Source organism: Crinia signifera, chromosome 9 (genome assembly GCF_055691185.1).
Source record: "Crinia signifera chromosome 9, ASM5569118v1, whole genome shotgun sequence".
Lineage (NCBI taxonomy): Eukaryota > Metazoa > Chordata > Amphibia > Anura > Myobatrachidae > Crinia > Crinia signifera.
Window position 1 is genome coordinate 106,889,097 of NC_139225.1, and position 144,179 is coordinate 107,033,275.

General features: G+C 42.5%; 1 protein-coding gene and 1 long non-coding RNA gene across 2 annotated transcripts; both read left to right on the top strand.

Annotated features, from left to right (window-relative positions):
* The first annotated feature begins 3,074 nt into the window (after positions 1 to 3,074).
* Positions 3,075 to 112,306, top strand: LOC146036671 (uncharacterized). Its single transcript, XR_014460919.1, has 4 exons — positions 3,075 to 3,210; positions 53,579 to 53,700; positions 110,989 to 111,112; positions 111,764 to 112,306. It is a non-coding gene; the product is annotated as an uncharacterized LOC146036671 (long non-coding RNA).
* On the top strand, positions 37,527 to 39,235 carry SOX3 (SRY-box transcription factor 3). Its single transcript, XM_083159460.1, has one exon. It carries the CDS (start codon positions 37,542 to 37,544, stop codon positions 38,580 to 38,582), a length of 1,041 nt encoding a protein of 346 aa, XP_083015586.1. The 5' UTR covers positions 37,527 to 37,541; the 3' UTR covers positions 38,583 to 39,235.
* Positions 112,307 to 144,179: the final 31,873 nt, after the last annotated feature.

The following is a 144,179-nucleotide window of genomic DNA, read 5'->3' on the forward strand; positions in this document are numbered from 1 at the left end:
AGTGGTGGAGCAGCATTGCTGTAATACTGTAGGTGGCTGGAAGCGGAGGCTGGCAGTGTGTAACAGCAGCTGTGCTGTGTGTCCTAGGAATCAGCTACATAAATAATGGCAATAATAACGGCAGTGAGCATGTTAACCCCTGGCAGAGAGCAGGCTAACCCCTGGCAAAGAGCATGTCAATCAAATGCAACATGGAGGAAAAAGAATGAACAAAACAATAAAAATATATTAATGTGGCACTTGTAAAGAAATAAAATAATCAAGATCGTTCAAATAATAAATAAATTGACTTGTCAACACCAAAAAAATGAAGGAAAACTTTTATTTTATAAGTGCAAATTTCAGTTCACCTAAAAAAGATGTCGAGAGCAAAACAGCGATCTTCACCAAAAAAAAAAATGTGAACACAGTTCTCCATCTTATTAGTGAATACACTTTTGTGAACAATGCTAAATTTCCCATAGAAAACCAAAAGCAATAGTAGCTACTAAAAAACACCAAACAGGCCGACGTCCGCTGTTCACTTTTGGCGAACAGGGAGTGTTGAACGTCATTTTTGGCGAAATAATTCTCCATTTCGCCAAAAATCTGCCCTGTTCTCCAAAAAAATTAAGAGAATGAAGAGCATTGAATACTGCCCATAGTTCGCATTCACCACCACCATTAGAACAATGCTGAAGTACCATTTGTAGTAGTAAGATCTCTTGGTAGGTGGGGTAATGCAAATTTGCTTACCTCTATGGCTCATCCACAGTTAGGGAACTGCCAATGCCTTTCAAAGTCACTAATGGCTAACCATTCCTCCTTACTTGTAATTCCATCCACCCCAGAAACTCCATCAATGCAAACTCCACCAGCTCTTCCTTCCAGAAAAACAAGAAAAAAAAAAGACGGTACTCTTTACCTAGAAGGGCGCCCATCGCGGGCATCGCATGTACATCGCATGCCATTATAATGGCATGCGATGCGACCGATGCGATGCCTGCGATTTTACATAGAAATTCATGTTAAAATGTAAATCGCATCAGTCGCATCGCATGCGACCAAAAAATTGCATGCGATGTGACTGACGCGATTACCGCGATTTCCCATAGGGAACAATGTTAAATGTCCCAATTGACCCGATTTGACATAGGGAACAATGTTAAATGGCCCACATTTAGTGTGAAATGGCCCCCCCAATTGTTAACGCCACCCCACGATCAACGTCAACCCGAAGCGTGGCAAGCGCAGCGTGCCCGCGAGGGGCAGCGCAACGCGTCCTACGACCTTTTCATACCCCCACTATCCACGTCGGCATGGAGTTGAGACTAGAAAGTGTGGCGAGCGCAGCGAGCCACCGAGCCCGAAGCGTGGCGTGCGCAGCGTGCCCCGCGAGGGGAAGTGGATACCTTCACAGGTATCCGCGTCCCCTCGCGGGCTTCACAGCTGTCCGCGTCCGCTCGCCACGCTTCGGGCTCGGTGGCTCGCTGCGCTCGTTGACATTTTATAGATGGCTCCTAGATAAATTATAGCTACAGTATGAGCTGAGCCGTTGTTATGGTCAATTTCTCCACTTTGGGGGGTAGTCTGATAGATTTGCTCGAATGTGTATTCTCATCCTTGCGAGTCAACCTAACCCGCCCTGCGATTGGTGGTAAGCCAGCCCACCATTTACAAGGCGCGTTCCTACGAACTGGCTGCGAATGGATGTTTTACATAAACATCCATTTGCAGCATGCAGGGGAACACCCACATCATTTGATGGTCAGAGACCATTGAATTGTGTGGCACATGGATGCATATGGAAGGGTGCTCTGAGGCACCCTTACATATGCGTGCACGTTCAGAAGGAAGTGTGTGGGCAGCTGACATCCAGTGATGTCAGCTGGCTGCCCCGGCACCCACATCATGGCCTCATTAGTATGAGAACACCCAGCGTTCTCATGGGAACGCCCATAAAACACTGGGCATTCACATATGCTAATGTTCCACCCCATGCCCCTCTCTGCCCCCCGTCTGCTGTTCTGGGTTTGTGAACCCAGTGATCCAACTATTCGTAATGGGTGCACGCACCCTGCATATGCACATGCGCAGTAACAGAACATCGGAACAAATACCCTTTGCAAACAGACCTGAATAAGGTCCTTTATCTCAATGGCAGGCTTGCTGCATCTCCTCTCAGGATAGCCACAGTTGCTAAACTACTGGTATCACTGGTGACCGTTATAGCAGCCTTTGCTATTTGCAAATATAATAAAGGAAATTGTACTACTTCTGGTTCCTGATATTGCCAAAACCATTGCATTTATATATTTGCTATATTTATATTTTTATATTTGCTACATTGAGGGTAATCTTTTTCCTATTTTCTGGAATATAATACATTTTCTTATTGTTTATTATGATTAAATGGCATCAAGGTTTTGCCTACAGACATTGCTAATATAGATGCCTGCTAGCGCTATTATTGCGGCAGATGACAATGCTGGAATAACGTGTGTCATCAGCTATCTGTGACTTATCCGGCACTAGATGTGCATTGTGACATTTTCAAGATGCCAGATTTCCAGAGTTGATTGTTACTTTCATCCAACATTTGTTCTACTTGAGATTTTAAATCATACTAAGAAAAATGTGACAACATGACATAAGGCTACTGTGATTATAACACTGCAAAGACAATACGCTGACCATAAGGTGTGCTCACTGGTAAATGTAATATAGCATGATCATTGTACTGTAGTCCATTTTTATATCTATTTCATACATAATATAAATCATTTATATTCATTATGTTGCTGTAAATATTGCTCGCAGTGCAAATATTTTCTATGCATTAGAAATGAGAGATTTGGTTAAATCTCCTAATATTATGCCCTGTTCAAATATTTCATCAATGTTTTCTTTTTGAAATCCAGACTCCAGTTCAGCTTCTATCCTCGCCGAGTTTTCCTCCTGGCCTTATTGTCTATTCTGTTGAGCTATTTAAAAAATGTTGAATATCAACAATGGCTTTCACCAGTGTATTGTCAACTTTTGTATGAAGCAATCTTAGCTCAATGAGAAGGTCCCAGAGCTTATGGTTGTATCTACTGTGCTGCACAGAATCCTGCTTGAATGTGTGTGACTGATAATGGGGCAAATTTCTATCTCTCTCATTAGATTACAGCTACAGCACTGACTGGCCAAACCTCTCAGGACATATATTAATCACAACGATTCATATAGGTAAGTGCACCTTTAAGAGAGTAAACCTGTGGCAGTTTATCGTCCTAATGATGACTTGTATTTTAACATGGCATACTGCTGTTATTGTTACCTTTTATTGTTTATTGTTACCTTTTTACGTATATTTTATTTACCATAAAATATTAATGCATAATCATACTTTTTATTTTATATAATGTTTTTTTGTGAATTGATGATGATCTTATTTAATATACACATAGTATAAAACATCAAGCTAACTACGTGAATATGAGAACATATATTACTGCACTAATGGAGATGATGTAAAGGGAAAATTACATGTATTGGTTTTATTTCTTAATGAAAACAATTCAAATGGAAAATGTGAAATATTTTTTTCCTAGTGCAAAAAAAAATTCGTTTTTTGGGTGGTTGCATTTCTGCATATGCAAAATACTGTAAAGTACAGTCCTATTATTAAATATCAAATAGAACACTTTTAAAATAGACATTATAGCCATAAGAACCTTACTCTAAATAAATAAATAAATAATTATTGCATATATATTGGTCTCAATAGTTGTATTCACAATAATGCAAAATGTACATAATTAATACTACTACTTTTTTTTTTTTTTTTGTCCCAAGAGAGATATTTAACACTAGTTAAAATATGCATATAACGTCAAAATGTCATTATTAGTAAGGACTATAAGGTTAGTTAAAATTTAAATCTAAGGATATATTAATATATAAAATTCATAATATATAAAATAATATATAAAACACCAACTCATCTTACAAATATGATTTGGTATATGAAATAAAGCGAATTGGAAAGTTACATTTTGAAAACTTATATAAACCGGAAACAAGAATGAAACTTAGTCATTCAATAAGATCTTATTTTATTATAGTTTACAAAATTATGAACATACATTTTCAATTGTATATTTTCTTTTAATACTACCAAAGGACTTTGTATGCTAAATGGTGCATCATTTCACAATATAAAAATGTAACCAAGGTTACACTAGGACTTATATCAATTTTCTTGCCAGCACTATGATCCAGAAACTTTTTTTTTCTTACTAAAGAGGGGGGATGTTTAATTAAATCATTTTTAACGTGAACCTAATTATTTTTGACAGAACTTAATTAATGTTTCATCACTACCTTGTGTAATTAAGGTTCTTTCAGTGAGACCTTTGGTGAAGCGAAAATATATGACCTTTATCTTCTATATCATACCTTCCATGACACAGAGATTTGTCATTGTCAACAAAAGGTATCATTTGATTAACTAGGACAGCCTACTAAATTAATTGAAGAATTAGACTTGTTTGTTATTTTTTCTTTTTTACCTAATAAGTTCATTGGTTTAATTAGTCTACACAGCAATACATACCCACGCCGCTGTTATGCTTTTAATTTGCTAAAAAGGATTCTTTGTGTATAAATTTTGGTGACAGAAATAGATAACCACTTTTTTCTATTAATCAATTTGAAGGGCTCCGCCATTTTTATTTCTAACATCAGGGACGGGATGTATTAAAATACATTGCCGCCCTTCGCGTTCCCCCACCCCCGCCGCGATGCCGCTGCATATGTACTAACATATACGGCTGGCATCGCGGTGCGGTGACGGAGGCCCCCCGCGATACCTGGAATGTGGTGTGCGGGGGGGTCTCCGTCACCTCCCAGTCGGCTCCTGCATCCCTCACGCCGGGGACAGCAAACAAGCTGTCCCCGGCGCCTCCTTCTCCCCCCTGCAGCCGGAAGGACGTCCGGCTGCGTCACTAGGGGGAGGAGAGGTTTACCTTCCAGGGTCCAGGAGGACCCTTCAGGAAGGTAAGCCAGAGGGGGGGTCGGCGAGGCGGCGGGTTTGCGTCGGCAAAAAGAAGCCCATAGGCTTCTATAGGGTATCGCCACCCAAAGGTGGCTATACCCTTCACTGCGGTATCATTTTTGATACATAGGAAAATGCTGTAAAACCGGGGTTTTACCGCATTTTCCATTTGATACATCTCGCCCTAAATCTGAAAAAGTTGGAAAAGCTCCTCAGTAAAAGCAGCTAAAAAACTATTAGAGACAATATTACTATATAGCAGACAACAAGACATAACAAGCAAATACACAAAGCCAGGTTGGTAAAGGTGGCACTTGTCCACTTGACCCCAAATGAGTAAGCAATTTAAAAGTTTGACCTGTATTCAGAAAACTTTCGGCCATAATGTATCCAATAGCTTCTCATACAATTGTAAAGAGCAGATGACAATTACTTTGGTTTTGCAATTTCTATAAAACTGTTTTAGAAGAAAATATCAGATCTGCTGCCTAATATTTGTTACTCAAATTTTTCATATTTTTTCTTTATACCACAAGCGCGCCATATTGCTCTAAGTTCACCATGATTACACACATATCAAATTTAAATCGGAGACCTTCTAGTCTTAATATTTGTCGAAGCACATTTTAAAAAGTTATTAAATCATAATTTAGCCATCTTCTTAACTAGTAATTTATTTTTGGCATTTATTTTGGGTACATTGATGCCAGTTGATCCTTTCTACTGTTCTTTTATAATTCTACTGTAAATATAATTTCTGAACAATTGATTATACACACAAAGTAAGAATGAATGGATGGTTGAAAAATGTATACAAGTAGCAGGGGCACATGTACTAAGCCTCGGACTGTAATAATGTGGGTTATGGTATAAATCATCTACAGTGTCTAGTTCTACAATCATATGGTCGACAACTAATGGTCGACAGTCACAAGGTCGACAGGGTCAAAAGGTCGACCTTAAAAGGTCGACAGTCAAAATGTCGACATGATCAAAAGGTTGACATGGAAAAGGTCGACATGTTTTTTTTTTTTTTTTTTTTTTGGGAGTCTATGTTGACATAGGTCGACATGGACACTGTCTAAGTGTACCGCATCCCCTTGCATGGCTTGCTGCACTCACCATGCTTCGAGCTCAGTGCCTCACTGCGCTCAGCACACTATTTTATTCTCCCTTTACGCCCTAGTGGATGGTAGGGCATGAAATACCGCCTGTCGGCACATGCCTTCTGAAAACTCTGTAAAAAAATGCATGTCGACCTTTTCCATGTCGCCCTTTTGACCATGTTGACCTATTGCCTGTCAACCTTTAAACCCTGTCAACCTTTTGACTGTCGACCATTAGACCCTGTTGACCTATTGACTGTCGACCTTGACCCTGTCGATCTTTTGACTGTCGACCATTAGTGGTCGAACATATGACTGTCTATGATGAGTCAGTCTATGATCAGTCTGGATACCATAATGTGGAGTCATAATGTACTGTACGAGCCAATCAGCTCCAAACTGCCATGTTATGGGCTGTGCTTGAAAACCATTACCATAATGAACTGATTGGTTGGTAGGTATCACAATCCATTTTAGCATTCTTTAAGGCTTAGTACATCTGCTCCTCAATGTTTTACTACTTGTAAATCCAAATGCAGTCACAAGGAATCGAATCTGCAGCCAAATTGGCTATTAAACTATTGTTTTTGAACAACAAATATCGTGAAGAAATAAAGTAAAGCAAACTAAAAATTGTTTACCAATTAAACATCAGTTTAAATGTATTGATAGGACTTGTACCTGTACAACACTCCAGTTGTGTACAACTACTGACCCTAGCAATCGTTGCCAACCTTTTCAGACAGCATGTACTGGTATATGTAGTTCTACAATGGTTCTAGAACCATAGGTTGCCTATGCTTTTTCTAGGTACCAGAACTTGACCAGATCATACATAAGCGATTGCATCAAAACAATAATCCTTTGTGTAATAAAAGGCTTATTGTAATTGCAAAACAGTTATTTTGTATTGTATATTATTTTTTGCTATTAATTGAATTTGAAGGAAGGTTTTTCAAATCCGAAAATTAAACCTAATTTGAAGCGAATTACATGGTCATGACTCAAGTGCTCCTTACAGGACAAGGTTAAAGAGATTACATTGGGTTCATGTCAGCAACATCTGCTGGAAAATGCTTTGAATGCTGATTTAATGTGAAATGTTGTGCCTAGTCTGTTGGAAAGACTGCTGTTTTTGGCAAGTGCTAGAGAAATGTTATTAATTGAAATCACTGTGAGGAATGCATCTAGCAAATTGTTATCGGATACATTTTACTCGGTAATCAATGTTGAAATTGATAGTCTTAAAGTAAATAGCACAATAGAAACTCTGCTCAATTAACAGTAAAGACCTTTAATGCAAACATCAACCATTTACAAATTATATTGACCCCTAAAGAGATATGTAGAAACACTTGAAGGAATGCAGCATGAATGCCAATTGGAGTGTGGTCTTACAAGGAAGGAGCATGGCCACACAATAGTATCCCCAATTCAAATTACGCTACAGATTAACATTACACTGCACACTGTGCCCCTGATTTATATTACATCAAACACAGAAGTAGTGTCCCTTACACATAATGCCCACTGTAGTATTTCCCCTTACACATAATATAAACAGTAGTAGTACCTTTTATACACATAATGCCCACAGTAGTAGTGCCCCTTATAGACGTAATGTCCACAGTCATCATTCTTGCTTATACATTTAATGTCAACCGGAGGGGAGAAAAGAGGTAGTGTGCACCTTAAATCACTTTTCCTTACTCACGGTACCTCTTTCTGCTATTACTCTATAAGTCTCCTGGTAAACACCCAGAATCCTGCGGCACCATTTAAGACTTCTAGCAATCATCCTCTGTGTGGTTCATTAGCTGCACCTGAGGACACTCAGGTATATAGCTGCCAGAACATGGCACTTTAACCATTGTTATAATGGGAACGTGAAAGCATTTTATAAGCAACCATAAGAATACTGACAAACAGTTATGCGGCCGTCCGCTTTCAGGCAATTTCCCTACTTTAGAATAATTATCAATTAGACTATTTTAATACAATTTCACCTTGATGCTGATTATATACTGTATATATATATATATATATATATATATATATATATATATATATATATTATTGTTCTACAAGTTATGTCTGAGATTTTTTTTTTTTTAAATCTGTGCAGTTTATTTATATTTTCTTATATCTCCCTGATGGTCTAGGGTAAAAATCAGTGGGCTCAGTGGGTGTTCACTGTCCATATTCCCTTCTCTCTGAGCCTTTTTGGGGGTTGGGGGGAGCCCAGCTTCTACATTTATGCGGCAGTGATGATGTATGGGCCCTGCTGTTGCTTGCAGCTCCATGTGCATGGCTAATGTGTGTGACTGCATTTCCCCTATCGCGGCTTCTCCAGGGAATTGTTGGCCTGACCTGGGACACTACTGAGGCTGTGCAGTAAAGCCATAATTCACACTAATGGTGATAGTTTAACAGGTGTAGTTGCAGTAGCAGCAAAAAGCATCAGAATAGCAAAGCAGGGAGGGCGCCTCTCAAACCCAGCACCTCCCTCCTTTGCTGAGCACATAGCGCAGCGAGCCAGCGAGGGGCGGCGGTAGGCATCCCCCACTATTTTCATACCCCCACTATCCACTTCGGCGTGGAGTTGATTTTATATAGTGTGGTGAGCGCAGCGAGCCACCGAGCCCGAAGCATGGCGAGCGGATGCGGATGACTTCACATATATTCCGCGTCCCCTCGCGGGGCTCGCTGCACTCGCCACGCTTCGGGCTTGGTGGCTCGCCACACTATATAAAATCAACTCCACGCCGACGTGGATAGTGGGGGTATGAAAAGGTTGGAGGAAGCATACCGCCGCCCCTCGCGGGCTCGCTGCGGGCTTACTGCGCTCGCCACGCTTCAGGTTGGCGTTGATAGTGGGGTGGCGTTAACAATGGGGGGGCATTTAACATAGTCATTACCCATCAGGGTGGGTGTACAATCAAAAATCGGGTCTGGGGGGGGCATTTAACATGGGAATAAGCCCAAATTGGGCATGATCGTGTTGCATCGCATCGCATGCCATTATAATGGCATGAGATGCGACGCATTATTAAAATTGTATACTCAGCCCGGGGAAAGGCTCAAATCAAATAATACACAAGTACCAATAATTCTTCTGTTTAGACCATTTGAAAGACTGGGACTTGGGAGCACCAGTGAAAGCATGTTACTTAGCAAGGATTTTTCTCTTCTCACTGGCAGATGAACACTGCTTGTGAAGGCATAAAGGGATCTTTCTCTGTATCCCCTTGGATCTTGAGAGTGCTGTGCTTTTTATGGTCTGTTAAATTCATTAAGGCCACCATCCATATTGAGGTGTATGGGTGGGTTGGGTATGAAATTCGAATGCTCGGGATGCAGACAGCGTCATTCCAACAAAGGCCATTAAAGGATTCAGGTACCCTAGGCTAAGACACATGTTATGCTGCTAAACACACGTGTATGGCCGCTCAGGGACTCATCATTCATACTGTCCATGTGCATGTAATGAAGGTTATACAACTGGCATGTTGGATCTAATGCTTGAGGGTGAAGGAGACTTTGGCTTTAGGCTAACACAATGTGTATAAAGTAATGGTTCCATCAGTAAGTTACATTGACACAGCCATCTGTCAGTCATCTTAAGAACTTTACCCCCACAGTACACCGGGACGGGTTATAGCTAACAAGCATGGAATATGTGGGCAGTACGGATGGTGTAATGGTTATCATTACTGCCTCACGGTGCTGAGGTCATGGGTTCGATTTCCACCAGGGCTCTAACTGTGCGGAGTTTGTATATTCTCCCCATACTTGCGTGGGTTTCCTCCGGGTACTCCAGTTTCCTCCCACATGCCAAAAATATACTGGTAGGATAACTGGCTCCCAACAAAATTAACCCTAGAATCTCTGTGTGCGTGTATATGTGTGGTAGGGAATATAGATTGTAAGCTTCACTGGGGCAGGGACTGATGTGAATGTTCAACTATTCTCTGTAAAGCGCTGCTGAATCTGTGTGTGCTATATAAGAAACTGTTAATAAATAAATATATTAGGCCTTACATTTATTCCTCGGCTGTCACCTGCAAGCCCCCCTAACTGTCCCCTCCCGCAGTCTATTCTATCCCCCCCCCACACACACGCACACACACACACACGCACAGCCTAAATCTAACAAACCCACAGCCTAACCTTTCCTCTACTGCATAATCCTAACTCCCCATACATATACCGGTGGGTTCTGTCAGTATTCTGACTCTTGGGATCCAACTTTCGTTATTCTAACTGTCAGGATCCAAAAAGTCAGGAATCTTACCATATTGGTATGACTGTTAAAAGCCCCAAAGAGGGTTTGCCAAAGAAATCAGGGACTAGTTATTCACTTATTGCAGATTGAGCAAAGCGGAGATAAACTCTTTTATCTCCGCTTTATTAATAGACAAATAATTAATAGATATTTTCTTTTTTTACAATGCAAAGATTAGTCGGAGACGTGTAAAATGAAGACACTGCAGGATAATTGGACATTTATGATGCATTTTTATGAACTTAATGAGAAATATTTAGCAATTGCTGATTAACAGTCTACAGCAGACATTCCCAGCCTTGGTCCTCAAAGAACGCTAAGGGGTAAATACATTTACTAAGATGAGAGTTCTTTGGAAAGTGGAATGTTTCCCATAGCAACCACTCAATTTCTACTTCTCCTTTATTTAAAACCTTCTAGAAGATAATTGAATCTGAATGGTTGCTATGGGCAGCATCCCATATTCAACAGAACTCCCATCTTAGTAAATGTACCCCTAATAGTGCAGGTTTTATTGATATTCAGACGTCAGCATAGATTTTTAAAACTAATGTACTAGGTACTAAGTACCGTATATACTCGAGTATAAGCCGAGTTTTTCAGCCCTTTTTATTAGCTGGAAAAGCCCCACTCGGCTTATACTCTAATCAGTGGCTTCAATGATGTAGCCGCGGCTTAGGGAAGATGGACCACATCCCTTTCTTACCGGAGCCTGTAGGCGCTGTCCGTATGCCTGGCTCTAAGGGCTATGTTGGGTTTTGCTTATTTTTGTAAAACCTCAAAAAGAAAAGCCATAGGGTCTGATTCACATCCGATTGCAGCTGCACAAGCAGAGTGAAACCCACCCTGTGCAAGTCTGCAAGCAAATTGGGAAAACCTTGCTAATCACTATTCACAGCAAATCCACCATCAAACAATATTCCTAGTCTGTGCAAATGGAAGAAAGTCTGACCCATGCAACTCTCTGTGACAGAGACAGGCTGATCGAGGCTAGCCGCCAGAGCGAATGGCACATATCCACCATGAAAATGCCTGAGCATGCATGCGTTTTCTCTGACACTCACAGAACATGGCCAGTTACCACCCCCAAAGGCTGACTTTCTGTCCATTTGCGAGGGGATTGTGATTAGATATTTTCCCTATTTCTTCCCCTATTTTGGCTCGTGCATGCACATTTGGTTCACTACGTGTGCGCAGTCATTCAATAATCGAACAGATTGAGATTTTGCGCAACAGCAATCAGGTCTGAATAACCCCCATAGGTCATAGCTTAGTAGTCACCTTGAGTTCTTAACAATGACATACTGTATATATATTTATTTATATACTTCTGTGATTAATGCATTGTCCCGTAATGGTTAGCATTACTGCCTCACAGCACTGAGGTCATGGGTTCAATACCCACCATGGCTCTAACTGTGCAGAGTTTGTATATTCTCCCCATACTTGCATGGGTTTCCACCGGGTACTCCGGTTTCCTCCCACAATCCAAAAATATACTGGTAGGTTAATTGGCTCCCAAAAAATTAACCCTAGAATGTCTGTGTGTGCATGTGCATGTGGTATGGAATATAGATTGTAAGCTCCACTGGGGCAGGGACTGATGTGAATGGTCAAATATTCTCTGTAAAAGCACTGCGCAATCTGTGTGCGCTATATAAGAAACTGCTGATATAAATAAATAAATAATTGTCCCATGTCCCAGGATATTACAGCAAATTCTAACAACCAGCATGGAAAGTTATTGGTGTTGAGTATTTGAATCCCCAGTGACCAAATTAACTAATCAGATTATGGGCGGGATGCTCTAACATCCGCTCCCCCCATCCACCGCACGTCGCCGGCTACCGCAGACATAATTATCGCATATGCTCTAACATATGCGATAATTATTGAAAATGACAGCTCTTGCTTTAAGAACTGTCCTTTGCGGTAAGCCAGCGATGCATAGCGGGCCCCAGTGGGTCCCAGTGGCTCTCCCCTCCCTCCCTTGCCTGGCTATTTTGCTGCTGCTGTGGGCAGACGGGCTCTCCTCCTCCTGCCTCCACCCAGAAGAGAAGCAAATGTTTCGATGACATTCACTTGCGGCCAACAGATGACATGGCAGTGTAAGCCCGCTTGAAGCAAATGCTTCGAAAGCTAGATGTAGTTTCACTTGCTGCCAACAGATTGCTCCTAAGAGGAAGAGCCATAGACAAATGATAGTGAAAGCTAGGTGATACATTAGCTACCTATACTACGTTCCGGTGTCCATGTTGACTGTAATGACATTCAGGTAAAAAAGTGAAAAATCCCATGTCGACCTTATCACTGTCGACCTTCCCCATGTCTACCTAATGTTTATGTCAGCCTAATGACCCTGTCGACCCTATCGACCTAACCTCATGTCACCCTTTCCTCAAGTCAACCTAATGACCCTGTCAACCTAACCCTACAGTATGTTGACCTTTACGAACGTTGGCCTTCAGTGGTCAACCCAATGACTGTCAACATAATGCTTGTCTGTCCAATGATCCATACCCATGATGTGATGACTGGGCAAAAGCCCCGGCACTACTGACAAATCATGGAATCCAAGGAAGGAGGGCAGTCTAGACACACATTTTAGGGCACACATATTAAAAAAAAGAGAGTTTTTCTTAGTACTTGTTGTTAATTATTACCTATGATTACTGCACAATGTTACACTGCACTATATATGTTTTCCATTTATGGTGGTGGGGTAGTATGTGCCATCTCTCCTTTCCTTTTTTTAAATTGTAATTGGAAATACTTTTTGCCCATTTTTTTGAAATTTTTACTTTTTTAGCATAGTCTAAAAAATCTGAGATATTGCTGTTTGGATGTGATGAGAGCTAACATCAGAACATAGCCTCAGTACCTGGGTGAGAGCCAGGGCTGCCATCAGGAATTTTGGTGCCCGGGACTCATTTCCAGTCTGGGCCCCCCTCCTCTCTTGACTTACCGTAACCCAGCTCCTGATCCCCATCTCCTCTTCCGCTGAGCTGCAGCCCGGAGGTCCAGAAGCACAGGCTTCCTCAACTTAGGAGGCCTGCGTCCAATTAAAATGCAGCACTGGCTGGTGAGCCAATCAGAGCTCGTGTAAGGGCAGACGCTCTGATTGGCTGTTGGTACGTGAGCTCTGATTGGCTAAAAAGCCGGTGCAGCATTTTAATTGTCGTCCTGGGTTGAATAAGCCTGCTTTTTTGAGTGGAGGCAGGCGGCAGGCATGGGGGGGGGGTTTGCAGTGGTCAAAATGAGCTGCTCAGGCCCAGGGCCGGTGTCAGGCTTTTCAACACCCTAGGCAAAACTTCAACCTACTGCCCTGTCCCCCCCACCCACTCACCCATACTGCCACCAATATCCACTTTCCAACCCTTTAAGGCATACTTGCCTAACATTCTGGAATTGTAGGGTGCCCCCAAAAATCAGGTGGTCCACCCAGCCCACCCCTGGGAAGGTTCCCTGCTTTCCCTGGAATCCCCCCTTTGCCACCCACAACAGAGTACAAGGAGGAGGGAAGTATTCCTCAGGGGAAAATATGGAGGTGAGGTCTTAGAAGTTCCACAGCAGCCACCTGCATTAAGTACAACAATGATCCTCATAGACATCCTTGATATTTTGATAGGCAGACTTGGTGGGCCCCCACAGATCCTGGCACCCTAGGCAGCTGCCTAAAGCTGCCAAATGGTAGAGCCGGCTCTGCTTGGGCCCTTCCATGAGGCCGGGGCCCGGGACAGCTGTACCCACAGCACCCCCTTATTGAAGGTCCTGGTGAGAGCCCACAGCATCGTAGGGGTTAAATGACCAAAGAGCTGCACATGTTTCCTTGGAATCAAGTCAAATAACACAAATGCATTTTAATTAGTGATTTTACTGAAATTATTTAATTGCTTTACAAAAAGTCTTGCCCATGTCATGTCCTACAGGTGCAAAGCAGGTTTCCAGAAATCAGTATTAAGTGTCCCAAAAATATTTATGACCTATGTGACATACAGTACAGTTGCACTATAATCAGACAGGTGGGCACTTTGGTCCTGCATATTACAGAAGCCATGTGCTTGGGTTCCTAGAATTCCAATTATCCCATTTAGGGGGTGGTGCATACCCTTAATTTGCTTCCTACAGCTCACTAAAGAATTATTTTTTATCTGCTGAAATGTATGTTTTTGACATCTAATTGGCAGTGATGAAGCAGCTAAATAAATCCTGTTATTACCATTTCTTTCTCTGGACCGTGCAGAAACAGGAAGTGGGATACGGTGTTAGAGGATAGATTTTTAACTTGGCAATGAAGGCCATAGAAGGAATGTAAGGGATTAGGGTGTTAAATGTACTGGAAAGAAGTATATCAGTAGTGACAAGTCTCACAGTGCTTAATTAAACATTTAGGATGAGAGAAGGTTTAGACAAAAATGGTTTTGGTTTTGAACTATTAAAGCAAACAAACTATCTGTCAAGACATGTCTTTTTATGGTAGAGTGATTACATACTCGTAATTTAATTCATTGCTCACTGATGACAACTCATCTGAAAGGGGTGATTAGCGCAAACAGTGCTTGCCTCATTTTTATGGTGATCTGGTGAGGTGTCATGGCTCAGCTGATGAGATAGCCGGCAATTCACTTCTAGTCAGAGGTTTCAATGAACCAGGACAGCACATGCCAAGTGTGTAGAAGCTGATGAGTGATATCAAATATTTAGGCCAAGAAAGAGCATACGGCCTAATTCAAACCTGATCGCAGGACAAACTTGTTCCCAAAATAGGTAAAACCATGCTGCACTGCAGGTGGGGTAGATGTAACATGTGCAGTGAATTAGCTTTGGGTGAGTTATTTTGTTTCTGTGCAGGGTAAAGCCCACATACACTAGCCTAATTTGGCCACGTTTCACCTCATTCCAATGGACCGGGCTGAAAAATCAGTTGAAAAGTGGGCAAATCGGATCTTTTTGACATCCAATCCGATGGGCAATTCCATACGCATCAGGGGTCAGACCTGTTACACGTCCGACCTTAAACTTGGCCCCATTCCAGGCATGCGATCCTGCCACTTGGGAAGGTTCCAGGCAGCTCAAGAGGGATGGACTGGCCATGCAGTGCTGCAACTTCTCACAGTAGTGTATTGTCACCTTTACACTGCAATTTAGATTTCAGTTTGAACACACCCCAACCAAATCTAACTCTCTCTGCATGTTATAATTGCACTGCAGTGCAACATGTTTTTGGCAATTTTGAAAACGTTTGCTCTGCGATCAGGTCTGAATTAGGTCCATAGTTATGTTTGCATTTAGCTATACACAATCCAGCCCTAACTGTGCATTCACACAGCGAGGTGTTGGCTATGGCTGATTTGGTCTATACTATTTCACTTGATGTGCATGGAGACGATTTTGACTGAATGTACTAAAAATTGGACTATGTGTGATTTGGCCAAATACACTGTATGCGACATAGTCAAAATTGCCCTGCCTGCACAGTCTATTTTTTACTTGCGACAATGGCAGATATTCAATGCTGTGAGCGAGCAGGACTTCCTGCTCGCTGTCACCACTCACTCTGTCAGTATTCAACGCACCCCCCTCATACGCCAATTCCCCCTCGCTCCATTTTTTGAGCAAGGGGGAATTGGCGTATGCGGCTCCAGAAGCAGCGAGACTCGCGGCTAAATACAGTGAGTCTTCTGCATTAGCCGCGGGTCTCGCTGTTGTGGGGAATTCTCGCCGGCGAGGTTTTCCCCAGAATGATGAATAGAGCGAGCGGCTGGCGCGGGGGTTAAACAGCGAGGATCACTGGTTTTCAAACATATTTATTTTAAATATATAATTGTTTTTATTTTAATGGAGCTGGATGCAAGTAAAGTTGCCCATAAACAGAGCATTATTCCTATGCAATGCACAGTACAAATACGATGTGATGCGATCTAGTACAGAACACCGCTCCGTGTATGGGCACCTTAAGGGCTTTTAGTTTCAATATGCATGTGTCAACAGGCAGAGTTGCATAACTGCAGGAGAAAGTTTAAGACTAGTCTCACCTCTGCCATCCAGCTGCTCCATCAGTATTTTATTTCTATATCGTGGCACGGCGCTTCCTCGCTCAGGGATTGGATGCGATACATCACACACTGTCCTCCAACTCCAATCCAGTGCACACTGGACCACGCATGGGTTTGGATTGGATGTCAGAGGCATTCAATTTGGGCCTGATCTCAACCCGATTCTTTGGAATCAGGTAAAATTGGGCCCAAATCGGACAATTGTATGGGGGCCTTTACTTGAACGGACAAGGGGCGGGATGCACTAATATTCGCAGCCCCTCTCCGCAGCACATCGCCAGCTATCGCATAGATAATTATCACATATGCTTTAACATATGCAATAATTATTGCAAAAGACAGCTCTTTCGTTAAGAGCTGCCCTTTGCGTTGTGCCTGCGAAGAGCAGCTGGTCCCTGGCAGCTCCCCAGCGGCTTCCCCTCCCTCCCTTACCCAGATGGATGCTGCTGCAGGGCGGTCTCTCCTCCTCCTCTCTGCACCCAGAAGAGGATGTATAGAGCTGGGAGGAGAGGAGGTCACTGGTCGGGGCAGCGAAAACCCGGCATGCGGGTTTTCTTGCATATCAGAATGCATGCACTTAGTGCATCCCGCCAAAGGACAGTGTTTTTATATTTTAGATTTTGGCAGTCAATAGGATAGCCACTATTGGTCGAAATGATCAATAAATCAACATGGTTGACATGATAATGGTCACCACAGCATATGGTCGAGCATAAGTTTTTGCCATTTTTTTTTTTCATTTTCATACTTTAGCATCCACATGGACTTACGCAATAGGGCGAGTGAAACGGTACTCTTACTGAGTGTTGGGTGATACACTGAAACCCCAAAAAGCTACATATGCACGTTGATGCACGTTGACCTTTTCCTGTCACGACCATATTCATGTTGACCTTTTCCTTGTGTCAACTTTTTCCATATTGACCTTGTGCATGTCAACCTTTTGTGGGCCACCTACACACCGACCTTATGTACCAAACCCTCAAAGATGATATTGCAGTGAAACGGTAAGCTCCACTTACATAACTCACATAGATGGATGCAGACCGCATCCCGACGGTCAGGATGCCACTGATCAGTATACCACTACCAACATCCCAATTGCCTTCAGATGACCGGCGCAAGAATGTCATATACTTTAGTATGCCGACACCAGTGTCCTGACAGTCGCATCCTGATCAGTATAGGTATACGGTTGTTAGGTCAACATGCGTTGGGTCAACCACTGAGGGTTGACATGGCTTAGATTGACATCTGAAATAGGTCAACATGTCCAATTTCTATGAGGATGGAAGTTCGACATAAGCATTAGGTCGACAATAGCTAGGTCACTAGTCAAGAGGTCTTTTTTCTTTTGAGCTCACATGTGCTGGCAGGCGGTATTTCATGCCCTACTATCCACTAGGACATGTAGGGCGAATAAAATAGTGTTCCGGGCATGGTGAGCAGATGCGGTGCACCGATACGGTGTCCATGTGAACCATGTCTACATACGGTTAATATAATAGTGTGCCCGAAGCATGCCAAGTGCATCAGTACACTGATACGGTGAACCTTTGACTGTTGACCTAGCCATTGTCGACCTAATGGCTGTGTCAATGTTCCATCTATCTCAACCTTGGGCATGCCTTCCTATTTCAGGTGTCGACCTAAGACATGTCGACCTTCAGTGGTTGACCCAATGCATGTCTATCATGGGTTGGTCGTCCCAATAACCCATTCCCCTTTCATAACCCATGCAATTCCTCTTTCCTGCCTGGGGTGTCACTGTCTGCTGTGGTGTTCTATGTCTGGTCTACATATCAATAAAGACCAGACTGTACTAGAAGCACCAAAGCAGACAGCGACACCCCAGGCAGGAAAGAGGAACTGCAAAGATTTTGAAAGGTACCGTGTGCTAGAATGAACACTAGTTAGGATTAGGCACAATCACAACAAATAGGGATTAAGTTTAGACTGTGTGAGATATCTAACTCTCTCTCTAGCTGAGATGTACTACATGTAGTCGGTTTATAATATGGGTAAATACTTACTAATGTGATTAAAATCACAAAGGACAGCTCCCCCCAATAAGAGCTGACCTTTGTGATAAGCCTTGTAGGTTTTGGAGCAGGGAGTCCTTCTGCGCATGTGCAGTGTGACACTCTTCCTGTGACTATAGTACAGTAAGTTCCCCATGCACGTTCACAGTCTCAGAAGAAGCCTTGCGGGGCTCATGAAGAGTTGGATGCAATTCTATGTGTGTGGTGAACCATAGGAATCTTAAAATGTTTCCAGCTTTGCAACAGTAGCATACTGTATGCACCAGGTTTTGTGCCAGGAAACAACAGTAACATATGCTACAGTACATGATTATGCCAGGAGAAAACAGTAACATATGTACTTGATTTATCCCATGACAGTATAATGTTAGTAGTAAATTTGTACAGAATTTGTACACAATATAATGTCTTGAAGTGTAATATACATAAGATATACTTCTATGGGTAGCATAGCTTGACAGAACATATAGTACAGTAGAACAGTATTATCTGGCTTTGCTGTTCCAAAATCCTGAATAGCTACTGGAAGGGCTGATTGCTGTCTACAAACTTGACCATGGTGCACTGGGTGACTGTGGTTGTTTGATTCTTTTCCATTATTTACTTCATCCGGGGCTGGACTGGCCATCTGCCACTTCTGGCAAATGCCAGAGGGGCCGATGGCCAGGTGGGCCGATTTCTTTTTGAAAGGTGGAGGCTCCACCAGGGCCGATTACGCAGCCCAGTCAGTTGCTTCCTTCCTCTGTATTCTCTGATCCTGCTGTGGAATGGCTAACCTAGACCTGTGATGCCTGCAGACACCAGGCTGAAGACAGTCCATTGCTGGTAACTTCTGGTTTGGCAAGAACTTTTCGTTGCAGTAATCTCTAACCATGTATTAAAAACCATACATGTGGGAGGATTTCAGCCCTATTTCTAAGCGATCTGTGTAGAAATTAAGCAAGGAACTTTCAGTGCGTATGCCTTCAAGTCACACCGGTGCATGGTCCGGCACCTCGCCATTGCATGACTAGATCTTGCCTGCATGCAGTCAAAATGTAGTCAGATAGCCAGTGTTGTAACCAGATCAGTCAACATACATTGCTCAGTACACATCAATGGTACATAGCAGGTATCAGCAATGTGTGCTGAGCAATCTCTGCTAAACTAAAGCGCTCAACACGGGGATGAAGTCCCCATGTCTGTATGGGCCTTAAGTAATCCAGTGCAAATATTATACCACCTACTTTGACAGTTATTCTCTGCACATATATAATTAATGACATTTCAAACTTTTTTTCCCAGGCTAGATATTATAAGATGTTTTCGAAAAACGTTTTTATTCTGAAGGTAACAGGATTTAACAGCAGAGTGCTGGATATTCCTGCATTTAAATTTGGCAAACCAATCCATTATGATCTATAAAATTACCAAATTAAACTATCAGGTTTTACAATTTTTTTCTTAATTTCAGACAAAAAAAACCCCTCTCTATATTATAATGCATAATGTTACGTCCACAAGGTAGAAGACCATTAATTAAACCAATTTATCTAAAAAAAAAAAAAAAATTGTATTGTATAAGAAAATAACAATCCGAAAAAAAATTTTGTTCTTTATTTCGATACTTGAATATAATAAAGCACAATATTTTCAAGGTATTATAAAATAAAAATGACTACATATACAATATCTCCTAACATAAATTTGGTTAAAGATCAAGGAGTAAGCACAACGTTTTCATAATGTTAAACCAGGGTTTTATGTAATATCTTGCCTAATTCAGGCAATTTTGGTAAATTAGCCCGTGTTTGAAAGAGCCAGTAATTTTCATAAACCAGGACACTTGAAATGCTTGGAAAGCTTGACCGTTTTTATTTCTTACTCCTGCGAGACTGAGCAACAGCATTTTTTATCACAGCCACTGGTGTCTGTGAATTTTGGAGATTACTCTTCAACAGGTGCTTGTTGATATAAATACACAATAATTATGTCCATGTGAAGAACCTATGAGAAAAAGGGATCCGTAAAAATCAACTTAGACCTTTTGAGGACCCCCAGAGTAACACTGCGCTGACCCTCCTGTTCAGACAGAGATCCAGTGAATAAAATTGTATCCTGACTGATATTGACAACTACACTATTGAATTCTAATGAATTTCTTTTGCATTTTACTCTTTCTTCTTCTCTTCTTTTTTACATTCTTCCAAACTGCACCATACTGTAAATACAAAAGGAAATCCATATTGTATAGTGCACTATTCACATTGCTTTATCAACAGCAGAATTCAGATTGTTGGCATCTCAACAAGAAGATGGAGGTCTCTGAATCGTAGACAAGACATAATTTGTTTATAAAGCAGCCACTGGCCAGTTTACAGTGGAGCATGGACATCTGTTCCATAACCAGTACTCTCCTCTAGGAGCACATGCACATTCCTTTATTTCCTATGTCCTTCACCACAAGTTCAGGAATGCTATTTCTTAATAGTGAAGCATCGACTGGATATGAATGGCCAAAGAGAACCATTTTGTCCTAGACTTTTCAAGGGGACACGGAAAAGTTAGGCTCTGCTTGTTTCTTTAAATCTGCAAACTTTGAACTTACAATATGGCAATTTGTTACTTGTGGACTGATAAGAGTGCTCAGAGTAGCCCATATGGTGCCAAACGTGATGTTTTTGTTTTTTTTTCAGTTATATGCCTTTATTATTTTTCCTGTTAATTTTAGGGTTTCACAGTTGCCAGAATAAAGATACAAGGGTTCTGCTAATACCCCAAAAGTTAATAGGAGAGTGGCTGAATGGGCAGTCTCTTGACAGACACAATCCACTTTCCATCTGATACAAGTTCTTTCTCCTCACTATCTCCTCATTATCTGCTTGTCTCTAGGGCCTTTCTCCCATCTTCATCCAACGCTGACCAGTGTGGGGTGTGTGTGGCCCGTTACTAGCTAGCCCCTCCTCTGGTAAAAGCTCTTCACTCTTCTCACCTTTTACTTCACAGGTGCCCCAGCCCCCCCCCCCCCCCACATCCCCCTTAGCCTTCTTTCTCCTCTTGGGGTCCCTCAAACCCCCTTTCTCTGTCACATTCAGCCCTCTGACAGCTACATGTGACAGCCTTCCCTCTGACCCCTACCTTTCACAGCCTGCCCTGTGCCTGCTACCGGTCACAGCAAGTGTTTGGACTCCTACCTGTTACAGCCAGCCCTCTGACCCCTACCCGTCACAGCATAACCGCTACACAGTGCTACAGTAACTTACGGGTCATTCCAATGGATAGGCTGCATGATGGCAGCAATCTATAGGCGTGCCACTGGAATCTGGAATATCTGGTGCCACTGTCATTTTCCTGGCGTTTTGCTCATGCACAGTAGAGTAATCACCAGGAAAATGTCTGCACTGTCATTTTTTCATAGATTTGGGAAGTGTCACAAGAGAAAGGTCGACATGCATCAAGGTCGACATGTCTGACGGTCGACATGTGGATAGGTCGAAAGGGTCATTAGGTTGACATAATCATTAGGCATTTTCGACATGGACACTAAAAAGGGCACTGCGTTCCCACGCTACACTCGCCATACTTCGGGCACACTATTTTTTTCTACTACCACATCCTAGTGGATGGTAGATCATGAAACCTAGCCCATGACCTTCAGTGATCGACCCAATGCATGAGACCATATACCATTTGTGCATGCCTTTTAGAGTCTGAGACTATACAGCACTGCCAGCTACAGAGGAGTATGCCTGGGTGGAGGAACTGCACAAGGGCCTCCTCTCCTGAGATGCCCCTGGGTGGGGGACTGCATTTGGGATACCAATAGTGTTACATTTTTGCCTCTAGTCATTTAGGAGAAGAGTCTATGGCCCTCATTGTGATCTGCTCGGTAAGCTGCGAAGCTCGCAGCTTACCAAGCAGTTTTGCTGCTGCCCTGCGGAATCACTACTCGCATATGCCCACTGCTGGAGGTTGCCGACCATCAAATGATTTCTCTAGGGCTCGCAAATCTAAGTCATGCCATCATTTACATGGGAACGCCCAGCTTTTGCATGGAAACGCTCATGAAATGCTTGGCATTCCAATGTTGGCACTGTCTGCCTCCCCCCCTCCCAGAAGCCCTGTACATGCACAGATCTTCCCCATTGGTCCCCCGTTCAAACCCACATGGGTCGCTCGTTAATTAAAATGAGGGCCTATGTCTTTTAGATGACACCTTCTTTAAGTCACCCTTATGCCCCAAATTCTCCTTAGTATGGCCTGGATTTCAATCTAGACTGAATGATCCAGTTGTCCATTTAATAAAGATCACATCAGATATATGTTTTGTCAGCATTGCCAGCCAGACATAGGGAGAGGTTCTATGTCATGCTTTTCTCTAAATAAGCTCTTTGGCAGGGATATTCTTGCCATGTGAGTATTATAAAATCCTATATGAGTCTTTAGATGGCATTAGCCATTATAGTCTACTAATTACCAGCCCATCTCCCAATGACTGAATAAAATAATAATGATATCAGGGCCAGCTGCTGTGCACGCCCAAACAATGTAACACTTAGCTTGCTCTGACGGGCACCATCTAGTCACCACAAATTACCCCATAGCGATGAGGAGCAGCAGTCTTCCCCACTAACTAGAGCTGTGCTGTCCAAAATGAGACAATAAAACAATTTGAAACAGCGCTGTGCTAAATATATACTGTCAACAACAGCAAACACTTTCAATATGCATATAATAAACACTTTAACCCCTTACCGACGCAGCATGTTTTTGCCTTCCTGACAGAGGCTTTTTTTCAAATCTGACAGGTATCACTTAAGTGGGGATAACTTTTTTTTGCTTTTACTTATCCCAGTGATTTTGAGATTGTTTTCTCGTGACACATTGTACTTTAAGTTAGTGCTAAATTTTGGTCGATACAGTTTTTTTTTTTTTGTGAAAAATACCAAAATGTCATAAAAAAATTGAACATTTTGCAATTTGCAAAATGTTACATTTTCTGCTTGTGAGACAAATAATCATACCACTCAAAATAGTTAATAACTAACAAAGACCATATCTATACTTTATTATTACATCATTATTTCAACCTGCTTTTAATTTTTTTGGACACTAGGGGGCAGCAGAGTCAAAATTATGCACATCACACAGTAAACGCTGCTTTTGGCTGTTCACGTTTGAACAGCCAATCGCAGCGATCGCCCATGGCGGGGGGCATTGCTGCCCCCCCTGGGCAATGAGGGAAGATGTCTGCTGTCAGGAACAGCAGACATCGTCCCTCTGTCACCGCGTCTAGAGACGCGGTGACACTTTGAAGTCATGACGTACATTTACGTCATGTGTCGGGAAGTACATCCCGACCATGACGTAAATGTACGTCAAATGTCGGGAAGGGGTTAAAAAGCTTTAATTTTCCTTTATTTTTAAAGTATCTTTTCTTTAACCAGTTTTAGTGGGTTAGTAGAAAGCATTAATTCAAGCTCAGTCCCACCTTGTGCACATGGTATAATATAATTTATACTTTGATAAATCTCTGTAGTCGGTGGGAGTCCCGGTTTCCAGTCCCTGGTGGCGCACTCTGGCCACTGGTACAGTTCATATTGTATGCGGCCTTGTCTGAGGGTCACCAACCAGTTCTGGGTCTGCGTGCTGCCGATCCCATCCCCGTTCACCTCTACGCATTTCTCCGCCTAAAACAATCTTACCGGCTTCCTCAGGAGGTAGCCAATGAGACATGTCTTATTATATAGGTGCATGGCCTGGTGGAAATCCCCGTTTTATCACTCCATGGGCATGTCCAGCATCACTGGAGATGCGGGTTGCCCCATAGAGAATGCTGGTGCAGTGCTGGCTCTCCTCTGTGACAGGAGCCAAAAGCTGCAGGAGAAATTCACACTGCAGAACCTATGGCCTGTCACTGCAGCAGAGTGGCATTTTGGTGTCAGTCCCTCCGATGGTTACACCCAGGTGTGGTTCGCACGCCCCCACACCTGCCTTGTGACGCCACTGGCATTATTTTCCATCTTTACATTAAAATGTTTGGAGCAATCTGTGTGAGTGTCACTTATAACACAGATAATTGTGTTTTCTTTAGCCACTGTGGTCTACCTCATTTACACACTGCGCCCCACTAGTTATTTTCCTTTATTTCCTTTATTGGGAAACCAATTCGAGCTTCTGTTTATTTTGAAGCATAAACCAAAACATTTTTGTGATAAGACTTTTATCCTTCTTTAATCGCTACCATTTGCCTAACGTAATACTGTGTCACATATAGCTGCTAAACAATTACAGGTATCTTTCCCCACATCATACTAATCCAGATGCATCAGGAGCCTATGTTCCAGAAAAGTAATCCTTCAGTGGGAGAAGCTTGATCAGATCCAGGAACATCAGGAAAAGCCATACACATAAGGCAAGAGCCTACATACTGTATACACTTGACAAAAATGCATCCAAGCCTGTCATTGGAGCATAATGCAACTTTTAGCACACTGTATTGCTTAAAATTCCACTGGAGAATGATTATTTTGTGTATATTTTATGTGTAAAGTTCCAAAAGTGCAAAAAACACTCTATGTAGTCAGAGTAGGGGATTGTACATGTTGGATTTAATCTTTACAGGTGAGAGAACCCATATGATTTACTAACGCGTTTGTTTTATAGATGGCTATGTACCATTACAAAAAGGTAACTACAGTATCATAATAATATTAGTTTATTTCCTCAGAACCATTATAAGTATGCTGTATAATTCACCTGTTTTAAAAAAAAGCTAGCCAACGTCAATGAAAGCATTTTCCTTGCACATTGTTTTTTCCACCTGCTCTACTTCCATATAACTATGACTGGTATACAAACAGGCTGTATCCAGAAGTATGAACGAATTGACAGCGCTTGGCTTGTCGGTCTTTGGAAGACGATAAAACACACCTTAGAATAGATTGCTAATTTCAAATGAAACTTAATATAATACAAGGAAACCTATCGGGTAACAAATAATTGAGTAACTCAGCCTGTTCACAGTGTGGAACCTATTATTACACTTTGATGGCTCCTGTCGGTGTCATGCAAAGGTGTCATATGGCGTTTTAATGACCTAACGACCATCTTGCCATTCAGTATTTGAGAAATATGAACATAGCCCATGCCCACAGGTGTCAACCCAGTCAAACTTAAACACGTCTCTCCGTGATAGTTTGGTTACATTTTAATATTAGAGATCTTATAAAGTTACATTACATGTTGACAGCTGTTACTTTGAATTAATAAAGCCGTTTCAATAACTATAATACAACAACTTTCTTCTGTGTCTGGATGGAGAACATCAAAGGTCATATCATATGTAACAATCTTGGCCCTCCCAATAGCATCTGCTTTTTAAGGCTGTCAAATCCTGAGGCTCATAGAGCATTTGTGCTTCTTTTATTATGTCCTGTGGTTTTTTTGTTCTATGTATGTCTTACAGTTTCATCTAGAATACTAGTAGATCTTCTAGAGAAGTCATGATGTGGATATGAGGGAGAGAAGCAGGTAACACTTCATTACAGCAAAGGTTAGAAAACCAAACATATGTTGGTATTGAGTAGGGTTTATAGAATAATCATATTATAATCAAACCATATAAACATGCTAAACTTGGTATAGGGTGGTGTTTTCTATGTGGTTGGTTTCATTAAGATAGCAAAACCTTCTGAATGATACCTAGATATGGTTAAGAGTTGGTTGTACAGTTTATGATGTGATAGTTCAATAAAGATATAGGAGATCTATTCCTAGGTAATTTATAGAAAGAAATGAAAAAACATCCAGAATAATGTTGAGATTTTAGTGATCAGAAATAAAGAATTGGCATGGGAAATATATGGGGATGTAGCGATGTACTGTATTATCAATCAAATGGATATAACATTGATCACATATTAAGTCTTTATAGATCCTGTTTTCTATACGTAGACATCAAATTTATTACTATGTTCGTGGCAACTGTCAAACAACCTTAAATGCAATTGCCTATACACTGTGTTGTCATTATTTTACTTACCTATAATTATTTAGTAATGTCACAATTAGTATAAAGGGCCATATGTACTTAGCCTTATTAGCCTTTTAAGCCTTATTAAAAAGTTGACAGTGATAAAGTAGCAGCCAATCAGCACCTAACGGGCAGTTAGGAGCTGGTTGGTTGGTAGTTTATCACTCTCCACATGATCACTTTTCAAGGCTTAGTACATCTGTCCCCTAAAGGGCACAGTGCACATTACCTCCCAGCTGGATAGAGTATTATATACTTTGTGTATCCATACAAGATTCGATTTTGCTTATATAAACAAAATCAAATAGAAAAATAGACCAAATCGAACCATGGTCCTTATTCAGAACTGATCGCAGTACAAATTTGTTCTCAAAATGAGAAAAACCATGTGCACTGCAGGTGGGGAAGATGTAACATGCATAGAGAGAGTTAGATTTGTGTGACTTATTTTGTTTCTGTGCAGGGTACATACTGGCTGCATTATTTTTACACTGCAAATTACAGATGTTATGGTGCCCACACACGCACCGATTTCAGTGCTATGCGTTTTTGGCTGTACAATGGTTCTTTACAATTTTTCTGCCAGAATTAAGCATGACCCGATGTGATGGTTATTTTGCTGTCTGTGATGCGATGCTGTGCGATTTAAGCACATTTTTTCACTGGCTTTTTCTGACCTTTATTTTGTTCGAGTTCACATGTTTTAAACCTGCAATAAAGTTGTTGATACCAATTTGTATGTAATTATTTCCCAAAAAAAAAAAAAAACATCGTATAGCATCGGCTCGTATGCCTGTATAATGCTGAGCCCGATGCTATGCGATAATGTCCAAAAAAGTACCTGCTGCACATACTTTTTTGGACATCTAAAATCGGCCCCCGGGAACGCGCATAGCACAGCATCACGTCGCACACGCCGCACGAATACACCCCGATAATTGTACGCACGATGCGTTTTGTACTTTAAAAGTACAAAACGCGTTCTAAAATCGATGCGTGTGTGGGCTGCATAACTCTTTCTGCACATGTTACACCTGGCCCACCTGCAGTGCACATGGTTTTGTCCATTTTGAGAACAAATGTGTACTGCGATCAGATCTTAATAAGGGCCAGTGTGTATGGAGCATAACAATTTTAATTGTGGCAATACATCAGTTTTGGCACACAGAAAAATATTATACAATGTCACAAAATATGAATGTTTTATTCACCTAATCCACAATATTTAATTTTTAAAATAATTGTCATCCAAGTTTATTTAATAGACCAAGTTTATTTAATAGGCATATAATTAATCCCTGTATGTATGTATGTATGTATGTATGTATGTATGTATGTATGTATGTATGAAGTCTATGATACTATACATATAAACATACATACACAAAATAACATATGTATAGCCATGCACGCAGTGTGTTTTTTTTTTATAAAACTATATAAAAAATTAGAAGGTTTTTGCATTTCGTAATACGCAGCACAGCCTAGTTCACATCAGTCACGTGTCCTCCAAGCGCTCTCCAAGTGAACAGCTGTAATCAAAAAGCAGGGCACTCTATAGCTTATAGACGTAGGTGCAAAGTAAGCCCGGCTGTCTAATTTTCTCCCTATTGCAGGGAAGGCTTGTATTGTCTGTTCTGTGGAGCTAATTTCTTTCTGATCAAAAGACCCACATCATTGAAGGTAGTAATGACTATTCATTTCCCTGAAACCTCTTTTCTGCGGCTTACATGCTTTATTTAGAAACGGTTATGCCTTTCTAAAGAAAAAAGCTCATTTGTGCTTTTATAATGTCAATTAACATAGAATATAATTTCATTATTTCCCTTATAAAGCCCTTTAGAAACCTAAATTAGTAAGCCTCAGATATTATGATTAACTCTATAAGAGCTTGTAATGTGAAATTAGATTTCTGATGGTGTTGTCAATGTGTTGCTTTTTATTATTTAATACTAATGAAGGTGTTATTCTAAACTAATTAGAGGCTTGGATGCAACAATTGTGAAGCGAGTGAAATACATAATAAATAGGATAGAAAAACAGCTCATTCGGGTGAGCAAACAAAAGACATTTTAATCATAAATGCCATGCAATCTGCACAGTTCTGCAATCTGTGTTCTAGTAAGATCACAGAAAAACACTATTTGAAATTTTAAAAAGTGTGTACCATGTAATATAAAACATGTACTTGTTGCGGAAATCGTACCGTTCAACTGATTGCTTCTTTACTACAGAATTCAAACACAAACTGACCATTGATAAAACTGGAAAAATGGGCAAAATTTAAACAACGGTTTGTAACTGTTTCCTGATTCTTTGTTTAAATTCCAGCCTGTGCCAACATAGTAACTAATGTATAGATGTGCACTTAGCAATCCAATGAAAATGGATATGTTTTCATGTAATAAACAAAACCATTTCCTACATTAACATATTATGTAACGAAGTGTATTGTAATTTTGAGATATTTAATATTCTATTTTACCTTTATTCACTATCTCAGGTGTGTCTAAGATAAAGACAGTAAGATGTATCATACAAAATGTATAGTAGTTTCATTTAAAAATTGCAGTCTTTGTACCACATACATAGAATGGACATAAATATATGTAATAACCCTATATCAGAACGATAAATAATGGGGTCAATATTTAAAGGTTCTAAAAGTGAAAAGTGCAGATGTTACCCATAGCAACCACTCAGATTATAGGGGAGGGTAATGAAAATGGGAGTTCTATTTCACATGGGATGTTGCTATGGCCAACCAATCAAAATCGACTTTTTATTTATTTAGCACCCTCTAGAACAGTGATAGCTAACCTTGACACGTCAGCTGTTGTTGAACTACACATCCCAGCATGCCCTGCTACAGTTTTACTATTTGTCCATGCTAAATCTGATGCAGGGTATGATGGGATGAGTAGTTCAACAACAGCTGGAGTGTCAAGGTTAGCCATCACTGCTCTAGAAGATAATAGACAGGATCTGATTGGTTGCCCATAGCAACATCCCATGTGAAATAAAACTTTTCTCTATTGCATTCTATATAATGTTACACAGAATCTATTTGGTTGCTACAGGTAACATCCCCACTTTTCACTTTTAGAAATTGTAAATTTTTCCCAATGTGTCACTTATGGTTGTGAAATTACAAATCCCAACAGAATACGCACTGGTGGAACCAGGGAACCACATGTTGCTATTTCTTCAATTATCCTCTATCCATTAATAAATGCATAAAGCTGCAGGTATTTATTCATATTTTGCATCATATTTCCCATGTTATTTAATAATATATATAATATTATAACAATTAAGGGTACTTGTTTCCTAGCATGGCGCCCGTCGGGTCCCATAACATACCATAACTTAAGGTATGCGATGGGACCCGACAGACCCGATTTTCGGGTTTTAACGACCTTCCCATATAATGTAAAAATTGGTTGCATTGCATGCCATTACAATGGCATGCGATTCAATGCAACGCGACCGACCCGATTTTACATTGTACCCAATATTAAATGCCCTCCCATACCCAATTTTTAATTGTATGCCACATGATGGTTAATTATTATGTCAAATGCCCCCCCTTTGTTAACGCAATGCCACGATAAACGTCAACTCGAAGCGTGGCGAGCGCAGTGTTACGCATCCTCTAACCTTTTCATACCCCCACTATCCATGTTGGCGTGGAGTTGATTCTATATAGTGTGGCGAGCGGACGCGAAATACATGTGAAGTATTACGCGTCTGCTCGCCACACTCTATAGAATCAACTCCACGCCGGCGTGGATAGTGGGGGTATGAAAAGGTTAGAGGACGCGTACCGCCGCCGCTCACCACGCTTCGGGTTGGTGTTGATCGTGCCGTGGCGTTAACAATGGGGGGGGCATTTGACATAGTAATTACCCATCAGGGTGGGTATACAATTAAAAACCGGGTGTGGGGGGCATTTAACATTGTTATCAGCTATCAGGGTGGCTGTACAATAAAAAATCGGGTCGATGTGGTCGCATCGCATGCAATTTGGTCGCATGCAATGCAATTGACCCGATTTTTCCGACCCGATTACATATAATAGAAATCGGTGTCGCCGTGCTAGGAAACAAGTACCCAATTAAGATTTCATTCCCGCCGAACTACTGTCAAATGCAACTGAATTTTCAAGCCGACAAAGTATTCCTAAATCTAGCAACCAACTTCAAAAATCCAGATTGGCTGTGCGAACGTGCAATTTTGGCACCAAAAAAATTATGACGTCAACAAGCTCAATGAGCAAATTATATTGAAACTGTCCGGCAAAACAGTCAAATGCAAATCGATCGACACAGTAACGGACGAAGAACAAAACATCAATTATCCAAATTAATTTTTGAATTCATTGGAACCACCCAGAATGCCACCTTACATATTAACATTGAAGGTTGGAACACCGATGATGCTTATTCGCAACTTAAACGCACCAAAGTTGTGCCAGATTGACCATCGGCACTATACCTATAGATATCTGCTAAAACTTCGTCACATGACCCCCCATCCATCCACCAGAAGTCATCTGGCTATAGATAATTAGATAACCAGTGTTTCAGGTTATAGCAATGAAAGCCACAGACATAACGGTCCCAGCCCTATGTAATGCCTCCCGGTGAATACACTTCAGTTTCCCAAGAAGGTTCCTTGCTAATTATGGAAGGATATGTCACTCATAATAACCTTGAGAACTTTCTCTCCATCTCTAATTGCTAATGTCTCATCTGCCATTGCCTGGAACGTCCTCCCAGTCCTTCCCAGCACCGTGCCTTGGTGCGTTGCTCAGTACTGGTGGTCTTCTTTACAACACTGATAATTAGCAGCTTGTTTAAGAAAAAAACTCCTTATTAACAAGCAGCCCTGTCCTAGCAATACCTCCCCTACTGTTGCCCCTATTAGTGCGAGGGGATTACCAGGGGATCAGTTTGTCGGAACCTAATAAACAAATTCCTGGAGAACACCTGAATGGCCAGCGCTAAGGAACTTCCTAATTAAGAACTGTGCCCACTGGGGCTGTTTCTGCAGAATGGGAACAATCTTTGCTTTGTAAAACTCGATTGAGAAAAGCACTAAGGGGTCTGGTGAGCAGGAGAGTGTGGTCAGCTGCTGGGAGCTCTCACCCTAATATTGCTTATACAGGGGATGTATCACACAGCATATCTGCCATATAGACACAGATACAATGTGACATATGCACATATACACAATTATACGTGCGATTGTAATTTACAAAGCGTACAGCAGAAGATTCGGGTTCTGTGATAAATAACGGAACGAAATAATTCTGGCTGATTGCAGGAATGAGGAGTATTTGTTAGATGAATGGATCTGGGAAGATTGTGTCTTGCTATTCGACTAAAAGGCATATTAATTAAATATTGCAATATATAGGATCAATCACAATTCCGGAAAAAAAAATCGCACGCGTTTTTAAATACTTGTATTGTCATTTGCCTGCGGGAAACGTGTGTTGGGAATATTACAATGCATATATCTGTTCATCTAATTCCCTTCTGTGCCTAATAAGTAATAAGTAACACCTCGAAACGTTGTCAGTGTTCCTTGTATGTCTAATGGGGTAAGAGAATAATCTTATCTTATTTGTTCACAAGGTGCTGAGATGAAAAACTGTACCGTGTACACAACCTGTATAACCCTCTTTAAGCATCATTGACAATGCATGCTGGTAATTATAGACTAGGACTAGAGGTAGCCTAAATTTAGATGGACATGCTGGGTCTTCTAGTTCCTCAACTTTTGGAGAGCCACAGGTTGTTTTCTACTAATTATAATATAATAATACAACCAATATAGACTGAAAGGCAACCCAGTAAATGCTTTTTTTTTACTTTCATATATCATTCATCAGGATTTATGTTTTTTGTTTTATTCTTTAAATATAAATATTTAATTCCCTGAGCATCATATGCACAGTACGTGATTCTCTGAGTGCACTTCAGTTTGTATTCAATAGAGGGCGATATTGCAACACATTCAATATTCGTGCTGTGCTAGCCAGTTGTGGGTTCACTTCTAACAGCATCTTTTTTTTTTTCTTTTTTGTGTGTTTGTTTTTGTGTTGTTGTTTGATTTTTTTTTTTTTTTTCAAAATAAATGTTTGTAAAGTGAAACATTTAACTAATAGGACAATGGTGCAATCACATAGTTCCCGCGTATGGTAATTTAATGTCTACAATTTAATAAACTTGCATTTATACACCAGTGTTAAATAAAATAGTTACTGCTTCCAATTCGTTTTATTATGTTGCTGCCGCGGATAGCTAATTATTATCTGATTGATGAATTAGGACCCTGCGTGTTGTTGTTTGTTATTTAATAACACAAGTTATCATCAGAACTTACACCCTTATAATTTGTGAACATTATACTATTTGTGTTTTCTGTTTATTCTTTACGGATTTTTTTTCCGCTATACAGATTTGTACTAATCGCGTCATTGCCGCGATTATTACTAGTTAGGCCCCTTACAGATTTAGCTCATATCAGCCTGAAGAAACCCTTGAGAAATTACTTCTCGGTTTTCATAGATAACGGATTCAATAATTTAATTTCTGTTAAAAAAAAAAATCACCCACTCCAATGAAAACGTCTGTATCTATTAATGTGTTTAATTTGCAGATAAATGGATAAAGGGAATATTTTCAAATTGGACATTTCTAATTAATTACAATAATTATACCAAAGCTCAGGTTTTTCTTTAAACGAATCTCATCAGTGGGAATCAATTTAATATAAATGATCAGTGTTGACAAGGTAATATATATATATATATATATATATATATATATATATATATATATATATATATATATTACCGTATTATTTATATAGCATGGGAACTTCCCAAATGTAGCAAATTATATAAACTGGATAAATCCTATTTATCAAGTGTTCCTGTATTATTATTTTTAATAATTGCAGAATAAACTGGACTATTGATTCAATTGCGATTTGCATGGCCCGATGCCATCAAATAACATTAGATTTTTCTAGGATAGGTCTTGTGGAATAAAGTGCAGAGCTTTAAATAATTTATAGTAGGCAGATTTGCAGATTAAAGAACGCACATCTTTATTTTATTCCCCCCTTAAGTGTTGCTAGGGGGCACTTGTCAGTGATTGACGTCGGCTGTATTATTGTGGTAATCATGGAAAGCAATGTGCATGAGATCTGTCCATTTCCCTGATAAGACAGACACAGCTATATGGCTGACTGGAGAACCCTCGGGATCCGGATGTTTAAAAAAAAAAAAAAACCTTTAATAAAGAACAGTTTAGAGGGTGTTACCCCTGCATAGTGATGTGACAATGCCCTCTGTATACTTTAAATCCAGTTGAAAAAAATAAAATAAATAACAAAAATAAACTGAAGTTTAAGGCACGCTTCTTTTCTTCTACACAACAGTTGTGTGCGAGCTGTGTCATTGTAATGCTGGAATACACCTACAAAAGCACCCTGTGTATAGTGGAGATTATATGGTTATACTCATTCTCTGTTTAGAATATAACATTACTTGTCTCTATCTTTCTGTTGTTCGATTTTAACAGAGGAGTGTTGTAGTTACGCATCTGACAAGGTAGAACCACCGCAGAAGCGATCTTTACTATTGCAACCGCATCAGCAACCACCGCATTTGCGGTTATGAAATTGTTCTTCCTCCCTTTGTCAGTGCGTCTATTTTCTGCCAATTACAAGATGTATTATTACATGATTAGCTAATTTTATTATTGGGGAAGTGTTAATTGGTGTTTTGTGAAGTGTAAACCCCTCAGGGGGATTTGTATTCGTCTCTGTGCACCTGTAATATCCAGCATTTTTGTGCGTGTGAAATGACTGAGACTGTCCTGTAATGTGCGGTTACAGGATTAGGATACCCAATATATGGATTAAATATGCATTTCCCATAGAAGCCGCTTGTAGGCATTTCATCACACGTGGAGGGAAACACTGTATTATCACTTAGGATCCCCAGTATATTCTTCTAGGATGTAACATTCACTTAAAAACCAAATACATTTCGATACCTTTTTTTTTTAAATTAAAGTTACTTGTGCTGTTTATGTAGTGTGGGGTTAATTTCTTTATCTACATTAAAGATTGTGTGGCTGATCGAATAAAAAAAAAAGTAAAATAAATAAAATCTATTATTCTGATTATATTTTAGTTTTATATCTGTGCTTATATCTATACATCCTGGTGTGCTATAGCAGGAGGAGACCCCGATAAGCACACTCACATTAAAGATGTAAAACACTTACTAAACATTCATCTTTGAAAACCAGTCCTGTGGATTAGTGCTGATGGCTTTATGGGATTAACCCTGCAACCCTAGAACTGGGGGAGCCCAGCTGCCCCAAGTCCGATATTCAGGTGGTACCCTGCCACTGGCCACTGCAGCCTGTAGGATGATACATTGGGGTTTCCTTTCTGATAATACATAATAATAATTAAGAGTGGGAGAAAAAGCAACCTGTTCCTCTTCAGCTATTATGTAGCTATATTCCTGAATGTCTTTGTAAGGCATGCTTGGACTTGTAGTTCCACCATAGCTGGAGACAGCACATGCTGTCTAAACGAACGCTGGGTGATTTACAACTCCAATTAAATGTATAACTAATATACGGAAGGCAAGAGGGCTGCATATAGGGCTCAGTAACCTCAGTCCAGCTGGCACACAGGACAGGGGCAGCAGCATCTGATGTGTTACTATCTGTAATGTTAATTAGAGACAACAGATTTCTTGTTTAGTTCATACATGGCAGTGATGACAATACATTACTATGTTTCTGGTTGACAGCACGGGTAACTTCCTATCTACTAAACAAGAAACTGGGACCCAAATGGGACATTAAGCAGGACATGTAGTAAAAAATTATATATATATATATATATATATATATATATATATATATATATATATATATATATATATATATATATATATATTTATTAACAAATACAATCGGTGTACCAGGCCGGATTGTGCAACAAAAGCAAGTTTTTTGTTTTTTTTTATGATTTTTATTTTTTTAAGCAAATACCAATAAAATAAAATAAGAGGTTTGTTTAATTCTCACTTTTTGTAAACCACATACTTGTCCACCACACAGAACTTCTGTGATGTATTGGTAAATATGCGGCCACTTTGGGCCCCTCTGCGGGCTGCCTGGCGGGCGGTTGGGGGAGGATGGTGGGGGGGATTGAATGGGCCCGTGTGATTGACACTTTTGGCCTCCCCCAAACTTTCTTTTCACTGGCAAAGGCTTAAATGTTACCATGGCAAAACGGATTCTCCCGCCGGCCCTTCCCCCCACCTGCAGCCAGCTGGGAATGAAAAACCCCAAACTGGCCAAGAACTGGGAGGAGGGCTCAGCGTCCCACAAATTATAGGGAAATTCAAACTTTACAAATGAATGGGGTTGGGTGGGGGGAGACACACAGCTGAGGTTCCCATCAAATGCATAATTGCACAACCGGTAAACAGGTCTCAGCTTGCTCACCACTTTGGAAATATAGACTATAATATATATATATATATATATATATATATATATATATATATATATATATATATATATATATATCAATATATCAGGCGGTCTCCTGGCAGTGATCATCAATGCATACAGAAAGTGTGACACTAAACTTTCCATGCTATGTATAGTTCTATATGGGATATATAATAATGTCCTGGCCAGGGACCAGGTGCACCTGTGTTCAGGAGGGAGGGAAGTGCTGGGACAAGTGCTTCTATCACTGGGATTCTCTGCTGCAGATTTCCAGGCAGAAGATGTGGGTACTTCCAGCCCCTCTCACCATTGTGTCACCCCACAACTCAATAAACAAAAGTCCATTAACCCTGACACCTGTCCTCCTTACAAAAATAAAACTTATCATTTACTAAAAGGTTTCTTTCAACATATACAAAGTGGGGCCGGTGTTTCATGAAGCCATATACTGTGCAAGACACCTGAAACTGCTTTAAATACACAAATTGACACTTTATTGGTTTTTTGTTGTTGTTGTTTTTTAAGGTTATGTCCTACTGAGAGGTGTGAAAAAAATCAGATTAATCGGAATCATCAGATTTTATTGTATTGTATTGCATTGTAATTGGCAAAATGTGTTTATACTGACAGTAATGAAGGACAACTATTTAACTTCTATATTAAAACAAGTCAGATGCAGCGTTCAGAGCCACAGAAGTCCGATTCTAGCACATTTACAAACCACATATCGGGGATTTAATCCCCCAATGAAAAATCGACCGTGCATTTATACTGCAACATTTCCCATTATACAGTATAATAATACATGATCAAACGTGTAAGTTTTCTTAATGTATTTTTATTTTGTTGCTTTTAGAATTGGAATACACAATGAAAGAAATAAATGTGTTTTCTTTTTTATTATTAATTATTATTATTATTATTATTATTATTATTATTATAAGCGGTTTTAAGTTATTATAACTTAAATCACATACAAACAAAATAATTAAAATATAAAAAAAACCTTGAACCATTAACACCAACAACTATATATATATATATATATATATATATATATATATATATATATATATATATATATATATATATATATATATATATATATATATATATATATATAATGTGTGTGTGTGTATAAATAAGCATCCGATGGCCCATTGGTGCCAGGTCTATAATTAATCATCTTACCGTTGTTTCAGAGAAGCTACTGAGTGCGATGTGTTGTGATAAATGTGACAGTAATAATTTCATAATTCGGTTTGGAATAATTTGGGATTAACCCCTGCTGGCGCTACCTAGGGCTCTCCTGGTGCGTATGTGATAGGACGCCAGCCTGACCCGCCCTGGGAAGAGTTAAAGCGCTCTGGTAATATGAGATGGGGCTGGGCAGCCGGGCGCCCCTGTGATTGGCTGCTGGCAGGTGATTAATATGCAGACACTCAGGTGCCGGAGCACATGCGTCCAGCAGCCAGAGAGTTAGAGCAGAGTGCAGGCACCGTCCCGTACACACAGACACAGCAGCCTCAGCGCACTCCTCTCCCCGCTGAGCTGGATCCCTGCAACTTCCACCTGCCAATGTATAGCATGCTGGAGACTGATATCAAGGGCCCCGGGCAGCAGACCAATGCACAGACCGGGGGCTCCGGGACCCCAGGGGGCAAGAGCGGCGCTGCCACCCCTGACCAGGACCGGGTGAAGCGGCCGATGAACGCCTTCATGGTGTGGTCCAGGGGGCAGAGGCGGAAGATGGCCCAGGAGAACCCCAAGATGCACAACTCTGAGATCAGCAAGCGTCTGGGTGCGGACTGGAAGCTGCTGAGCGATGCGGAGAAGAGGCCCTTCATAGACGAGGCCAAGAGGCTGCGGGCAGTGCACATGAAGGACTACCCGGACTACAAGTACCGGCCAAGGAGGAAGACCAAGACCCTGCTGAAGAAGGACAAGTACTCCCTGCCGGGCAACCTCCTAGCCCCAGGTGTCAGCCCAGTGTCCAGCTCGGTGGGAGTGGGCCAGAGGATAGACACCTATGCCCATATGAATGGATGGACCAATGGTGCTTACTCCCTGATGCAGGACCAGCTGGGCTACTCTCAGCACCCGGGCATGAATAGCCCACAGCTCCAGCAGATGCACAGGTATGACATGACCGGCCTCCAGTACAGCCCCATGATGTCCTCAGCCCAGACCTACATGAATGCAGCCTCTACATACAGCATGTCCCCAGCCTACAGCCAGCAGACCTCCACAGTCATGAGCCTTGGCTCCATGGGTTCCGTGGTGAAATCAGAGCCCAGTTCCCCCCCTCCTGCCATCACCTCTCACACTCAGAGAGCCTGCTTAGGAGACCTGAGAGATATGATCAGCATGTACCTGCCTCCAGGTGGGGATGGGAGTGACCCCTCTTCCCTGCAGAACAGCAGACTACACAGTGTCCACCAGCATTACCAAAGTGCAGGGACTGGGGTGAATGGCACTGTACCACTAACGCACATTTAAGACTGGTCACTTTTTCTTTATCATGGACGCTTTGCTTGCCTGTCAAGCAGCCAGAGTGCATTACACCTGTGGACAAGGAATGGAAAGGGTGGCTTTGTATCTGTACAGTTTGCGCAAAGTTCCTTTATAGAGCACAACCTACTGTGTACTTTGGGGTCCTCTGTGGGATTTTTAAACACAGGGAGTCCTAGGTGAGCCTTCTGTTAAAGGCTCTTGTATCTTCAGCTTTAGAAGTAAATTGGGGACTATTAACCATAATCCAATGTTTACAAGTTTTATTGATACACTCAAGATTTACTTGAGACTTATCCAAAATGTAGACTTTATCATTAACTTTTTAGTTTTTTTCTTTACAAAGAGCTGTGCGGGTCGCAAACGCAAGTTTTTTTTTTTTTTTTTTGTTTATTTTATTCCCCTATCCCCCTTTAATTTATAGCCAGTTATGTATGTTTTTTATCACCTGTAAATTTCTGTATATTTTTTTTTGCGTTTGTCCTATTTTCATGAAACTTTACTGTGAATTGTTTTAACGAATCCTTCCCTTATTCTCTTCCCCTCCCCTCCCAAACAGAAAAATGTTTTACTTGGGTTTTTACAGACTTTTCAGTTGAAAGTAAACCACAAAATCAATAAATTTTCTAAGAGGAATATAAGGCTCTTATTTTTATTTTGCATGTTACAGTATGTAAGTTCCTGACGACATCTAAACTTTGATTGCAAAGCCTCGGGTATTACTGCATTGTGTTTCTCTGTGGGGTGTGCTAGTATACATTTTAACTCTTTTATTCCTAAATCCTACCAGCAACTGAAACTAGTATAGAGCACTAGGCTGCAGAGGATACAGAGACTGACATTATTTGTTAGTCGGTGCAAAGATGGTCCTACAGCAAAACTAAAGTTCTACTAATTTTGTGTAATTGCTACTATTTTCATTATTTATTTTCTCAAACTGATAGCGTAAAACCTGATGCGATTAAATGTCATTAATTTTGTCAAAATTGCTCTTGGGAGGTACTGGAATAACCTGTTAAACTTGGTCTAGGGATTAATGTGAGACTCAGTTACTCTTATTTCCCTATGAGACTTCAGGTTAAAGTTTCATGTTAAAAAAAAAATTTTTTTATATATATAAATTTTTTTTTTTTTTTTAAATTCAGCTATTAACCTTGTAGATAACGATAACACAGTATTAGGCTATTAAAATAGAAAGAACTAGCTACTTAAAATTGATAAATAGTTACCCTGGTTTATATAGAATTCAGTTGTGTATAATTGTCTTATTTAAATGAAAAAAACCTCTTCTCTATCACCTGTTTTGTGATAGAAGGTTCTCTGGCACTGCTTGGAAATCAGTATATTGAACACTGAGCTGTATGGGTCAGTGGTGATAAATCTGGGAAAGGTCTTGCTGTGGTTTCTCCTCACAGCTGGTCTCTATGCTCCTCACCTGCCATCTGTTGCTTAAGGGAGTAGTTTATTCTTTGGGTAGTACCACAACTGTATTCATTACTCCATAGGAGAAAAGTTCTAATCTTCTAAGAAAAGAAAAATGTATTGGAACTATGCATAAAGTTATGAGCCTCAAACTTCTGCATGCGACTCCTTCTTACTTAGCATGAGTTTGTAGTTGAAGGTGAAGTTTTACTATAGCAAGATTTATTTGAATCTTGCCAAAACAAGTCTTATGGCTTTAAGTCCGTCACTATCTCAAGTAGGGAAAGCTATGGTTGTGGTCCTTAGTACATAAATAGTCACTGTAATATGTAAGAAGTTGATTGGCTAGTACTTTGCACATTTGAAATTTAGAGATGTTTGGCAGGGACTATCATGGTGCAAAACCTTTTGGCCAAGTTTACAGGATGGCTTTGTTAAATGACTGCAAATACAGATAATGTTATACTGAGTGCTGCAGGTCACTTCTTGGGTACTAGAGTCTGTAAAGTGGTGGGGCAGATCTTCTAAAAAAACAAACATAATTGGTCTTAACTCTGGAATGTGGGCAAAAACCTTAAACTGGCCATACATCTGATTTCAGGCCCAAATTCACTTTTGCTGGGTCGTGTGAGGGTGGTTATCGCGGTCCTGTGGGTCATGAGGCAGATCCTCAGATCATATGTGCTTCACACACGATCTGAAGATGCTGGTAACGACCAGTATGCTGGGAGTTGCGGATCTTACGATAGATCTTATGTGAAATTACACAGATCTATCGTGTGTCGGGGAAGCTGCCGCAGAAATTGAAATCCGATCAGGATCGGATGCTGGTCGTTCTGATGTATGGACAGCTTTACTCCTCAGAGTGCGTTAGGATAACATGATTTTTTTTTTTTTCTTTTAAAACAGAAAAATATCGTGTAGATATAAGTAGAGCAGATATAAAACCAATGCATAAATCAGCAGTCCCTGCTTCCAAGGTGTAAGGTAAGAAGAAATCCTATGGAACTTTACATACAGCTCGTTAGGCTTAAATAGAGCAATTTTTATGTTTTAGCATCTGTAATACTCATGTAGTGTGCATCAATGCACAATCCTAGTAAGCAAAACCATATAATATCCCATTCCACTTTAATGTAGGATAATTGTACACTGAGTGTAAAATGACTTTTTTTTTCATCAATTAGGATTGGTGTCTTGTGGGGTACATTTCCGTAGGATGGTGCTTTTATTAATGGAGGGTTCTTGCACAGTTAAAGCTTGGTCCAAGGGTATCAGTTTTTCAAAAATGTTTTTTGAAGGTGATCTGTGTTCAGAGAAGAGTTGTGACTTTCGGCTGCAGAACTCCTCTAGCTTGCTTTCTTTATAGTTATGTATCAATCTTACATAATGGTCACACCTTTACTTAAATAATTTAAACTATATATATATTAAATTTTAGCACCTGAAATACAAGGACTGTACTGTATTACACTACTGTGCTATACAAACTAATGAAGTAAGTTTCATAACTTACTGAGCTACGTGTACGGTCTACCAATGTGACGGAGGGCCTGATTTACTAAGCTTCAAAAGTGATAAAATGGAGAGTGATAAACAGCTAGCCAATCAGCTCCAACCTGCCATGCCGCAGACTGTTTGAAAAATGTCAGGCAGGAGCCGATTGGCTGCTTGTTTATCACTCTCTATTTTATCACTTTTGAAGCTTAGTACATCTGGCCCTTATTTCTAATTGGGTAAGTGTCTGGTCCTGTATAAAGTTATATGCATTGTTTCAACTTTACATTAATTAGACGAAAGTTCTAGGAATTACATTGCCCATGGACAAAAAAAGCTTATATTAATGTCAGTTTTATACTCAAGTTTCTTATAGCGCACACGTTCTACGGCTCTTCAGAGTGAATATTCACCTCAGTCCTTGTCCCAGTGGAGCTTACAATCTATATTCTCAACCACATGTACATGCACGCGTACACACTTATTCTAGGGTGACATTTTGGGGAAGCTAATTAACCGATCAGTATATTTTTAGTTTGTGGGAGGAAGCCGAAGTACCCAGAGTAAGCCCAGGGGGAATATACAAACTCTGCGCAGTTAGGGTCATGGGGGAATCGTACCTATGTTCTCAGCGCTATGAGGCAGTAATTCTAACCATTGCACCATCCGTTCTGCTGTCATACACCAAATAGTCCAAAACAAAGTCCTCCTGAGGAACCTGAGCTGCTCCGGGGGGGGGTTCCACTATCTACTATCTACATAATAAAACAAAATTCATAAACTACAGCCAGATGGGGTACATTGCATTTAAAGAGTAGTTTGTATTCTATATAGGTTGGGTTGAGAATCCCTTATCTAAAATGTTTGCGATCAAACGCATTTTGGATAAAAGATTATTCTGTAGTTCGGGATATTTTTAGATTTCAATGCAGTATTTAGAGGACTGGACCCATGTGTGTAAACAAAATGCATTTGTTGTATAAACCCTTGAAATACACAAATATATTTTATTTATGCATGAAACAAAGTGTGTGTATCTCTAGTAGTGCTTTTAGCACACAAAGGTACATTCCATAAATTATGGTTTTCAGAATCATTTGGATAACCGTTATCTGGATAAGGAAAATGCAACCTGCATAACAGATGAAATATAGATAAACGTTTGCAGTAGATTAAACCCAACATTGTTCATGCCTCCACAAATATAAAGTGCAACATTTCTTTGCGTATAGTTATTACTCTATATATGACTGTAATGCACCAGATACCAAATGAAAAACCGCAAACAAATGGCCGAAGGTGATTTGGTAGAAAAATGTGGATGTTCCCCAGAGTATTTCAGGAGTGTGGATAGACTAATAATCTATGGCCTGCCTTGCTGAGCAGAATCAGTACATGGGTTTGTACGCTAAGGTGCGCACACATGGTGGCTCATATAAAGATGTAGTAAGTGTCACAAGCACATTCTGAGACCTGTGTATAATTACCCCAAGGGCCCTGGCATTTATCCTCTACTTTTCAGCCATGCAGCAGCCAGTATAAATGCCAGGTAGCTGTGGGAGGTAATAAAAGTAATCTTAATCATCCTAAAATTGGAAACTACCTACGGTAGTTTCGGTTCCGAAGCTATTGATGTGTTTTCAACTAAACCAATAGGAGTTTGTGTAAAATAACAATTTGCGTACAAAATATTTATTAAATCTGCTTTTAGTTTTTACACTGAGTGTTTAGGAAAATTGCATATTTTTAAATCTGCAATTGTTTTTATAAATATCTATTTCCTCTAAAGATAATATAATCTTATTCCATTCTAATATGAATTTGTCTAAAACCAACTTTTTGAAAAAGCAGTGATATGCTTGTTCATGTAAGTTTCTTTATAGTTGGTGGTCCTGTTACTGCAGAATCTGTTAGCAATAGCAAATCTGCTATTGGTAAATAAACCTTACTGTAAATTGGTTTGTATTGACATCCTACTCTTCAGTTTACAGTCAAAGAAATAAAAGTTTAGGGTCGAGTGATAAACCACCAGTCAATCAGCTCCTACCTATCCTTTTTCAAACACAGCCTGTGACATAGCTGATAGGAGCTGATTGACTGGTGGTTTATCTCTCTCCATTTTATCACTTTTTTTTTTTTTTTTAAATAACTTTTATATTAAATTTTCACAACTGAACAGAAACAATAATACAATGCATAAAAGTGATATTAACAATAGATAAATAGGTAGAAAGGGAAATTCATACATCACCAGATATCATACATTTTGGAAAGAGTTGCCAAGTATATTCAACTACATTAAGTTAACATTACATTTATCGACGTTTTACAGATTACATTATTTAAAAATCACTTTTTAAGCTTAGTACATCTGGCCCTTTGTCCGGTAGGTGTACGGCCAGCGTTTTACTCTGGTCTTCACTTGCCACCTGTGCATATCCCTTCATAATGATAATATCTTCATCCGCACTATGTGCTTCTGAGATGATCTGATTGGTGGCTATATTCCCACCCACTTCAGAACTGTGGACAACTCTCAGGTGCAATAAATACCAATTTAAAGTCATAACAGACTTAAAATGATGGTTACACTAGCTTCCATAAATTACCTCTTAAAAAAACTGATTAGAATAAATTATCTGTTTTATAGAATGGTGATCACATGTGCAATTGAACTCTATTGTATTCTGTATATTAGCATCTTGGCTGTTGTTACACTTTGACAACTGCTTTAGGAAAAATATTTAAGGAGCTGGGGGATTTAGACAAAAGATGACAGGAATCCAATTGAGCTAACCAATCACATGCTGCGTTCCCCTTTTTCATTTCTAATTCATACAACCTGTTTTATTTGCCCCCGAACATCACAGCCATCTGCTTTTAATGTTGGCAACTGTCTTTTTCCAAACAATGATTTTGAAGGAGGGAAAATAAACGCAATATACTGTACTTTACGTAGAGTTGTGTAGACATACATTTATGTGAAGTACAGTAAAGATGCTTCTTGTTGCAAAATTATCATGTCTATGTGTATATTGTAGTTGTAGGCATTATGTTGACAGATGTGTTGGACAAAACATCAACATTATTAGTGTCGACATGGCCATGATTGGCAAAGTGTACCAAACCCTTATTTAGAGTTGCACATATTTTGCCCCTGCTACACAATTCATTTGATGATTGAATTAGAGACATAATTTACAGCAATGGTGTACAGACTAAAATGTAGCAATATTCTAACAAAGTTGGTTTTGTTTTGTTTAACATTAACACTAAAGCTAATGTTTTGTGTGGACAGTGATCATGATCTATATTTTGAAATAAAGCTTGCACACATTTTAAGACTGCTGCAACTCATTATTCAAACAATAAGACTCTCTACTGGCCTCCAAACATTCAAGTGTTCCCTGAAAACTCACCTCTTCAGGCAAGCCTATCAAATTTAGGTGCCAACCACATATCCCTCAGAGGCACTCATGCATTGTCTATAGCTTCCCTTCTTGACTTGCAACTTGGTGGGACTGCTATGCTATTAATGGTATCTGTCCTTGTGTTTCCATCCGGTGTCCCTATAGATTGTAAGCTTGCAGCAGGGCCCACTTACCTCCAAGTCTGTCTGTTTTTACCTAGTTTGTTCTATCACTGTCAACTTTTGTCAAGCGCAACAGAATTTGCTGCGTTATATAAGAATCTGTATATAAATAATAAACATTGAATCACAAATGAGCGGACATTCATTTTAATGTTTTATTCTAAAGAAAGTCAACTATGGGCCTATTTATTGTATGAGCAAGATAAAATATGCCTGAATCTGACAGTGACTTCTGGGGGTGTTCACACACACACACACACACACACACACACACACACACACACACACACACACACACACTCATGCAATGGTTCTTGTCTGCATTATATACAGGTGCTACATCCTTCATGTTGGCGGCTCCTGGTTGTATGCTGGGAGACTTCCTGCATAGGTCACCTGACACTACATGAAGACACGCCCTATTAACAACATCATATTTATAAATTATCAATATTTTTATAGTCAAAACTCTGGCATATGCTGGAGTATGACATGTGAGACTTTGCCTACCCTGACTGTACATCACTGGTACCTGATTTAGCTTGTCTTATCTATCACTAATGACATAGAAAACTCTGTATTGAAAACTTCTGGAGAAGATGGTAAATCAATTTGAGGCAAAGTGGTAACGCACTCTTTTATGCTGGCCAGACATGGTGTCACCTTGGTGTTTAGCCCCAGTGCGTAAACAGTGGTTAGGGTCCAGTTTGACCATGTATTGCACAGCTATGGTTCACCCAAAACCAACATGGTTTGCTACACTGTATACAGGCTGTAACTTAAGCAAGATTGTGTTCTGCTATTGTCCAGTTCTCTAGCACTTGCATGTACTTGAAGCCTTTATTTCTGATAAAGCGGTCATCATGTGAAAAGTGCCACTTACTTGGTTACCATCCCAGCAATCTGAAAACCATCTAACCACTTTAACAGTTTTAATTAGGCCTGAAATTATATGGGGTCCCATACACCCGCCGTGTATCGGGACAATTCCCCAACCCCCTGATTGCTAGTCTGCTCTCTGCTGGAGCAGGTGGCTGCTTAATTTGGCTGCTGGGCCAACAGAATGGCAGGAGGGGGGGTTTCTATGAACTGGGACCCCCCTCTCTGTGTGTGTTGGTGCAATTGGTCATTTTGGGGGGTACGCTCAATCGGATCATATACACCCACCCTTGCCACTGTGCCCCCTAAGAGGGATGGGATGGGGTGCGGGGTTAGGTTTAGTCCAGTGGTCGCCAACCCGTCACTCGCGAGCTACTGGTAGCGATCCTGGTGGCTTCACCACTCCGCAGCCGCCCGTTCGTGCCTCCATCGCCTGCCGCCACCCACCATCCCTTCATCGTCCACCGGTGCCTTCTCCTGAGACAGATGCTAGAGGTAATATTTCACCTTTATCATGTTCAGGGAGTACAGCGCTAAGCTCTCCTGTCACTTCCGGCTAATGCTACAGTGCTGTGCTCCCTGTCAGGCGCTAGAGGTGAAATATGACCTCTAGTATCTATCTCCTCAGAGGAGTGCAGCAAGGGAAGGCAGCAGCGGGCAGAGATCATTACCCCTGGCAACAAGCATTAATCCCTGGCAATGAGCAGGTATAGTACTTTAAAATAAATTTGAAGCCTTATGGGACACAGTGTTTGCAATACCTTCCACTTGTCCTGGGCCAGCAGTGTCATGCAGTGGAGCAGCGGTGAATGAGACACTGTGCGCATGTGCACAGTGTCTATTCAGAGAGGCTGCGGCCATGGCCAGCAGCTCTCAGAGCACTGGCCATGCCCCCATGGCAGAAAAAATGTGGGACGTGGCCTTGCAGGAGTACCACAATAGTAGGCCTTGCCCCCTAATTTTGGGTGAATGCCTTAGATGCGCGCAGATTTCCCTTCTCCTCTGCCTCCAGTGTGGGGAGGTATGTATGCAGCATAATGGACATTGCAGTATGTGACATATTGTTTCTGGGGCATTGCGGTGTGTGGCATAATGTGCCAGGGGCATTATAGTGTGTGGCATAATGTATAAAGGGATTTTTTTGGTTATTAGGAAGATTTCTCTATTTCAAAAATTTAGCAGCTCTTCAGGCGGTTTATTTTGTCTTGAGTAGCTCACACCCCAAGAAAGATTGAATACCACTGGTTTAGGCAATAGCAGAGGAATTAGGCAGTGGGGAAGGAAAAGGTTAGGGCTAGGCTGGGTGGAGGAAGGTCAGGTACTTAGTAGGGGGTTCAGGTTAGGCTGTGGGGAGCAAAAGTTAGGGTTAGGCTGCGGTGGAGGGAAGGTTAGGAATTCCCCGTATCAGGATGCTGGCATAAATATTCTGACTGCCAGCATCTTCACTACCAGTCATCCGTAAGTATTCCATAAATATGTAATTTTAGGGGCATGTCCTAAAATGACAGGGGTGGAGAGGCAGACAGGGAGACTATGCTGACAATGCTATACAGACAGTTACTGACACACACGCAGACACAGACATGCAGACAGATGCTGAAAGTGACACGCAGATGTTGATATGCCCAATGAGCCAAATCATCTAAATAGAACAGATAATTTTTATAGTACATGAATATTGCAAATAGGCGTATAAAATAAATCTGTGTCGTGATCGTTTATTGCAGGGACCATGTTCTAGGTAGTATCAGAAGCTTAAAGTTCTAGTGAACTACTTTCGTTGCCAGCAGAACCATTGGGACAATACCTCATTTCTATGCACTGTTGCCACCATTCCAATGGTAAAAAATGTTATCTATCTATCAGCACAATTTTCTGGCATTTTCTGAGCGATTTTAACAAACCTGAAAATCCCTGAAAACGCATGTAAATCGCTGTGTGTGTAGACCACACAGCGATTTAAATGTGCAGCCCTGACGTTCTGAAGCTGCCCAAGATTCAGAATGGCCACGCTTGATAATGCTGTACAGTCACTCAGAAGCTCCTGCTCATCTCCCGCATGTGTGGTGCAGGGCCCTCTGAGCGACTGTCACTGAAGACTCAGGAGAACGCAGCTGAGAAGACCCGCTGCCGCCCAGCGGACCGCTGCAGCCGCCGAGAGTCCCCGCTGACAACACTGCTGAAAAGCCTCGCTGATGACATCGCCAAGAAGACCCGCTGCGCTGTGCCCGCTGCAAGACTTAGAGGATGCAACGCTGGACCCCGGACATGGTAAGTATTTTTTCTGTCGGCCCCCACTGTGCCACCAATGTTAAAAAGTTTGCATGGTGTGGGGGGTGGGCGGGACCACTAGCCACCAATGATTAAATTTTTTTTTGGGGGGGCCACCAGTGATTTAAAACTTTTTTTTGGAGGAGGGGGGGGGGGGGCACTAGCCACCAATAATTAGACTTTTTTTTGGGAGGGGGGGGGGGGGTCCACTAGCCCCAATGATTAAACTTTTTTTGGGAGGGGGGTCCACTAGCTACCAATTATTAAACTTGTATTTTTTTTTTTGGGGGGGGGGGGGGACACTAGGGGGAAGGGAAAGAACATTATTTATGTGGTGGATGTTTATACCATATAACATTATTTTTGTGATGAAGTGTAGTTTTTTAGGTCACTTTTTGTGACAGTTGTGACAGATTTGAAATCTCCCATGCTGAATCTCCCTTTATGAATCTCTGACACAAATCTCTGCGTATGTAGGGCCCTTAACATAGATCATCTTTCATTTGATTTGAGTACCTGTTGCACTTTGAAATGAGACCCTATCTGTCACGGGATACTGGAGTGTGGCTCGGTTAAGCCTTCCAGTATATTGATGTGAAAAGGGTTAATTCTGTGTTCTAGTTGTCAAAGTGTGACTTTAGATTGATCGAAGAAGCTTGGATTGTTTTGTTGAGCTAGGGCACTGAGCACAGTTTTTTTCTCTCTCTTTCTTATTAAAGAAACAGTGCCTTCATGCGTAACCCCGGACAGGCGTAGACGATCTGTGGCTCTCCAGCTGTTGTTAAACTTAAATTCTCTTTGTGTTTTGCCAGCTAGCCATAATTCAACAGAAACTGCTCCACCAGGTGTTGATTACATTTGGCATTCAGCTGATGCTGGAAGTTGTAGTTCATAGCTTAAAAAGCAGAAATGTCCTACGTAGTGCACATAATTGGTCACTTTCTGTATCACTCTTAACGTGTATACAGCGTTGCCTATGTTATGGTAACTAATTATCATATTTTGTTATCAGAATATATTTTATGGTCAGAAAGTAAAAGAGGCCTTTACTCTGAACCCAAAATGTCCTAGAGTTTGTTCCTAGTTTCAGACACTTCTGAAGTTTGACGCCATATACACCATGACTGCTGTGGAGCCTTTGGTTTTAGTGATTCCAGTTTAAATCACTCTAAAGGTGCCCATACACACTGCGCTTATCGCATGCGTTTTGAACTTTTAAATTTCAAAACTCATCGCATGTGCGATAATCGCACCGTGTACCTGCGGGGATGAGATGCGCATCCCCGCGGGTACAATATTGTATAGCACAAAAAGTATCTGCAGGCAGTACTTTTTGTGCTACATTGCATCGCATCACTTTAGTAGTACATGGGATGCGATGCGATGTGATGTACATTTGTAACTATTAACTTAAAAAAAAAAGGCTGAAATTGCATCGCACCCCCAAAGTACAGTGCATCGCTTCACATCCACTTCAAGTGCCAAAATCGAATGGCAGCTTGAAGTTCAAAGCGCACAGCACACAAAATCTGTGTATGGGCACCTTAAGTGCATTTAGTATGAAAACTTGGTGTATGAAATTCAAAAATGAGTATAAACTTATAAATTATGCCAGTGGTATGAGTGTGATTAAAAATTATAATTTTTTTGTTCAAGATATCATCGCCATTATCCATGAAATAATTTTCAGATTGGAACAATGCAGAGTCCTAGTAAAGTACTTAACAGGAAATGCTTGATATAAGAATACGGGATGCAGTCAAAATCCTGACGGTCAAAATCCCGAATGGGTCATAATACCGACAAGGACAAAATCCCGACATTTAAAATCCCGACAAGGACAAAATCCCAACAGGGTCAAAATACCGACATATAGAATGTACAGGTGAAACAGTCAACATGACTTTCCGTCGACAGGTCGCAAGGTCGATGTGGGCTTTTTCACAGTTTTTTGACCCGACATGTGCCGACAGGCGGTATTTCATGCCTACCATCCACTAGGGCTCCCGTGCCCGAAGCATTGCGAGCGGCTGCGGTTCACCTCCAGCTGTGTCCATGTCGACTGTGTCGACATTTGGGTAAAAAGACAGTGAAAAAACCCATGTCGACTTCGCGACCTGTCAATGGAAAGTCATGTTGACTGTTTCACCTGTACATTCTATATGTCGGTATTTTGTCCATGTCGGTATTATGACCCATTCGGGATTTTGACCCTGTCGGGATTTTGACCATTAAGATTTCATCCCGAATCCAAGAATACAGCTTCATCATAATCCCTATTAAATAAAACAGGGATTCCTAAACTGTGTGCCATAGCACCCTAAGGTGCCATGGGGTACTTGCAGGTTTGTTGTAGATTGGTGGTCCATGACCAATTACATATTTTTATGATAATGTAGTAGGCAAATTGTGCACACCTAGAATTAAGTCCTGTCCATTACCATGTAAATGACACTAAAGTTGTGTACACAGGAGGAATTCAGGTTAGTGGAGGATTTTACTACCCTATTTCCCTTGTATTTTGATTTTTGACTATATGCTTTTGGCTAACTGTACTTTTTGCAATTTTGACTATCTTGCTGTTTGGCGACATAGTAAATATAGACTTGCCTGCATAGTCCACTTTCCCATGTGAGATACCTTTTGGATGCGGGGAAACGCATTGGTATCGCAAGACGCCTAAACACTGAGCTATTTTGGAAAATTTACTATCCTATTTTGACTATATAGTAAAAATTGTAAATTGTAGCCAAAATTGCACTCTGTGTACACACCGTTAGATTGAGCTATAAACACAATTTATTAAATTAGATTTTTTTTTCTGATTTTTGCCTTTTTTTCTGATTTTTTTGACAGTACTTAGGTCAACAGTCATTAGGTTGACCACTGTATGTCGACAGTCACTAGGTCGACACATGAAATAGGTTGACATGGTCTTTAAGATGATAAAAAGAATTAGATCGACATAGAAAAAGTCAACATGAAAAAGGTCAACATGAGTTTTTTTCAGGTTTTTTTTGGGTGTCTATTACCAAGTGGTCACTTATACCAAGTGGACTTGGTAAAAGTGTGCCGCGTCCCCTCACATGGCTCGCTTCACTCACCACGCTTCGGGCACAGTGCCTCACTACAAAAAACTCAACTCAACCTTTTTCCATGTTGACCTAATGCTTGAGCGAACCTAATTACCATGTCTTCCTAATGCTTGTAGACCTAGGGCGGGATGTTGTAACATCCGCAGCCTTGTTCGCCCCCCCCTACGCCGGCCACCTCATTATTGATAACGGCATATGCTCTAATATATCCGGTTATTAACGCAAGGGACAGCTCTTGCGATAAGAGCTGTCCCTTGCGATGCGGCGCCGGCACTGGACTTCCGGGTATGTGACGCGTGGGCCGCAGGGCATGCTGGGATTCCTCAAACAGCACTGCGGTAAGAAGCCCATAGGCTTCTGCAGGGAATTGCCAGCTTTAGCTGGCGATTCCCTCCACAGCGCTGCCACTGCGGAGGGGGGTTAGAGCATACAGAAATGCGGTAAAAACCCTGATAACGAGGGTTTTACCGCATTTCTGTCTTAGAGAATCGCCCCCTTAGTGACCTCATCCCGTATTGTGTAATATCTGTACAGAAAAAAAACAGTGAGAATGAAATCTAGCACCCAGAACATAAGCATAGTTCCTACTAGGTAGGTTTCTGTATGCTCTCAGTATAAAATCAGCCATCAAGGTTTACTGCCAGCATACAGACACACAGTATTAAGCTTATGGTCGAGTTTTAAAAACTTCCAGCAACTAACCAACAAGAAGTAGTAGTGGTAATAATTTTTCATTCATAGATGACAACAAAGTATTTGTAAAACTAGCCTTAATGTAAGTTCAATATATATAAAAATAGGAGCTTAATTGAACAGCTCTTCATAGTGCTTCCCAAACAACTGTACAAGCCGGATAATGACCTGTATTTACCCAGCGTATTTAAGACTGCACATTCAGTTATAAAGAGGAGACATTCATTATGTCACTTTTAAGCTGGGATTCGGGCAGTGCATTTGTGTTCCGGATTTACTGGGAGGCCCCATCCAGGGAAGAGAGAGGGTGTTCTCCCGTAGAATAGGCTATTGTTGTTGGGCTTTTTTTTTTCTCAATTATATCTGAATTTGATTAGCACCAGTAATTCCAAGTGTTCTTGTCTGTTGATAGTGATGGCAGAAATTCAGCCTGTAGCCAACATTCATGTATACTATATAACGAGAAAATTATGTTAATATTAGTTATTATTATTGTTTATTTAGATGGTGTCACAAGGGTCCACCGAACAATACCTAAATGAGAAATAAGAAAACAAGGGGAAAAAATGAATCGCAGTACAAGGCAATTCTAGACAAGTACATGGTAAATAAATATAGGTGCATCAGGGGACAGCACATTGAAGCAATTATTAGGGTGGCATATGTATATATATATATATATATATATATATATATATATATGCAGATGGGGTGGCGTCGGCACTCAAAATAATCACACAGCAGGCAGGAATACCAACATTTCAAGACTTTGGTATACCTGCCGGCTGTGTGATTATTTCGAGTGCCACCGCCAGGCCATTTGCATATACTCCTGGCTTCACAGCCAGCACAGAGGGCACCGGCTTTGCATCTACTCCCTAGGAGGGAGAACTCGCCTGCACTACTTTTGGGGAGTGCCATCTCAAGACTATGTATATTCAGGCACCCAGGGGCCTGAATGAGCATCTGGGACTCAGTTGTTTTTTATAAAAGCAGTTAACACAGAGAGATCAACTCATTGGCAGTCAGGAACCATTAGGTGTGCCAATGCCTCAGTATATTTATGTCCCATTTTGAACCCTCCTAATATAGGGAAGAGAGTACAATGTAAAAAGTAGACCCAGGATAGGATCTACATGTAAACCAAAAGTCGAGGGCCATAGAGGAGGTTGTTTTGGGATCACCGGGTAAGCTTAGCTTTAAAATATCATGACCAGCAGAGCAAACCATCCAGAATGGAGTGATCTTAGTTAGGGTCTTCAGGAAACTGAGGCAGATTTCATTGAGATAAATTTTAGGGGGAAACACTAGTGATATAACAGCACAAGATTTTTTTTAATACTATGATCGTGATCTAACATGAGCAACTAGGTATCAGTGGAGTGAGTGAACAAACCTGTCATGTTTTTACGTTTGAAAAATTGCAAATGTATATGGATGCAGGCCATCCTCTTATTGTATTGATTTTTTTTGTATCTGCACAAATGTTTGTCACCACGGACACTGTAACCATGTTACCCATTGTTGTTGCACAGGTTGCCAGGGAAACCGTGTACAGAGCCGCGACGTCACTTCTGGGCGACCGAGGCTGACGCCGGGAAGACGGAAGTTGGAAGATCAGCGGCATCTGCGCGGACCCGAGCTCCTATAAAAAATGGTGAGTGTACACTTGTATAACTGTTCTTGATAAAAGCGCCACGTGCGCTGAAACTTTCACATTTGAGTTGCCTCTGTGTTATTCATTTAATCCGGGACCGAGTGCCGCCATCGCCTCGTATCTACATATGACCACTGCAGCCTGCAGCGGGTCTCAAGGGAAGGCATCAGTCCAAAGTAACTCCATATCTAGAGTGCCGGGGACCAGCCACAACCATTATATATAATCTTATATATTTGGCTACATCTGTCACTCAAAGTGTGTGAGTGTGTGTATAACAGGAGGGACACATTGCTCTGTTTCTGGACTTCTCCCTTAATTAATGATTGCCAGCACCTGTGTTGAAGCACCTTTCTAATCAATTAATAACATGTGTGAAACAGGTGATGGCAATCTTACATTATGAGGGAAGTCCAGAAACAGAGCAATGTGTCCCTCCTGGAGAGGGTCATGTTGGGAGGTATGTGACTGACTCACATGACCAGGGGCGAATTTAGGGGTCAGGCCCACCCCTAGGCACAACATTTCTGTGCCGCCCCCCCCTATTTTAATGTAATCATATATGTATATACACTGTTATTTATATATTTCATTAAAATTTAACTGTAGCCTACCTTAATACCAGGAGGGAGGGAGGAACTTATTAGTACAGTGATTAGCACAGTGTCTCCGTCAGTCTCTCTCCGGCTCACACACTGTGACTGACTGAGCGCAGGGAGGATCTGCGCGCCGCTCAGCTCAGATGCTGGATACACAGCAGCCAATAGACTGTGTGTGTGTAGAGTAGCCAATGGGCGGGAGCCGGCAGCAGTGAGCCTGAGCCATTTTCGGACACGGAGGGGGACCGTCGGACCCAGTCACTAAGCGGTGATGTAATGTGCATGGCAGAGTGGGTGGGCAGCGGGGGGTGATGAGCGGCGCTGCCGCCGACATATGATAATTCATGTCTGCGGCGGCGGCGCTCGTCACTTGGCACAGCCCACCTGCTCTGCCATGCTGCTATTTAACAGAATGTCAGCCTGCCTGCCGCCCTTAATTGGTGCCGCCCTGAGGCCGGTGCCTCACGGGCCTAGGCACAAATCCGGCCCTGCACATGACAGAGAACCAGCCCAGTGAGCCCACAGTGCCAGACATCCTCTGCCTCCCCATGTTGCCCAGCAAAGACACTGCACCAGGTGAGCGCCCCCCGCCGCCCCACCCACGATTCGTGACCCCCCTCCCACGATTCGCGGCACCCCCCGTGACCCCCCCTCCCACGATTTGTGGCAAAACACACCCCCCTGCGACCCCCCCTCCTGCGATTCGCGGCAACCCCCCCCTATCCCCCTCCCCCCTCCCACGGTTCGCGGCAAACCCCCCCCCCCGCAATTCGCGGCAAACACCCCCCGCAATTCACGGCACCCCCGTGACCCCCCTCCCGCGATTCGCTGCAACCCCCCCCCCCTCCCCATGGTTATGGTCGACAATGAAAAAGGTTGACATGAGATTTTGAGATTTATTTTTCATTTTTTGAATGTTCTCATTTTCATTCTTATGTGTCGACATGGACACCAATGAAATGCCACACTTACTGTATGTCAACATTTATATGTGTTGATTTTTTCTTGTGGCGATTCGCGGCACCCCCCCGCGACCCCTCCCGCGATTCACGGCACCCCCCTGCGACCACCCCTCCCGTGATTCGCGGCACCACCCCACCCTGTGACCCCCCCTCCCGCGATTCGCCGCCAACCCCCCCTCCCACGATTCGCGGCAACCCCCGCGACCCACCCCTCCCGCGATTCGCGGCAACCCCCGCGACCCCCCTCCTGCGATTCGCAGCAACCCCCGTGCCCCCACGACCCCCCCTCCTGCAATTCGCTGCAACCCCCCGCGCCCCCCCTCCCGCGATTCGCGGCACCCATCCCCCAACCCCCGCGACCCCCCCCTCCCGCAATTCACGGCACCCCCGCGACCCCCCCGCAATTCGCAACTCTCCTTGCGCGATTCACGCCCCACTCCTGCGCTTTGCGGACCCCCGCCCCCTCCCGAGATTCACCGACACCTGCGCCCCCCCTCCCGCAATTCTGCCCCCTCCCTCGATTCACGGCATCCCCGTGCCCCTCCCACAATTCACGGCACCCCTGCTACCCTCTTTAGTCCCCCGTAAGCCCACACACCCCTATCACTACCCAGCTTCCTGCTCTCCTGAACCATAACTTCCACCACTGGGGAGTCGCTGACGCTGTGTTGCCCACATACCCCTATCATGCCTCATAGCCCAGCCTCCTGCTCTCATGCACCCTAACTCCCACCCAGTAGGAGGAGACACTGACTCAGGGCCACCGTCCTGTACTCCTGTACTGCCACGCTGGACCCTTACCCACTGGCAGAAGCTGTACTGTGTCTCCCACCCTCCTCTTTAGTCCCCCTTATGCCCACACACCCCTATCACTACCCAGCCTCCTGTTTTCCTGTGTTGTGACCTCTGCCAGTGGGGAGCCGCTGACTCAAAAACACCCTACTATACTATTGCACACACACACACACACACACAAATGTCACTGTACCATCCACACTATCAATGTACATCTTACTCTGTAACTGGTTTTTAATTAAACAAAACAATACACACCTCCTTCCAAATCATATGCTCTCTATTTAACACATTTCACCTATAACTCAAGTTGCAATACAGGCATCTTTCATACAATTCTAACCATATTTCTCACAATACAAACGTTCACAAATTAAGGGGGCGCAGCCCCTTACGACGGTGTGAATCACCTAGTGTATTTATATATATATATATATATAGATAGATAGGTATTCGGACCAGCACTCTCCTCAGAATGTGTAATGAAGCTGCGTGCCTTTGCTAGGGTAGATAGCGGTCTGGGTCTCCCCTCCAGAGCATGAAGAAAAAACAGCACGTCACTGCAGGAAATAAAATCTTTATTCCAGCCTCTGAGGCTGGAATAAAGATTTTATTTGCTGCAGTGACGTGCTGTTTCTTCTTCATGCTCTGGAGGGGAGACCCAGACCGCTATATATATATATATATATATATATATATATATATATATATATATATATATATTCGGGTATATATCAGAATGTACTCACCAGGACTTCTTCAGAATATATTCTAAAGAAGTCCTGGTGAGTGCATTCTGATATATACCCGCTGTTTATGTTTGGCTTTTCAAGCCATTGGATGGACACCCCAGGCACTGGATGAGTTAAAGGAGCGTGCCGACCCCTGTAACTGGAATATATATATATATATATATATATATATATATATATATATATATATATATTGACCACACAATTGTCTGCCATGCTGCCTGATTAAATTCATTTTAAGCTGCAAGACTGGTGAGTGACTCCTGCTGAAAATTTGTATACTTATACTGGACCAGCTTCTGGCCCTTTATGGAATGTCACCCCAGCAACAATTCCATTTGAACATGAGAGTGCCAGCCAACTGGTGTGTGTATATATATATATATATATATATATATATATATATATATATATATATATATATATATATATATATATATATATATATATATATATATATATGAAAAAAGATAATGGCGACCAATTATTGTGAATTTAAAAGATATGAAAAAATATATAAATATATAAAAAGTATTTATTGGGATGACAATATAAGGGTAGGACAGTAAAAGATAAGACAACTATGCATACATGAGCATATCAATTTATATAAAAGGACAATGCTGTGGGTATTATATAGAAAAAATAGGACGATAAAAAAAATGGAAAATTAGGATAAAACGACACTTGAATCTAAAAAATGGAGGAACTAGAGATAAAAAGGTTCAAATATAAAAAGATATATGTATATATAAAAGTTAAGATATAAGAATCCTTAACTTATGAGGTAGTAGGAGGTAGGTGTCCCAACGCGTTTCGTCGATGTGACTTCTTCAAGGACTGGAGAACAAATGAAGTCTGGCATATATTTATACCTATATGTCAGCCAGGGGGATGTGACATCACTTCCTGCTAATTGGATATATCAAAAACGGCTGTACAGGCATATGCACAAATGGGGGACTAAATAAACATATGTAAAGTGAACTGGGATTTGGGTGAGCATAAACGCTATATTGAAAACTTATTTAGACAACTAGGAACAATAATAATAGATAAAGTCCGTTTATTGTGGCACTTCCGCCACGCTTCCGGCATCCTCATAGCGCTAGTGCGCATGCGCGGCTTTCAGACGTGCTGGATCTGCGGTGACCTTCTTTGTCCAGTATGCATGTGCCGCCTTGTTGCAGGGCTCGATGTATGATCTTTACAGCTCTTGCGGATGTGTCTGTTATAACGAATGCCGGCGGCCATTTTGTGGAGGATTTTTTTTTTTCCTCCACAAAATGGCCGCCGGCATTCGTTATAACAGACACATCCGCAAGAGCTGTAAAGATCATACATCGAGCCCTGCAACAAGGCGGCACATGCATACTGGACAAAGAAGGTTCCAGCACGTCTGAAAGCCGCGCATGCGCACTAGCGCTATGAGGATGCCGGAAGCGTGGCGGAAGTGCCACAATAAACGGACTTTATCTATTATTATTGTTCCTAGTTGTCTAAATAAGTTTTCAATATAGCGTTTATGCTCACCCAAATCCCAGTTCACTTTACATATGTTTATTTAGTCCCCCATTTGTGCATATGCCTGTACAGCCGTTTTTGATATATCCAATTAGCAGGAAGTGATGTCACATCCCCCTGGCTGACATATAGGTATAAATATATGCCAGACTTCATTTGTTCTCCAGCCCTTGAAGAAGTCACATCGACGAAACGCGTTGGGACACCTACCTCCTACTACCTCATAAGTTAAGGATTCTTATATCTTAACTTTTATATATACATATATCTTTTTATATTTGAACCTTTTTATCTCTAGTTCCTCCATTTTTTAGATTCAAGTGTCGTTTTATCCTAATTTTCCATTTTTTTTATCGTCCTATTTTTTCTATATAATACCCACAGCATTGTCCTTTTATATAAATTGATATGCTCATGTATGCATAGTTGTCTTATCTTTTACTGTCCTACCCTTATATTGTCATCCCAATAAATACTTTTTATATATTTATATATTTTTTCATATCTTTTAAATTCACAATAATTGGTCGCCATTATCTTTTCTCATTTCTTTCCATAACCTTATAAGTAACATACCATTACTTTTATTGAAAGATAGGCTGACACCTTCATAATATAAGGGAATATTATTGTGAGTCTTCTATTTATCTAGCACAAGTGGCGCCTCTTTTCCAAAACAAACAATATATATATATATATATATATATATATATATATATATATATATATATATATATATATATATATATATATATATACATATACACAACAAAGAATGAGAAGGGGCGCCCAATAGCATAGTATTGTCAAAACACATAAAAGTTTATTTAATAAAAAGTGACCATGATCACTAGTACATTGCTCGTACCAAAAAAGTCCTCAGTGGTGGACTTAAAACCACATGGTGTATTATAATTAGCCACACAGGCAAATGTCAGGAACGCTTGCTGCATACACAGCTGATCACTCATGGACATCACGTTGAGGGATCCCTGGCTTGCGGCGCTTGTAGTTTGTATTACCGGCAGGCTACTCGGCAGCTGCTTGCGTATCCTGCTTGGAAAGAGCGTCAGTCAGGACACGTCCCTACGCGTTTCGTCAAGGACTTCGTCCCCACTGTTTGGCGTTCTGCATGCCCCTTGCAGCCCAGACGCATGAGCAGTCATTCTATAATTGATTGGCTTGTAAAATCGCACAACAGCTTGTTCTCAAGTATGGATAAACAGATGGAGCCCCTCTCAAGTCGTCGGAAGGGGGCGCACGAGACGCTTGCATGCCCTGTTCCGATGGAGCTCCCTGCCGGCCCCCATCGATCTTTGAACTTTTCCAAAGTTTTGGTGTCTTTCATGGTTTTGAATTATTATATATATTTTTCCCAACAGACTTTTACACCAAGGACTTTAGGAAGGATTGAATGTCTGCCTGTTTATAAAGTATATATTTGCTTGCTTTCACAATGCATGTGCTCCAAAACTCAGTGTAAGCTTGTATGGATATTGCAGAGATGTGCGCACTACAATCAGTCACTAGTAACAAAGTCGAGCAAGGGAATGTTACAAGGTTACGGGGAGGGGGCCTCTCGTACGCACCACTGCGCACAAGGCTACGGAGGAGGGGGGCCGCACTGTGCTGCATAATATAGCCGCATGTCGCTGAATAAGATAAGTGCGACAGCCGGCAGCGACTATGTTATGCAACACAGCGCGGGGCCCCCCTCCCCCGTAGCCTTGTGCGCAGTGGTGCTGAAGACCTATAAGAACTGTTCTGGTGTATGTTCTGGTCTTCTCCCAGAGCCCCCCAATGTAATCAGGAGCAGAACCTTGAGTCTCTTCATCACAGCCGTGCAGTGGCGGAACATCGGAGGCAATGGAGCCACTGCCCCCTTTAAGCCTGGCGCCCGGCGGCAGATGACTCCATTGCCTCCGGGAGTTCCGCCACTGTGTGACATTATGTGTAGCAATTGTCTGTCACAGTGTTTGAGCTGTCACTGCCGGGGATAGCTGGCATCTCCTGCAACCCATTAATAATAACGGAGTTAAGCCGTGTACACATGGTGCAATTTGACAGTTTTGTCTATAAAGTCAAAATCGTCTAGCTAGTTAGCCAAAATCACACAGTGTTTCCCCTGCGACCGATAGTGATGAACAGCCCGCGGCAACGCTATCATACAACAAAATAGATTGTGCAGGCAAGGTGATTTTGACTATGTTGACAGTAATGTATTTGGCCATAGACCAAATCAAACATAGTAAAAATCACTTCTGCACATGTAGTCAGAATTCAAAGTGCATGTAGCCAAAATCGGCTCCATGCATAAGGGGAAATTGTATAGCCAAAATCGCCCATAGCCTCTATGCACTGTGTGTACACCCATTTAGGTTGTGAGTCCACACCCTTCCAGCAATCCAAACGTTCTCCCAGTGAGACTTCACCCATTTTTTCCAGACATGTTCAACATATTCACTGCAGAATGTCAAAAGTATGTTTTTGGGTTAGGTTAGGCTTAGTTATGAAGAAAAAAAATGTATGTTGACATTCTGATGTTAACATGTTAACAGTCTAGATCAGTGGAAGCCAACTCCAGTCCTCGAGAGCTACCAACAGATCACATTTTCCAGACAACCTAGCTGCTGCACAGGTGCGCTCATTACTCACTAACACATTTTCAAAGATCCTCAGGTGGAGCTAATTACTTCACTTATGCTTCTGTGAGGAGACATGGAAAACATTAGCTGTTGGTAGGGGATTGGTACTAAATTCCGGCGGTCGGAATCCCGGCATTCAAAATCCTGACGCCAGAATCCCGACCGCCGAAATCCCCCCCCCCTCCTTGAGGGCGTTACCGGTGCCTCGCTGCGTTCGGCACACTAATTTAATCTCCCTATATGGGTGTCGTGGAGGGAGAAAGTGTCGGGATTTTGGCGGTCGGGATTCCCGCGTCAGGATATTGAACGCCGGATTTCTAACTGCATCCCGTTGTTAGCTCTCGAGGACTGGAGTTGGCTAGATTTTAATCTAATGTCCTTATCGATATTCAGTACCTGTTGAAATTCAGATGTTGACTCTTCATCTGAATTTTGGGCTTGAACATTGGCGTGCGCAGCACATTTTATTAAGGGGTGCACCACCTATTGAGCATGTCTAAAGGTGCCCATACACTAGTAAGATTTATCTGTACTTATGTAGTATCTGGGCGTCCGATTTAGAAATCGCATCGCATCGCATTGCATCGCATGGCATGCGACCAAATCGTATGCGATGCGATGGTCAAGATTTTTCCATAGGATTCAATGTTAACATAGAATTCAATGGGAAAAAGGGGTCCTTTTCCTTTCCCCACTATCCAAGTGGGCATGGAGTTGGATATAAACCTGTGGCGAGCGTAGCGAGCCACCGAGCCCGAAGTGTGGCGAGCGGATATAGAATACTTTTTAAGAAATATGCGTCCCCTCGCGGGGCTCGCTTCGCTCGCCACGCTTCGGGCTCGGTGGCACGCTGCGCTCGCCACACTATATAAAATCAACTCTATGCCCACTTGGATAGTGGGGAAATGAACAGGACCTTCTTAACATTGAATCCTATGCAAAATCGCATCGAATCGCATCGCATCTGATTGTATGCCTTAAGGTAAGGCATACAATCACAAAATCGGACGCCCAGATACTACATAAGTACCGATTTATCTTCAGATCTGGCTGGTTGGAACAAAAACATGGTTATGGATGAGTGACAGTTTGTCAGTTTTCCAGCATTTCCAAGCAAATGGTCAACTGTCATTTGCTCTCATCCATAACCATGTTTTTGTTCCAACCAGACAGATCTGCAGATAAATCTGCGTGTGTATGGCCACCTTAACACCATCATTGGGTGTGTCTAGAACCAATCAGGCGTGTCTACCACCATCATTTGGCAGTCATTACAATATAAAACGTCTCTCAGCCACACCATAATCTCCTGCCTATTTCAGTTTCAATCTTCTAATTACTCTGTGTAATAGTACATGCAGATAAAGTTTTAAAAAAGTATGGAAGATGCCAATATGTAGTGATATGACAATGGTCTAGTACAAGTAATAATGTAAAACATACATAATTGATTGATGGGTGCTTCTTTTAATAGAATACAGTTCTAAAAAGCAAAGGTATTGGTGGTTGCTAGCGGCAGGGAGGTGTTCATAAGGGTGGGCACAGCATTAGTGGGTGCATGTGCACCCATAACTCTCAATGTGTGCACTCCTATGGGTATGGATCATTAGGTCTCCAGCAGTTAGGTCGACATGCAGAAAGGTCGACATGGGTCTATGTCGACATTGCTTTTCTGTATTACTGGGTTTAGAAAACATACAGTACACTGAAGTATAAAGTGACTAGCAATGAGAGGGTACATTTGAAGCACTACTACATTTTGTAGACAGAATTGAAAGTGGACCAATTAAAGATAAGAAAGGAAGAGAATAATTCTTTGGGTACATTGTGCACAGCAGTGAATATGTAATGTTGGTGCTGAATTAATGACTGAGCTGTAGTATGCAAAGTTCCAAAAATTCAGCAACTTTGCCTTTGTTTTTACTGACAGAGCCTGAAACCTCTGCGTCAACTTCTCTCAACTACCAGAAATATTTATCTTAAGCTTTTTGTATTTTCCCACACATTGTGCCTCAGGCAAGTAATTATGACAATAAGGTACATCCTTCCCCTTCCCTCCCTTGATAAATTACTGCTGCTGCCATTTTAAGCCGCGGATGTTTTTTGCATGTTTTCTAATCCATTTTTAGCTGATGCCTGCATGCCTCTGTAAGCCTCACCCAGACAGACCTTTAGCTATTCAGTGAAGCACAATTTGCAGATACGCACAGTACTGCAGTGCATACATGGTTATACTCTCTACACTGATTATTGAGTGATTTTAGCATGCAGCCTAAAATGATTCTTATTACCTATATTACAAGTTTATAAACGAGAGTAGTAATAATTAGACACTTGAGTTACTAAACGGAATTTAATTATGTTTTCCAACTCTTAAAATTATGAAATATAAGAACACTAAAGCCCTGTACACCTACATCGATTTGCTTTTGATTCGATGTTAGATTCAATTTATTTTCTATTCGATCTGGCATTAGATGTTTTCATTCGATTTGGCATTAGATCTGTACTTTTGCATTCGATATCTAATTCGATATACATTCATGGTACATTGTACACATTCAATTTACTAGATCGAATTAGATATTTCGTTGGCTGCACAGTAGATTTTTCTGTTCGATTTTGTGAAAACGGGAGCGCGCATCGAATCGAATGTAGATCTAAAGTGACAAAAAAAACGTTCAATTTCGTTTAGTATTCGATTCGATTTGGCTTCTATAAGCAAAATCGAATCGTAAATCGGGAAAAATGGATGCATGTGTACAGGGCTAGAGAAATGTTACAGATGCAATCATCAAACTTTTTCACTTCTAAATGGCAACTGGGTGGCGCTGTGACCAAGCATTTCATACTGAGGATTTTAGATTAATACAGAAATGCTGACAATAGAGTTATGTTTGAACTATAACTGTTGTCCAAATGTTTTACTAAACATTTCTAAAACAAATTAAAGCCAGGATGCGATAAATGGAACAACCAAATGCATTGCATGCCCTTCCTCCACATTTGACAAGAATAGACTATTTGTCTGTCACTCTGAAACAGTCCTATATATCATATGTGCCGATTCTGTGGGTGCTCAAGGGCCCGAGCATTGCGAAATTGATGAGCACCCACGGGCCCGAGTCCCACTGCTGGGCCGCCATATTAACTTACTAATTTGCGGCTGAAGCACCCACATTGCCAGACCCGCCACCTGGGAAACAGTATGCCGGGAAGAGTGTATTCTGTCCATGAAGTACCTGCACTGTGGTGGCATTTATGTATGTGGAACTCTGTTGCCGTAATTTGAATATTGGAGACAACTGTATGTAATATAAATTGGAATTATTATGTGGCCACACCCCATCCCCATGAAGCCACTCCTCTATATGTTTGGCTTGAGCATCCACCAGCAAAAACATAAATCGGCACATATGCTATATATGGTCCTATATTTAATGTTTACACTAGAAACGAGGCATTTAAGAGGAGACATGCTTAACATGTACAAATATATCAGGGGCAATGTAATGAACTATCTTTGCTTTGAGTGCAGAGACTAGTACACATGGGCATGTGCTTAGACTGGAGGAAATTATATTCCGTAACATTAGGAGGAAAGGCTTCTTTACGGGTAGGGCAGTAAAGGTATGGAACTACCTTCCGGAGGAGGTAGTATGGGCAGACACATTAAAAATAAGGCTGGACAAACATTTACTGGAAAAAAAACACCCAGGGGTACAGACCATCATCGGTAATAGCTAGATTATATCATAGATGTGCTGGCTCGGATTTCCCATATCCGAGCACGGAACCGAGCGGTGCTCGGAGCTTCCTGCTTCCCATAGCAAGGACGACTGTGTTCTTCTGCTGTGTACTGTCTGTCCTCCTTTGTGCTGGGGCCTGCCTCTGCTGTATAGTCCACTGGTGCGGCTAGTGCCTGCACTGCCTAGTGGCTGCCAGTACCTACTTACCTACCTACCTACTGTGTATTATTCTGGTCCGCTGTTGCCACTGCCAGTGCCTACCTATTACCTACTGCTGTAATAAATTCCAGTCTACTGGTGCCCTGCCAGTGTCTACCAGTACCACTACCTATCTATATATTTAATTCTAGTCTGCTAGGGCCCTGCCTACCAGTAAAGTTCGACTGCATTATATAATTCCAGTCTGCTGTTGCCACTGCATACCTACTGCTGTATATAATTCCAGTCTGCTGTTGCCACTGCCTACGTACTGCTGTATATAATTCCAGTCTGCTGTTGGCACTGCATACCTACTGCTGTATATATTTCCAGTCGGTACTTGTGTAGTTTCATGGCGCCGTGCTACTTCCGGGTTCTACACTCGCCACAAAATATGTTAAAAAAAGTAACTTAACTCCATGCCAACGTGGATAGTTCATACCCCCACTATCCATGTTGGCATGGAGTTGATTTTAAATAGCGTGGCAAGCGTAGCGAGCCACCGAGCCCGCAGCGTGGGCGAGCGAAGCGAGCCTCGCAAGGGGACTCAGACGCAGTACCTTCCAGTCTGCTGTTGCTCTGTCTACCAGTACCTATCGCAGTATATAACTCCACTCTACTAGTGTCCTGCCAACCAGTACCTACGCAGTATATAATTCCAGTCTGCTGGTGCCCTGCCTACCAGTACCTATCACAGTATATAATTCCTGTCTGCTGTTGCCACTGCCTTGCAGTAACTATCGCAGTATATAATTCCACTCTGCTGTTGCCACTGCCTACCAGTACCTATCGCAGTATATATTTTGTCTGCTGAACATTTTTCTGATCAGCAGTGCTTAGTACTATATAGCATTGGCATTATCTTTCTTTCTGTGTAGAACTAAAAGTCTCTGCATGATAGCACCTGACCTCTCATTATGTTTGCAATTATGGTGTGCAATCCAAGTTCCCTCTACCCCAGGAAAAATATTATTAATCAATACATTTTGGAAATAAGTAATGATCCATAAAGCTGCTTGATCTAAATCATATATTACAGCGCCCCCGCCCCCCCCCCCCCAAAAAAAAAAAAAATAAGTATACAGTATTTCAGAACACTCAAGAAGAGTAGTATAGTGCAGCCGATGCCACCTAGAATGGTGTACATTCCAAACTTGTCCCAGCGAGAAACCCCGAGATTAGTGTAGATGAGGCTCTGAATGATAAGCACCTCCAGGTGGTAGAAAACATGAGTGGGTGTGGGGTGGGGTGGGGTCCCTCCATGCTCTGTACTGTGCTGTTTCTGCAATAAATGATTAGTCTGCATTTTTTTAAAAATATGGTTTTGCTGTTCTTTGCTGTTAGAACAAAATTATATACTGTGTGTGTGTGTGTGTGTGTATATGTATATATATATATATATATATATATATATATATATATAGAGAGAGAGAGAATACCCTTTCAATGCGCTACAGAAAATGTGGGGGCAGCAACTAAGTGGGTCCCCCCTGTTAGTGGGTGAAAAATGGAGAAATAGCAAACGATGGACAAAGTGCGCCCTCCTAAAGTGTATCCACCACCAATGAAACAAATGGTGACAATGTGGTCACGGTACAACAAATTTAATATAAAACAGATAAAATATGACAATAAAATTCTTTCATCTGTATGGAGTCATGGATTTCTATAACGGTCAGTATACACAAAAACCCAACGCGTTTCGTCGTAAAAACGACTTCCTCAGGGGTATAAGCAAACCACAATAGCTTCTGCTCGCAGCTGATTCAGGGACCAGACTTATACCCCACTAAGGATTAATCCTGAATTACTTCAGAACGTTATTCCATCTACTATTCCACGCTTGGTATAGGAAATTGGTTTGCTCACACCACATTAAGGAGTAATCCTGAATTTCTTCAGAATGCTATTTTCATCCATTGCCCCACGCTGGGTATAGGAAATTGATGCTGACAAGCATTATGATTGAGATCTGTTAAGGATCCACTCCTGCATGTTCTTTCAATGGAAAGCTGTATTACACTGTGACTGAAAAATATTAAGTTACAAGTTGACGGTTACCCCTGAGGAAGTCGTTTTTACGACGAAACGCGTTGGGTTTTTGTGTATACTGACCGTTATAGAAATCCATGACTCCATACAGATGAAAGAATTTTATTGTCATATTTTATCTGTTTTATATTAAATTTGTTGTACCGTGACCACATTGTCACCATTTGTTTCATTGGTGGTGGATACACTTTAGGAGGGCGCACTTTGTCCATCGTTTGATATATATATATATATATATATATATATATATATATATACTAGGTGATTCATCGCGCCCTACGGGCGCTCTTCACATGTCGTAAGGGGCTGCGCCCCCTTAATTTGTGAACGTTCGCGGGAGGGGGGGTTGTGGGGGCGGGGGTTGCGGCGAATCGTGGGGGGGGTAACGGGGGTGTGCCGCGAATCGCGGGAGGGGGGTCGCGGGGGTGTGTGTGTGTGTGTGTGCCGCGAATCGCGGGAGTGGGGGTTGCGGGTTGCGGGGGGTGGGGGTGTGACGCGAATCGCCACAAGAAAAAATCAACACAGAAAGGTCAACACATGTAAATGTTGACATAAGTGTGGCACTTCATTGGTGTCCATGTCGACACATGAGAATGAATATGAACATTCAAAAAAATGAAAAATAAATCTTCAAAAACTCATGTCAACCTTTTTCATTGTCGACCATAGCCATGTCAGTGTTTTGCATGTGCCATTTAATCCTGGGGCTGCCGCGAATCGCGGGGGGGTGCCGCGAATCGCGGGAGGGGGGGTTGCGGGGTTTGGGGGGGGGGGTGTGACGCGAGGCATCAACACAGAGAGGCATACATCCCAACATGATCCTCTCCAGGAGGGACACATTGCTCTGTTTCTGCACTTCTCCCTTAATTAATGATTGCCATTACCTGTGGTGAAACACCTTTCTAATCAATTAACCTGTGTGAAACAGGTGATGGCAATCCTACATTATGAGGGAAGTCCAGAAACAGAGCAATGTGTCCCTCCTGGAGAGGGTCATGTTGGGAGGTATGGAAAAGTCAACACATGTAAATGTTGACATAAGTGTGGCACTTCACTGGTGTCCATGTCGACACATGACAATGAATATGAAAACATTCAAAAAATGAAAAATAAATCTTCAAAAACTCATGTCAACCTTTTTCATTGTCGACCATAGCCATGTCAGTGTTTTGCATGTGCCATTTAGTCCTGGGGCTGCCGCGAATCGTGGGGGGGGTGCCACGAATCACACAAGGGGGGTCGCGGGGGGGTCACGGGGGTGGTTCTTTTTGCCACGAATCGCGGGAGGGGGGGTCGCGGGGAGGGGGGGGTTGTTTTTGCTGCGAATCGCGGGAGGGGGGGCGGGGGGTTCTTTTTGCCGCAAATTGCGGTAGGGGGGTCGCGGGGGGGGGTTTGCCGCAAAATCGCGGGAGGGGGGGTCGTGGGGGTGTTTTTGCCGCGAATCGCGGGAGGGGGGGGGGTCTGCCGCGAATCGTGGGAGCGGGGGTCGCGGGGGCACTCACCTGGTGGCTGTAGAGTAGCAGTGCTGGGCAACATGGGGAGGCAGAGGGTGTCTGGCACTGTCTGTGGGCTCACTGGGCTGGTTCTCTGTCATGTGAGTCAGTCATGTGAGTCAGAGGCTCCACCCAGCGTTATACACACACTCACACACTTTGAGTGACAGATGTAGCCAAATATATAAGATATATATATATATATATATATATATATATATATATATATATATATTGTATCCAAAGCGACAGGCACAATCCAATCAGCAAGGCAACTACCGTAGTGCAGTGGGTCAATAATCATACATATATATATAAAAAAAAGGTTGCAGGGCGACAACCCCATGCAGGGAAGAGGAACTGCATGGGTTTTCAAAGATGGCAGGTGCTAGAATGAGCACTACATAAAATGAGAACAAGCACAGAAAAAGGGCCACATGTAAGAAAAAGGGGTCAAATGAAATTGCCTGCAATTTGTGATATAGTTATTTGATTTAAAGCAGCACTTACTTTAAGGAAAAAAACAGACAACTTTACAGTGAGTATATAGCTGGAATTGCACTGGCTCTCACAAACAATGGGCTATTACATTTGAACCAAGGACTAAAGGTGCCCATACATGTTACAATTATTACATCCAATATTGTATACAATATCGCATCTCATCGAATCTCGGTTTTGCGATGAGATCTAGTAAAAAAAGTATGTGCTGCACATACTTTTTGTACTAGATCTCATCTCATCGCAAAACCGAGATTCGATGAGATGCGATATTGTATACAATATTGGATACAATAATTGTAACGTATATGGGCACCTTTAGAAGGAGGAGCAGACTAGGCAGACACTGCTCACAAGACATTACAATTTAAGGGCCAGATGTATCAAGCTTCAAAAAGTGATAGAGTAGAGAGTGATAAACAACCAGCCAACCAGCTCGTATCTGTAATTTTTGTAACCCAGTCAATGACATGGCAGTAAGGAGCTGATTGGCTGACTGTTTATCACTCTATATTTGATCACACTTTGAAGCTTGATACATCTGACCCTAAATGAGGTGGCACTTTTGGAACAGTGAGATGTAGTGGGCAGTGGACTATAACTGGTATGACATGCAATGGTAGTAGTACCAATTGGGGAAGCACAGTCTATTAAGAGAGCATTTAAAACATTGAAAGTTGGGAGAGAGACTAGTAGGCGGTGCATGGAGTTCTGCAATTGGGTAGCAGCACTGGAGAAATCTTGTGGATGGAAAGGAGTGTCGTTTCCAGGGAAGAGGTGATGTGTATTTAAGAGGCAGGTCATACAACACAAGAAGGAGTGTAGATTGTGATGAGGTCCGATAACTATGAGTAGACGAGGGCTTTAAAGTTCTAGATGAGAAGCTTGAATTCAATTGAATTGTGGAAAGTATAGGGATGGAATGAAGTTGATGTTAAATGTTAACATAAGTTGACCAGTTTTGCCACTGCATTTAGAATGGATTGTTTATGGGAAAGATTGGTTATCAAATAGCCAGATTATAGGAGATTGCAGTAGTGACCCCAGGATATATTGAGATGATGGATAAAGGCCTTTTTAACATTCTGAGTAAGGGGTGTATTCTAGCAATGGAGACAAAAAAGTGGAGAAATCAACAGTATGTTTGATGTGAATCTGAAGACAGAGCAAAGACAACAGGTTTGGTGAGCAGGAGAGAGATTGATGTTGTCAGCTATGAGGAAAACTGTGGTGTTTTTTTTTTTAAGGGAGCGCTCCCCATAAAAAACTTGCCCAGTGGGGAGCACTCCCCCAAAAAAACCCACCACTGAAGGTGTTAATAGCTGTTTCTGTTGTAGTGTGGAAGACAGAGAGGTAGATATATGAAGCAGTCATAAGGGAGGAGAAGTGAGGCAGAAGAGAAGTGGCCCATGGCAACCAATCAGTTGATCTTGTTGAATTTTATATTATGCAAATTACAGATGTTACTTCAGTGCTGATAGGTTGCAGGGGTTAAAGTGGAGTGGATCGGAGTTCCACCACCTGTAATGGTAGAGGGAACTCAGTTCAACCCCCACCACAGCCCTGTACAGTAATTACAACAAAAAAAACCTGTCCCAGAGGCTTATTTTTTCTGGCAAAACGTATGTGATGTCTCCATTGCTGAAGGTAACAAGAGGAGTGGAAGCTGCTGGACAGAGATAAATAAGTGTATAAAGGGCATTTACTGTGGACATTTTGTGCAAGGGGCACTACTGCTGTGGGCATTATGTGTATAAGCAATACTGCTGTGGGCATAATTTGTAAGCAACACTACTGTGTAGCATACATGTATAAGGAATACTGCTGTGTAGTGTAAATTGAATAAGTGGCACTACTTTATGGTGTAATATGAATCATGGTCACTACATGTGGTGTAATGTGACTGTGCTACTGTGTGGCATAATTTGAATTGGGGGTCCTATTGTGAGGCCACTGTCACTTTACAGAGTATAGAAAGTTGGGAACACATTTTGTAGTATGCAAGGGGTGCTGATAACTCTGGTCCTGGCATGGGTTCCTCCTATTGGGTGGAGTGGGAGGGGGGTGGGGCGGTGGCAGGGGAAATTAGTTCCACCACCTCTCCAGGACCACTGTAAGCCCTGATAGATAAGCACTTCTCCTCCCTTATCTACCCCACTATCCCTAACACAGGGAGTTAAGAAAAGAGTGAATGTGGGTTTAATACAAGTTGATCTAGTAGTTTGAAAGTAAAGGGGAGAAGGAAATTGGGTTGTATCTGCATAGAAAGGTCGGATTGAGAAATAGATTCTAAAACATATTCAATCAAGCATACGGTGTACTGCACGAAGAAAACCTCTAGGTTTCATACCCTGAACTATTGAATTATTTAGCATTTTACCCGCATGGCAAACTCCAAGGTAATGCACAGTAACCTGCATATTCTGCATAAAAAGTGGATACAGGACATAATTGAATAGGCTTAAAATCACAATTATCCATGGGGTGAATATGTCCCAAGGGCCATCAGATGTATTTACGTAAACATTTATTTTTCATATTAATACTATTTGTAGAATATATAAATTAGTTAGTAAACAAGATACTGTGTTGCATGGGTCCAAATGTTCCTACAAAGTTATCGTCCATTGAACTGTAAATAGCAGGTGCATCCATGTATATGTATAGCAATAAGACCAAGGGGGTTATTCTGATTCACTCGGAAAGGCACAATAACTCTCTAATGGACAAAACCATATGCACTGCAGGTGGGGCTGATGTAACATGTGCAGAGAGAGTTAGATTTGGGTGGGGTTTGTACTTCAAACTAATATCTATATTGCAGTGGAAAAATAAAGCAGCAAGTATTTACCCGGCACAGAAACAATAAAAACACCTAAATGTAACTCTCTCTGCACATGTTACATCAGCCCCACCTGCAGTGCACATGGTTTTGTCCATTAGAGAGTGATTGGGCCTTTCCGAATGAATCAGAATAACTCTTAACTATGCAACTCAAAGATCTTCAAGGTTTTGTCTGTGGATTACCCTGCACATTCATGCACAGGGTGATCCACACTAAGGGTCTGATTCTGGTTCACTTGCAAAAGCAAATTCTCTCTCTAATGGACTAAACTATGTGCACTGCAGGTGGGGCAAATGTAACATGTGCAGAGAGAGTTAGAATTGGGTGGGGTTTGTACTTCAAACTGATATCTATATTGCAGTGTAAAAATAAAGCAGCCAGTATTTACTCTGCAAAGAAACAAAATAACTCACCCAAATATAACTCTCTTTGCACATGTTGCATCAGCCCCACCTGCAGTGCACATGGTTTTGTCCATTAGAGAGAGAATTTGCTTTTGCGAGTGAACCAGAATCAGGCCCTAAATGGATTGCTCCGGTGTGGCAATTAGCTAAGCGGTAAACACTGCGGCTAATTAAATGCACCCATGTACTCAATCACAATTACATTAAAACATTAAAGTACAGGAATTGAAAGTAGGTAGCATATAAAGTCTACATATAATACTATTACCACCTCCAGTATTACTACTACTGCCGCTACTACTAATACTACTATTACCGTCACTACTAATGAAATGGACTTGCAATACTGCGAAAGGCCACATGTAGTGTTTTTAAAGGTCCAGACAGACAAACAGACAAATTAGCTGATAATGAAATGTGTTGCCCATCTGTGTATTTTAGCGTTAGTAAATACCCTTACATATACTGAGATTTAATGAATATGTGGTTTGCTATTGTGGGGCAGTTGTTATATGTGTCCGTGTATGTCGCACTTGTCTTTGCTGAAGTGCCAATTTGTTTTAACAACATATAAATGGACTATGATTTAAAGTCAATATTATTCTTAGTACAACCTAGTCAAAAAGAAGAACTATTCTCAGTTACTTCCAACATTTAGATTTGTCATTGCTTTTAACACCTTGTGAAAGACCCACAGCGGAGTTGTTTATGTGTGAAATTATAGTGCCCCTTTGTCGTGTGAAAAGAGAACTGTTTTCACCCCTTATTATGAAGAACAACACTTGTCATTGTGTAGTCACAGGTTTTATTGTCCACAAACACATTGCTGTCTATCTTTACTGCCTGTGATTTCCTTTTCCACTGGAAACCACAATGACTGATCTCATGACAAACTTGCTACTGGTTTTAGTAGACGTTGCTATAGAGTTATTGCAAATATTCCTTCTTCAGTCGGTATGTCAATGACGTACTAATATGGGTCTAATTTTGGGAAAAATAAAATGTACATTCAAACAGCTATTTTTAGTTTTTGCATGGCAATATTTATTAAGTGCATTACAGCGATAATATACTTATAGAAATATTAAAAATAATTCCGCAGACATTAGCTCAAAGGGAAATACTTGAATGGCAAAAAATTATAAATAAAATATATTCTGTAGTCTTAAAAAGGTTTTTAAACAAAGCGTTAACAAACGAACTTCAAAATTACTTATAATAATATGTAACTATTTAATAAAGGAATGATGCATTTCAAAATTAGTTATTTGAATATATAATTACAGACCCAAAATTTTTAAACCATCCTACAATCAAAATTGGCTGGTCCACGACCCCCATCGAGGTAGAATAGAACTTATGGGGAGCGCAGCGAACCACTGAGCTTGCAGCATGGCGAGCACAGCGCAAAAGGCTTCTTTGCGCTCATCTCACTGTCAGAGTACCGGTGGTCCGGATTGCGATGTCGGTATATCGGAATCCCAACTGTTGGGCCGTCATACCACCCCCACCTAAGAAGCTTTTGGGCTACCTGTTTAAATGAATATATTCACTATATATATATATATATATATATATATATATATTATAACTTGGATGGAGGTCCGGCACTCCACTTGTTCAATCTCAAAATCTCAATAGCCTTGGTGCCTTAAGTTATCGAAACGTCAGCGCCTAAACTGTAGTGTGGCTTGCAGTTTAAGAATTAACATTAAGAAGCCCTGTGAGTGCCACCCAAGTACCTTGGTACGCTGGAGTTTCTATATATAAGATATAAGAAACTGTTTATATATATAAGTGATTCACTGTTTTTATGCGATATTTGTGTTATAGCGATATAACACGTTTACTCCTGTGAGTGTTTTTAATCCATCAAGTAAAGGATTGTTACTTTTAAAATCGATATACTACACTATGGTGCGCCTCCTTTTTTTCTATTTCTCTATATATATATATATATATATATATATATATAAATTAAATGAAAACAGGCGCTCCATAGTGCATGTATCCGTTAAAAAGAATTTATTTTGGCACAATAAAATCAACAGTGGATGAGATCACGTACCACAGCGGGCGTTTAAGAACCGCACTTGATTGGCATAGAGAAGGTTTTAGACAATATATACAATATATACAATACAATATATACAATATATACATACAAATGTGCTGAATTTCAGCTCGGAGCAATACATCAGTAAACAACCTTACTTTATATTTATCGATAACAATATCATCATCTTCAATATTACATGAAAAAATTACTTACAGCAAAATCAATTTAACATTTAAACCAAATATCCTTTTCAACAACTATATAAGGAGGCCAGAGTCCAAAGGGGCCGCAGTATCCCAAAAAATCTAGTGTCAAGTATAATAGGAAGATCTCACTAAAGGTAAAAAAGGGCTTAGGTCGACGGTCGGAAGGTCGACACAAGCATTAGGTCTACAATGGGAAGTTTGACATTCAAAAGGTCGACATTAGTATTTCATGTTTTTTTGTCCTGAATTTTCTTAGTAAACTATTATATTCTCCCTCCACGCCCTAGGGGATGGTAGAGTATGATATACCGCCTGTCGACTCCAAAAATGGGAAAAACTCATGTCAAACCTTTTGACTGTCAACCTTCCCACTGTCAACCTAATGCTGGTGCCGACCTTCTGACCCTGTCAACCATAGCCATGTCAACCTATTTCATTTGTCGACCTAAGACCTTTCAACGGGTCAAAAGGTCAACATAAGCATTCGGTCATCAGTCAAAAGGTCAACATGGATTTTTCATGTTTTTTTGTCCCTAATGTCAACACAGTCAACATGGATGCCAGAAAAGTGCACTGCGTCCCTTAATTTATGTCCACCTTAGCAACGGTATACCTTACATATCATGTCCCCAGTAGTGCCAGTTACAGATGTCCCTTTAGAATATAAGCTCTCATGAGCAGGGCCCTCTTCCCTCATGTGCTTTTCCTTCTCTTACTTAAACCATCTTTGATGGCACCAAATCCTATGGTATGGCTGATATTTATTACAGTGCCATCTGCTGATGCAGCTATATGTATGTACCCCAGGGCCGTTTCTAGAGGAAGACAAGCCGTGCAGCAGCCCAGGGCGCCGCATGGCTTATCTGCCACTATTAGAACAGCTGGTGCGCCCGCCAGCTTACACCGCCGCCGCGGCCACTTCCCTAATCCCTTAAAGTTCAGGGAGAACTTGAAGAGCGCATAGCATGTCCCTATGACTGGGCGGGAGGGCAGCCACTCAAAGTTATGGGCCGGCAGCCAATCAGGAGCCAGCCTGCGAGGTATGATTGGCTGATGGCCCGCTTAGTCACAGGGACACATACAGCGAGGGGAAGGAGAGACACTGGATGCGCTCGCCTCCCCTCTGAAGGGAAGCGGTGGCAGCCAAGGATGACAAGGAGAGCCAGTCAGGATGACATGGACTCTCCCCACCAGCAACAGCAACGGTGTGTTGTGCTGCTGCTGGGATATTTTAACACATTGGGGGAATATTTGTTTATGGCACTGTGGGGGTATACCAGGCTGGCACAATGGGGGCATATCTGTGTCTGGAACTGTGGGGTCATATCTGGCACTGTATGGGGCATACACAGTATGTGTCTGCCATTGTGGGGGCATATCTTGCACTGTGGGGGCATATGTGTAATGGGCATCATGTTGTGCGATGTAATCGGCATTATAGTGTGGGGTGTATTGTGTAATTGCTATTACAGTGTGGGGTGTAATGGGCATCATGGTGGGTGGCATAATGTGTAAGGTGCATCACAATTTGTGGTGTATTGTGTAATTAGCATCACGGTGTGGGATGTAATGTGTAATTGGCATCACGGTGTGCTGCATAATGTGTAATTGGCATTATGAATAAATAGTGTATAATGATGTATGTAGCTTGTCATTGTTTGGGCTTGATTTGTGAGGCGTACTACTTTAGGTCACTGTGTGGGCCTTTATGTTTTTATGTCACTGTGTGGCCTTCAGCCAGCCAAGTTAAGTGTGGGAGGACAATGACCTTTCCTGCTATAACCAATGTGTGGTTATGCAGGTAATTGTTTTCCTGCTAGACCACACCCCTTCTATAAAGTCACAACGCTTTTTATTAAACCACGCCCATTTTTGGCGTGCACACAATTTCTTCACTACACCATTATGTATTGGGGGGGCATTTTTGCCCTGGGAGCTAAATTGTCTAGAAACGGCTCTGATGTACAGTGTACTTGTTCTCTGTTGTATTTAACTGAAAGTCACTGTTTTGCTTATTTATTTATGTGCTCTGTAACTGAGTGCCGCCATATAAAACAAGTATAATAATGTTTTTATCAAAAAAGTACATTCTTGTTTTTGGGAATAATCACCTCTTATACGTACACTTTACAAAAATCACCAAACATCTAAAACACACAGGCTAAATGTAATAGGGTGTGAGAATCAGAAGTGAGAGATTTTGAGAGTTTTCCCTTGATTGCCGCTTTAATGAAATAGGAAACTTTCCCAAAATCTCTCATTGTCTGATTCTCACACCCTATTACATTTGGCCCTGGTTCTCAAACTCAGTCCTCAGGGGTGTGGTACAGGGTTCCGACAGTCGGGATCCCGACTAGCCGGACTCAGACAGCGTGGCAAGCGCAACAAAGCCCCTTGCGGGCTCTCAGCTCCCACCACGCGGCGGGCACGGTGGCTCGCTACGCTCGCCACCAATTCTATTCTCTCTCTCTATGGGGTTGTGGACCCCCATGAGGGAGATTAACCGGTGGCCGTCGGGAACCCGTGCGTCGGTATTTTAACAGTCGGGATCCCGAAGTCGGGTATATGACTGTCGGGACCCCATCTGGCACCCGTCCGCAGGACCCCACACAGTGCATGTTTTGGAGGTCTCCTCACAGAATCACAAGTGAAATAATTAGCTTCACCTGTGGATATTTTAAAATGTGACACTGTAATTAGTGCACCGGTAGGGATGACCTGGAAAACGTGAACTCTGTGGGATCTTGAGGACCGAGTTTGAGAACCCCTGATCTAGAATAGTTGCAAGAGACTCTTGAGGATTGCCAATATATAGCAGAAAGTGACCTGCTGAAATACAGAATTCAAAATAGTGGGTCAACGGACACATTTTTTTTAAATGGGTCAAGAGCGGACAATCCTGTCAACTGACACATTGTGTTGTCGTTGATTTCCCTCAAGTAATGCAGGATTCCCTAGGGGGCTGCAAACATAAATGTATAGATTAAAGATTTATATCAGATTTAAACATCATTTGCCAAAAGGGACTTTGGAAGCAAGGTGGACTACACTAGTGTTTTAGAGCATTTCGGGGCTTACCCCTGTTGGTACATAGTGTTCTACTTCAATATTTTTTGTATATTTATTCAAAAAATAATATTCATGCTAAAGTATTGATCTATGCTATAGATGCTATATACTCAAAAAATTGCAAAAATTAGTTATTTACCTGCCGACATCTGTTTTGTGTTGTAATGCATCATACGTTAAATTATTTACATTGTTAATGTAAAAATGTTAACAGTGTTTTGCAAAGTTAAAAAAACAAAAACTGTGTACTGTATGCTTTGTTTTCAGTGCACCTGTGTGAGGCACGAGGTGTGTTTGTTTTTGTTTCCCGAGCTTTTAATAACCTCTTTGTAGCATACCATTGATTCCTTTAAGCAACCTCTGTGTTGTAAAACATGTAAAATCTATTGACATGCTAATAAAGACCTATAGACTTGTACATTCTGAGTACCCAAACGCCGGCAGTGTTATAATTGTAAATGGAAATGGTGATCGCATATAAAGAAAAAACTCTTGTTTTTAATGTAATTGCTTTCAGGACTGAGAAAGATCGTACATCGTATTTACAAACAGTTCCATCTTTTTACCTTCATAATATGTTTAGCATGGTTTTGCAAACAAATCTAAAAATATCCTGGTAAAATGAAAATAAAGGATTTGAAAGGACTGCACAGTTTAAAAATAATTGCCTTAAAATGCAATATCAGAATGAAAAAAACACATTTAAAACATTTTTTTTAGAACAAGTACATTAATGAACATTAATTACGGAAAACAATGTTAATTTATTTATTTATTTATTTATTTATTTACAGTTTGTTATTTAGCGCAGCAGATTCCGTTGCGCTTTACAATAGTAGACAGTGATAAGACAAACTGGGTAACAACAGACAGACTTGGAGGTAGGAGGGCCCTGCTGCAAGCTTACAAAATGTATATAATTTTTAGAATTTATTCAAACTTAACTGATATAATATCCATTTATTTTCTTTTTTGTCATTTTCATTTAATCTACTGTAATTATGAAGTGTACATATTTAAAATAAATTTATAAAACATCTACTTTAAAGATGACAAAATATCTAGGATAAAGGCTTTTTTTTTTTTTTACAATGTATTGATGAAAAAACAGCAAATAGCATTGCTATAGAAAAATATTGTACAGGTTGTCTCCTATTTCCAAAATTCCAAAATACGGAATATTTCAAAATACTATTTTTTTTTATTGATTTGATATAGTGACATAATTGCTTTGTGTCAAGGGACACACATTTTAAAATGCACAGATTTATTACAAATATTGTATAAAATCATCTTTAGGCTATGTGTATAACGTGTATATAAAACATAAATGAATTTCATGTATCTACATAAACTTTTTTTCATGAACCAAATTAATATTAATATTGTGTAAAATGACCTTCAGGCTATGTGTATAAGGTGTATATGACACATAAATGCTTTCTGTGTTTAGACTTGGTTCCCATCCCCAAGAAATCTCATTATCGTCTACAAATTTTCCAAAATAGGAGAAAATCCAATATCCAAAAAACATCTGGTCCCGAGCATTTTGGATATGGGAGACTCAAACTATAGCCATTTAAAATAAATACAATGAACCGTTAATACAACATATGTAGTGAAAACTTGATATGGTAAGAAATATACAGTTGTCTTAGAAACGGTACAAGGACACGGTAAGAAAGCTTTCTTTTATACAGCAGCATTATTCTCACTGCTAAACCTCTCCAATAGAATTTAATTTAGATTATTTGAATGACTTCAGCTTAATGCACCACAATCATTTGCTATATTGTTTCATTCCAATCTGCAAACATTTTTAAACTCATTAGCAATTACCTTCATGAGACAATCAGAGAAGCTACTGCAACTGTAATTATCCACTTATGAAGAAGAATTCGAAATTACCGCTGTAGTCCACATAAATATTGTTTTCTAGAAACGTTGTCCTTCCTTTGTCACATTCACACTCTTTTTTAGCACAGCATGATAAAACAAAGGCCCATGCCGCTTGATACTTCAAGTACATGGGTATATACAATCATTAACATAGTTCTGTTGAGAATGGTTCACTTGTGTGGTAACAATGGAATGGGATTATACGGTCGACGCGTATAAATATTGTGCAGAGTAAAGACATATGCAACCTTGTCTAATTTCCCCCGTGGTACACGAAGACATCTGTAATTTAATCATTTTTCGACATTTATGTTATATTTTTGTTAAGAATAAATAGTGACTGAATTTCTATGTCCATGGGATCTATTTACTAATGGCCCCCATACATTAGTCTGACTTGTCCTAAGGACAAGTCGGACCTGATTTCCCCCTGCAGCTCCCCGGGAGGGGGACACACGATTTGGCACTTGATGTGCCAAGTTTTGCAAATGATACATCACATGCGATGTATCATTTGCAACTCCCGGGGAGCTGCAATGTGGAGCGAGCAGGGGGCCGGGGACATCGAGGTGGCAGGCGGGGGATGCTGCAAGGCAGCTGGGGGGACAGACGCACGCTGCTAGTAGTGCGGACGCTGCGGGGGACACAGGCGGCAGTAACATAGAGCCGTGCGGGGGGAGCCGGGAGCTGTTAGTACTGAAAAAAAAAAGCCCATACAATGAATGGGCAGCCTGTGATTGGCTGAGCGCTCTTTCAGCCAATTGCTGACAGGCTGAGAGAGCGCTCAGCCAATCACAGGCTGCCCATTCATTGTATGGGCTTTTTTTTTTTTCAGTGCTGACAGCTCCCGGCTCCCCCCGCCCGGCTCTATGTCACTGCCGCCTGTGTCCCCCGCAGCGTCCGCACTACTAGCGGCGTGTCCCTCCCCCCCCTACCCGGTTAGAGCATGACAGCTCCCTGCTCCGGCTCCCCCTGCCGCCCCCCTCCCTCGCCGGCGTCTCCCGCCCCCTCCCTCGCCAGCGTCCTCAGAGTCCCCACGGCTGCACATAAGATTTATCTTATGTGCAGCCGGTCCGACGTCCTGACTCTGACCCGATGCGCACGGGACCGCGCATCGGGTCGGACCGGGTGTCAAAACCTGCGATTTGGTCCGATTTCACTGCCCGATCCATCTGGATCCGGTGAAATCGGGGCCAAATCGCATAGTGTATGGCGGCCTTTAGTCAAGGGGAGAGAAATAATTACCAACCAAACAGCTCATGTCATTTATCAAACAGCCTATAACATAGCAGTTACAAGATGATTGTCTGGTACTTTCTCTCTCTCTCTCTCTCTCTCTCTCTCTCTCTCTCTTCCTCTCTCTCTCTTCTCTCTCTCTCTCTCTCTCTCTCTCTCTCTCTCTCTCTCTCTCTCTCCAAGGCTTACTACATACGTCCAGGGCCGGCAGCAGAAATCTTGGGACCGGTACATGGCAATCTCTGGGGCCCCCAAGCCCTGTCCCCCATTGAGCAGTGTATATTTACTATTGATATTTAGGGGGGTATTCACGGTCACGGCAGTCGAGCTTGCTCGACCGCCGTGACCCAGTCCCGTTCTTGGTCAGCTCGACCGAGAACATGCAGGCGGGATTCAATGTCCCGCCTGCAGCGGGACGAGAAGGGGGCATGGCAGTGAGTTGCAGCCGGGAAGAGGCGAGGTGCAGCTGGCAGCTCGTCACTTCCCGGCCTTTCTCGGCAGAACGAGCCTGACAGCTAGTGATGTCGGGCTCGTTCTGCCGAGATACCCTGCACAATGCTGTCGGGGAAGACAGCATTGAATAGGGCCCGGCGGGCATCTCCCGTCGGGAGAATACCCCTCCTTAATGTACCCCCCTTAATGTATATTGAATGTGTTTTTTTTTATATATTACAAGTTAATATTCCCTATTCAATGTATTAGCATACATAAAAAGGGGCATAGAGGCAAGTGAAGACACTGTAATCTTGCCACTTTATAAATCTTTGGTATAACCTCATCTATAATACAGCATACAGTTCTGGGCATCACGCTATAAAAAAGACATCCTGGAACTTAAAAAGGTACAGAGAAGAGTAACAAGTAACGGTTTACAGTCATTGGGTTATTAGGAAAGACTAGCCAGGTTAGATAAGTTTTCATTTGAAAAGAGGATATATGATTAATTTTACATATACATTGATGGTCAATACAAAGAATTTTTAGGTGATCTGTTCACTGCACATAGGAGGTTATAGGAGAGGAAGTTTCATACTAAGCCGAAGGGTTTCTATTAGGGATGTGCACCGGCCACTTTTCACGTTTTGGGTTCAAATTACCTTCTGGTTTTGGGTTCTAATAGGTTTTGCCAAAACACCCCCTCAAGGTTTTGATTTCTGATTAAAAAAAAAAACCCCATAAAAACTGCTAAAATCGTATAATGTTTTTTTTTTTTTTTTTTTTGCTTCTACGTGCTATTATTAACCTCAATAACATTAATTTCCACTCATTTCCAGTCTATTATGCACCTCACAATATTGTTTTTAGGCCAAAAGGTTGCATCAAGGTAGCTGGATGACTATGATAAGCAACGCAAGTGGGCGGCACAAACACTGGACTGATATGGCACACTTAGCATCATCCCTGGACTAAAATACAGCACACTAATAAAAAAAATGGCAGCACCTCTGGATTGATACGGCAGATTTAGAAGCACCCCATGAATTATAAAGCACACTTGGCTCACCTTTGGACTGATACGGCACACTTCGCATCACCACTCGACTGATACAGCACAATTGGCAGCTCCCCACGAATTTTACAGCAGACTTGGCTCACCCCTGGAATTATACGGCACACATGTGGGCACCCATGGAATTACATGGAATTACATGGCACACATGCAGGCACACCTGGACTAATACGACACACTTAGCATCACTCCACGACTGATACAGCAGAGTTAGCAGCACCCCATGAATTATACAAAAGACTTGGTAGCAACCCATGAATTAAATGATACATTCCCTTACATTCTATTAACACTTTTCCCTCATTAACACTATCTCTCTCAATTTAATTACATTTCATTGTTTATTCTCTCTCTCTCTCTCTCTCTCTCTCTCTCTCTCTCTCTCTCTCTCTCTATATATATATATATATATATATATATATATATATATATATATATATATATATATATATATATATTATAGACTTCCATGGAAAGAGGCACACGGACACCAGTCATCGTTACAAACAACATGTATTGGGCATGGCATGGCACATCATATAAATATATATATTTATTTATAGCTTTGGGTTCCTATCACTCATTTTTTTAACACCATAGTTTTTGGGGTGCCACACCCTGCACCTAGATATAGCGCTAGGGACCCCCAATATACAGAGAAGCCTTGACGTGGCTTGGGGGCATATCATACACCTGCGCAGGTATATGTAACCAGTATCTCTGAATTCTATTATCATGTAGTGTTCAAGATTGGTTACTAATACCATTCAGTGTGCTGGGGGGACCAATGTCTTGTTTTACTTACTCAGTATTAACCCCTCCCTTGCATGCACCTGAATGGTATTACTGAAATAATTTGAGCATCTACCACTGTCTGTATGAAAAATATATGATACACTTGGCTCACCCCAGGAATTATGAATCACACATGCGGGCATCCCGGACCTGATACAGCACACATGGAATTATACGGTACAGGTGGCATCCCTGAACTGATACGGCACACATGGCAGCAGGCATGGAATTATACGGAAGACATATTCCTGCAGTAAAAATAAAAATTTGTATTCTTTTAATTAAAAAAAGAGCAGCACACCATGAATTATACAGCACATTTAACAAATTGCAGTAAAAAGTAAAAAAAAACCCTTATTTTTAATTTCGTAAAAAAAGGGGAGCTCCCCATGTCTGATACGGGACACATGGGGGCACCCCTGGAATTATAAGGCACACATGCGGACACCCCAGGACTGGTACAGGACACATGGGGGCACCCATGGAATTATACGGCACACATGTGGGCACCCCTGGACTGATACAGGAGACTTGTGGGCACCCCTGGACTGATATGGGAAACATGCGGGCAACCCTGGTCTGATATGGGACACATGGGGCACCCCTGGAATTACACGGAACACATGCGGGCACCCCTGGACTGATACGGGACACATGAGGGCACCCATAGAATTATACGGCACACATGGGGGCATACATGTGGACATCCCTGGACTGACACAGGACACATGGGGGCACCCATGGAATTATACGGCACACATGCAGGCACCCCTGTACTGATATGGGAAACATGTGGGCAACCCTGGTCTGATATGGGACACATGGGGCACCCCTGGAATTACACGGCACACATTCAGGCACCCCTGGACTGATACGGGACACATGAGGGCACCCATAGAATTATACGGCACACATGGGGGCATACATGTGGACATCCCTGGACTGACACAGGACACATGGGGGCACCCATGGAATTATACGGCACACATGCAGGCACCCCTGCACTGATATGGAACACATGTGGGCACCCCTGGACTGATATGGGAAACATGGGGGCACCCCTGGACTGATATGGGAAACATGTGGGCACCCCTGGACTGATACGGGACACATGGGGGCACCCATGGAGTTATATGGCATACATGGGGCACCTATGGACTGATACGGGACACATGCGGGCACCCCTGGACTGATACAGGACACTAGGCAGCCCGCAGTAAAGAGGGGCTCAGAGAGCCCCTTGTCCCCCACAGTAGTCCCATATAGCAGCCCCCTTAGTTTATTCCACAGAATAGTACCCTTAGAAGTTCCCCCTTAGTTTATTCCACAGTAGTTCTCCCTTAGTAATTGTTCCCTGGCTGCTCAGTGGTTCCCCCTTAGCAGTTGTACCTGGCTGCTCAGTAGTTCCCCCTTAGCAGTTGTACCTGGCCGCTCAGTAGATCCCCCTTAGTAATTGGACCCTGACCGCTCATTAGTTCCTCCATAGTTTGTCATCCCTCCAGCAGCCTATTTAGCCTGTTTAATTCCCCCTTTAGTGTGTCACCCCCTTGCAGCCCCCATGTGTGTCACCCCCCTCTGCAGATAGCACAGACACATCCGTGGTGTCCAACATTCACTTGCCAAATAAAGATGGCGCCGGAGCCAGGACTTATATAGTGATCGAATCCGACGCGGGATGATGACATTTTGGCCTTGTTTTGGACTCGTAAAGATGGCGGGACCCAGCGAACTCCTCAGATCCGGCCTCGGATTAGGTAAGTTCGGGGGGGGGGTCGGATCTCTAGGATCCGAACCCGCTCATCACTAGTTTCTATTCATTACAGTTAAGGTATGGAATGCTCTACCAGAGAAGGTTGTAATGGCATACTCATTGATATGTTTAAGAAAGGGTTAGACATATTTTTGGCAAAAAAAGTATCCAGCATTTTACCATTAATTATAATGTATATTAGTAAACGCAGAGATAAATAGGCACCAGAGAAATTAGAAGCCCCGATGGCCCATTTTGGGCCATCGGGGGTTCTAGTTTAAACAGATAGGTAATTACTTAATCTGGGTCATTTATAAACATACTGTAAGCTGTTCACTGCATCTAACATAGGCTGAACTGGATGGACTAATGTCTATTTTCAACCTCATGATCTATGTACATCACTATGTAAATGTAAAAGGAGAGGGCAGATGGGAGGGTGCAGCAGTGGGCATTGTGTGTTTTGGTGCATTGCGTGATGTCACTAAACTCAATAGTGCAGGAAACAGGACAGGTAAATTCCCTTCCAGGAATCTGGGTGGGCAGGCAGAAGGGTGGTTGGCTGACCAGAGCCTTTATAAACAATTGCTAGGCATTGCCGCATCCATCACAAGCAATGGGGCCAGCCCCCCATATTTTCCATTTCGTGTTATCAAATATAGAGGGACTATTGTAGAGTTTGAAGTAAAATCGACTTCCCGTACATTTCTCATAGTGGCTCTTGAGTAGCGAATATACTTGGGTGTGGATTATCAGATAGACATTGTCTAGACCATGGGAACCTCAGGCCCGGGGGCCGTAGACGGCACCCCCGTAGCCAGTCTGAGTGGCCCGCCCACTCGCCCGATGGCTTTGCTGGGAGTCAAGTACAGGGGAATTCTCGTGAGAGGTCGGTAGTTCTTGCGAGATTCCTCTAATTCAACGGCAGTCGGAGACTGTCAGTCCTAGCCAGCTGCAGCCGCCTGAGCATGGGGTGGCTGCAGCAGGACAATTTGTAAGAGAAATTTTTACATATGCCCTGAAGGATTTTTTTCCCCCATACAAATGGCCCTTGGCACAAAAAAGGATCCCCACCCCTGGTCTAGACAGACAGTCAAATGTTGACATGCAAGAGGTTGACATGGGAAAGGTTGATGGGGTAAAAAAGTCAACATGAAAAAGGTAGAAACATGGGTACTTATATGTTAGTTGGGCGCCCACTAAGCAATTTGCTTAGTGGGCTATTCTGCATAGGGGAATTGCATCGCATGGGTCATTTTAGGGCCATGCGATCTGTGATGCGATTTTCCTAAGTAACTTATTCGCTGCTCTCTCAGCCCGGGGCCATCGCATCGCACCTCCCGCAAAATCACATGCGATTTTAAATCGCATGCAATTTTATAGGGTGTGCGATGCCATGACATTAGGTATACAATAATATAATTGTATGTCCCAAAAATAGGTTTAACGCCCCCCCACTATCCACGCCACCCCGAAGCGTGGCGAGCGGCGGCGGAACGCGTCCTCTGACTTTTTCATTACCCCACTATGCACGTCGGCGTGGAGTTGATTTTTTTGATTTTGGAGCCCGAAGCGTGGCGAGTGGATGCGGAATACATGTAAAGTAATCCGCGTCCCCTCGAGGGGCTCGCTACGCTCGCCACACTTCAGGCTCGGTGGCTCGCTGTGCTCACCACACTGTATAGTATCAATTCCATGCCGACGTAGATAGTGGGGGTATGAAAAGGTCGGAGGACGCATTCCGCCGCCGCTCGCCACGCTTCGGGGTGCCTTGGATAGTGGGGGGGTGCATAAAAGCTATTTTTAGGACATACAATCATATGTAGGGCTGTACAGGAACAATGGTGAAGTGGAGTGTGTGTGTGTGTGTGTGTGTGTGTGTGTGTGTGTGTGTGTGTGTGTGTGTGTGTGTGTGAGAGTAGTACTGTTGGAAGTGTGGGTATAATGAATAAACAGCGCTACAGCTGTCAGCAACTATGGACACAATGTATAAACAGTGCTACTACTGTTGTCAACTTTGGGGATTACGTATAAGTGGTGCTTCTACTATCAGCATCTTTGGGCGTTATGTATAAGCAGCGCTACTCCTGTCAGTAACTGGGCGTTCTGCATAAGGAGCGCTTCTACTGTGGGCATTACTGTATGTGTGTATTTTGCATTAAAACTATGGGAATTATATTTTATGAGTGCTACTGTGGTGGGCATTATGTATAAGGGGTGCTACTGTGGTGGGAATTATGTAGAAAAGCAGCACACTTACTGCTGGCAGTGCTGCGGACTGCAGAGGCAGAGGCCGAAAAGGGCAAGCCAGTGGGCGGTTAATATTACTTGGGGCATAATGTGTGAGGCACTACTGGGAGCATTATGAGTGAGAGACACTACAGGGGGCATTATGTGTGCAAGTGGCACTAAAAGCACAAAGGAAGGGGTGCCTTGACACAAGCTTTCTCCGGGTGCCATGGTTCCAGGCTACACCTCTGCCTAACAGGAATAATTGCACTAACGTTCTGGTCTGCATTTGCATGAACTCCTTCTGAACTTTGCATATGTGACAATGCTACTTCCTACCTGCATTTTGTCTCTTCGTTGTAAAGTGTGTACAGATCTGCATAGTTCCGCAGATTCAGAGATGCTAATGTTGTACACAGTGATGCAATTTTATTGTCACTGTGCCTGCCTATAAATCGCACTGTTCATGTTCCATGGTGGTCTCACGATGGCAGTCACAAATTTAGCGACAGGTAGGGACTGTTTTCTGGAAGTAGTGGTGGAAGGATGTGGCCACTCAAAACAGGTACGCTGCGACCGGTTTGAGGGCATCACAGCTTGTGACAACATCCCATACGCAATTAAAATGACTATTTCTGACAGCCATGCTGCGTGCCCATATGGATACTCAGAAGGTTGATTATTGACCAATGCGTGTCCAGTGATTGCATCTTTGTATAGAAGCGGTAGATCTGAGATGCCTCCTGCGGGAGTCTTATTGCAAATCCTGGTGGTTGCAACCTTTGTAAATTGCCTCCACAATCTATATTATCTATATACACATATACAAATTAATGTCATTATTTTTCTATCAGCCAAAAGTATTAGTACATCTGGAGGAAACCCACGCAAAGATGGGGAGAGCATATAAACTCCACACATATTAACCATTACTGGGAACTAAACTTGCAACCTTATTGCTCTAAGGCAGTAGTGCTAACTCTTAAACCAACTGTTCACTAATTGTTAGGTGAAGCCATATATACGTTATATTTTTATTATGTCTGTGATATATTTATATGCATGTAATCCGATAAAATCAATAAAATAAAAGGCCAAAGCTGTTCCTTACCTATGTGGGGGAAATTCAAGTGTTGGTACTCTTTACCTAGAAGGGCGCCCACGATTTTGATCTTGGGCATCGTAAGGAAAAAAAATTGCGTTGGTTGCATCGCATGCGACCAAAAAATCGCATGTGATGCGACCGACGCGATTACCGCGATTTCCCATAGGGAACAATGTTAAATGTCCCAATTGACCCGATTTTCCATAGGGAACAATGTTAAATGGCCCACAGAGGCCAAATAGGCACCCTGAAGTGTGAAATGCCCCCCCCCAATTGTTAACGCCACCCCATGATCAACGTGAACCCGAAGCGTGGCGGGCGGATGCGTCCTACGACCTTTTCATACCCCCACTATCCACGTCGGCGTGGAGTTGAGAATAGAAAGTGTGGCGAGCCACCGAGCCCGAAGCGTGGCGAGCGAGCCCCGCGAGGGGACACGGACACCTTCACAGGTATACGCGTCCCCTCGCGGGCTTCACAGGTGTCCGCGTCCCCTCGCGGGACTCGCTGCGCTCGCCACACTTTCTATTCTCAACTCCACACCGTTAGGGTTTGAAAAGGTCGTAGGACGCGTACCGCCACCCCTCGAACGGGCTCACTACGCTCGCCACGCTTCGGGTTGACGTTGATCGTGGGGTGGCGTTAACAATTGGGGGGGCCATTTCACAATTCAGGGTGGCTATTTGGCCTCTGTGGGCCTTTTAACATTGTTCCCTATGGAAAATCGGGTCAATTGGGACATTTAACATTGTTCCCTATGGGAAATCGCGGTAATCGCGTCGGTCGCATCGCATGCGATTTTTTGGTACATGCGATGCCCGCGATGGGCACCCTTCTAGGTAAAGAGTACCCAAGTGTTTTGCATCCGGGGACCACTAGATGGAGTACAGTGGAGCAATATTTGAATTGCTTTGCTTGGTCGTGTACAGCAACCGGCATTGAAATTATTGTGATTTGTTCCATCATTTTGATTGGCTGGTAACATACTATATCCCTTGAATTCAGAACAACTCTGATTAATACAGACTCTGTGACTGGCTATGCCTAATATCCCTTTTAAGACCACACTCTGGACCTGGGTTATTGCTAGGTTGATACGTCACCAACCCGGGTGGAGGACCAGGGTTGAAAAGGCTCTGCGGTGCAGTGTGAATGGGTAACGTGGGTTGTCCGACCCGGGTCTAGTTCACACTATGGGTGTTATTCTGGTTTGTTCGGATCCACCATGCGCATGCGCGGAGGTCCGATGTTTTAGTTGTGCACATGCGCCCGGTGCATAGGGCCACGGTGAACAGCGTGTTCGGTCAGGCACATGCATCCAAGACTGTGGGTGGGGGGGGCGTGTGGGGGGGGGGGGCAGGGGATTTGCCCATGGTAAGACTCAACATTTCATGGGCGTACACATGAACACACTGGACATTCCCATGAAGATCACGGATTTCAGCTGCACGCCAAGTGTGCATGCAAATCTAAATGACCCGAGAGTCACTTACATATGCGTGCACCTTCCACATCAATCGATGGTCGGCGACTAGTGTTCATTCTAGCACCCGCCATCTTTGAAAACCCATGCAGTTCCTGTTCCCTGCCTGGGGTGTCGCTATCTGCTGTGGTGCTTCTAGCACAGGTCTAGTTTGCATATTAGTGCTGATATACAGACCACACTGTGCTAGAAGCACTATAGCAGACAGCGACACCCCAGGCAGGGAAGAGGAACTGCATGGGTTTTCAAAGATGGTGGGTGCTAGAATGAACACTAGGCGACCATTGAATGATATGGGTGTTTCCCCATAGGCTGCGAATGGATGTTTGTTAAACATCCATTTCAGCCGTGCGGCGAACCCGGCATGCGAGGGGGGGGGGGGTCGTGCAGACCTGCAAGTGTCATCTGGGGGACTCGCAAGGCTACAAATGTAGCAGCCTTGTGAGTCAACCAGAATAAGGGCCAATGTATAAGCAGCACTGTCAGCTCCAAGCGCTGCCTCCTCCCCCAACCAATGATGACTTGCCGCCACCCTGCAGCACCCCTGTGTGACATCAGTGACCCAGTGTGAAATGGGTATAATTTTTATTGCTGTAAATCAACTGACTGTTGGCAATTGTGCCCTTAGCTAGCAGCCAGCTTTCACTGAGGGCTTGGAAACACTGGCAAGTATATCCAGGTTCTGCAACAATCAAAAAATGAGAGACAAATTTATTAGGTGAAGTGATAAAGTGAAAGGTGATAATGCACCTGCCAGTCAGCTGTGTTTGAATAAATGACAGCAATGACAGTTGATTGGCTGGTGTGCTGTCACCTTCCCCTTTCTCACCTTTATCACTTTATCACTTCACCAGACTTAATACATCTGCCCCTGAATCAGTTGTGTTGTCTTTATATTTATTTAGTTACTTTATACAGTCCAGAGGTATGATAAATGGCTCTAATTCACTAGTATAATAACTGTTGTTCTTTAAGCTATACCGCACCATTGTTTGCTTGTTTTTAAGTTGAATTAACACATTAGTGTAGCCCTGCACAATATCTTCATAGAAATCGAATTGATCTCAACATCCATTATCTGTTTTAGACGTCGTCTGTGTTTACAGAGTAAGGTAATCAATGAGATTTATAAAAGGCTGTATGAAGCATTATCCTGTAACTGTAATGGACTAGAAATGCCAATCTGAAATATAAAGCTTTTATGTCCAGGCTTTTGTTAATGAGTTATGTTAATAAGAAAAAAAATAAAGTGCATGAAGAATGCTTGTATTCACCGCATAAGTGTCATGAAAATTCACGTGTTGTCATGGAAAGTGCAACTTTTATTGAATCAATGAGGGAAGCTGAGAGTGGCTCCTGCCTGTCAGTTGAAGTACCTGGCAGAGCATGTGTAGTGCGATTCCTCTAATTGTGTGAACAAATTGTATAGTGCGCTTTCCAGATGGGTGCTCTCCTTCAGCTTACTAATTGTCTGCACCTCAGGTGCATCTGCATCAAAGCTTTGGCAAAAGGTGTTGATGATGACAACATTCGCTGGTGAGATGAACAGTCTGGTATTGTCATCTTTTTTCTCCCAGCTGTATTCATTGTGGTTCTCCCAAGGACACCCTGAATAATAGAGTATATAAAACTCCCAGATACCTACTGATATGTCAGAAAAGACTCCCACAACTGAAAGTGTGTGCCTAGTTTGATCAAAAACATTTATTACCATTCATGTCCATAGATGATGTATAAAGACGTCATCTCCACAAGAAAGTATGGATAAATGGTAGCGATATAATCTACACGCTTTCATAGAAAAAAGTTGAGTAAATCCTAAATCTTAATAGTTCTCCACGTACAGACATATGTGTTTATGAAAAATCAAGGCCCTTTCCTTTAACTACAAAAGGAAGTTACTTGTTATTTGGTGCACAAATCAATTATTTCCCCCACTACACCGTGAAGGTTTTTTTTATCAAGTTTTTGTACTTATTTATTAACAGTTTCTTATATAGTGCAGCATATTCCGTTGCGCTTTACAAAGGGGACAGTGATACAACAAAACAGGGTATTTACAGACAGTCAAAATGTAGGAGGGCCCTGCTCATAAGCTAACAAACTATAAGGTTTTTCAATCCTCGAAGACATATGAGGATTATGTAAGAGTCTGCAAGATGCGTGCAGTGTGGCAATTCCGGTGAATGTGGCAATAATTCAAAAGTGGCAATCATTTACAAGGCAAAACAAGAAGGAGAGCACTGATATTGTACACCATCACGATTGACCACCAATGTGGGTCAGAGAACTGTGGAAGTTTTTCAGTAGGAGCAGTGGATGGCCCACTTCCGGCGGTCTCATGGCACGTTCTATTATATTTTGAATCTCTTGGCACCAGCGCTGATGATGCAGTCCACCAACTACTGGCAGCGCCATCACCCCCAAACAAGGAGATTAGCCATTGGTAATATAAAAGAATCTAAAAGACTAATGTTGCTTCCGTCATCAGACTTTGGGAGCGGAGATGTTGGGCAGCACTGTGAGGATGGCAAGGAGGTCTGTGTGTCAGGTATCTCCTGGCTATTCTCCATCTGGCTGGAGCATGGTGTTCCTAATAATGAGGACACTAATGTATTTGTTAGCACCGTGTTACCGAAAGCACTTACGAACAAATAATAATGGAACAAGTCCTGGCATGCGGAACTACTTTGTTTTCTATTTTGGTTGTGCACCTTTGTAAACTGCTTATGCAAGCCTTTTCATTTATTCACAACCCGTTGTTATACAGTAACTGTTGTATTCCCTGAGACACCAGCATCTGCCAAATATTACGCTAGATACCCTATCTTTAACTGTACCAGTCAACTAACGCATTACCACTTTCTCCCATCTGATGCGCAGCAGCTCTCTAATCTCAGCATCAGTCCAGTTTGTGTTACTAGAAGTTGCATGAGACGAAGAGTCCAATATACAACCCCACTCTGCAGCTGCATAAAGGGGATACTCTACCCCATTTAAAGGACAAAACAAAGCTCAAGAACTAAGAACAGCGCTTGTGGAATTGAAATAATTTAATAAAAAGATAAAGATCACATATATAAACTAACGCAGTGGTCTCCAACCTTTTTTGGGTCGGGAGCTACTCACGACAAAATAAACCGCCCGAAGAGCTACTAAAGTAAAAAAAAAATTAAAAATCTGCATAATATCCCAAAAAATGCCCTTTACACATAATGCCACAAACTGTAATGCCCCAGACACATTATGCCACACAATGCAATGCCCCAAAACATACCTCCCAACACTGGAGGCAGAGGAGAAGTCATCTGCGCGTGCCGTAGGCACGCGCCAAAAATTAGAAGGTTCAGCTACTACCGTGGAACTCCTGCGAGGCTACATCCCCCATTTTTTCCGCTATGGGGGCATAGTCAGCTCTCTAAGAGCTGTAGCCACATGGGGTGCGGCCATGGAAAATGGGGGTGTGATACACATATGCCCTCAATAGTGCAGTGCCAGATACACATGACCACAATAGTGCAGTCCGTGATACCCATTATAAATATGCCCCGCACCGTGATGCTCCATTATACAAATGCCCCACACCGTGATGCTCCATTATGCATATGCCACACACACACGATGCCCATTATACAAATGCCCCACACCGTGATGCACCATTATACATATGCCCCACACCGTGATGCACCATTATACATATGCCACACCGTGATACTCCATTATACATATGCCACACACCGTGATGCTCCATTATACATATGCCACACCGTGATACTCCATTATACATATGCCCCACACCGTGATGCTCCATTATACATATGCCACACACCGTGATGCTCCATTATGCATATGCCACACCGTGATGCTCCATTATACATATGCCACACACACACGATGCCCATTATACAAATGCCCCACACCGTGATGCACCATTATACATATGCCCCACACCGTGATGCACCATTATACATATGCCACACCGTGATACTGCATTATACATATGCCTCACACCGTGATGCACCATTATACATATGCCACACCGTGATACTCCATTATACATATGCCACACACCGTGATGCACCATTATACATATGCCACACCGTGATACTCCATTATACATATGCCCCACACCTTGATGCTCATTAAACTTGTGCCAAACAAATGATGCCCATTACACATATTGCACACAATGTCCCACAGTAAGGCTAATAAAAAAATGTAAATTACCTGGGGTTCATTTTTGTTGCCAGGGGTTAATGCTCATTGATAAGGGGGTCACTGCTTGCCCCCTCCACTATGCCCGTCTTCAAATGGGCATAGTGGGCAGTTTCACTACAATAAATAAATTAGTCATTGCTGCTGCTGCCGCGTTCGGAGCTCAGCTCAGCTCCATCATCTGGCTGGCTTATGGAGCCCCCCACACCATGCTAGAAGTCATATTTGCAGATCTGACAGTGAACACAGCGCTGCAGCGTTACCCGGAAGTGCCGGGAGCGCTTAGCGCGGTGCTCCCTGTCAGACGCTAGAGGTCAAATATGACTTCTAGCGCCTGCTGTCTCCTCTGGTCCCGACTCCCCGTACAAGGACTACAGCAGGGGGGGGAAGCTGACGGCGGCTGTAGCGGGGCAAGGCGGCGGCTATAGCGGCGCGAGGTGGCGGCTATAGCGCCGCAAGCCTGCGGCAACAGCGGGCAGGCGGGCGGGCGGACCGGGCAGGCAGCAGTGGTCGAGCCACCCGTTTCGCTCAGACGAGCTACCGGTAGCTCGCGAGCGACGGGTTGGCGACCACTGAACTAACGCATAAAAGAATAGCTACGCTACATTTTCAGCATAGGCTAAGCTACGTTGTCAACGTAGCCCAACGGCTACCTAGCATAGTCAGCGTAGTGTCCCGCGGTAGCAGTGTGTAGTCAGGCAGCGTAGTCACCATACTGTCCTCGCGAGCTGCAGCTCTGTCCCTGGCATCCCTGGTAAGCCTAGTGAGTGCCTCTCACACAGTGCCGGTAACCGCCAGATCCCCTACGCTGGCGTTCGCTGGCGGAGAGGCGCTCCATCTGTCTGAGACGCACGAGCGTCTCAGATGCTTGTGCATCTCAGTAATTCTTGCGGCAGGGTACGGCAACCCTGTCTGTGTTCAGGGAGACGGACAGGGTTAGGGATTCAGTAGCGCGTGCATCTCCTGCACAAAGGGGGGGGGTGCGGTGCGCAAGTGCGTCTCATGCACAATAAAAGACATATTTGCCAGTGCACATTTTACGGTCTCACAGCAAAAAAAAAAAGTAAAAGTAAAAATATGTAGACACCGCTGCTTTAATTTGGTACCAATTAAAGCAGGGGTGGAGAAAGCCTTTGGCTTTGCAGTCTGGAGCAGGCTTTGGTTCTGCAGGGTGCGGTGCTGCAGTCTGGTACAGGCTTAGGTTCTGCAGAGTGTGGTGCTGCAGTCTGGAGCAGACTTTGTTTCTGTAGGGAGTTGGTCTGTAGGGTGTTGTTCTGCAGGGCATATAACAGGGTACTGCAGGGGTGGATTAGGCTGTGATGTATGCAGCAGGCTCCGTGTTACCACCACTGTGTGCTGTCTGTGGGGCACTGATGGATGACATCATCCATCGCCTCAGATGCTCCAACCATTGGATATCTTCAAAAGCTGGGTCAAATATCACATTTGAGACTGTTCTCACTGCCACAGGATCTGGGTGCTTGCTTGATGGGGAAAGGGCAGGGACTGTTGGAACACACTGACTGCACCATGGAGAACTAAATGCTGTCCTGCCCTCTTTTAGGTAGTCTTTGTGGTGGCCTGCTGTTTGGGGACGACCAACCCGTCACTCAAATTATCTGAGACCGAACACATGTTCCGCTTTCCAAGCTCTTAACAAACCCCTGAATGACAGCTGTCTGTCAGAAAGTTGTCTGTTGATGTCCCAGCCCCCTCTTTGTCAGGGCCCAGGATGCCAGTCCTGGCAGTACCCCCTGATGGCAGTCCTGGTCCCATCACCTTCATTAGTCCCCAGCCCCTTCACTTTACCGCAGGCTGCCTTAGAATTACATGTATGTACATGGCACAGTTACATGTTTAATCATTATATGCCTTCCTCATTTTTACATGTAGGTAGAGATGTGCAGAGCTGGGACATACCTGCACCATTAAGGCAAGCAGCAGCACTCTCAGGATGCAATGGCCATGGCTGAGTGTGGGGAGTGGAGGAGCCAGAGACATTGGGAGCAGCATGCAGCAGCTCAGAACCACTGCTAGACAACATACCAGGCCATTGCTGATGATTGCAGATCTGGGGCCAGATTCTCAAAGCTTCAAAAGTGATCAAATGGAGAGTGATAAACAGCCAGCCAATCAGCTCCTACATACCATGTCACAGGCTGTGTTTGACAAATGTCAGGCAGGAGCTGATTGGCTGGCTGTCTATCACTCTCCATTTTATCACTTTTGAAGCTTAGAGAATCTGGCCCCTGGTACTGTGCTGCTTAAATGCTCTGGTTAAACGGCAATGGATTATTATGGCCTGAAAAGAGGCTAGGGCTAGTAGGGGTAGTGGATCAGAAGAAATCAAGACATTGGCTGCTTGTCACCATCTCAAGTTTTCAGCTCCTGGAGCTCACGCTCCACCAGACCAGAGCCACCCTTTCTACCCTCCTGTGGCAAAACAGCAAAGGATTCTAGAGAGCTGAAGAATTGTGTCATTAGCTGTAGGCATGCTAAACAATGGCTGCAGAGGTACTTCCCATACAGCAAACACTTACTGACAATGATACAACTTCCACCATCCACATGCAGCATACATCTATAGTAGTCACTAGAGTCCTTTCTCCTGAAGAACAATGGGCCTTATTCTGGTTCACTCCTTCTGGCAAATTTCTTCTTAGATGGACAAAACCATGTGCGCTGCAGGTGGGGCAGATGTAACGTGCAGGAAGAGTTAGATTTGGGTGGTGTTTTACTTCAAAGTGAGATCTATATTGCAGTGTAAAAATAAAGAAATCAGTATTTTCCCTGCACAGAAACAAAATAACTCACCCAAATCTAATTCTCTCTGCACATTGTACATCTGCCCCCTGCAGTGCACATGGTTTTGTCCATCTAAGAATTTGACAGAAGGAGTAAACCAGAGTAAGGCCCAATGTGAGGTCAGATGCTGACATGAGTTGCTCAATTGGAGGCTGCTAGAAAGAAGGAAATAATCAACAGAATCAATGACCATTCTCTTTTGTAGCTTTTAGCAGGAGGCAGCAAGACCAGGTGACTCTTCAGCTGACATGTACAGTACAATGGTAATTGTCTGTGGTAAGCTCCTGATCACCTGTCAACAAACAATGAGAGTATGAAGATTTAGTGTATGCACAGTAAGTGTTTACTGGGGTGAGTTTTCTGGGGAGAGGTTTCTGTCTAGTTGAAATATCACATTAGAGGCATGGGTAGTAGGCTGCATCAAATACATGTAGGGTGGGCTGTAATTGTGCCTGGAACACATATACACATTTATGGGATTGTGTGCCCAGTAAGAAGGGAATTGGCAATGTCAGACTGGAGCCTACGGGGACCAACAGGGAAAGGAAGTGGTAGAGACCCATGCTTAAAGGATGTGACAAGGGAGTGATGTGGTTAGCCACCACAGAGGTTTGCCTAAACTTTAGTGAGTGCATGGTGCATGATAATGTACCAAAATGTGTGATATCATGTAACATATGTATAATAATTAAACACGCAATAGTACTCCTGTTTATATAACCACATAAATTAACTCTACATGTGATAGGGGAATATAGAACTTACCACCCAGTGTCCAACACTCAATGAGACTTGCATCAGCTTTAGAAAAGGAAAAATATATGCCATTGTAAGAAAATGAGACTAAGCTTTTACCACTGGGGTGACTTCATTGAAGCTTAGTGAATGAAAGCAGAGCTGCAATGCTATTCTAATCACTGGTAGGAACTTTGTGCTTTCTCAAAGCCAACAAAATGGGACAACGGTGTGTTTTTAGAAACAAACCATGTTCCCATTATCATAAATAGTCCTGCTCCACCAGGTGAAATACCCTCCAATAAAATAACCATATATAATTCCAGTGCACTGCCTGGTACCCAAACACTATAGAAGAAGGGGATTAAGCCATTAGGGTAGAGAGATAGATGCAGGGGAGGCTCCATATGGGGGAGGGGGCAGAGCAACTGCCACCAACTGCCATTTCAAACTGACTCACTGGCAGTGGGTGTGGCTCCCCTATTTGAATTTTGGACTGTGCTGCAGCCCCACTTCTGGTGCTGCCACTGAATAGATGGGCATAAATATTCACAGTAGGGTGAGTGCTCCCAGTGGGGATGGTTAAAATTTGTTAGCGAGAAAATTCAATATAATTGTTTCAACTCCATCCTACTTGTGCACTTAAAAGTCCAAATTTTAATGGTCACACAACCACTGAAGAATGGAAGGGGGGGGGGCATAGCTAGTGCTTGCTTCCAGCACAATGGCTCCATACCTCTGCTAGTAATACATTGATTACTGTTCATTTATTATTTACCCACATTGCTGACCCACTACCCCTCCAGTGTAGCTATGCATGGTGGGACTCTGCTCACTTTAACCAGTTCAGGACATATGCAGGAAGTGTAAAAATATGGCCAAGCCTCTCAAAATGCCATTTTAGAGGTTTGACCACATACCACATTGGCACCGTCATATGCACATATGCAACAAATGTGGTGGGCAACGTTGCCCTATTATAGTAGCTTATGGGCTTCTATCACACTGCCCCTCTAAGAAGGATCCAATTGGGTCCCTCCCAGTACCCCCCAATGCATGTGCATATAAGATTCCGGTCCTAAAGCAAAATACCACCCCCAGTCATTTCATTGTATCACATTCCTACTGGTGTAAGCAAACTGCTCCTGCCAACCTTACCATTAACCACAGGAACCCACTTGTGAAAACTATGAGTTTCCATAGGTTCTGGCCAATGCAGAAAATTGAAACACATACTGTATTTAGACAATAATTTATTTAGGCAGTTGATTAGGCTGATGTTGTGTGCCAGTAAACAACATATCGCGGATACACACCTGGTGACATGCTCATTATATATTGTCTCAGTGTGTATCCAGCTTTAACCTTCCCTGGTGTAAGATCTGGTATCCTGGGTGGCAGAGATCCTGTTTTCTTCTCTTTCTGCAGAGTTATTGCTGTCTCCATGCTGCAGTCTTTTCTGCACAAGAACAGTGGATATGTGCAAGTCAGAGCAGGGGAAGTGGGGGAGCCAGCCAAGGTGAGGGAAGAAAGGGGGCAGTAAGAATGATGAAATGGTCCGGCATATGCCTGCTTAATTCTATATAGACTCATGGAACCTCCATTAGTAGAGAGTAGGGTGTGGAATAGGGCAGAATTTTTTTTCTCTGACTCTTTCTTCCTGGGCACCTGTAAGTGTCCATTGCTTTACTCCTACCATCCTGAGATGGCAATTTTTTTATTTTCAAAGCAAAACAAAATGCGCGCTTCTACAAATATCTCTCCTCATACAAAAATATTGGGAAATGATTCAGAAACTCAGCGGGGGTGCCACTGCAGAAGTCAGGAACTTCTCATTGGTTACACTCCTCATGCATACAACAAAGGTGAAAAACCCTGTTTTTAGTTAAATTGGGCTTTTTTCTAGTTCATAAATAGACCTCATAGTTGTATATGCTGCACTATGACACTGTTGGTAGCCCCTTATGCATATCCCAACATGTACTCCCACTTTGTGTCTCAAAGCTGACCCATCTTGCTTTCCCATATCTGACGAGCTGTTTGGCCATGCATGGAGGTGACTTATTTTTATGTTATCTGTAGGATCAGACTTAGAGTCATAGGGCGGTATTCAATGAGGCTGATTCGCCAGGTTTTTATGGCGATTTTGTGCTGTAAGGCGAATTTTTGACTACAACGGGGAATCACCCTATTCAATGACCAGATGGCGAATACATTTCAAGGTTTTTTTCGCCATGATTCACCGAGTAGCAATCGCTATCTTTTTATGGTGAAGTAAAATGTGAACTTTTAAAATAAAGTGTTTTGTTTTTTACATTTGGTGTTAAAAAATCAGGAATTTTATTCTGAGGAGGGGCATGCTATTTTTATTCATGTGCTGTAAGCACATGAATATATATTTAATTTTAAAATATATATATATTTTTTTTTTTTACACAGACCAGCCAACAGGGGGCCGGAGCCGAGCCGCTCATTAGATATTCATATATTCACTTCACCCGATCATTACATATGCATGATCGGGTGTAGTGAATATACCCGGTCCCCTGCTGGCACCCCCGGGGGCAGCCTGTGCTGCCTGGCACCCGGGGAACCCACCTCCCCCCCACAAACGTTCTGGGGCAGGCAGGGAGACTTCCATCTCCCTGCCTGCCGCCATCCTCAGGCTCCCTGCGGCATCCGACGCAGGAGTTAAAATTCGCCGGTCAGGGGCAGCGAGCCCCTGACTTGTTGAATACTGGAGCCGGCGAGGCTCCGGAACGTGGCGAGCAGTGGCGAATGTGCAGCGAATCCTAAACAGGATTTGCTGCACATCGCCAAAATGCTAATTGAATACTGCCCATAATGTAGATCCTTCCCCATCGATTGTGCCCCTAGAGGATGCTGTAAATGTTAGGAAAGTATGGGATAGCAGTACTTCAGTCTATTCTTTAACCTCCCAACATTTGGTGGGATGGCTGCTAAATAAGGATCTCCATGACATCTCCTGTCCATGCTAAGGACTTTAGTACTGAATGAGGACCTCACCAGCTAGCCAGAAATCAGTGATCCCACATATGTTATTTAAGGTGCGGCAGCTATTGCATCAGGTAATATAGCTTCAGGTTGTAAAAAGGCAAAGCTTCCAGCCTGTGGAATCTGTTTGAATCTCTCCAGGAATAAATATTTATAATGATTATGCATGACTAGCCGAGAGAGCATAGGTAGAAGCTGAGAAGATTTTATTTCAGGATATATTTATTACAGGTTCTGCACTGCAAATGTTACACGTACAGAAGTGATTCCATATTACGTTCAGAGGATGGCTGTCAATGGCTTGACGCCAGATTGGACATGCAGGAAAAGCAAACAAAAAAGTGTGCCCAGTCTGAGCAGATAACAGGACAGTATTCACATATGGGGTGAAATGTAATAGGATGAGAGATTCAGAAAGTGAGAGATTTGGTAAGAAATCTCCAGATTATTTAAAGTGGCAATCATTTACACTGCAAAATCAAACTGGTTTTGCAGTGTAAATGATTGCTGCTTTAAAAAAATTGGAGAATTCTTACCAAATTTCTCACTTTCTGAATCTCTCATCCTATTACATTTCCCCCACGGTGTTAGTGAGTCTCGAATGGAATCATAATCTGTTACTGACAATTAGTCCAGGTCCAGACAGAAGCCAAAAGAAGCAAAGTAATAAAAGAACAGAGTCCAAAAACAAACTCAGGTCAGGGGACTGCGAGGACTTAATCAATCTAAAGTCAGGTTTCCATGAATTATCCAAGACTTTCCCCACCATGCAAGAAATAGCAGCATAAGCCAAGTCTCATACAAAATATTCCTTAACCAACTGTATCAACCAGGTGGTCTTGGACCCAGTACTAACATATTGGACCTTATTCAGATCCGTTCGGTCCACCATGCATTTGCAGCCCATTTCAACAAATGTCAACCATTGCCATGTCAACATTTAACTTGTGTCAGAAGAAAAAAAAATTTCTTCCCCTACAAGGTAGGGGATGGTGGGCGTCTCCAAGTGGGGTGCTGGGCCAGCTGCTCACAGAAAGGGAAGGTCAATTCCCAATCAATAGATAAAAAACTGTAGGCACACTGTACATTTGGTTGGACCGTGGGACCTATTTGCTAAATCCTGCCTTGGACCAGCTCCCCATCTTCTCCACCTAAATACTCCAAAGCAAAATCTGGATTACACTGTTTTGGGACACCACCACCTGCTCAATCTTTGGGACCGCTCCTCTGGCTATACTTTACACTGTGCCTTTGGAATACAAATTTGCCATCAGGACCCTGCCTGGTATATGGATACCCACCATTTCCAGTGAGAACATTGTTTGGAGTTCATATTTGTGGACTAGTTACCAACAAGGAAGCATCAATTGGAACAAGCAGGTCTGCACTAAGTATACAAACCTATTTTCTCTTTTCCCACTGTCATCCAATCACATACTAATTATATACCTTTTACCAGAAATAATCTTATTGTGGAGGTTATTCTGGTTGGTGCGTAAATGTCTGAATTCTTTCGGAGCGGTCCGCACGCCACGCTGTGCGGACATCGTATGAAGAAACGCCCACCGGTCCTCCGCATTCGGACGGACTCACACTTTAATAAGAGGGCGTGTTTAGGGACGAGATTAAAACCTTGCGTGTGCGGTGGACACACACATATTCTGCATGGTCTTACAGCGTCTGCACGGTCTTACCGCGTCAGAACGGACGGGAACCTGGCCGTAGGCACCGATACGGTGTATTTCCGCAAAACATACTACTATCATCGGAACTCATACATCACACACATGACACACTTATGCAATTAGGCTACCTCATTAAAAGGGGATTGTTTTTAATGGTCATTATTATTTCTCAAATTGATAATTAAACACTTTACTACCACTTTAGATTAACCCTTACATCATGCAAAGTTCAAAACATTCTTTCTTGCCCCTTTATGCCCATGTGTTATGTATGCATATTACATCATAAATTGATAAAGTGTTTTGTAATGGTCCATTTAAGCTGCAATGGTTCCAATTGAAGCAATGAAAAGAGTGTAATTAATGAGTAATGAGTAAAGGAGTGGATTGTATTGTGTTCAGCTGACATTGGTTCAGGTGCGGCCATACTGATTGGGCGTTCCGAATGCCTAGCGCATGACCGAGTGGTGTCCGCAAAGCAATACTTGCTTATGAAGACCGCATATTTCCTGCCTTTTGGTTTGTGTGCAGTTGGTGTTCTGTCCGAATGCACGCCTACCAGAATTAGTGCACTCCCTCGTGTACGCCCATGTTTACGCCCAGTTTAGCCCACTTTGAAACTACGCCCCTATGTACTTCCGAATGACGCCCATATTACGCCCATATTTCCCAAGTGAATACGGTGCACTTTTATGTACGGTATAAGTGAGAACGAGTACGGAGACCTTGCGTGGCACATGCGCATAGCGTTGCCCACGCATGCGCAGACGGCTAAAATACGCCATCCGAAAGAATTTGGAAAATTACGCATCGACCAGAATAAGGCCCTGTATGTTCTAGCATCACTTATAATGTATTGTCAATATTAAATGTAATACCTTTTTAATAATTTTTAATAAATATTGTTTTATTATTGTTAACCCAATTGATCACTTTTTACTAATTCAATATCATTTATAGACTTATATTCATTTACATACAATTCATACAATTAGCGCTCCACCCCCTTTTCTCTTTTTTCCATTTAACTTTTGTCAACCTTTTTTCTATGACAACCTTGTCACTGTTGACCATATAGCGTTGATCTATTGACTGTCATCCTAAGGACCGGATACCATTCTGTATTTATCAATGCATCTCAAGTTGGATCATAATTGGGTTATACTAAAAGTCTTGGAGAGAGATGGAGAGAGAGAGAGAGAGAGAGAGAGAGATAAAGTACCAGCCAATCAGCCCTTAACTGGTTACAGAGTTTGAAAAACGACAGAAGCTGGTATTTATCTTTCTACTTTCTCCCCTTAAAGCTTAGTACATGTGCCCTTAAATGAGAAAACAGAATTTACAAGTGATAACATTCATATAACTACACAAAAATACACACATGTCAATTATCGATTAATAAAAAGCAAACAAACTAGGAGATGAATGAAGAAGGCTATTAATCACGAAGAGAACGGTTTCTAAATAAACTAGGGAGAGAAGACATGTAATAATAGATTTCATAAGACTCAAAAGATAAAGAAGAGTCGATTACTTAAAAAAAAGAAGATGGAATGGAAGATATTTCACACATTGGACAGAAATGAAGAGGAGAGATAATTTACCAACCAATCAGCTTCTAACTTAACCATTTTAGAGGATGTGCTTGAAAAATGACATGGTTAGTCACTTAGGCCCTTATTCAGATCTGATCGCAGTACAAATTTGTTCTCAAAATGGGCAAAACCATGTGCACTGCATGTGGGGCAGATGTAACATGTGCAGAGAGAGTTAAATTTGGATGGGGTGTGTTGAAATTGCAATGTAAAAATAATGCAGCCAGTATTTACCTTGGACAGAAACAAAATAACTCACCCTAATTTAACTCTCTCTGAACATGTAACATCTACCCCACCTGCAGTGCACATGGTTTTGCCCATTTTGAGAACAAATTAGTTCTGCGATCAGATCTGAATAAGGGCCTTAGTACTTTGAGAAAAAAAAACATTCCAAAAAATGGACTGCTAAAGTAATCAAATTGCCATAAATACATCACAGATTCTAAAACTCAATTGCTCAAAAACAACAAAATTTCCATTCACAATATGAGGCAAATGTTTGATAAATTGAGACAAAACATTCTGCCTTATTGTACATAATTACATGTATTTGATCAACATATGGATGGTCAATTTGTCTTTGTACCTCTAGATTGGTTTCACTGTGGTTCTTGCTAAGGAAATTGTCAGTGATCCCTGGTAAGAAGCTAACCTATATATGAATGGTGATTAAAGTAAAGGGCTAATCATATATAAATGGATGGGATTAAAAGTTTAATTAGAGCTTACTTAAAGCCTCTTGGGGTCATTGCGCAAAAAGCCAGGGATTTTCCTTTATTGTAGAAAAAGATTTGAGGGAGACAGATAATAGTCTATTTGGTATTTTATATCTGCATACATACTGTAGCATAAGACATTCGATTGTCAATTAGTTTATAAACATTAGAAAAAAAAATTCATGATATATTTAATTAATTTACATATTTATATGTAGAGAATGGAGATACGTTAATTTGTTCTATAGCAATGCAATGCTTACATTGTTTCTAATTATAAATTAGCAACTTCTACAGAAGCAAGTTCTAATAGTAGAGATCCAATGCAGGTACTTCTGAATTGCAAATTGTTTAAATTCAAAATTAAATTGATTTAATTTCACCCATTTGAATTGGTTTCAATACAAGCCTCAGTATATACTGATTTGATTTTGTTTCACATTTACTTTTCATATTTGTCTTTCCTAATGAAAATAAAGAATTTTTCATTTGAACAGCCAACATTGTACGAAAGTTTGTTCATATTGTCGGTTTATGTTACAGAAATGTTAAAATGAATCCATTTAAGCTAGACCATGGGATAGCCAGCTTAATATCATTTGTGATCACGCTGAATATACGTTGGCTGATGGGGGTCAATTAGAAAATAGATCACGTGCGCAGCTTATATTGGGCCTAATTTAGATATAGGGGGTATTCAATGTGTGCCCATATTTAAGACCATCAGAAATATGACCATATATCTATTCAATGTGTTTTTGTCCGGATTGTCGCCTATGCAGATTCTACTTTTTTTTTGTAAGTTGGAACCTGCATTCTCGAAAATGGATGCTAAATTGACGAATCTGCTGCCATATTTGATAATTTGTGGCCGATTTCACTGATCCACAGGTTTTCCGACAATGGGAAAATTTCCGAGAGTTAGACAGAATGAATAATTCAAATGTGAATTATCTACTATTGTTGAAAAATTCTGATATTTCCGACAGTCGGAAATTTCATCACACATTGTATACCTCCCATAAATGTAGTAGCTATCATTGCTGCTTCCTTAGGAGTCATAGCAATAGTTCTGGTAATGCAACATGAGGCGTCTATTATAAGTAGATACCTCTTATGCTGCATTAGTGATCTGTCCTGTGTCCTAGGATGCAGGTATCAGATTACTCACTCACCATCAGGCGGTTTGTGTCATTTATGGGGATGTGCAAGCCACCCGTCACAGAGACCAGGAAATCTCCATCATTAAATTGGGATCCTTGGCCTCTCCCATCCCCTGACATGCCTCCCCACCCCCAAGCAGCATTAGACTTTCAATCACTGCCAGTCTGATGCCATCCCTTCTTCCAATGTCGCAGGCATGCACACATGATCAAGCATTTGTACTTTGCAGAATGCGCCGCAGCCATGACTGGACCTGATCTGAGACCATTGAAAATAATTGGAACTGCAGTCTGGAGTATTATGTAGCTTAATTCAGAAAATACCTCTGATACATCCTGCATTAGGCTCTTCTGGAATAGATCAGATACACGGATAATGTGAAAACTGACATTTCTCCATGCTTTTAAGGTACAGTGAGCTTAATTAATAGTACTAGTGAACTATCCAGTAATAGTAATAGTGAACTATCCACGTTGGCGTGGAGTTGATTTTAGAAAGTGTAGCGAGCATGAGGAGACGCGGACCTGGAAGGAGCAGGCAGCCAGCTGCCGCCGTGAAACTACACACGTATCAATAATTCTTATTGAAAGCAATGGGCCAAATTATGTGATTATGTAAATGGAACTACAGCTCCAGGCCTCCCCTTAAAATAGGCTGATCACCATGACTGCGTGATGATGATCATCTGGAGACATGGCCGGACATAAATGTTAACTATTAAAATTGCATTTCTGGAAGCTTATTGTACTTTTATCAGCGGTGGGTAGGTAGGCTATAATGCAGCAGTGGATTCATGACTCAGCAGCCACTGTATCTATGGCAACCTCTAGATTGCTATTCTTATGTACTATGGATTGGCTAGAGACATCATTACATAAAGGGACCCTAACCCCTGCTCTTTTCTAATGCTGGGGGAAATACAGACTTAAGCTGGGTACACATATATACAATCGTCGGGCCGTTCTTCCGTTCTGGGACGAACGGCCGTTCGATTGTATAGCTGTGTAAGCTGTCCCGAATCCCTCTGTACGATCGATAAATGGCCAAAAACGGTCTTGTCCATCCATACTCGGTCGGTCGAAGGTTCAGTGCTGTTTTATATTCATCCGACCGGACGGGCCCATATCAGAACAAAAGTGCAGTGTGTACGCATGTTCAATCGATATGCTGGCCGTTCTTGCGACTATTCTGGCAAAATTGGAACGCCCATGTGGGCGTTCCATAGCTGCATGATCTCTCCTACAGCAGAAGAAGCATTCATCTCTCCCCATGTATATTTAAAGAAATAATCATTGAAATATGTATGGCTTCATTCCCATTATTCTTTATAGCATTTCAATAGGGAGTATATAATATATATATATATATATATATCTGCTATGATCTGTTATCTATCTATATAGAAGTTTAGTCACTCTGCCGGCTTACTAAACTTCTATATAGACGGGGTACACTTCTAAAAATAAGTCAGCTGGCAAGGTGACTAAACTTCTATATAGACGGGGTACGCGTCTAAAAATAAAACAGACTGCAAGGACTAATTTTTAAAAGCGTACCCCGTCTATATAGAAGTTTAGTCACCTTGCTGGCTGACTAATTTTTAGACGTGTACCCTGTCTATATAGAAGTTTAGTCACCTAGCCTGCTGTCTTAATTTTTAGACGCGTACCCCGTCTATATAGAAGTTTAGTCACCTTGGGCCTTATTTTGGTTCATTCTTTCTGACAAAATCCTTCTTAGATGGACAAAACCATGTGCACTGCAGGGGGGGCAGATGTAACATGTGCAGAGAGAATTAGATTTGGGTGAGTAATTTTGTTTCTGTGCAGGAAAAATACTGACTGCTTTATTTTTACACTGCAATATAGATCTCACTTTGAAGTAAAACCCCACCCAAATCTAATTCTCTCTGCACATGTTACATCTGCCCCACCTGCAGTGCACATGGTTTTGCTCATCTAAGAAGGATTTTGTCAGAAAGAATGAACCAAAATAAGGCCCCTTGTGTACCCAGCTTAAATTGGCAATACAGCGCTGTTTTCTAATCACTTCATTGTACTCTTATCAGCTTTTAAATAACCAGTGCCCTATTGCTATCTTATCGTTTTCCTATCTTCTACTTGATTTCCCTCAATCTACTCTTCACAAGTTTATCCTCCCTGGATGGACGAATGTCTCAGTGGATGGATCGACGACCTTGGCCTTGGTTATGTTCTTGTTATTTTTATGGTTTTTTAAATAATTATTGAATAACATACTCTCACCTTTAGGGCCAGATGTACTAAACTTGAAAAGTGTTAAAATGGCTAGTGATAAACCACCAGCCAATCAGCTCCTAACTGCCATGGCACAGACTGCATTTGAAAAATGACAGGTAGTAGCTGATTGGTTGGTGGTTTATCACTCTCCATTTTAGCCTTTTTCAAGGCTTAGTACATCCCACCCTTTATTCCTCAGACCAGCCTGAGGAAGCCTGTGGGCGAAACTAGTTGATGTTTGTGGATACCCTGCTACTGCCGCTGCATACACACGGCTTAGAAGGGTAAGTCTGCCAGCAGACACCCCTGCACCTTGGAATACCAGGTACTCACGTTCATATTGACATTGGTACTATTCCACCAAAGGAGTCATATCCAGCTGTTGCTGCACCAGGAAATATACCGGTACTGGACTTTTGCATGTATTGTCTTGTTTGTGTTCCTCAGTCCTCCTGTGTTCACTTGTATACTGGTATTAGATGTTTTAGAAATACTATAATAGGATTGCTATAATGGTAAGCTACCAGAATATAATTTTTTTAAATGTGGTGCTAATTGTGCACGATACCAGTTTGAATAAACTATCACTTTTTGTTTTACCAAATTACTGCATAAGGCCAGGGCCGGCGCCACCACTAGGCAAATCTAGGCATTTGCCTAGGGCGCCGGCCACTGGAGGGCGGCATTCCCCCCCCCCCCCCCCCCGTGCCGCCCGGGTACCTGTCCTGCGGCGCTGTGTATTTAAAGCTGGCGGCGGAGGCAGCGGGGGTCCCTGCAGTTCATTAGAAATAACGAGCGCTATCCGCCGGGCTATGCGGAAGCGCTTCTGTTGTGAAAACACTGGCAGCACGGCGCACGCTGATCTCAGCCAATCAGCGTGCTGCCAGTGTTTTCACAACAGAAGCGCTTCCGCATAGGACCCCCGCTGCCTCCGCCGCCAGCTTTAAATACACAGCGCCGCAGGACAGGTACCCCCCCCCCCTCCCCCTTGCACCGGCCCTGCGTAATGCAATTTAATTCTTTAAATTTATTTTTATTTTTTACTTATATTTGTATTTCCATTTTGATTTTATTTTGGTTACTAAGCGCAGGGTGCCCCATCTCCCCTTGATTGTATGGCTTGACCCCTTTAGGGCATTGCTACTTTAGACCCACATAAACACTATTAGTTGCTTTCACATACCCTAAATTCTATGACACCTTACACTCTAATACGCTGCACAGCATTTTATTTATGTGATGCCCTGGGGTGGAATGCTGGACTAGTTTTGGGGATTCCTGCACTCCAGATGTGAATCCTATAGTGTTAGGGACCTGCTCGATAGAGGTGACCTTAACATGGTGGACATTTTCATATCTTTGGCCAAATGTATGCTAACAACCTCATAATTAAATATAAAAAAGGAATATATGTTGGCAGTGAGTGCATAGTACAACTGCAAACCCCCCTTTGTTTTTCCATGGGGATGTGGGTTGCCCCTGGAGACTTGCATGACTGCACTGCCGGTGTCTTCACAGTTACACAAACCTGGTGCTGCACATAATGCATTGTAGCACCTGGCTCCTGTCATTAAGCATTATTGGTGTCACCCATCGGTGGGTGATAACCGGTGCAGCCTGCACCTCCCTAGTGTCTGCACTAGGTTAAAATTTGGCATTGTGCAATAACTGGGTGTTCCCATTACCTGGACTTATGACCGACAGCCCATCTCACTTAAAACAAATTGGTCACAATCTGGGGCATTTAAAAGACTTTATATTTTGGTTGAATAAATATAATAAAAATGAGTGTCCTTTATTGACTTCTGTACCTCTTCCATACTTTACTTGTGGGGGTTCCCAGTCAGATCCAGCAGTTATTAGCACATCTGGCCATTTTTTGTTGCTGGGAGATTGAGACTCTCCTTTAACTATACTATAATCAGGGGTTAAGTTTCACCTCCTGTAATTGTAAGTGTAAGTCGTTCTACCTTCACCACATCCCTGCAATGTAATTCCAACAGAAAAAGCTTGCTCCACTACCAACTACAGGGGAAGGGGGGTAACTGAGTTCCACCACCTGTAATTGTAGGTGTAACTAGTTCTACCTCTACCACAGCCCTGCAAAGTTATTCCAACAGAAAAAAACATGCTTCACTAACAAAGCCAATAGATGTTGCAGATAATGCAGATGTCACTAATTAGCTGAAGCCACTACCACTTCCTCAGGTCCTGGTGGATCAGAGGTTCTCCACCATGAATTCCTTATGGTTCTATGAAAATGTTGGATGGTCTTTTTAATTACATCAGGGGTCATATCCCGGAGATTTACTCAACGCATCACTCTATACAGTTGACCTGTTTGCTTACCACTCTCCCCAGCATTTACTCTAAGCTCCACATGCTCCAAAGTTGGAGTGAATAACATTTTCCAAAGTGGTCCAAAAATATTCATGTTCCATATTTGGCTGAAAAACTGGGCATATCACATCAGCATAATATGGCCTTGAGTGGTCTATCGCAACTAAATCACAGAAACTGTGTATCATCATCTCAAATGTAAATTTAAAAATGGAGGTGTAAATTTACTAAGATGGGATGTTGCCCATAGCAACGAAGCAGATTATTTTATTTATTTAGCACCTTCTTGAGGATAATAGATAAAATGTGATTTGTTGCTTTGGGCAACATTGTATCTTCAATAGAACTTTTATCTTAGTACCCCGAAGATTGTATCTACCATTCCACATTGTAATATGATTTTTGTCAAATATCACATCAACTTTGCACACTGCATACTGAAAACCTTCCCAACATACATGCTACATGTTAAATCCGCTATATGAAATCTCTCCTATTAAAACTAATTGATTCACCTTTCTTTCCATTACATTTAACTGTTAAAATTAGATTTTTAAAAATGAGCTTGCTTACTCTTGCAACTTCCTAATTTAAACACAAATTAGTAATGCAGCAAATAACTATCAGATAATAGGCAGACTGACAAACCACCATCACCATCAACATGTTAAAATAATCATTCATTAGCTTTATAACTTTAAATACCAATTTATGTCTTCTTTTTTTTTTTTTTACCAAGAACAAAATTGAAGAAGATTCAGTTCAAATTATACCTCATTTTTAAAAATTACTTATGGATTATTAAATAATGTAGATTTGAAAACATGAATCAATGGCAATAACGGAAATGGAGCACATGCTGACAAGCTATTAATTTTTAATGTATCATTTGTACAGGCATTACAGAAGGAAAAATTTCCCTTGATCATTAATTGGACAATGTTATATGACACGAAGAGAAAAAAAAATGATCTCATGGTTTTACCTGTCTGGAAAATGGAGCTATCATTAGCGAGAAGAAGTAGGTGATCATGACTTACCTATTTTTCATAAATTACACTAAATAACTATAATGGTGCAATTTAGTAGTCCAAAGTTCATTTTTTTATCCGCAGGCCAGCCATAGTTAACAGTTTAAAGTAAGGGATCGTGCTGAGAAAATAGTGGCCTAATCAGATGCCATAAATTCTGGCTGATCAGATGAGCCCCATTTTCTTTCAGCATGAAGATCTAATGAAGTAGTTTACTAGAGGGGGGGATTCACAACTTTTGTCCCTGCATTTGATTATTCTGGGTGGCTGCACTGAGTTCCAAACTGATAGAGTACTGTACACTGCAGCCTAATCCTTGTGGATTGTGGTATGCATGCTGAGCTTTCCCAAGGTTTTATCATTAAATCTCCATATAACTGCTGCAAAATAAGTGCCTCTCTAATCACTTCATATTCTAATCTCTGCTCAACCATAAACAGTGGAGATGCAGAACAATGCAACAGTATATTCCCAGATACTGCATTTATTATGCAAGATGAATTCACAAGTGATCTTTGTTATTTACTTTACTAAGCATATATTATTTTGGAAAACTGTCATTACTACTTTTTATTATAAAATGAGTGCTGTGGACTAATCATTATCAATTGGCCAATAATATTTTTTTTTTTGTATTTCAGTGCGGAATATAAATATGTAATCACCACAGTCAGACTAATAATACTAACGACGAACAGTAAAACATTTCTTTTTATTGAAGCAACCTGGGCTGAATTATGTAGTTGATATCAAAAAGTGTGTACGTGCGTGCTTGTGTCATTTAATTTAAATTATTATTATTATTTTTATTATTTATTAAAGATTGTAACTATTTCATATGAAGCGTTCCAAAAAGCGTCAGATCTTAAATTGTGACCAGTTACACGGCATGAAAGATATTACATCTAACATTACTCGGCTCACTAACCATACAGTCCCAGCACTTATGAACCCTCAGTTACACCACGTAATAGAATCTTTACCTGGACGCATTCAAATGTTGACCCTGTGGTGACTACCATGAAGCACCCTAGGACTGCAATCAGATCGCAATCAATGGGTCTTAAGGCAGCAGTCTCCTACTGTGCTACAGACAGTATAGGTAGATATTTGTTGAACCAAAATGCTTAATTATTTTATAATAAATATAAAAGTTTTCCTAATAATGAATGACTGTTTTCCAAATCTGAAACGTAACTGTTTTTTACTTATTTTACAAATACAGTTTATGTATGTCTTGTGCTGTTCTCTATTATGCGAATTCATTAAATGCATACGTTATTCTGTGCGTGCTTGTATGTGTGTGTGTGTGTGTGTGTGGAATCATTAACCACTTTCACTTTGACCTCACTGACGGAATAAAAAGGAATCCACCGTGCAGCCCCCATAAAATACAGCTGCCCCCACCAATCTTCCGCTCAGCGTTGGATCAATGCAGGAAAAATGCCCTTTGATGGACTTTCTGGCCCTGTGATCTCCCAGCCCTAGGGGTTTAAAGGATGAGCATATCAATTCGGGACCACTGAACTGCATTTCCATTGCATAAGGAACCCTCCTCTTGGCTTTGTCCGGACAAACTCAAGCCCTCCTACTTTTGTCACTCTTCTTTCATGCTTTATTTAGCAAACATAAAACAAGCTTTGTTTGTTGCTGGGTCGATTCTAAACTTTGCATAAAACAGTTTAAAGTGTTGTTAAGCTGTATGTACCTGAGAACACCTCCGGGGTTGTAACTGATTTCAAAATAGTCTTTTTCTATAAATGAATTGTAAAATGCAACTTTGCACCAGAAATATTAGTATTTTTATACCTTTGTAGGTTCTTTTATCACAAAAGCAGACTTTTTAGCAGGAAAGTGCAGGCGCTTTCCCTGTTCGTGGTAGAAACACAGGAGAAGATTTAATCTAAACCCTTGTTTATTGCTGTTACGGCAATCAATGCAAAGTGAAAGCAAAGAACATTTACACTGTTCCTACTATCCATATGATTTCAGTGTGCATTACAGAGGTTTTTAACCTTTTTCTTTTCTTTTCTTCAACCATCCTCAAGTTCTGTCTGACAACCAGCATCCTACACCAGTGGAAGAACTTGTGGGTGGTGGGCCTAGGTGCAAAAATATAATTTGGGCCCCCCTCCCAATTTACAATATGCAACAGGACAGTGGGTGACAGGGAGAGGAAGAGTGTGACAGAGTAAAACAGTGGGTGACGGGGCAGCAGTGTATCCCCTTAGTCCTCAAGGGCCGTGGTGCACTGCACCTGCTGCAGTAATGGCAGTTCCGCCTCTGTCCTACACTATAGATTGTATATAGCTGTACTTACTGTGTATAAATAAAAATAATAATAATAATAATAATAATAATAATGGTATTTATATAGCACTTTTCTCCTAATAAGACTCTAAGTGCTTGCATTAGTCCTGTACAGCACAAAAAAAACTTAACAAGGACATTAGTGAAATGCTTGGGTGAACAGGAAAGTCTTGAGTCTATTTCCAAATGTTTCCAGAGTGGAAGCTTCTGGAACTGTGCGGGAAAGTGAGTTCCATAGAATCGGAGCCACATCGCTGAAAGCTCAACCACCAGATAAATTTAGGGAAATTCTGGGTACTGTTAGTAGTCCTTCATCAACCGATCGCAGTAATCGAGTGGGACAATAAGGGATCAGAAGCTGCTTTAGGTACCTTGGGCCCTGGTCATGTAGAGCTTTGAAAGTCAGTAAGTCAATCTTGAAAATAAAAATTTTTGTGATGCATAAATGTTATTAATAATATAAAACAAATATTAAGACACAGGGAAACTGCGACAGCTCTCGAAAGGGTTGTAAAAACCAAAGTCATGATGACACAAAGGGATATATTTTAGGGGGCTAGATTTAATAGGGCAATAGTAGTAATACTTATTGGGGGAAATTTACTAAGATGGGACTTTGCTATGGGCAACCAATCAGAATCTACTTCTTATTTATTTAGCAAATTTTAATGGATAATAGATAGATAGATCTGATTGGTTGCCCATAGCAACATTCCATCAGAAATAGACCTCCCATCTTAGTAAATTTTCCCTATTGTGTGTACTACTATTGCCACTTTAAATACAGACCTCAAAATAAGCATTCTTTAGCAACTATAAGAATTGCTGATCCATAGTTATTGTGCCAAGCGATATATTAAACAAATGATCATTTCAGCAAAGAGCTTCCCCCAACAACCCATTATAACTACCAGTGGCGGATTCAGGGGGGGGCACCTGGGCACGTGCCCACCCTGTCATTCATTTTGTAGATGAGGACCAGAGCTTTCCAACGAGCCCATCCCCATGTCTCTAGCCAACCCCCCCCCCCCCCCCCCCCGGGAACCGGAGATATCGCGTGGCAAAGCTGTAACATTTTTTCCCCATAGGATAATATGGGACCCGTCAATTCCGACCCCCACCCGGTTCCGACGGCTGCCAGTTCCCCCCCTGGCATCACAGGAGCTTGTGGTTCAGTCATTCAATTCTAAATCGCTGGGCCTTCAATATGATACCAGGGTGGTCCATATCGGTTCCAGAGATATAGTATGTAAATCGATTTTTTTTTATTTTTGAAATGTAATTTCATGGCTGTTCATGTTCTTTGAGGGCAGATTACTCTGAAACCAAACGTTCCAGTTTCACTGGACCAAAATCATTCAAAGCCCACTCAAAAGTTCTTCAATATGATACTTGTCTCATGTAAATGGGTCAGTTAGTTCTGAAGATATAGCCGGTTAAATGAGATAACTGGTAAAAGGGGGGGGGTGGTTTTCTCTCCCCCTCACACCAGAAAATGCAGGGACTAGGCTGGTGTAAAAGGGGCCAACCTGGGGACGCATTTTCTTGTGTTAAATGGGTATTATTTTAAATAGCTGGGACCTGCAGTGCTCGGAATACAGCCAGGCTCTGCCACTGTCAGTGGCTATCACTTCTGCCTGGCGGTGGCTGTCCCCCATTTACCACGAGCATGTATTCCCCATTGGCAATGAGCATGTAATCCCACATGGCAACGAGCATGGAACCTCTGGCAATGAGCATGGAACCCTTGGCAATGAGCATGTAGATAAGCAGCACTTACTGTATGTAGCATAATTTTTAATAGGCATTATGGTGTTTGGCATAATATATAATGGACATCATGCCGTGTAACTTAACGTGCAATGGACATTATGGTGTAAATGTTTAATGCACGCCTTTGGTGGACAATGTCCCTGTTTATGAAGCGTATTGTGAATTTTGTCTTAATCTGTGTGGCATTATGTGAATTCTGGCTCAATACATGTGGCATTATGTGAATTTTGTCTCAATCCGTGTGGCATTATGTGAATTTTGGCTCAATCCGTGTGGCATTATCTGAATTTTGGCTCAATCCATGTGGCATTATGTGAATTTTGGCTCAATCCATATGGCATCTTATGAATTTGGCTCAATCCGTGTGGCATTATGTGAATTTTGACACAGTCCATGTGGCATTATGTGAATTTTGGCTCAATCCATTTGGCATTATGTGAATTTTGGCTCAATCCATTTGGCATTATGTGTATTTTGGCTCAATCCGTGTGTTATTATGTAAATTTTGGCTCCATCCGTGTGGCATTATGTGAATTTTGACACAATCCATGTGGCATTGTTTGAATTTTGACTCATTCCATTTGGCATCATGTGTAAGGGGCAAGTATAATGGGGTCTAGTATTTTGTTACATATGGCGGGATGTATCAACATACATCCGCGCCCTTCGCACGGCAGCCGCCGCGATGCTACCGCATATGTACTAACATATGCGGCCAGCATCGGGCTGCGGTAACGGAGACCCCCGCGATACCTGTGATGTTGGCTGCGGGGGTCTCCGTCACCTCCCGGCGGCTGCCAGCGTCCCCCTGCGTCTCCTCCTCCCCCCTGAAGCCGGATGTCCTCCCGGCTGTCACACCAGGGGGAGGAGGAGGTTAAAGGAGGACGGGAGGGGGGGCGGCGCGCGGACGGCGTACGTCGGGCGGCGAAAGAAGCCCATAGGCTTCTATAGGGTATCGCCACCCTCTGGGTGGCGATACCCTGGCCTGCGAAAACGGGGCGAACCGGTGATAGTACATAGGAAAATGCGGTAAAACGGGGGTTTTACCGCATTTTCCCTTTAGTACATCCCGCCAACAATGTGTAGAAGTTGAATATGGTGTTGTACACTACACTCAAGGACATGCCCCCTGTTGAGTGGCCACCCCCCTTTTCCAGAGCGCGCCTTCGGCGCGCGCACAACTACATCCTTCACTTTTGTTGCCATGGTGGGCCTGTGCACTTTAAATGCCAGGGTCAATTTTTAATCCCATTGTCACCCTCTCTCTGCCGCTCTCTTAGCATGTACACTGGCACCACTAACACTGGCCCTCCCCCACCTAAACCCTCTTTTATTATGGTGCCCCCCCTGTCATTTTATCCTGGATCCGCCCCTGATAACTACAGCCGTATGAGTTACTTACTTTGTATAAATACTTATCTATATGCTGTGGATCTAGCACTCATGGAGAACACTATAGGCATTGTTATTCATCAGTTTCTTGCTTGATATTGATGTGATTTTTTTACATACTGTATGCAGTAGCATTAGGATGGTGCAGTGGCTGTTGACCTACCAGGTGGCACTGTCCAAAAGGGTGACACCAAGTGTGGGATGAGTCTGTGGGGTAGCCCACTATCTCCAGTAGTGATGGAAATGACCCCTTAGTGACTAAAATGTGGCATGTTGCGAGGCCACTTCCATGCATTTTCTTTGTTCAGTTTTACTATAACTTTGTTGTATCTATGCATCATAGATCAGTACTCACTTTGTCAGACCAATGAGTGCAAATACAAAATAAAATACTAATTGTAATTTAACAGTACAATCCATAAAAAATCGTTGTCGTCCCCCTCCCTCATTCTTTGTTTCCATGGACTCCAAGGAAAGGGTGCCCGGCAAAGCTATTACATCCTTCAATGTTTTCCCATACTCCCCAACACTCAGATACATGTACTTATTCAATTGTTCCATACTGTATTTAATGTGCAGACTAAATATAGAGTATATCAATGACCCACACATATAGTCAGAGTTTGTATAATTTAAATGGAATACGGTCATTGGGTCACCAGCATGTTGGTCGACAGTCATTAGATCAACACCATTAGGTCGACATGAGTCTAGGTCGACATGCAGGATGGTCAACATGAGTCTAGGTCGACAGGGTCATTAGGTTAACAGGGTCATTAGGTCGACATGGGTTAAGTCGACAGTAAAAAGGTCGGTTTGGGTTTTTCACTTTGTTTTGAGCAGACATGTGCCAACAAGTGGGATTTCATGCCCTACCATCCACAAGGGCGTGGTGGGAGAATAAAATAGTGTGCCGAAGCATGGTGAGTGAAGCGAACCATACTAAGGGACGTAGTGCTAGGTTTCAGTGTCCATGTCGACTGTGTCGACACTTGGGGAAAAAAAGTAAGAAAAACCATGTCGACCTAACCCATGTTGACCTAATTACCATGTCGACCTAACCCATGTCGACCTAGACTCACGTCGACCTTCCTGCATGCCGACCTAGACTCATGTCAACCTAAATACATGTCGACCTAATGACTGTCCACCAACATTGTGGTGACCTAATGATCCATACCCATTTAAATACATGTCACTGATAGCTAAGGAGTTACAATTAATTTTCTGATAAATTAGAGGTAAAAAAATTGTTAAATAAACACACACTGACACATAAGAAAAATAAAACTTTAATACATACATTACACACATACTGATAAGTACCTATCTTGATCCCGTAGGTAGGTCCCAGGGACTTGATCCGGTGCCTTGTCCTGGTCCCGGATCCATGTCGGCATTCTTCTCGATGTCGATGTCCATGTCCGCGGCGTCCGTGTCGTCGTCTGGGGACCGAAGAAATCCATGGGGGACCTGTGGAAGGAAATCCTACTCACCCAGGTCCTCCATGGAGCCGGCGATTCCTTGAGCTCCCCGCGTCGGACTGAGAGGCGCAGAGATCCTTCATCCTCCGCGCCGCTCATCAGAATGATTCTATTGGCCGCTGGGCAGCCAATCAGGAGCTGAGAAAGTCGGACCAGAACAAGGCACCGGATCAAGACCCTGGGACCTACCTATGGGATCAAGATAGGTAAGTATCAGTATGTGTGTAATGTATGTATTAAAGTTTTATTTTTCTTATGTGTCAGTGTGTGTTTATTTAACTATTTTTTTAAATGTGGAACTACTGGCCTGGGGCTGGTTCTTAAAATACGGGGGACCCCTAGTCATTTTGTCCCTCGTATTTTGGGAACCAGCCTCGGACCTGGAGCCTGGGGCTGGTTGTTAAAAATCAGGGAACCCCTATTTGTCAGGTTCCCTGATTTTTAATTACCAGCCCCGGCTCTGTCAGCCTGGTGCTGGTTACAGCTGTGGGGGGGACCCCAAGCTGTTTTTTTTTTTAATTTATTGATTTTACAATTTTTTTTACACCTTGCAGCCTGCACGGATCTGACTGATCCGTGCAGACTGCCTACACTAATTCGTATTAGCGGCCGTATTTGACTGCTTTGTAAATCCCCCTCCGGAACACGACTTGGCATACGATGTATGCAGTCGTATTCATTCGTATTAAGAATACGAATGCAACTTTTTGCATTCGTATTCTTAGTAAATTTCTCCCATAATGTTCATTATGTCCATCATCTATAAATATTTTTATGGTATATATTGTGTAATATGGGCACCTAAATATGAATTGATTTGTTCAAAGTTATTGCGTAGAAAAATAATATACAATGTAAGACTCAGTGAATTCCGTCCAATGACTGCCAGGCAGTGACAGTGGCTTTCCGTTGGATCCCCATTTGAGGTCTCAGGAAATTTTTGATCCTAGAAATTTGAAGGAGTCGACCCACAACACCACGCTCTGTATAGGGAGAAGTGCAAGAAGCAGAGGACACATCCTTGAGGGGTAACCATACTGGTTGTGTGCACACTGGACAAGAATGACCTGGCTTTCACCACTTGCTTCCTCGCAGTCAGGAAATCAATGATTCAGGAACATGTCGATTCTGGGACCCCCAAGGAAAGAAGTTTGGGCTGCAGGATGTAGGGCATTATTGTGTTGAATGCTGAGATGAAGTCAACAAATAGGATCCTCACATAAGTTCATGGACAGTTCAGGTGTTGCAGAGTCTGGTACAGCCCTAGGTTGACTGCATCCTAGACACTTCTGTTCGTTCGGTAGGCAAACTGTAGGGGGTCCAGATGAGTCGCTTCTCTCAGGCGGTTCAGCACCATTCCCTGAAATGCTTTCATGATTACTGATTTAAGTCTAGGCCTGTAGTTGCTCGGGTCCTTTTGCAGTAGAGTTTTTGGAAACTGGAACAATTGTTGAGCACTTGAAGCAGGGGGAAACTTGCACATCTCCAGTGAGGTGTTAAAGATCCTGCTAAAGATGGTGGCGAGCTGAACAGTGCAGGTCTTTAAGGCAGATGGGGACACTCCGTCCAGGCTTTCCTTGGCTTGACCCCTTTGAACATAACTTCTACCTCGCCCTGGTCAACCCGTAGAGCCTGGGAGTGGCGACTCAAGTAGAGGGTGTTGGTGTGGCCATGCCCTGACCAGGGGGAAGCCACTCCCCTGCCTAATTCGGCAGCACAATTTGGCTTCTAGGGGCTGCAGTCAATATAAGCAAGCTAGTTGAATTGTTGGTCCTGTCAAGGTGCAAATTTGTAGACTGGCAGACCCCCTGGCAATACAAATAGGAGTCACCACAGTCACTCCTACATACATTCATACATATATATGTATGTGATAATTTGGTATTGGTGCATGCACTGTGCCAGGTTTGACCCAGGAAGTAAAGTGATAAAGTATGTGATCATTTTATTTATGTTTAATTGCTGAGATGAGCTCTTATCAATGTCCCATTCCTGACTTATAAAATATACATTCATGAGAACAAAGATTCCTTAGTGCATGGAATTTCAGCGATAAGGATTATTATTTTTTCGGGCAGCCTACAGCTATTAATAAGCAAACCCCCAAAACAGGCTGGTTACTAGAATTCATCAATGGGATCGTTGGCAAGAAGCCTTCTACATATCTTATTATCTCAAATGCATTCAGTTCTGATCAGCTGGAACTTATAGATGTCAGCAAGTATTATACTGTACTTGCCTTTTTTGTAAGCCAATTTATGAGTTGAGTGAACATTTAATGTATTGTAATAAATATTTTCACGGCAATGGCATGTTTGAACAGTGTCATATAATACACAATAACATCTACAATGCCTGGAATACATAGTACTAGAAATATTCTTGAAATGAAGACATGCATGTTATTAGAAATATAAAACAACCACAATAAGTTGGGTTTCTCAGAATTGGATTAGCAAAATACTGTATGATTAGCTGCTAGTGTGTGGTACAGTAGTCGTGAATGCTGGGATAAATTCACTAAAGTTCTAATATTTCACTGGACTATCGGGTTACAATTGCAGACTTAACCAATTGCCACTTTACAGTACAGGAACCCTGCAATTAAGATCTCACCTTTCGTTGTTAAATATTGGATTTACATGGATCCAATCTCATTGTGTTTGCAATAGATACCACACTGAGGAGAAAATACCTTAGCTGCCTGCCTGTAATATACTTGTGTGACTGTCTATAGAGGGAAATTCCTGTAAAAAGAACAATAGATGTGGATCAGTTATGTCAAACACCTACAAACAGTATTGGTGATAGATCTGGTTATTTTCCTTGTTCTGTTTAGTGGAAGAAAATGTGCCAGGGTCATTTCTGCCATAAAAAACAACGGGCACTTAAAGATGGAGTAAAGCCACATAATATGTGGATATATTTACCAAGTGAACTTTTTAAAATCAATTTTTAGTGTTTATACAGTAAGTAAAAAACCAATTTAAACTTTCAGGGGATACGGTCACCGGATCCGATTATGCGTCCAGGACCGTGCGTGCGAATCCCCGCCTTCCATACGGATCGCCAACTCCGTCCGTACGCGGTAAAAAGCTGGCCGAACGGACCGCACGTGTATTTTTCACGGAATACGCCTCCTCCATCTCAGGGAACCTCCCCCATCATTCGATGGTCGCAGACCATCGAATGCAGGACCGAGTGGTCCACTAGCTCCCGCAACCTCAGACCACATGGACATTTTTCCGTGCAAAAGCAGGGATCTGGGCGGGCAGCTGACATCCGGCGATGTCATATGTCCGCCCCCTACATGTGCGTCACGGCCGCATTACCATACGTACGCCCAGCGTTTGCATGGGAACGCCCATGAAACGTGGGGCGTATGCATATGGTAATGACTCCAAATAGCCCTTCACGCCCCTCTCCTCCCCCTGTTCGGAGTGTTCACATATCATGCGGGATTTGGCCGTACGCCCCGCTCGCACATGCGCAGAGACGCCTCTGCACATGCGCAGACACAAAACATCGGCGGGCCGAACGCACGCGGATATATCCGCACCGACCAGAATAAGGGCCAATGTTATTTATATATCTCTTTACACCAAACAGGACAGGAAGTGCAGTATATTTGCGTTTACAGCACAAAATACAAAACAAACTTAATAGTAGATATAACTGAGGCGCTTGAGAGAACAGCAAAGTTGGAAAGTCATGAGTCTATTTTTGAAGCATTCTAGAGTGGAGGCCTCTTGAACTGTGCGGGGAAGAGATTCCATAGAGTCAGAGCCATGAAGCTAAAAACTCAAGTTTCGGAAGATTCTAGGTACAGTTAATAATACGCCATCTGCAGGTCGCTGCTTCTATTGCAGACCTATAGCCTAGCCTGTCCTCAGTGTCCCCCCCCCCCCATTGCCTATCCTCAGTGTTTTTGCATTGTACCCCATTGTCCACCACTCCCTTCCCGCAGGTTCTGCACGGTGATCACCTCCCCACACACTACAGCCTCTCTTCGGCAGTGCTGGATACGCTATAGAAGCCACTGTGGGAACTTGGGTCTGACTCAGACATACCCCCCGGTGTCAGTCCCTCACCATACAGAAGGTCAAACTGAGGAAGCCGCCGACAGATACGCAAGGCGGAGAAACGCGTTTTTGAGCTCCATTGCTGCATGATCCATTTACAATTTCTTCCAGCCGAGTCACATCCACAGTGGACAGCTGTTATCCAGTTCACTCACTGGTAAAGGAGGGTCAGTGACGTGCCACCAACAGAATTACACCTGCTTTAGGAGGCATCCCCATCCACAAACACATTGCTGGAGAACACTGACTGTGACCAGGACTGGTAATTATACCAAGGATTACAAATTATAAACAAAGAAATATCATTATGCCATAAAGCCTGCCAAATTGCCTCATAACACCCAGCCAGCCATTTATGTTGTTTGTTGTTTGTCATGTATGTGGATTTTATGTATTATTGATTGATATGTTGAAGTGCACTTCATAATAACATGTATATTTTTTAATAAATACAAATTTGTTATTCTAACTACTGTGTACATTAATATTGTAAAAAATAAGACAGACCTGCGCTTCTTAAAGTGACAGCGTCCCATATTTTGGGACTAAGTCACTCCCTGTTTGTTTCTCCCACCAATAAGAGGCCACACATCCTCTTAACTAAAGAAGCAGCAGCCTTGCCTTATTCTTAAATTTGTGATACATATCACCTGGCACAGTTCTCCCCGCGCTCTTAGGTGCCCCTAGGGACACACTTTTTTTCCACCATACAGAAGGGATGGATATTTCCAGACTCTCTTGCTGCATTGGGAAACTGGTGCCATCTCAGAATGGCGAAAAGTTTCAGTTTCAAACGCCAAACAAAGCATTTTTGGAGTTGGATGGAGTTTCCAATTTCAATGGGGAGTGTGGAAATTATTTGTAGCAGGCTGTAACAAGGACATTTGAGTCATACAGGCTCTTGTTCGGTGCAGCCTTTGATGAATGAGTTCTGCAACTAAAAAATTAGAAAAGGGTGAAAATATGTAACAATAAGTCAACTTAGAGATCATGAATATGCCCCTTAATTTTCCTTGCAGGGAAGCCTACTTACATCTAAACAACCATTTTTATGTTGATACCATTGTATATTTAAAACTAAATGATAATATTATGCTTAGATTATGGGTTAATGTGCTCTCTTGCGAGTTGAAGGACGCTGAGAAGTCCACTGTTAATACTGAAAAGAAAATACTCGAAGAGCCATTTATATAAAATCCCATCCTCATTGTTCACTATAAATGCTCTACAATAAATGCACATAAAGGTACTTTAAAATAAGAACTGATATGGAGTATACAAGTCTGTTATGATGTATTCTAAACCAATATTTATGCTGTGATTACAGACCTAAATAAATCACTTACAGATTGTTTCATTGGTGTTGTTTTTATATGCTGTGTATTCAACTCGTTATCAACCAGGGTCTTCTCCCCATTAATGAACAGATCAAATTAAACATTTTGTAATAACTAGTAATAGTAGTAACTATTATTCTCTCATGGGGATATAAAAGTACAGACACATTTGTTGGTACCCTTCCATGAAACAAAGAAAGAACACATGTTTATCTATGGAGTCATTTGAAAATGACAAAAGTAATCGGCATCCACGATTGTTTATTCTACATATATTATATATCACACTGCATTTGATTTTTGATTCAACAGAATATTTTAAATAAAACAATAGAAAATGACACAGACTAAAATGATGGAAACCTAAACCTAATATGCACAAACTTTAGAGGCAATCACTACGAACACTGGGGGTTATTCTGGTTGATTTGCAAGGCCGCAAATTCACAGCCTTGCGAGTCCACCAAACCCAGCCCAGCGAATGCCAGGCCACCTGCCCCCTTTCCCTCGCAGCGTGTGTTCCCACGCACAGGCTGCGAATGGTGGTTTAACTTAAACATCAGTTCACATTCTGCGGTGTATCACCCACATCATTTGATGGCCGGCGACCATCGAATGATGTGGAATGTGCACGCATATTTAAGGATTTAAGGTTGCTCTGAGGCAAAGTTACATATGCATGTACCCTCGGGAGGAAATAGGCAGCTGACATCCGGCCGGTGATGTTCTCATGGGAACGCCCATGAAACGCTGGGCGTCGTTCCCATATGGTAATGGGTCTGCCCACCGCCCCACGCCCCTCTCCACCCCTGCCCCGCTGTACTGGGTACGTGCATTAACACATGCACAGAAATGCGCAAAGAAACTATCGGTCGGGCTGCGAACATGCCTCGCATTCAGAATACCCCCACTGTGCGCGCCTCAGTCCTGGCCATCGGGCACCCGGCTGTCGGCGTTTTGACAGTCGGGATCCCGACGTCGGGTAAATGACTGTCGGGATCCCATCTGTCGGGAACCCGTCCGGCACCCAGTGAAAGACTGAGGATATTTTTCTATCCATCAAGTGACAAACAAACATGTTTCAGGGGTACCTCTGCAGCATACTCCTCAGGTTCCATGTATAAGCTTCATAATACTTAGCCAGAAGAAAACACAAAATGGACATCATGACTGCAGAGGTATACCAGATAGCAAGAGTTTCGCTACACATCACCTTCATTCTTAAATGACTAATTGAACGCCTCTGGAGGAAATCTCACTCTCTGGAAGACTTCCTCCATTTCAAGTTTATTCTCTCCTCCTACAGCGCTCTCCTATACCAAACAATCTTTCTTCAAATCTCTCATCTCTTCCCATTCCTCCAATCCCCGAAGTCTCTTTGATACTTTCAACACTCTACTTCGCCCTGCACCACCCCTCCTCCCTTCATCCCTCACTGCCACTGACTTTGCCTCCTTCTTCCTCTCTAAAATTGAGGTAATCCGACATGATATCTCCTTCCATACCCCCTCTGCTGCCCACCCACCCCAATCATCCTCCCCTACCAACTACCCCACTCTGTCATCCTTCTGCCCTACTACAGCTGAGGAAGTCCGCTCCCTCATCTCATCCTCTCCCCCCTCTACCTGTCCCTTGGACCCTCTCCCCCACTGGCTGCTCCCACCTTGCTCACCTCTTTAACCTATCTCTTTCTACTGGCATCTTTCCCTCACCCTTCAAACACGCTCTGGTCTCGCCTATTCTAAAAAAAACTATCCTGGACCCTTTATCTCCCACAAGCTACCGCCCTATCTCTCTTCTCCCATTTGCCTCTAAAATACTAGAACGGCTGGTTTACAGGCGTCTCACCAGCTACCTGTCTGACCACTCCATCCTAGATCCCCTTCAATCTGGCTTTCGCCCACTTCACTCCACTGAGACTGCCCTAGTGAAAGTCACCAATGACCTGCTGTCAGCCAAATCCAAGGGTCACTTCTCCCTGCTTATCCTTTTGGATCTATCTGCTGCCTTTGACACTGTGGATCACCCTCTCCTCCTCCATACACTCCAAAACATTGGCCTCTCTGGCACAGTCTTCAACTGGTTTTCCTCTTACCTCCTCAACCGTTCCTTCTCAGTCTCTGCCTCTGGCTCTACCTCACCACCTTCTATCCTTCTTGTCGGGGTCCCTCAGGGTTCCGTCCTTGGCCCCATTCTGTTCTCTCTGTACACCTCCTCTCTGGGTGCACTCATTAACTCCTTTGGCTTCCAATATCACCTCTATGCAGATGACACCCAAATCTACCTCTCCTCTCCTGATCTGTCCCCCACTGTTTTCTCTCAAGTTTCCAACTGCCTCGCTGCCATCTCTACCTGGATGTCTGAGCGATTTCTGAAGCTGAATATGGACAAAACCGAACTTATTATCTTTCCCCCACCCAGAGCTATGCCCCCTACTAATATCTCTATCACTGTTAACAACACCATCATCTCCCCTGTTCCCCAACTCCGCTGCCTGGGTGTCACTCTTGACTCCTCCCTCTCCTTTGCACCCCACATCCAAGCCCTGGCCCATTCTTGCCGGTTCCAGTTACGCAACATTGCTCGCATCAGGCCCTTTCTCTCACAGAGTGCAACTAAGCTGATCCTCCACTCATTAGTCATCTCACGGCTTGACTACTGTAATGCTCTTCTCACTGGCCTCGCTCAATCCCAACTAGCTCCTCTCCAATCTGTCCTCAATGCTGCAGCCAGGCTTATCTTCCTCTCCCGCCGCTCTAACTCTGCTACTCCCCTTCAACAAAATCTGCACTGGCTTCCATTCCCCTACAGAATCCTCTTCAAACACCTCACACTCACATACAGGGCCATCTCTAATTCCATTGCTCCATATATCTCTAACCTCATCTCCATTCATACACCCTCCCGCCCTCTACGGTCAGCTGGCGACTGTCGTCTCTCCTCCACCCTGATCACTGCTTCCCATGCTAGAGTACAGGACTTTGCCCGTGCTGCACCCCTTCAGTGGAACGCACTCCCTCGCTCCATTAGACTCTCCCCGACCTTGCAAAGCTTCAAACGGGCACTGAAAACTCACCTATTCATCAAAGTGTACCCTTCCACTGCATAAACCAGCTGGTTCTCCAACCCCTTGCCTGTTTACATCCTGCTATCTAACCACCACCCCCTCGCTTGCACCTCTTGTAATCTGTCTGTCTCCCCTTCCTACTAGATTGTAAGCTCCTCCGAGTAGGGCCCTCTTCCCTCCTGTTGTCAAAGCCCACTTCTCTTCACATTTCACTCACAGCTCTCCTTTACTCCAACATTCAGTGACCATCTTCATACTCATCTCCATCATTGGCCTCAAGCCTCTAGTTGTATGTTGATTGGGTCCTCACTACTTACATTTAAGCTGTAATGTGCATTGAACTGTGGTGCTCTTTATTTGTACTGTATTTTTGTTATTTATTCAATGTTATGCCAAGTTTTGTCTCCCTGTATTGTTCCTTTGTACGGCGCTGCGAAACACTTGTGGCGCCTTATAAATAAAATTATAATAATAATAATAATAATTGTTGCTGTTCTATGATCCATTGTCTGAATTTTAGCACTAAATGAAACCATATGTATAAAACAAATAAAAAACTGAATAGAAACCGATCCAACATTAGAACAACATTGTTCTATTGTATTCAGTTGTTTTATATCGTAAAGGACCAGGCATCAATTGAAATTATTAATGTGCATTTTAGAAGGGAGTTTAAAATTCCCCGTCCAGTGAGGCGGGGATGCGCTGCCGTTTGTGTGGTCGTTTATGTACTGCCGTTTGTGCAGTTGGCCATGCGCTGCCATCAGTGCGGTAGTGCAGGCACTGCTGTCAGTGAGACTGGAAAGTGCTGCCCTAAGGGAAGTGGGCAAGAGCTGCTGTCACTGAGGCACTGAGATACATTGCTGTCACTAAGGCGGGGATGAATTGATGTCAGTGACCCACTTCTGCACCATGTACCTTCCACTTCCTGCACCCCACACCATGTCTCTTTATACCCTGTAACTGCCCGCTTGTGCCCCCATAACTTCCCTCCCTACACCCAGTAACTGCCCACCCCTGTACCCTGTCTCCACACTTTGTACCTTCCACCTCTGCACCTTCTCTCCCTGAACTCTGTAACTGGGTTGTGGTAGTCCTTAACAATTTTGCTATGGGGCCCACAAAGGTGTAGTTACACCCTTGACTAGAGCAGTTTAAGGGACAGAGCAGAGCTGCACACATGTCCAGTGGTAGCAGCTTTTTTTTACCAATTTATTGTGTGTGTGGATCTAAATCCTCAATCAGTGCACTAGACCAGATAGCAGCTACTGGGAAGAAGAGACAGGATCCTTACCATGAAGTGGGAGAATGTGTGCTTAGAAAGTGCATTTCTGTCTCCTACTGGTTCTGTTTCTGTGTATTTATTTATTTATAATAGCATGCTTAACTTTTCCTGACCACTTAACTTTTTTATTTTATTTAAATATGTATTATACAGCTTATACTATAGACCATTTATAGTGTTAAATAGTAATACTGAATTACATACAGTATCTAGAGCATAAAAAGACTATTGTTTAAATTAATGTCGAGGGTCATTACTAGGGAAGCTAATCCTGGGGCATTTTTTTCAATCCCGGGATTCAGGATTGAAAAATGCTCAATCCCGGGATTCCTGGGATCCTGGGATTGGCTTCCCTACTAAAAAAAAAACAGCCCGGCCGCCCCACATATTTACTTACATAGCCGGGTGTGGCCGGAAGCAGGGCGGTGTGGCTGGGGGGAAGGTGGTGTGGAAGAGAGCGAGGTGGGCAGGCGGTGCGGCCTGTGCAGCGTGACCTCTGACCAGTCACACAGCCAGGGACGGGAGAAGCCAAGAAGCATCTGAGCGAGTTTTCAGATGCTGCCCAGAATTAGACTACGCATGCGCAGTCATATCCCAAAATCATGGGATTGCAAACTCCAATCCCGGGATTGAAATCCCATCAATTTTGGGGCCACCCTAGTTTTTACAGTTTTATTTTATGACTCTCCCAAACTCTGGCACTTGATTCAATGTTCCACAGAGTGGGAGACTGTGGACTGCATATGGAAACCCCCTTAGACAAATCCTGTGTTTACCACCGTATATAGCGATGAACGGCTGGAGCCTCTTTCAAAAAGCAGCAGCTAATCTATGAGTGACATGTGGATTGATAATAGCATTATATCAATTACTCCACATAACTCTCAGATACTGAGCTCATTTGATCAAGGCCATGTTTGCCTTCTGGGTCATGTCATTGCATGTCATCTATTGCAGGTTGTGATCCTCTCCGTGTACAGTGCTGCCCAACATACTGCTGCTTTCTAAATACGCATAATAATAACAATGTCTGGTAAATATGAAAACACTATTTTAAGTCTAACCACAATGACAGGTCGGTGTTTCATGCTAATACTTTATTAAATGGCTTTTGTCAGAAGGTTCTCAAACAATAGATAAAAAGTTGTATGGTTCCACCAAGTAACGTCTTTCATTTAGGGCTTTCAATCTTTATTTTATTATTGTGGAAACCACATCAAAAACTCCTCATAGCCCTTCTGACAGGAACCGATAATAGCAGTTGAGGAAAAATATATTTTATGTAAGACCAATCTTTTCTACTGTTTTTTTTTTTTCTGAGTTGATTGAGTCAAGTTATTGTGTACAAAGAGCCATAGTTCTCTGCTTATCTCCATTTATTGGTTGAACAGGAGCTGACACATGAATTGATGTACTGAACTCCCATTAAAGGAGGCACTGAAACACTTATGGGGTTATGACAGCCAGATAATCGCCTTCTTGCAGGGGACACCAGTGATTGCATTCACTAGTGTTTATTGCTGTTACCAAGTGCACCATTGTGATACATGGCCATGAGATGTTTCCCAGTGTGTCATAGGGGTCCATTTACCATGTAATATTTGCGGCCAATTCCCTGAAAAAAAACCTGTTTTGCCAACTATTAACCCTTTGAGCGCCAACATCTCAGAGAGATGCGCAAAATATGGGCTAAAAATGCCAGTGTCACTCACATTTGTTATATAAATTAAAATAAAAAATGTTGTGTAAAAAAAATATTTTATTTCCTATATAAGGTAAACATTACAGACATTATGATGAATAAAATGTTTGCTTGGTAATTTGCGCGCCAATTTTGACAAATTAGTTTGGCACTTAAGTATCCCCTGGATGTTTGAAGGAGGGACCTCAGCAGGAATCTCTGATCCTTTCTGCAATCTCCTCTGCCCTGCTCACAGCCGCTCTCCTTGTAGGTTACTATGGGGAATACAATGATTCCTGATGTATCAACATCAGGCATCATCACAGTGGGTCCCTAGACCAGTGATGTAGCTAGGTGCCACAGTGCCCGGAGCAAGGGTATGTTTTGCGCCCCCTCCCCACACACACACACACATTTTAGAGAACTTTGTTATACCCATTACACATAAATCCACATGACATAAGGCCACACATGGTGCCCATTACATACTATATAACAAACCGTAATGCCCATTACATACAATATAACAAACCATAATGCCCATTACATACAATATAACAAACCGTAATGCCCATTACACATTTGACATATAAGTGCCACTTACCTACATGCTCATTGCTAGGAAGTTCATGCTCGATGCCTGGGGCTTCACGCTCGATGCCAAGGGGGACTGAAATTGCTAGTTGCCAAGGCGGACTAAAATTGCTCGTTGCCAAGGGGGAATAAAATAGCTTGTTGCCAAGGGGGACTGAAGCCATCTACCGCCCTCCCCCGCTCGCTCCCTGCTCTGCCCGGCTTAGCTGTGGCTGCCCTGTCCACCGCTATTTTCAATAACATTTTTGGTACTTGTTTCCTAGCACGGCGCCCACGATATTCAGTCGTATGGCATTGTATTCAATTTAAAATTGTATACCATTGTATATGGCATACAATGGCATACAATGCAGTGCGGTGCGATTTTAAATTGTATATACAATTTTTAATTGTAAAAGCACCTTAATAGGTGCTTACAATGTTAAATGCACCCCCACGCCACCGCCATTATCAACGCCAACCCGAAGTGTGGCAAGTGCAGCGGTACGCGTCCTCCGACCTTTTCATACCCCCACTATCCACGTCAGCGTGGAGTTGATCTTATATAGTTTGGCGAGCGCAGCGGGCCACCGAGCCCGAAGCCCAAGCCCGAAGCGTGGCGAGCGTCCCCTCGTAGGGCTTGCTGCACTCGCCATGCTTCAGGCTCGGTGGCTTACTGCACTTGACACACTATATAAAATCAACTCCACGCCGACGTGGATAGTGGGTGTATGAAAAGGTCGGAGAAGGCGTACCACCGCCCCTCGCGGGCTCGCTGTGCTCGCCATGTTTCGGATTGTCGTTGATAGTACGGTTGGCGTGGGGGTGCTTTTAATATTGTAAGCACCTATTATGGTGCTTATACAATTATTTATCTTATAGGGGGCATATTTAACATTGAAAACACCCATTAGGGTGCTTATACAATTTAAAATCATATACCATTGTTTATGCCATACAATGGCATACAATTCGATGATATACAATTTAAAATTGTATAACATCTGCTAACATCGTATCGCATCGCATCGCATACCATCGTATGCTTTATGGTATGCAATGCGATGGGCGCCGTGGTAGGAAACAAGTACCACATTTATATATATATATATATATATATATATATATATATATATGCACACACATATATATTACATATTTATATATATATTTATATACATACATTTATATATATATATATATATATATATAATACACACACACATATATATATATTGTCTTGAAAAAGACAGCTAGACTGTCGAAACGCGTGATGCAGAATAACAAAGATAGGGGTCGATCCTATTACTCTCGAAGGGTGTGGATGCGCCCGGTGTTTGCATATTGTCACGACACCAGGCGCACTTTACGGCGGGCCGAATTTGCTGAAAATTTCAGCTAATTTGGCCCTGCGAAGGCTGCGAGTTAGGGTTAATTCGGGTGCCATTATTAGCGTTAAAACGGCACCCGAACGGGAACTCGCACCCTTCGGGGTTAATAGGATCAGCCCCATAGGCTGTAACAAAGATCCCTTGATGTGCTTGTACACATATCACTTTGTGTGAGTGAGGGTACGATATCTTGTTGGGACCTCGTCGACCTTATTGCCATTTTTTTTATAACAAACTGACCTTTTATTTTGTCTCTTTGCCTCCTTTCTTCACATAAAACCTCATGTGAGCTATCTACATCTGACAACATCACAAGTGGATAAACAGGAATCCAGCACCCATACCCCTCTGGTTCTCTCCAGCATATCGACTACAAGAGGATTTTTGTTGATCCTCCTTTTCCACTGTGAGGCAGCAGGATTCTGGCTTTGCGCCTTGGGACTATTTCATTTCTTTACTTCTATTGCCAGATCCAGTAGCGCACGCAGGGGGGTTTCTGAGTACCCAGAAACCCCCTCAGGAGTCTAAGGGCCCTAGACTGAAAGCAGAGGGTCCCCTCTTTCCATAGATACAAGAATTTTAAAAATCGGCCCTTGAAAACCGGAGATATCTGACTTCAAAGCAGTGGTTCCCATCCAAGCCTGTTAATTGCTCTTCCCAGTCAGATATTTCAGGTTCTGTCTGACTTAGAGTTTTTCTGAGGGTATATTTCAAAAGCTGGGACTCTCCCCCTTTGAAGAACACTAGTAGCTTGTCTCTACTGTTCCCAGAACCAGAGATATCAGCCTTCCAGCAGCTGGTTACTGCTCCAGCTCCACACACACATGGTATGTAGTTTTATATACTTGTTGGCAGATTGCTCTGCCTCCTGAACTCTGATCCCCTAGTCCCCAAGACCATTTGGTAGGTGGGATTCTCTAGTTTTTAATTCCATTAAAATCGAAGAAATCTATTTCTGGGAACTGGAGATATCTGCAGTCAAGCAAGACTGGTGTCCTCCAACCAGAAAATTATGAATAATAAGCCCACTCCACTATACACCCCTCCTCTGCACCCTTCCACCCTGGAAATTATGTATCAGGGCCCCTTCGTTCAGCCCAATGCCACCTTCTCCCAACCCATCTCCCACCATCTGTGCAGTAAAGGGGTAATTAGTGGAAATTACTGATCCAGGCCCTACATGCTGAGCGGTTGATATAATATCCCCTACCACCCGCGGGACATCAAAGCTTCCCCCACCCCTACAGCTGAAAGATCGGTAGGGGCCCGAATACATTGCTATGCCCAGGGGTCTACACTGCTGTTGATGCCCCTGTATGTATATATATATATGTGTGTGTGTGTATATGTATATATATACATATATATATATATATATATATATACATATATTTTTCTTATATACATTTGATCTATCTAGAATACTTTAACTGACCCGGCATATACTGGGTCACCTAAGTGTCCATCTCCGTGCTTTGCTCCGCCCCTCTGGAAACCCCCTTCTGAAAATCCTGCGTTTGCCCCTGAGATCTAGCCTTGGTTTATCTGTTCAAGTTGTTCTTCTGTATTCTATATCCTCAGACAGGGGACAGCTTCCAGGTCCAGACTAGCTATTTTTTTTAACCTTTTTAGGTAAAACCATATTTTAGTGGGTCATTAATTTCCCAGATTCCAAAGTATTAGTTGTAAATAATCATATCTACATTGTCCTCTTTCTTGGAGATATTTAAAAATGTTGATGGTAAGTGTCCTTATCCAATTACACTCCCCACTTCACAGTCCACACATGTCCTCACATATATTCACTTTATTTACATTTGCATCCTCCTGACCCCTGGCCAACATTGCTCTGCGACTATATCATACAGCGCACCTAGTGCGAGTAATGCTAGGTACACACCAGAACGATCATGACCATGAGCAGATCGTGAGACGATCATACGGTGGTTGCATGATCTGTCGGAGCACACGATCTGCTCATGATCTGCATCCGATCCGATTCCGATCTGTGCCCAGTTGAAGGGGTCATTTTCAAATCCTTGCTGCAGCAGGTAGGATCTCCAAAGCAACCAAATGACTAGTGCGGATGCATATCGGATTGGAATTGGATCTAAAACATGCCAAAACATGCCCAATTTACATACAATTGGTCAATATTGTATAGAAATTAGGGGAATTGAGGCTAAAATCATTCTGGTGTGTACCCAGCATTAGATTTGGGTGGGGTTTATGCTTCAAACTGATATCTATCTATATTGCAGTGTAAAAAATAAAGAAAACAGTATTTACTCAACATAACACCCAAACTCTCTCTGCACTTGTTACATCAGCGCTCCCTGCAGTACACATGGTTTTGTCTATTAGAGAAAGAATTTGCTTTTGCGAGTGAACTAGAATCAGGCCCATTGACTGTAAACTTGCAAGCAAGGCCCTCCTACCTCTATGGCTGTCTGTAACTACCCAGTTTTGTTTTATCACTGTTGTTTCCAATTGTAAAGCAAAACATAATTTGCTGCGGTATATAATAAACCATAAATAAAAAATTAGTGCATGGAGAAAACTTCAGCATGTGATTATTATTGTTTAATTAATCTAATTTATAAATTATTAGTTCTATTCATTCAGATTTAAATAGCATTTGAACCCTTTGAGTGCCAAGTGAATTTGTCAAAAAAGGTGTGAAAATTGGCAAGGAAACATTTTTATTCATCGTAATAATCTGGAATGTTTACCTTACGCAACCGTTTTTATTTGAATTTATATAACAAATGTGAGCGACAAGTGCATTTTTAGTGGATATTTTGCACATCTCTCACAGAGATGTTGGCACTCAAAGGGTAAATGTCCTTTATATATAAATAAATATATATATATTTTTTTTTTTTTTTTTTTTTTTTAAATAAATATGTATTTGTTTGAAATTGCAGGAACACGCATCGGGCATTCATTCAAATGATGGTAAAGAATTTGTTGCAGTTCATACGAGATTAAAGTCCTAAGACAAAAACAGACTTTTAAGTGAAAAGAAAATCCAGTTCCCCACTTTGTGATCGCAGATTTAACTATCCCCATTATCTTGCCTGGATTATGTGCATGACAGCTCATATCTGTGTGCTCTGATCCCTACTAATTTTCACTGGTTCACATAAACATAAAGGAATCTTAGCACCCTGACAAATTGCCAGTGAACACCTGCCCACTTCAACTTTCTCTGTGTGGGTTTTATTTAATGCCATAACATTTCTGGAAGCTATATTCTTCACTGCGCTGTTTTCCCTTTCATAAATTAGCACTAAGGCTTTTCTTAACTTTGATAAAAATAACAAGCTTCCAGTGGGATTTTTATTAAATGGAGTCTGATCCCGTTCATCTCATAAATCAGACACTTATGAAGCTGCAAATTCTTTTGTATACCAGGATTTTTTATTTTGTTTTGTATTTAAAAAGACAAGAGATCATTTGCTTGCCAGTCAATGCTGTATGTGCAAACATTGGAGGTTTGTTCTTTATATACTTGCAGGTGGAACTGTAAAGATTTTTGTCCCCTTTGAACATGTGAAATGTATTTAGTAGGAGAACAAATAGCGGCATGTTGTATCCCGAGTATGCTTTCAAAGTATTAAAGAAAAATGTTGTTGCTTGTTTTATTAGAACGTTAGATGCCTTTTCAGAATCAATATTTGCTCTTCTTCAAACCGCAATGTATTCGACAAGGGATAAACATTTTTGCTACGTTTTCTGACGAGGAAAACGAGGCTCCTTTGATGGGATCAGACAAGCTGCAAACACAGCTGTTAACTCAAAAACCAGTGGATGAGGCAGTAAAAGAATCGTGTGACAGGAAGACTTAGATAAATATTGTTGTCAATGTTTTATATGTAGTAAATTAACATTTGCATACAAGCTCATTGAGTTTTGCCTAGTTATGCGAGGGAGCATCTGATATGCCCAATTTCTCCCCACTTATACAAGCTACCAATGACATGCAGTGGAGCCTGTGTACAGGGAGGCATTGTCACAGCCACCACCGCACCCCCTCCCCCTCTTCCCCATTCTCAGCCGGGCCAATGTTGACACCAGGCCCTCTGCCAGCCGCCCTAATAATACTCACCTGGCACACTAGGGTATTGGAGAGAGCCATGGCACAGGTAAGAGGGGGCCAGGACACAGGGACGGGGGAGCGGTACTTCCAGAAGATTAATTGACAGGGGCTGCTGTGATTGGACAGCAGCTGGATCTGATGTCTAATCACAGCAGCCCCTGTCAAGGAAGCACTTCTAAAAGTACCGCTTTTACCATTATTTTTAATAGGCTTTTTTTACCCCATGGCTTAGCCCCACCCCCACTTCTTCCCCTTGCACTTGTTAGTGGGAGGCACCTCTTTGACTCGGTACCTCTCAAAGGGGCAGATGTATTAAGCCTGGAGAAGAGATAAACTGGAGATAAAGTGGAGATAACTTGGAAGAGTTAACGCACCAGCCAATCAGATGTGTTTGAAATATGACAGTTTAGATCTGATTGGCTGGTGCGTTATCTCCTTCCACTTTATCTCCAGTTTATCTCTTCACCAGACTTAATACATCTGCCCCAATCTATGTTAAATTTCAAAAATAATATAAAGAAAATACTTATGACACAGAATATGTGTCATAGGTATATTATTTGTATTATTTTAAACAAACTTACAGGGGAAGCACTGTCTCCCCTGACTGCATATCCCTGCAAACTACCATAAACTTTAATGGGAGTTGTCTGTATGCTAACAGTGGAATTATCAGGGAGATGTACTACGTGTGAAGCTGTGTACACACGGGGGCGATAGGGGCTGAAATCGCTGGAAATATGGTCGCTGGCGACCATATTGCCAGTGATGGGAGTGTGCCCCGGCGATAAATCGCAGAGTGCGCGCTCCCGTTTTCAGCCCCATTCTAATCGCTGGTCGCAGGAGCTTGCTCCTACGACCAGCTGATTAACTCTGCGGCTCCCCCGGGAGAGGATCCCATTCATCAGCGACCATCTCTGGTCGTTGATGTAAAGGAGAAACTGAGCAATATATTGCTCAGCCATATATTGCTGAGCAATATATCTCCCCCTTGTGTACGGGGCTTAAGTCTTGGAGAGAGATAAACAATGAATCAATCAGCTCCTGTAATTTTTCAAACATACGGTCATAGCGCTAGACATCTGCAGATGCTGTGGGCCTAATGGGCCTATTTTTGAGGTTTATTTACAACAAATTTTATGCTGATTTTTAAATAAATAAATTAAAAATTACTTTTTTTTATTATTTAATGTAGCATATTTTAACACTTTTCATGCATATTTTAAGTATTTTTCATTCATATTTGCATGCATATTTCAAGCTTTTTATGTTGCATATAATCCTGTCCTTAGGATCTCTGTACATTTTATCACTGTTTAGTACATTTTATCAAGGTTTAGTACATACTCCCCTATTTATTTTACAACATAATTAATGATTATGACCTCCAAATTAAAAAAGTTAAATACTAATAATACTGTCCACTCCTTAACTATTATTCTCCAACCCCCATCCTGATTGGACAATCTGTGTGTTGTGTTTTGATGTCACTGCCACTGACCCAGCATAACAGTGTGTCAGCTTACATCATCAATCTCACTACCTCCCCTGCTGCTTCTGTGAATGATACAGTGGTTAAGGGCCCTTATTACCATAACATCATTAGCATTAGGATCTCAAAAAAAACCCACCCAGGACAACAAACTGTTTTCTGATTCCATACCTCCCAACTGTCCTGCTAAACACGAAAACGTCCCGATTTTTGGGGACATTCCCACGTCCCTCCCGCGGCCGGCAGTGTCCGGGGGGGGAAGGGCAGTTGGGAGTACCCCCCAATCTGACAGAATAGACGCTGTACGCATGCGCACAGCGTCTATTCGCAGCCGAAAACGGGGGCGCGGACTAATTTGCGTACACATTGCCTCATTTACATACACCACGCCCCTTTCCGGGCGAGTGTCCCTATTCTAACATTCATAAAGTTGGGAGGTATGCGATTGTACAGTTAGTGCAGTGGGCCTCATAGAAACCCCTAGAAAGTGGCTGCCTGTGCTGTCTTGTTGATAATCCAGCCCTGACTAAAGACATTGTACAACTTCTATGAAAAGTTCTGCTTTAAAAAGACTTCAAAGTGATGTAATGTTGGTCTGCTCATAAATGTCCTGTAATTCCATATAAACCCAAGAATGTATGTAATCTCTACCACTGTCATCTGATTTCAATACCTTGTTCAGTAAGCCAATAATGTGCTATTGGGAGTGGATTATTAAATAGACTTCTCTAGATAGATGGTGAAGACAGAAAAGAGGTCTACCCCACAAGGTCGACATGCAGTACGTCAACAGGATCAAAAGATTGACATGGGAAAGTCAACATGGTCAAAATGTCAACAGGGACATTAAAAAGGTAGACATGTGAAAAGGTCGACATGAGATTTCCCCAATAAATTCTGTCAATGTATACACCTGTCAATATGCCAATATGCCAATTAGTGTAACGTGTTCCCTCGCATGGTTCGTTTCACTTGCCATGCTTCAGACTCCATGCCTTGCTACGCTGGGCACATTAATATATTATCTCTCTATGCCCACATGGATGGTGAAGTAAGAGCAAGACAGTTTAAAAAAATCATGAAAAACCTTTCATTTGTCTACCTTTTTCATGTTGACCTTTTAACCCTGTTGTCCTAATGGGCTATGCCTAGTGGCGTAACTATAGCTCCGCAGCCCCCGCTGTGGCGGGGAGGCGCAGAGAAAGTTTGGGCGCCGGGGGTCTGCGTGGCTATAGTTACCGGCTGCTGTCTCTGCCGGTACCTGCCTCCCGTGCCCGGTCCCATCACGGTCCCGTCTCTCCCAGCGCTGGCTAGTGGCTCCAGTAGCACCGATGGCTGATTAAGCTGGAGGTGACATAAATCACCGAAGGGGGATCATGCTGAATTATGTGAACAGTTTGTAAAATAGGCAGGGCTGCGTCTGGCAGCCAATGGGTGCAGTGGGAGGAGTTAGTAGGGGAGAAGGGTCTTCTGACTAGAGAGTAGCTTCCTCTCTGGAGGTTTTTCCCCGCCCACCCATCCCTATTTTCTGTCTCTATTTTCTTCCTTGGGCGGCGGTAAAGAACGGTCAATTGTGTAGATGGAATGTGTGTAGATTAGTGGGTGCGCTCTCCAGGCATCGATTGTCACGAGCCATACTTCTGTGCACGGAAGATGGCTGCCACCACCGACACTGGTGGTTGGCTGGGAGAGTTGGTCACCAGCGGTGTGTGAATGCTATGGTGATCCTACCCACCCCCTTTTTCTTTAATCTGACCGTTCTTTAGTGCCGCCACCAATATTATAGTCTTTAGTCTGTTGTCAAAATAAATTTGACATTCGTTATTTTGAAACGCCAGCACTTGTGTCCGTGTCGTTATTTTAGATAAGTTTAGTAAGTTAAAGTGTTAAGGGTTGTTAAGCATGAGAGTACCGATGGTGAATTTATGTGTATTTCTCACTGGCAGTGAGAACACGTTATGAGTCAGCGATTAAGCAACAGTCTAATCATGCACAGCTGCCAAGAAGCAATTCTAGTTGTGTAACCTGCAAATCTGCTCTAGCCCCATGACAGGAACACATACAGAGTTTCATATAACATGCAATAATTGTGTGTGTGTGTGTGTGTGTGTGTGTGTGCGTGTGTGCACGCACTTGATCAAAGCAGCATAGCCAAAGTAATTCTTGTAATTTCCCAATTCCATTTAAATCATTAAATGAAAGCTATTTATATTTATTTTGTTTAGTAAATCAAATAATTTATGCAGATGTCTGTCGAGGAAAAGTTAAGCATGATATGTCACTCAGAGCATGAAAAAATGAAACTGAATAAATTCATTGTGAAGCTAGTAGCAAAGTTTGCTTGCTGTATGTATATATATTAGAGATGTGCGGCGGCCACTTTTTCGGGTTTTGGTTTTGGATCTGGATCTCACTTCGTGTTTTGGATATGGATTGGTTTTGGCAAAACCACCCTTGCCAGTTTTGGTTTTGGATCTGGATTTTTATGTAAAAATGGCTAAAATAGCAGAATTTGGGCCTGTTTTTGCCCCTAAAGTATTATTGACCTCAATAACATTAGTTTGCACTCATTTCTAGTCAATTTTGATCACTTCACAGCTCACAAAATTGTTTTCATTTACTGTAGTTGGGCCAAAAGGGTATACAGAGGTAGCTGGATGACTGAGCTAAGCGACAGCAGTGGGCATCACATACATGTGGACCTTACACTTCCAACCTGGCACATCTTGGAAGCAGAGAGGCACTGCAGGGGCAGACAGGGTGGCAGTTTAATAATGTGTTTTTATTTTATTTATTACTTTTATTTATTTCTCTTTCTTTACACTGGACACAGCCCGTCACACTGGACACTGGATATAGCCCGTCACACTGGACACTGGATATAGCCCGTCACACTGGACACTGGATATAGCCCGTCACACTGGACACTGGATATAGCCCGTCACACTGGACACTGGATATAGGCCGTCACACTGGACACTAGATATAGTCTGTCACACTGGACACAGCCCGTTACACTGGACACTGGATACAGCCCGTCACCCTGGACACAGTCCCTGGACAATGGACACAGCCCCTGTACACTGGACACAGCCCCTGTACACTGGACACAGCCCCTGTACACAGCCCCTGACACACTGGACACAGCCCCTTGTATTATGGACACTGCACCCCCTGTACACTGAGTGTACAGTCAGCAGCACTGCAGCCCCTGCGTGTGAGCACTGCAGCACCTAATTTACAACAAAATAAAAAATCAGTCACTAGATAAATCACAGCACAGGGCACGGAGCACAGAGCACAGAGCATGGAGCACAGATCCCAACCACCCTCTTCCCTCTCCTATAATGTAGTGAAGATGGCGGGCGCGCGTGCGTGTTATATAGAATCCAGATCCCGCGAGAATCCGACAGCGCGATAATGACGTTTTGCCTCATTTTCGGTCTGGAATTCAGGCGGGAACTCCCGAGTCGGCTCGGATCCTGATTCGGATCACCGCTCATCTCTAATATATATATATATTGTGTTCGAAGCACTTACGTTTCTGAGGTAGCGTCAGGTCAACAACAGATAAAGATGAGTAACATGGATCAGCATGGTGCAGGTACCATGGCTGTATCCCAGACTGCCCGGGCCCGGCTTAAATACCTGAATAGCGGAAGTCAGGGCAGCTCAGCAGGGGAGCGAGCGGGCGGGGAGCCCAGAGCTCATGCTCCGCCGGATTCACCCTCCCTACGCCCCTGCTAACCATTACACCGTCCATGATGCACACATAATTATGTCAGGCAGTAAGCACATGTATGTCAGTGGGTACTCCACATGGTGATTACAGTCAGTGGTTCTCGGGCATCGGCCAGGAACTATAACAAGTGAGTGCCAGTGGTTAGGTTGCACATTATTCTTTATTATATGTTTCTCTCCCTTTCCCTGACATCATCGGATGAAGATTTTTTAATTACACCCAACAAACCCAACTTGCAGAAATGCACCTGAAGCCATTTATTATGGTGAAGTCCAACTCAAGAAATCGAATACACTTCTTATGTTCTACAAAGTGACTGCCAACAAGCTAGGCAGGTCTGCAGGAGCATACATGGCCTTGGTACTTGCGGGGGGGATTTGGGGGCATGGGTAAACATTGAAGTCGTGGCCATGTCCCCTGTAAAAAAAACTTTGATAAAAATGCTATGTGCCATGGGCTGCATCCGCCAAGAGTTCTGCCATCTATAGTCTCTCCCCCTTATTGGTTCATCGGACTTGTCCCACTGCATGTGTCAAAAGCTTACTGGGACAGTCAGTAATCAGGAGGAACACCCAGGGTCGGGAGTCAAGGAGAGGGAATAAACCTGAGGATAGTGCTGCAAAGTGGGACGATAGCTGACCTGGGTCCCCCCCAGACCACTCCATAGATAGGGAATTAGAAATGTAGTTTGATGCTCCTTGTGTACTGATTCACACCAAACTCTTTTCTGCTTTCAGTGATTGAATTACATATCCAAGGTTGGTGTAAAATAATTTTGAAGCTTCTTACACCCAAACAATTCAATATTTGCTACATAGATTTACATGACTGCAAATTTGACAATATGTTGTGTTAAGGATTATCATAGAAAACGCATTGCTGACAAGTCGTCATGCCTTGTAAGTTTTAAGATTTCTGTCTGAAAAAACTTCCTGTGCTAAAATGTAAAAAATAAATAAAATGACATAGATATATTTAACCTTGCGTGCTACCGTGTCTGGAGATTAACATAGCCATGAAAATAGCATAACCCACATGAGTCACAGAATAAAAAATGTAAATGTTATAATAATGTTACTTATACAGTAGATGTTAGAGTTATAATAAAACTAGTAATCTTTTCTTTTGATATCAGCGCTCTATAACCTGGTATACGAGGAGTTGGTTTACAGTACCTATTCAATTGTATACATATATTCTTGAATTCAGTGAACTTAGGGGCCAATTCAGACTCACTCATAGTGGGCTGAATTCAGCCCCTTCCCCAATGTTTGGGGTTTGCGCACGCACGTATATGCACATGTGCAAAGCCTGGGAACGAGTTTCACACTCGCGAGGCCTTCGCTCCGGAGGGGGGCGGATGGAAAACTTGAGCAGGGGAAAGCCTAGCATTTTATGGGCGTCCACATGAAAACACTGAGCGTTCCCAAGGCAGCGGACGGTGCCGACATGTTCGCTAGGCTACGTCTATACGCAGCCTAGCGAACAGGTCTGAATCAGGCCCCCAGTTTGTTATTCTTAATAAATTGCACTATTACATTTGTTTTAGATCATGTACATGACCAGGCTGATAAGCATAAGGAGACAATAAGGGCTATTTCACACACTCCTCCGGGCTCCTGCCGGGCGGCGAAATCCCTCACGGCCAAAAGCCGTACCGTGCACAGTAGTTGTTAAAGGACACTATTGTGTCCATTCACACGGGACGACCACGGCCCGGCCGCCTGGTTGCAGCCGGATCCCGCCACTGGAAGGGACGGCTGTCGGGCTGTGGCCATCCCCTCCATTCTAAACTGCTGTGTGCTGCAAGGCTTCCTGGCCGTACGGGTTTTCGCCGCCCAGCAGGAGCCGGAGTGTGTGAAATAGCCCTAAGAAATCCTGTTCCAAATGAATACAAATACAATAAAACAGACAAACAAAATAATCATGAAAAAAAATAAAATCAAGACCAAAGACTCAGCAGTGATACAAATAGCACCCTCTTCTGAATCAGGCCCATTAAACTTCACTGGAAACCTGAAAAATCCTGATTTAGGTGGACCCTAGGTCACACTTGCCAACTCTGTTGGAAGGTTTGTCAAAGAACCACATTGGCAAGCTCCCCCCAGCCTTCAGAGTTGTCTAGTCTCTCAATTTTGCCCATTTGCCAAATTAAGTGTACAGTCAAGAGATTGGGTGACGAGAATTGCATCATCCTAATCAATGATGGATTAGGCTGCCGAATCAGCCCTGGCATTTGTGCACGCGCGCAGACTTTGTCATGCCGGGTGCACGCATGCACGTGTACCTATCCTGGCTTACAGGAGAGAGGGGAATAGCGGTGTGTGATGCCCCCCTCTCTCCTGGACCTCAGTGGCACACAGAGAGCCACAGGACCCACCATGAGTCCAGCAGCTTTCTCTGTGCACCGATCGGGAGATGGAGCCTCCACCTTCCAAGAAGAAATTGGCCCACCTGGCCAATGACTCCTCTGGCATTTGACAGAAGTGCCAGATGGCCAGTCTGGCCCTGATCAGAATTCTGTCCCTATTGTGAAACGTTGCGAATGTAGTTCTTGCTCCTCTATGCCATGAAAGTCATTTACGTTTTTTGTTTGACTGGGGTAGATGGAACATGTAGTGCACCAGGAAAAACAATGTATTTCTTTTTTTGGCACAGTTTGAGCCAATCTCCAAAGATATATGGGGAGCAGATCTAGTGCGTAGGCTTTTTGGGGGCCAATCTTCCCTATGGATTTTAGACCCAGATGAATCCGCCTAGGGCAGGGACTGCTTGCCATATATGGTGCCAATAACCCTGGCTGATAAAGCCTAATGCTGATTAGTGGACATTTGAAGGTGTCCTTGTAATTTTTCCAATACCAGTCTAGGCTTAAAGTCTATGGGCTATATAGTGGCGGACCGGGAAATGAAAGGCCCACCGGTGGAATACAGTACATTGGTCAGGGCTCATGTTTAGGGATGTGGTTAGTCTCCAGAGGAAGTGCGGCAAGCTTTTACAGAGACTTGGGGCCCCATGCTGAATATATATATATATTTCTAGAAAAAGACAAAGGGGGCGTGGCCTGGCACTGATCGTTCCTGGACGTGTGAGTGTAACCTCTCCTATCTGCCACCTGAGGCTTAAGTGAAGTACATCTGCGGTATGTGATAACTGCCTGCTGTGGTACGTGATTCATTTTATCTGCACGTGAAAGTTTACCACTTTTTATTCAAATAAAAACAATACTTGCACTATGGAGCGCTCCGCCTTTGTCTTTTTCTAGAAATATTGTGACCTGTGGATCCAGGTATTGCCGGTTGAAAGCAAGAAACCTAAAGTGCATTTGGAAGTTACTCCTGGGACT

What these genes read in the sequence shown, in the direction of transcription:
- SOX3 (XM_083159460.1), top strand. Translation starts at nt 37,542, where the DNA reads ATGCGTCCAGCAGCCAGAGAGTTAGAGCAGAGTGCAGGCACCGTCCCG.